Source organism: Ylistrum balloti, unplaced genomic scaffold (genome assembly GCF_031769215.1).
Source record: "Ylistrum balloti isolate Yb309-2 unplaced genomic scaffold, AGI_CSIRO_Ybal_v1 Utg369584, whole genome shotgun sequence".
Classification (NCBI taxonomy): Eukaryota; Metazoa; Mollusca; class Bivalvia; order Pectinida; family Pectinidae; genus Ylistrum; species Ylistrum balloti.
In genome coordinates this window covers 362133-506311 of record NW_026781873.1, presented here as the reverse complement: position 1 = coordinate 506311, position 144179 = coordinate 362133, and the positions used below count along the sequence as shown (strand labels likewise).

The 144179-nt window shown below is 36.0% G+C and overlaps 6 protein-coding genes across 8 annotated transcripts; 3 read left to right on the top strand and 3 right to left on the bottom strand.

Annotated features, from left to right (window-relative positions):
• Nucleotides 1–12036: 12036 nt before the first annotated feature.
• On the top strand, nucleotides 12037–16526 carry LOC132543779 (chitin synthase chs-2-like; the record flags this gene model as incomplete). The annotated part of the gene is made up of 4 exons (XM_060207306.1): nucleotides 12037–12165; nucleotides 13317–13452; nucleotides 13717–13917; nucleotides 14779–16526. Coding segments are annotated over 4 exons (2214 nt in total), but the record flags the coding sequence as incomplete, so codon positions are not given.
• Nucleotides 16527–33635: 17109 nt separating this feature from the next.
• Nucleotides 33636–45751, top strand: LOC132543811 (myosin regulatory light chain, striated adductor muscle). The gene is made up of 8 exons (XM_060207333.1): nucleotides 33636–33729; nucleotides 37334–37349; nucleotides 38577–38636; nucleotides 41913–41988; nucleotides 43016–43117; nucleotides 43527–43605; nucleotides 44286–44334; nucleotides 44770–45751. Exons 2-8 carry the CDS (start codon nucleotides 37341–37343, stop codon nucleotides 44866–44868), a joined length of 474 nt encoding a protein of 157 aa, XP_060063316.1. The 5' UTR covers nucleotides 33636–33729; nucleotides 37334–37340; the 3' UTR covers nucleotides 44869–45751.
• A 12318-nt stretch (nucleotides 45752–58069) lies between these two features.
• LOC132543759 (phospholipase DDHD2-like) lies at nucleotides 58070–81327 on the bottom strand. The gene is made up of 21 exons (XM_060207283.1): nucleotides 81186–81327; nucleotides 79288–79575; nucleotides 78514–79026; nucleotides 77821–77999; nucleotides 77306–77449; nucleotides 73198–73218; nucleotides 70709–70772; nucleotides 70326–70415; nucleotides 69754–69895; nucleotides 68847–68949; nucleotides 66668–66773; nucleotides 65660–65787; nucleotides 65151–65282; nucleotides 64926–65021; nucleotides 64683–64792; nucleotides 63642–63858; nucleotides 63335–63346; nucleotides 62640–62733; nucleotides 61536–61742; nucleotides 60328–60466; nucleotides 58070–60129 (listed from the first exon to the last, which is right to left on the bottom strand). Exons 1-21 carry the CDS (start codon nucleotides 81325–81327, stop codon nucleotides 59805–59807), a joined length of 3252 nt encoding a protein of 1083 aa, XP_060063266.1. The 3' UTR covers nucleotides 58070–59804.
• A 188-nt stretch (nucleotides 81328–81515) lies between these two features.
• Nucleotides 81516–98661, top strand: LOC132543790 (transmembrane anterior posterior transformation protein 1 homolog). Its single transcript, XM_060207318.1, has 11 exons — nucleotides 81516–81615; nucleotides 82811–82941; nucleotides 91024–91148; nucleotides 91521–91683; nucleotides 92415–92550; nucleotides 92969–93066; nucleotides 94120–94270; nucleotides 95111–95220; nucleotides 95655–95714; nucleotides 97341–97486; nucleotides 97908–98661. Exons 1-11 carry the CDS (start codon nucleotides 81516–81518, stop codon nucleotides 98419–98421), a joined length of 1734 nt encoding a protein of 577 aa, XP_060063301.1. The 3' UTR covers nucleotides 98422–98661.
• Nucleotides 98662–106934: 8273 nt separating this feature from the next.
• LOC132543748 (glutaredoxin-3-like) lies at nucleotides 106935–114615 on the bottom strand. Its single transcript, XM_060207273.1, has 10 exons — nucleotides 114551–114615; nucleotides 112761–112875; nucleotides 112035–112109; nucleotides 111655–111774; nucleotides 110607–110691; nucleotides 110105–110194; nucleotides 109087–109231; nucleotides 108793–108903; nucleotides 108287–108419; nucleotides 106935–108010 (listed from the first exon to the last, which is right to left on the bottom strand). The coding sequence occupies exons 1-10, from the start codon at nucleotides 114613–114615 to the stop codon at nucleotides 107960–107962; spliced, it is 990 nt and encodes a 329-aa protein (XP_060063256.1). The 3' UTR covers nucleotides 106935–107959.
• A 4435-nt stretch (nucleotides 114616–119050) lies between these two features.
• Nucleotides 119051–133550, bottom strand: LOC132543727 (uncharacterized). Of its 3 annotated transcripts, XM_060207258.1 has the most exons (8): nucleotides 133465–133550; nucleotides 132910–133064; nucleotides 132026–132351; nucleotides 130068–130272; nucleotides 129229–129482; nucleotides 126203–126440; nucleotides 124703–124936; nucleotides 119051–124131 (listed from the first exon to the last, which is right to left on the bottom strand). In XM_060207258.1, the coding sequence occupies exons 2-8, from the start codon at nucleotides 132974–132976 to the stop codon at nucleotides 123956–123958; spliced, it is 1500 nt and encodes a 499-aa protein (XP_060063241.1). In that variant the 5' UTR covers nucleotides 132977–133064; nucleotides 133465–133550; the 3' UTR covers nucleotides 119051–123955. The 3 variants fall into 3 exon arrangements, with proteins under 3 accessions (XP_060063241.1, XP_060063234.1, XP_060063249.1); XM_060207251.1 differs by lacking the exon at nucleotides 133465–133550 and having other exon boundaries at nucleotides 132910–133416; XM_060207266.1 differs by lacking the exon at nucleotides 133465–133550 and having other exon boundaries at nucleotides 132089–132351; nucleotides 132910–133416.
• Nucleotides 133551–144179: the final 10629 nt, after the last annotated feature.

Sequence of the window (144179 nt, the reverse complement as noted above, 5' to 3'; positions counted from 1 at the left end):
AGGTAATGATGTTCTAAGGACACATTTTGTAGATAATGATGCTCTAGGGACACATTTTGTAGATTATGATGTTCTAGGGACACATTTCGTAGATAATAATGCTCTAGGGGCATGTTTTGCTGGTAATGATGCTCTAGGGATACATTTTGTATAGATAATAATGCTCTAGGGACACATTTCGTAGATAATGATGCTCTAGGGACACATTTTGTAGATAATGATGCTCAAGGGGTACCTTTTGTAGAAAATGATGCTCTTTGTACACATTTTGTATATAATGATGATCTATGGACACATTTTGTAGCTAATGATGCTCTAGGGACACATTTTGTAGATAATGATGCTCTAGGGACACATTTTGCTGGTAATGATGCTCTAGGGACACATTTTGTAGATAATGATGCTCTAGGGACACATTTTGTAGATAATATTGCTCTAGGGACACATTTTGCTGGTAATGATGCTCTAGGGACACATTTTGTAGATAATGATGTTCTAGGGATACATTTTGTAGATTTGCTCTTGGTATACATTTTGTAAATAATGATGTTCTAGGGACACATTTTGTATTTGTAGATAATGATGCTCTAGGGACACATTTTGTAGATAATGATGCTCTAGGGACACATTTTGTAGATAATGATGCTCTAGGGACACATTTTGGAGAGTAATGATGCTCCATTGGACACATTTCGTAGAGTAATGATGCTCTAGGGACACATTTTGTAGATAATGATGCTCTAGGGACACATTTTGTAGATAATGATGCTCTAGGGACATATTTTGTAGATAATGATGCTCTAGGGACACATTTTGTAGATAATAATGTTGCTCTGGGACACATTTTGTAGATAATGATGCTCTAGGGACACATTTTGTAAATAATGATGCACATTTTGTAGATAATGATGCTCTAGGGACACATTTTGTAGATAATGATGCTCTTGGGACACATTTTGTAGATAATGATGCTCTAGATTGTATGTAATGATGCTCTAGGGACACATTTTGTAGATAATGATGCTCTAGGGACACATTTTGGAGGTAATGATGCTCTAGGGACACATTTTGTAGATAATGATGCTCTAGGGACACATTTTGTAGATAATGATGCTCTAGGGACACATTTTGATGATAATGATGCTCTAGGGACACATTTTGTAGATAATGATGGTCTAGGGACATATTTTGTACATAATGATGTTCTAGGGACACATTTTGTAGATAATGATGCTCTAGGGACACATTTTGTAAATGATAACATGATGATGTTCTAAGGACACATTTTGTAGATAATGATGTTCTTGGGACACATTTTGTAGATAATGATGCTGTAGGGACACATTTTGGAGGTAATGATGCTCTAGGGACACATTTTGTAGATAATAATGCTCTAGGGACATGTTTTGTAGATTATGATGTTCTAGGGACACATTTTGTAGATAATGATGCTCTATGGACACATTTCGTAGATAATGATGCTCTAGGGACACATTTTGTAGATAATGATGGTCAAGGGGTAAGAAAATGATGCTCTTTGGACACATTTTGTAGATAATAATGGTCTAGGAATACATTTTGTAGATAAAGTTACTCATGGTATACATTTTGTAGATAATGATGGTCTAGGGACATATTTTGAAGATAATGATGCTCTAGAGACACATTTTGTAGATAATGATGCTCTAGGGACACATTTTGTAGATTATGATGTTCTAGGGACACATTTTGCAGGTAATGATGCTCTATGGACACATTTCGACACATTTTGTTGATAATGATGCTCTTTGGACACATTTTGTAGATAATGATGCTCTAGGGGCACCTTTTGTAGAAAATGATGCTCTTTGGACACATTTTGTAGATAATGATGCTCTAGGGATACATTTTGTAGATAAAGTTGCTCATGGTATACATTTTGTAAATTGTGATGTTCTAGGGACACAATTCGTAGATAATAATGCTCTAGGGGCATGTTTTGCAGATAATGATGCTCTAGGGACACATTTTGTAGATAATATTGCTCTAGGGACATATGCTCTAGGGACACATTTTGTAGATAATGATGTTCCTGGGACACATTTTGTAGATAATGATGCTCTAGGGACACATTTTGTAGATAATGTAGATAATGATGCTCTAGGGACACATTTTGTAGATAATGATGCTCTAGGGACACATTTTGTAGATAATGATGCTCTAGGGACACATTTTGGAGGTAATGATGCTCTAGGGACACATTTTGTAGATAATGATGCTCTAGGGACACATTTTGTAGATAATGATGCTCTAGGGATACCTTTTGTAGATAAAGTTGCTCGTGGTATACATTTCGTAAATTATGATGTTCTAGGGACACATTTCGTAGATAATGATGCTCTAGGGACACATTTCGTAGATAATGATGCTCTAGGGACATATTTTGTAGATAATGATGCTCTAGGGACACATTTTGTAGATAATAATGCTCTAGGGACACATTTCGCAGATTATGATGTTCTAGGGACACATTTTGTTGATAATGATGCTCAAGGGGTACCTTTTGTAGAAAATGATGCTCTTTGGACACATTTTGTAGATAATAATGGTCTAGGAATACATTTTGTAGATAAAGTTACTCATGGTATACATTTTGTAGATAATGATGGTCTAGGGACATATTTTGAAGATAATGATGCTCTAGAGACACATTTTGTAGATAATGATGCTCTAGGGACACATTTTGTAGATTATGATGTTCTAGGGACACATTTTGCAGGTAATGATGCTCTATGGACACATTTCGTAGATAATCATGCTCTAGGGACATATTTTGTTGATAATGATGCTCTATGGGCACAGTTTGTAGATAATGATACTCTAGGGGCACCTTTTGTAGAAAATGATGCTCTTTGGACACATTTTGTAGATAATGATGCTCTAGGGAACATTTTGTAGATAATGTTGCTCATGGTATACATTTTGTAAATTGTGATGTTCTAGGGACACATTTCGTAGATAATAATGCTCTATGTTTTGTAGATAATGATGCTCTAGGGACACATTTTGTTTTGTCTAGGGACACATTTTGTATAATAATGATGCTCTAGGGACACATTTTGTAGATAATGATGCTCTAGGGACACATTTTGTAGGAATGATGCACACATTTTGTAGATAATGATGCTCTAGGGACACATTTTGTAGGGAATGATGCTCTTGTAGATAATGATGCTCTAGGGACACATTTTGTAAATTATGATGTTCTAGGGACACATTTCGTAGATAATGATGCTCTAGGGACACATTTTGTAGATAATGATGCTCTATTGGCACATTTCGTAGATAATGATGCTCTAGGGACACATTTTGCTGGTAATGATGCTCTAGGGACACATTTTGTAGATAATGATGCTCTAGGGATACATTTTGTAGATAAAGTTGCTCGGATCCTTTTAGTATAGTTTGATGCTCTAGTGTCACTTTTCGTAGATAATGATGCTCTAGGGACACATTTTGTAGATAATGATGCTCTAGGGACACATTTTGGAAGTAATGATGTTCCAGGGACACATTTTTTAAGTAATGATGCTCTAGGGACACATTTTGCAGGTAATGATGCTCTAGGGACACATTTTGTAGATAATGATGCTCAAGGGGTACCTTTTGTAGAAAATGATGCTCTTTGGACACATTTTGTAGATAATAATGGTCTAGGAATACATTTTGTAGATAAAGTTACTCATGGTATACATTTTGTAGATAATGATGGTCTAGGGACATATTTTGAAGATAATGATGCTCTAGAGACACATTTTGTAGATAATGATGCTCTAGGGACACATTTTGTAGATTATGATGTTCTAGGGACACATTTTGCAGGTAATGATGCTCTATGGACACATTTTGTAGATAATGATGTTCTAGGGAATGATGCTCTAGTAGATAATGATACATATTTTTGTAGATAATGATTCTCTTTGGTCACATTTTGTAGAAAATGATGCTCTAGGGATACATTTTGTAGATAAAGTTGCTCATGGTATACATTTTGTAAATTGTGATGTTCTAGGGACACATTTGGTAGATAATGATGCTCTAGGGACACATTTCGTAGATAATGATGCTCTAGGGACATATTTTGTAGATAATGATGCTCTAGGGACACATTTTGTAGATAATGATGCTCTAGGGACACATTTAGTAGATAATGATGCTCTAGGGCTCTAGGGACACATTTTGTAGATAATGATGCTCTAGGGACACATTTTGTAGATAATTATGCTCTAGGGACATATTTTGTAAATAGTGATGTTCTTGGGACACATTTTGTAGATAATCATGCTCTAGGGACATATTTTGTAGATAATGATGCTCAAGGGGTACCTTTTGTAGAAAATGATGCTCTTTGGACACATTTTGTAGATAATGATGCTCTAGGGGCACCTTTTGAAGAAAATGATGCTCTTTGGACACATTTTGTAGATAATTACTCATGGGGGTACATTTTGTATGATGTCTAGGGACACATTTTGTAGATAATAATGCTCTAGGGGCATGTTTTGTAGATAATGATGCTCTAGGGACACATTTTGCAGATAATGATGTTCTAAGGACACATTTTGTAGATAATGATGTTCTGGGGACACATTTTGTAGATAATGATGTTCTAGGGACACATTTTGTAGATAATGATGCTCTAGGGACACATTTTGTAGATAATGATGCTCTAGGGACATATTTTTGTAATAATTATGATGCTCTAGGGACACATTTTGTAGATAATGATGCTCTAGGGATACATTTTGTAGATAATGATGACACATTTTGTAGATAATGATGCTCTAGGACACATTTTGGATACATTTTGTAGATAATGATGCTCTAGTAGGACACATTTTGTAGATTATGATGCTCTTTGGACACATTTTGTAGATAATGATGCTCTAGGGACACATTTTGTATATAATGATGCTCTAGGGACACATTTTGTAGATAATGATGCTCTAGGGACACATTTTGGAGATAATGATGCTCTAGGGACACATTTTGTAGATAATGATGCTCTAGGGACACATTTTGTAGATAATGATGCTCTAGGGGTACACATTTTGTAGATAATGATGCTCTAGGGACACATTTTGTAGACACATTTTGTAGATAATAATGATGTCTAGGAATACATTTTGTAGATAAAGTTACTCATGGTATACATTTTGTAGATAATGATGTTCTAGGGACATATTTTGTAAGATAATGATGCTCTAGGGACACATTTTGTAGATAATGATGCTCTAGGGACACATTTTGTAGATATGATGTTCTAGGGACACATTTTGTAGATAATGATGCTCTAGGACACATTTTGTAGATAATGATGCTCTAGGGAGACATTTTGTAGGTAATGATGCTCAAGGGACACATTTTGTAAATAATGATGCTGTAGGGACACATTATGTAGATAATGATACTCTAGGGGCACCTTTTGTAGAAAATGATGCTCTTTGGACACATTTTGTAGATAATGATGCTCTAGGGATACATTTTGTAGAAAATGATGCTCTTTGGACACATTTTGTAGATAATGATGCTCTAGGGACATGTTTTATAGATAATGATGCTCTAGGGACACATTTTGTAGATAATAATGCTCTAGGGACACATTTTGCTGGTAATGATGCTCTAGGGACACATTTTGCAGATAATGATGATCTAGGGACACATTTTGTAGATAATGATGTTCTAGGGACACATTTTGTAGATAATGATGGGACACATTTTGTAGATAATGGGACACATTTTGTAGATAATGATGCTCTAGGGATACATTTTGTAGATAAAGTTGCTCGTGGTATACATTTCGTAAATTATGATGTTCTAGGGACACATTTCGTAGATAATGATGCTCTAGGGACACATTTCGTAGATAATGATGCTCTAGGGACACATTTTGATGATAATGATGCTCTAGGGACACATTTTGTAGATAATAATGCTCTAGGGACACATTTTGTAGATAATGATGATGTTCTAGGGACACATTTTGTTGATAATGATGCTCAAGGGGTACCTTTTGTAGAAAATGATGCTCTTTGGACACATTTTGTAGATAATAATGGTCTAGGAATACATTTTGTAGATAAAGTTACTCATGGTATACATTTTGTAGATAATGATGGTCTAGGGACATATTTTGAAGATAATGATGCTCTAGAGACACATTTTGTAGATAATGATGCTCTAGGGACACATTTTGTAGATTATGATGTTCTAGGGACACATTTTGCAGGTAATGATGCTCTATGGACACATTTCGTAGATAATCATGCTCTAGGGACATATTTTTTAAATAATGATGCTCTAGGGACACATTTTGTAGATAATGAAGCTCTAGGGATACATTTTGTAGATAAAGTTGCTCGTGGTATACATTTCGTAAATTATGATGTTCTAGGGACACATTTCGTAGATAATGATGCTCTAGGGACACATTTCGTAGATAATGATGCTCTAGGGACACATTTTGTAGATAATGATGCTCTAGATGTAGATAATGATGCTCTAGGGACACATTTTGTAGATAATGATGTTCTAGGGACACATTTTGTAGATAATGATGCTCTAGGGACACATTTTGTAGATAATGATGCTCTAGGGACACATTTTGTAGATAATGATGCTCTAGGGACACATTTTGTAGATAAGAATGCTATAGGGACACATTTAGCAGATAATTATGTACAAGGGAAACATTAAGTAGATAATGATGCTCTAGGGACATATTTTGTAGATAATGATGCTCTAGGGACACATTTTGTAGATAATGATGCTCTATGGACACATTTTGTAGATAATGATGCTCTTGGTACACATTTCGTAGATAATGATGCTCTAGGGACACATTTTGTAGATAATGATGCTCTAGGGACACATTTTGGAAGTAATGATGTTCCAGGGACACATTTTTTAAGTAATGATGCTCTAGGGACACATTTTGTAGATAATGATGCTCTAGGGACACATTTTGTAGATAATTATGCTGTAGGGACACATTTTGGAGTTAGTGATGTTCTTGGGACACATTTTGTAGATAATTATGTTCTAGGGACATATTTTGTAAATAGTGATGTTCTTAGGAGACATTTTGTAGATAATCATGCTCTAGGGACATATTTTGTAGATAATGATGCTCAAGGGGTACCTTTTGTAGAAAATGATGCTCTTTGGACACATTTTGTAGATAATGATGCTCTAGGGACACATTTTGTAGATAATTATGCTCTGGGGACATATTTTGTAAATAGTGATGAGGACACATTTTGCTAATCTGCTCTAGGGACACATTTTGTAGATAATGATGCTGTACCTTTTGTAGAAAATGATGCTCTTTGGACACATTTTGTAGATAATGATGCTCTAGGGGCACCTTTTGAAGAAAATGATGCTCTTTGGACACATTTTGTAGATAATTATGCTCTAGGGACACATTTTGTAAATAATGATGCTCTTTGGACACATTTTGTAGATAATGATGCTCTAGGGACACATTTTGGAGGTAATGATGTTCCAGGGACACATTTTTTAAATAATGATGCTCTAGGGACACATTTTGTAGATAATGATGCTCTATTGGCACATTTCGTAGATAATGATGCTCTAGGGACACATTTTGTAGATAATGATGCTCTAGGGACACATTTTGTAGATAATGATGCTCTAGGGATACATTTTGTAGATAAAGTTGCTCGTGGTATACATTTCGTAAATTATGATGTTCTAGGGACACATTTCGTAGATAATGATGCTCTAGGGACACATTTCGTAGATAATGATGCTCTAGGGACATATTTTGTAGATAATGATGCTCTAGGGACACATTTTGTAGATAATAATGCTCTAGGGACACATTTCGCAGATTATGATGTTCTAGGGACACATTTTGTTGATAATGATGCTCAAGGGGTACCTTTTGTAGAAAATGATGCTCTTTGGACACATTTTGTAGATAATGATGGTCTAGGAATACATTTTGTAGATAAAGTTACTCATGGTATACATTTTGTAGATAATGATGGTCTAGGGACATATTTTGAAGATAATGATGCTCTAGAGACACATTTTGTAGATAATGATGCTCTAGGGACACATTTTGTAGATTATGATGTTCTAGGGACACATTTTGCAGGTAATGATGCTCTATGGACACATTTCGTAGATAATCATGCTCTAGGGACATATTTTGTTGATAATGATGCTCTATGGGCACAGTTTGTAGATAATGATACTCTAGGGGCACCTTTTGTAGAAAATGATGCTCTTTGGACACATTTTGTAGATAATGATGCTCTAGGGATACATTTTGTAGATAAAGTTGCTCATGGTATACATTTTGTAAATTGTGATGTTCTAGGGACACATTTCGTAGATAATAATGCTCTAGGGACATGTTTTGTAGATAATGATGCTCTAGGGACACATTTTGTAGATGATAATGCTCTAGGGACACATTTTGCTGGTAATGATGCTCTAGGGACACATTTTGCAGGTAATGATGTTCTCTAGGGACACATTTTGTAGATAATGATGCTCTAGGGACACATTTTGTAGATAATGATGCTCTAGGGACACATTTTGTAGATAATGATGCTCTAGGGACACATTTTGTAGATAATGATGCTCTAGGGACACATTTCGTAGATAATGATGCTCTAGGGACACATTTCGTAGATAATGATGCTCTAGGGACACATTTTGCAGGTAATGATGTTCTAGGGGTACACATTTTGTAAATAATGATGCTCTTTGGACACATTTTGTAGATAATGATGCTCTAGGGACACATTTTGGAGGTAATGATGTTCCAGGGACACATTTTTTAAGTAATGATGCTCTAGGGACACATTTTGTAGATAATGATGCTCTATTGGCACATTTCGTAGATAATGATGCTCTAGGGACACATTTTGCTGGTAATGATGCTCTAGGGACACATTTTGTAGATGTTAATGATGCTCTAGGGACACATTTCGTAGATAATGATGCTCTAGGGACACATTTTGCTGGTAATGATGCTCTAGGGACACATTTTGTAGGGACACATTTTGTAGATAATGATGCTCTAGGGACACATTTTGCTGGTAATGATGCTCTAGGGACACATTTTGTAGATAATGATGCTCAAGGGGTACCTGATGTAGAAAATGATGCTCTTTGGACACATTTTGTAGATAATAATGGTCTAGGAATACATTTTGTAGATAAAGTTACTCATGGTATACATTTTGTAGATAATGATCGTCTAGGGACACATTTTGCTGGTAATGATGCTCTAGGGACACATTTTGAAGGTAATGATGTTCTAAGGACACATTTTGTAGATAATGATGTTCTTGGGACACATTTTGTAGATAATGGTGCTCTAGGAACACATTTTTGGAGGTAATGATGCTCTAGTGACACATTTTGTAGATAATGATGCTCTAGGGAGACATTTTGTAGGTAATGATGCTCCAGGGACACATTTTTTAAATAATGATGCTTTAGGGACACATTATGTAGATAATGATACTCTATTGGCACATTTCGTAGATAATGATGCTCTAGGGACACATTTTGCTGGTAATGATGCTCTAGGGATACATTTTGTAGATAAAGTTGCTCGTGGTATACATTTCGTAAATTATGATGTTCTAGGGACACATTTTGTAGATAATGATGCTCTAGGGACATATTTTGTAGATAATGATGCTCTAGGGACACATTTTATAGATAATAATGCTCTAGGGACACATTTCGTAGATAATGATGCTCTAGGGACACATTTTGTAGATAATGATGCTCTAGGGACATATTTTGTAGATAATGATGCTCAAGGGGTACCTTTTGTAGAAAATGATGCTCTTTGGACACATTTTGTAGATAATAATGGTCTAGGGACACATTTTGTAGATAATGATGCTCTATGGACACATTTCGTAGATAATGATGGTCTAGGGACACATTTTGTAGATAATGATGCTCTAGGGACACATTTTGCTGGTAATGATGCTCTAGGGACACATTTTGTAGATAATGATGCTCTAGGGACATATTTTGTAGATAATGATGCTCTAGGGACACATTTTGTAGATAATAATGCTCTAGGGACACATTTCGCAGATTATGCTGTTCTAGGGACACATTTTGTAGATTATGATGCTCTATGGACACATTTCGTAGATAATGATGCTCTAGGGACACATTTTGTAGATAATGATGTCTAGGGATACATTTTGTAGATACACATTTTGTAGATAATGATGCTCTAGGGACACATTTTGTAGATAATGATGCTCTAGGGACACATTTTGTAGATAATATTGCTCTAGGGACACATTTTGCTGGTAATGATGCTCTAGGGACACATTTTGCAGATAATGATGTTCTAAGGACACAATTTGTAGATAATGATGTTCTTGGGACACATTTTGTAGATAATGATGTTCTAGAGACACATTTTGAAGGTAATGATGTTCTAGGGACACATTTCGTAGATAATGATGCTCTAGGGACACATTTCGTAGATAATGATGCTTTAAGGACACATTTTGTAGATAATGATGCTCTAGGGACACATTTTGTAGATAATAATGCTCTAGGGACACATTTCGCAGATAATAATGGTCTAGGACACATTTTGTAGATAAAGTTACTCATGGTATACATTTTGTAGATAATGATGTTCTAGGGACACATTTTGTAGATAATATTGCTCTAGGGACACATTTTGCTGGTAATGATGCTCTAGGGACACATTTTGCAGGTAATGATGCTCTAGGGACACATTTTGTAGATAATAATGCTCTAGTTTTGTAGATAATGATGCTCTAGGGACACATTTTGTAGATAATGATGCTCTAGGGACACATTTTGTAGATAATGATGCTCTAGGGACACATTTTGTAGATTATGATGTTCTAGGGACACATTTTGTAGATAATGATGCTCTAGGGATACATTTTGTAGATAAAGTTGCTCGTGGTATACATTTGGACACATTTTGTAGATAATGATGCTCTAGGGACACATTTTGTAGATAATGATGCTCTAGGGACACATTTTGTAGATAATGATGCTCTAGGGACACATTTTGTAGATAATAATGCTCTAGGGACACATTTCGCAGATTATGATGTTCTAGGGACACATTTTGTAGATAATGATGCTCTATGGACACATTTCGTAGATAATGATGCTCTAGGGACACATTTTGTAGATAATGATGGTCTAGGGACATATTTTGTAGATAATGATGCTCAAGGGGTACCTTTTGTAGAAAATGATCCTCTTTGGACACATTTTGTAGATAATAATGGTCTAGGAATACATTTTGTAGATAAAGTTACTCATGGTATACATTTTGTAGATAATGGTGTTCTAGGGACATATTTTGAAGATAATGATGCTCTAGAGACACATTTTGTAGATAATGATGCTCTAGGGACACATTTTGTAGATTATGATGTTTTAGGGACACATTTTGCAGATTATGATGTTCTAGGGACACATTTTGTAGATAATGATGCTCTTTGGACACATTTTGTAGATAATGATGCTCTAGGGATACATTTTGTAGATAAAGTTGCTCATGGTATACATTTTGTAAATTGTGATGTTCTAGGGACACAATTCGTAGATAATAATGCTCTAGGGACATGTTTTGTAGATAATGATGCTCTAGGGACACATTTTGTAGATAATATTGCTCTAGGGACACATTTTGCTGGTAATGATGCTCTAGGGACACATTTTGCAGGTAATGATGTTCTAAGGACACATTTTGTAGATAATGATGTTCTTGGGACACATTTTGTAGATAATGATGCTGTAGGGACACATTTTGGAGGTAATGATGCTCTAGGGACACATTTTGTAGATGTTCTAGGGACACATTTTGTAGATAATGATGCTTTAGGGACACAGTTTGTAGATAATGATGTTCTATAGAGAGCTTTATATGCATTGTGTTCTATCGTTACATTTTTGAAGATAATGATGTAAAAATTCTTATCGTTATAGATAATGTACATGTATTACCTCATTGGATACGAAATGATGGAACAGAATCGTTCCCTATTCAGTGAAGAATCCAATTTTGAGGAGTGCCCGTCCATCTTTGATTTGCTCCCGGAAACTGTCAGAATATCGGTAAGAACTGAAACTTCTTGGATGTTGTTAAGATTAAGAAAGTTGTAATATTACGCTTGAAAATATATATTCATTCCTATGACTATCAGGACGTCGATAAAAATAGGAACTATCAGGGTGTCGGTAAAAACAGGAACTATCAGGGTGTCGATAAAAACAGGAACTATCAGGACGTCGATGAAAACAGGAACTATCAGGGTGTTGGTAAAAACAGGGGATATCACGATGTCGATAAAAACAGGAACTATCACGATGTCGATAAAAACAGGAACTATCACGATGTCGATGAAAACAGGAACTATCAGGATGTCGATAAAAACAGGAACTATCACGATGTCAATAGAAACAGGAACTATCACGATGTCGATAGAAACAGGAACTATCACGATGTCGATAAAAAACCAGGAACTATCAGGATGTCGATAAAAACAGGAACTATCACGATGTCGATAAAACAGGAACTATCACGATGTCAATAGAAACAGGAACTATCACGATGTCGATAAAAACAGGAACTATCACGATGTCGATAGAAACAGGAACTATCACGATGTCGATAAAAAACCAGGAACTATCAGGATGTCGATAGAAACAGGAACTATCAGGGTGTTGGTAAAAACAGGAACTGTCAGATGTAGATACGATTTATGAGTTGATAGAATGAATAGTAATATTATGACTGAACAGCTTGTGTCATTTAGTACATTGGCTTTTGAGATAATTGAATATAAAAGACTTTATTTTGCCGATTTAGATAAATTGTCTAACATCTCCTAACATAAAGTGTTTAACGAATTGTTTATTTAATTGGAAGTCTCCATCTAACTTCAAAATCGATAAAACAAGGACTAAATATAGCCTATATTACTATGTTAATATTTTACGATACTGCGGTTCTTTTCGGTAGCGTTTCCTCTCTTGGTCAATTTGCGTTCAATAAACAATTATATTTATTTTGTATGCTTTAAATACTGTTTTTCATTTTTTTCATCATTAAAAGCAAATGTTTAATGACGTTTAAATTTAATTTTTGATTCGTCAACACTCTAAAGGGAACTTAGTATTACGTTGCTTGTACATCAGGAACTAGATTATCTCGCATACAGACAATACAGGTGCGACGATATAAAGTAATTCATTATTTACTTCAGGCCGACAACACTTACTTCCTGGCACTTGACGGTGATGTTGACTTTGAACCGGAAGCTATCCGACTATTGGTCGACCGGATGAAGAAAGATCCGAAAGTAGGGGCCACATGTGGACGAATTAAACCGGGTGGATCAGGTACAGCAAACGTGTAATTTCATATAGCATAAATTATCAACAAAACGAAAATCTAGTATTGCATACACCTTTTGCATACTCAACGCACAGTCGACACAAGTTATATTTATACACTTGCAAAAATGATTTCGACGCTTTCAAAAAATCATCATTTATGGTGTTTAAACCCTTTTTGGATAAGCTCAGTTTTGGGGCAAATGGTATTCATTAAAACATATCTCTTTGTCAATAGCAGTTTATCAGACAGATCAACATGTTTTGCAGGTCCCGTGGTCTGGTACCAGAGATTTGAGTACGCGATCGGTCACTGGCTGCAGAAATCCGCTGAGCATGTGTTCGGATGTGTCTTGTGCAGCCCCGGATGTTTCAGTATGTTCCGTGCCAAGGCATTGATGGACGATAACGTGATGAGGACATACGCTACACTGCCTACAGAGCCGAAGCACTACCTACAGTACGATCAAGGTATGTCATCGTCAGAGGGGAGATAATCCTTCTGAAATCAGGCCGTCCGCATCAGCTAATAAGGGGCGATAATTACATTACACCAAACATTGCCGAGGGGATACGATCAAACGCGCCATACATAATATTTGTCAAAACAAATCCCGATATAACAGCAGGTTGTGTTTACAATATTTATGTATATGATATGACAAGGGGAGATGATCAAACTCAAATGATCTTATGCATTCCAAATCGAAAAAGGGGGATAATTACCCTTAATTATGTCATCCAAACACGTAGGCAAGGGGAGATGACACAAGCAATTTATCTATACAAACGAATAATAGGAGATCGTTTATGAAATTGTACAAGACACACATTGAAATACAAACTAAGAATAAGATACACTAGAGCCAATAAGGATTGCATTTGAAACATTCGAGGCAACTGAGAAAATTATAATTGATCGGAAAAAGTACAAAATCTACATTTGGAAGTGCACTAACCCCATAATTCAACAGAAGTCGTCGTAATTCTCGTATACCTTATAAATTGAAAAGAACGTCAAGTGCATGTATATGAATTAAAACATGGCATGCATATTACAGCAAACCTTGGGGATTAAAAGTCCAACAAAATGTCTAACAACGGCAGCCTCAAAGATTGTTCAATTCAATACTGATATATCTTATGTGGAAGCCTTACTTTAAACGACTATTTCATTCTGTGTAGAGTTACGATGAGAAAAGGTATAAAGCTCAGTTTTTAAAAATTACATTGTTAATCAATATTTCTATCGAACTCTACAATTTCGTAGTAAATGAATTTGTATTTTAAACCATTTTGTAGTTGATATTGGCTTATTATTCACTTTTACAGGAGAAGACCGTTGGTTATGTACATTGATGCTACAACAGGGATACAGAATAGAGTATTGCGCGGCCGCGGAGGCGTTGACCTTTGCACCGGAAGATTTTAAGGAATTTTTCAACCAGCGGAGAAGATGGCTGCCCTCTACGATGGCCAACATAATTGACCTGTTAGGAAGCAGCAGCAGGACAACTCGTAACAACAGCAACATCTCCTATCTTTATATCATATACCAGACTGTCCTTCTTGTGTCGTCAATCCTCGGACCTTCCACGGTCCTCCTCGCCATGGAGTCAAGTCTTCGGACAGTGTTTCCCATAACTACCTGGGTGTCATACCTCATTATTTACGGCCCAACCCTTGTCTTTATCTTCATCTGTCTTAGGTTTAGTAAAAACACACAGTTAAACACCGCCATGGTGCTAAGCGCCCTCTATGCCTTTGCAATGATGGCAGTCATTGTCGGTATCATTGTCAGTATCGCCGGCGATGGCTGGTATTCACCTACGGCAATTTTCCTCTATATTCTGATAGCTTCCTTTATTTTGGCTGGACTGTTCCATCCTCACGAGTTCACTGACCTGTTATTCGGTGTGATATACTTCATATGTATACCTGCTGGCTATCTCTTCTTAATCATATTTGCCATCTGTAATCTGAACGATGTGTCTTGGGGAACAAGGGAAACGCAAAAGGCTGTTCTAGAACATACTGATACATCTAAAAAACCGAAAATAAAAGAAGCAGAAGATGAATTTAGTGAGGCCGCACAAGACGTTTTGGCTGACATTGTAAAACAGGTGAAGGGCGAGAAGATTGGAATCAACTCCTGTAAAGACGCATTCTTATCGATATTTAGATGGGCTAACAACCTTGTCATCCTTAAATCCTTATCAACAATGCAAACGATATTCAAAAATGACCCTGATGTAAGCGACCCAACAACTCCGAAAGGACATTCAATAGGTAAGGGGTTTAGTATTTACCGGAAGACAGTCCGGCCCCAACAACCTATCCAAGCACTTGATGACCTCTCTTGGGCCAAGAAATTGCCACAAAAGATTTCTGACCAGGAATCCTCGTTTTGGTATTCCCTGATTGAGACGTATCTTTATCCCCTGGAACACGACGAGAAAAAGAAACAGGAAGTGTCAACGATGTTACAAGATTTTCGAAATCGTGTTTCGTTTAGCTTTTTCTTCCTGAACGGTTTGTGGGTAATTATCATGACGGCTATGAACCAAGTTAAGGACACAGTAAGTGTTACTGTATACTTGCGCAACATGTACACTTTTCAGTTTGAACCTCTTGGATTTGCCTTTCTGTTAATATTCGCCATTTTGTTGCTAATGCAATTGATTGGAATGGTTGCCCATAGATACGAGACATTACTTCATGTACTTGCAGCGACTGATCTGCGATCCTCGTCCGACGACATGCTGAAAGTACGAAAGATGATACAAGACATGGCGTCACATGGGAAACTCTTAGAAGAAGATGAGGACGATGCGCGCTCTTCTGTTGGGGGCATGGAAGTAGATGCTACAGAAAATACAGAGGATCTTGAAGAGATTTATGATGACTTTCAATCGCTACACGACAAAAGAATTCAGTCAAAACCAAAGGCTAAACAACGTCTTGACTTGGAAAGAAACTATAGAAAAACCGTAAGGAATATGAAGAGGAGACAGACACAAAGAAAACAAACAAAGTCAAACTGGAAAGGTCTTAGATCCGATGAAGACATAGAACCTTAATAAACAAGAGACAAGAAGTAAAGGAGACAAAAGAACTTCAGTCTTTAGCATCAATTCCAAACTAGCTTCACTAGTGAAGGACACCTGACACTAACGTGAGAGACTGAATCCTCTAGTGAGACACACGTGACACGGATGGAGATCTAGACTCCTAGTTGGTCATGTGACTCTGAAGGAGGGATTGGGTCTTACTGACTCACTTGACGTTTTCTTCAAAATTTACGAATAACTTTTTATTATATTTTATTTTTGTTTTTATTATAATTATTACTAGCTAACCGTTAATGACTGTTGATATTAAGTGTATTAATGTAACAGAAATGTCTATTATTATTATTATTATTATTATTATTATTATTATTAGCTAACCGTTAATGACTGTTGATATTAAGTGTATTAATGTAACAGAAATGTCTATTATTATTATTATTATTATTATTATTATTATTATTATTAGCTGACCGTTAATGACTGTTGATATTAAGTGTATTAATGTACCAGAAATGTCTATTATTATTATTATTATTATTATTATTATTATTATTATTATTAGCTGACCGTTAATGACTGTTGATATTAAGTGTATTAATGTACCAGAAATGTCTATTATTATCATAATTATTTAAGATTTACAAAAAAAAAGTTTGGTAAAGAGAGATAACAGCTTGGATTGAAATTTAAATGGTCTGTATTTCGGCAAATAAACCTTGTACAATGTCCAAGTGTGATCAGATCGTCTAATTTAGTAACTCGGTATAGTGGCTGCGATCGTAAACATTAAAATTAGTATTACTATATAAGTACTTATTTAATTATTTTTCATTGTTGTTCATATCAATTTTGTTAAATGTAATTTCTTTTTAAGTTCCTGCTAGGTCTGAGCACAGATTGACTATTTGATTACTCTGTTGTATCGATACAATGTTGGATGGAGAAGACTTCTCAGAAGACTGAGAGGAGATGGGAACTAATCCTTCTCGACTTATCGCTTCTATAGACAATCCTGAATTATCTCCCTTGAAAGTGCTAACGCATGTATTTATATAATACGCTTTGTATGTGACTATCTTTAACGAGAGAGTTGTCATAAATAAGCATTATAGATATGATGTAACATTATTTAATGTGTTATCAATAAAATATTTGTCTAATTTACACTGAAAGAGACTAATATATCTTCGTTATTTAGATTACTACGAAAACTAAACAGGGCTACATCTAGACATCACTACAATGATGTATTGTGACAAAGACTGAAATATACATATACGGCAGTCATGACATCTCCAAAGAGAGGATAATTCCAAATTTTAATGTGTCCCTGGGGAATAAGTCTTACAAAAAAATAACACAGTACACATAGTCATCTCAGATTTACATTGATAATCAAAAGAAAGACGTACAGAAAGGTTATGTATAACAGAAGGCAAATGTCACATTGATAGCTCAAAGGACAAATGTACAGTAAAATTATGTAAAACACGCGGAAAATGTCATATTGGTAGCTCAAAAACACAGACGTATAGTAAAATTATGTAAAACAGGTGACAAACGTCACATTGATAGCTCAAAAATCAGACGTATAGTAAAATTATGTAAAACACGCGGAAAATGTTACATTGATAGCTCATACTTACAAAAAAATAGTACAATAATTATATATTGCAAATATAAAACGACTGCGAAAACCCTTTCCCGTCATGGACAGCCTCATCCCCATCTCCTGTGATTGATACCCTCCTCCCCTCTCCTGTGCTTGATACCCTATTCACTCTCCTGTGATTGATTCCTCATCCCCTCTCTTGTGATTGATACTCCCATCCCCTTCTCCTGTGATTGATACCCTCATCCCCTCTCCTGTGCTTAATACCCTAATCCCATCTCATGTGATTGATACCCCCATGTGATTGATACCCTCATCCCCTCTCCTGTGATTGATACCCTATTCACTCTCCTGTGATTGATACCCCCATCCCCTCTCCTGTGATTGATACCCTCATCCCCTCTCCTGTGATTGATACCCTCATCCCCTCTCCTGTGATTGATACCCTCATCCCATCTCCTGTGATTGATACCCCCATCCCATCTCCTGTGATTGATACTCTCATCCCCTTTCCTGTGATTGATACCCTCATCCCCTCTCCTGTGATTGATACCATCATCCCCATCTCCTGTAATTGATACCCTCATCCCATCTCCTGTGATTGATACCCTCGTCCCCTCTCCTGTGATTGATACCCTCATCCCCATCTCCTGTGATTGATACCCCATCCCCTCTCCTGTGATTGTTACCCTCATCCCTATATCCTGTGATTGATACCCTCATCCCCTCTCCTGTGATTGATACCCTAATCCCATTTCCTCTGATTGATACCCTCATCCCATCTCCTGTAATTGATACCCTAATTCCATCTCCTGTCCATTGATACCCTCATCCCTATATCCTGTGATTGATACCCTCATCCCCTCTCCTGTGATTGATACCCTCATACCCTCTCCTGTGATTGATACCCTAATCCCCTTCTCCTGTGATTGATATCCTCATCCCATCTCCTGTGATTGATACCCTCATCCCCTCTCCTGTGATTGATACCCTCATCCCATCTCCTGTGATTGATACCCTAATCCCATCTCCTGTGATTGATACCCCATCATTGATACCCCCATCTCCCTGTGATTGACACCCTCATCCCATCTCTGTGATTGATACCCCATCCCCTCTGCTATGATTGATATCCCCATTCCCTGTCCGGTGATTGATACCCCCATCCCATCTCCTGTGATTGATTGATACCCTCATCACCTCTCCCGTGATTGATAACCTCATTCCATCTACTGTGATTGATACCCTCATCCCCTTCTCCTGTGATTTCTCCTGTGATTGATACCCTCATCCCATCTCCTGTGATTGATACCCTCCATCCCCTCTCCTGTCCTGTGATTGATACCCTCATCCCCTCTCCTGTGATTGTGATTGATACCCTCATCCCCTCTCCTGTGACTGATACCCTCATACCCTCTCCTGTAATTGATACACTCATCCCCTCTCTTGTGATTGATGCTCCCATCCCCTTCTCCTGTGATTGATACCCTCATCCCTCTCCTGTGATTGATACCCTCATCCCCTCTCCTGTGATTGATACCCTCATACCCTCTCCTGTGATTGATACCCTATTCACTCTCCTGTGATTGATACCCTCATCCCATCTCTGTGATTGATACCCCATCCCCTCTCTTGTGATTGATACTCCCATCCCCTTTTCCTGTGATTGATACCCCCATCCCTATCTCCTGTGATTGATACCCTCATTCCCATCTCCTATGATTGATACCCCCATCCCTATCTCCTGTGATTGATACCCTCATCCCCTCTCCTGTGATTGATACCCTCATCCCCTCTCCTGTGATTGATACCCTCATCCCCTCTCCTGTGATTGATACTCCCATCCCCTTCTCCTGTGATTGATACACCCATCCCTATCTCCTCTGATTGATACCCTAATCCCATCTCATGTGATTGATACTCTAATCCCATTTCCTTTGATTGATACCCCCATCCCCATCTCCTGTGATTGATACCCTCATCCCCTTTCCTGTGATTGATACCCTCATCCCCTCTCCTGTGATTGATACCCAATCCCATCTCATGTGATTGATACCCTAATCCCATTTCCTATGATTGATACCCTCATCCCCTCTCCTGTAATTGATACCCTCATCCCATCTCCTGTGATTGATACCCTCATCCCCTTCTCCTGTGATTGATACCCTCATCCCCTCTCCTGTGATTGATACCCTCATCCCCATCTCCTGTGATTTCAACCTCATCCCCTTCTCCTGTGATTGATACCCCCATCCCCTCTCCTGTGATTGATACCCTCATCCCCTCTTCTGTGATTGATACCCTCATCCCCTCTCCTGTGATTGATACCCTCATCCCCTCTCCTGTGATTGATACCCTCATCCCATCTCCTGTGATTGATACCCTCATCCCATCTCCTGTGATTGATACCCCCATCCCATATCCTGTGATTGATACTCTCTTCCCTTTTCCTGTGATTGATACCCTCATCCCCTCTCCTGTGATTGATACCCTAATCCCATCTCCTGTGATTGATACTCTCATCCCCTTTCCTGTGATTGATACCCTCATCCCCTCTCCTGTGATTGATACCCTAATCCCATCTCATGTGATTGATACCCTCATCCCATCTCCTGTGATTGATACCCTCATCCCTCTCCTGTGATTGATACCCTCATCCCCTCTCCTGTGATTGATACCCTCATCCCCTCTCCTGTGATTGATACCCTCATCCCCTCTCCTGTGATTGATATCCCCATCCCCTTCTCCTGTGATTGATACCCTCATCCCCTCTCCTGTGATTGATACCCTCATACCCTCTCCTGTGATTGATACCCTATTCACTCTCCTGTGATTGATACCCTCATCCCATCTCCTGTGATTGATACCCTCATCCCCTCTCCTGTGATTGATACCCTCATCCCCTCTCCTGTGATTGATACCCTCATCCCCTCTCCTGTGATTGATACCCTCATCCCCTCTCTTGTGATTGATACTCCCATCCCCTTCTCCTGTGATTGATACCCTCATCCCCTCTCCTGTGATTGATACCCCCATCCCCTTCTCCTGTGATTGATACCCTCATCCCCATCTCCTGTGATTGATACCCTCATCCCCTCTCCTGTGATTGATACCCTCATCCCATCTCCTGTGATTGATACCCTCATCCCATCTCCTGTGATTGATACCCTCATCCCATCTCCTGTGATTGATACCCTCATCCCTATATCCTGTGATTGATACCCTCATCCCCATCTCCTGTGATTGATACCCTCATCCCCTCTCCTGTAATTGATACCCTCATCCCATCTCCTGTGATTGATACCCTCATCCCCATCTCCTGTGATTGATACCCCATCCCCTCTCCTGTGATTGTTACCCTCATCCCTATATCCTGTGATTGATATCCTAATCCCCACCTCCTGTGTTATGTATTTTCCCAGCCTTTGCCGTTATTCTGACCCATGGAGGGTTACCTAGTCGAGATCTCTCCACCTGGCTGCTTTTATATTCAATCAAATTGAAATTAGATTTTAAAATATTCTGTATAGTAGAGCGTACGTGGCAGGGGGTGGACTTTAATATAATTAGATAGTTTTGTCTGTTTGTATTATAAGTACATGTGAAGGTTTCAGAATGAAAATTGTAACACTATCCCTTATCGAAATTTTCTACTACAGATAATTATCTTGTTAATGACGTACAGTAATATGATAATGATATGGAGATTAGAGCCCAACTTTAAATGCACTTTTTCCTAGTGATACTAATTAATTACATATTGGACTAGATGTACCACCATGGCTGGCACGTGTACTAACTGTAAACACGTGTATATACTTCTAGCAGTGGTGTGCATTCCTATGTGTCGGAGAGAGGCGGGGCACGGTGTAAGCTTCCCCATCAGCATATTTCATAAATAGGTTAACATAGATGAGCGCTAGTTTCATATTGCTTCATCAAAACCCGCCATTATCCAAATTAAACATGATATACACTATACAGAAAAAGGAACCAATAACCAATCGGATTTAATCAACTTCTCTCACATTCGTTAATCATCTAACATCCGAATGATATCATAACATGTTATCATTTATACACAAATGTTGATTATTTTTTACAAAAGAGTTACTTAGTGACCTTTCGTACCATCATGGCAGTACGTGACACGGGGCTTTGTTTCTGCAATAACTGATTAGTTAGACATTGCCATATCAGGAAAGCTGTGATTGTCCAACAGGCAGGAAGAATAGTTTGGGTAATGTGTCGAGGTCAAGGACACAGCGGTCACACACCGTACGTCAATGGCTGCCGAATCCGAACCACCAATCTGACCGAAGGAAGGATAGACAGTAGTTAGATGAAATGGCTTGACTTGGTAACCGATAGTGTTTAATAAAGGTATGAAAAAGCTTTGGACGATTGCCTTTGTTGGCCTTGGAACACTCTCAGTAATGTAGTCAACCAAGCTGTATAATACGGAGCATCTGGGAAGTCAGTAACCTACAACGACCCACCCTCCCATTACGTCAGTAAGATAGACAGGAACGACATAGTATAGAAATACACGAGGGGGACAAAAAGAGGCGCTAGCAATATGAATGTCATACACGTCTGCAATATGTAAGGCACATATAAATGCTGATACCACTGAAGCATCACGGGATAGCATGTCGTTTCTATAAAGCGCGTGCTTTGTTTCTGTGTCAGTTGGCCCGGTGGCCCCCCTCCCTAACCGATGCAGTGAAGTATATCTGATGGTTTTAGTGGATACCAAAACGAAACTCAAAGTTAAGCTCGATGATTAACTGTGCAATAAATATATAATAAAAACCAAACCAGATATACGTAATAAATCACGTATTTAAGGGTGTATATTATTTCCTCCCATGAATGTAACCTCACAGCGCAGGACGTGGTGTCTTCATGTTGTTTTATTTGAGTCCCTCTGTATAGACACGTGTCTATATGCTGTTTTATTTGAGTCCCTCTGTATAGCCACGTGTCTACATGCTGTTTTATTTGAGTCCCTCTGTATAGTCATGTGTCTACATGCTGTTTTATTTGAAGCCATCTGTACAGGCATGTGTCTACATGCTGTTTTATTTGAGCCCCTCTGTAAAAGCACGTGTCTTCATGTTGTTTTATTTGAAGCCATCTGTATAGGCATGTGTCTACATGCTGTTTTATTTGAAGCCATCTGTATAGGCATGTGTCTACATGCTGTTTTATTTGAAGCCATCTGTATAGGCATGTGTCTACATGCTGTTTTATTTGAGCCCCTCTGTAAAGACACGTGTCTTCATGTTGTTTTATTTGAGTCCCTCTGTATAGGAACGTGTCTTCATGTTGTTTTATTTGAGTCCCTCTGTATAAACACGTGTCTTCATGTTGTCTTTTTTTAGTCCCTCTGTATAGACACGTGTCTTCATGCTGTTTTATTTGAGTCCCTCTGTCTAGGCATGTGTCTACATGCTGTTCTATTTGAGTCCCTCTGTATAGGCATGTGTCTACATGCTGTTTTATTTGAGAGTTCTGTATAGGCACGTGTCTACACGCTGTTTTATTGGAGTCCCTCTGTATAGACACGTGTCTACACGCTGTTTTATTGGAGTCCCTCTGTATAGACACGTGTCTACACGATGTTTTATTGGAGTCCCTCTGTATAGACACGTGTCTACACGCTGTTTTATTGGAGTCCCTCTGTATAGACACGTGTCTACACGCTGTTTTATTGGAGTCCCTCTGTATAGACACGTGTCTACACGCTGTTTTATTGGAGTCCCTCTGTATAGACACGTGTCTACACGCTGTTTTATTGGAGTCCCACTGTATAGACACGTGTCTACACGCTGTTTTATCGGAGTCCCTCTGTATAGACACGTGTCTACACGCTGTTTTATTGGAGTACCTCTGTATAGACACGTGTCTACACGCTGTTTTATTGGAGTACCTCTGTATAGACACGTGTCTACACGCTGTTTTATTGGAGTCCCTCTGTATAGACACGTGTCTACACGCTGTTTTATTGGAGTCCCTCTGTATAGCCAATCGACCGACATTATTCTGCTTGTTTATGGAATGATTTACACTTTTCGATATTTTACAGACGCCGCCCAGATAACAAGGGTGATAACTCTAGGTCAATTGCGGAAGAGTCACAGGTTGATGTATAACACAATATTACTTTCTTTGTTTTGTATCGCACTGAACAACTAACAAAAAAACAACCTCAGATTGATTTAAAAATATATTCCATACATATCTGCAAAAAATACTCGTTAGTAAAGGGATATGAAGATAGGCTTCGTATCCATTCTTTGTCGTTTTATTTTTTTAGATTTGAATCAACTGCCCCTTTCGACTAGATTAACGCCGTATATAATAAATTTAATAAAGTTAATAAATTTACAATTTGTTTTTCAATGAACTTCAAATTCATTATAATACTCAATGATCGTACGGACACAATCTGGCGTTAAGTTTGACTAGGTACGTCGTTGTACAAGGATGAATGGCCTATATATAGTAACAATACTTGCTAGCTTGATCTATGGTTAAGTTACAACAGTGATATTATAAGTTGGTGTCGGGAGGAGAGTTATGACTGAACTGTTTGGAGTATTTTCCTCTCTGCATTATAACCCTAGCACCTAAAATACGAATTCTGAAATTCAAAACACCATTGAAAACCATTTTATGAGTGATGTTTGATTGATATTGAGTCTTATTTTTCAAACATTTTAATGCATTTTTCCAGAACGTAAATTAATTTTCAAGCTTATTCAAGGAATTTGCTCATATTGAAAAAAGAACGGCTGCCACACTTGATTTCTTCTTCACAAATGGTAAAATGCTGGTTCGTATTGAAGATTACATGTTAGTTGGTATTTGTATTCATATGAGTCGGATGCCTCTTCAGTCTGCGAAAATGTGATACTACAAACTGGCAGAGTTTCAAACAATTCCGGTAATTGACCACGCTCTGTGTTGTTGCAGCGGTGTTCAGAGCAGCGTTAGGTTTATACAAATAATGGTAATTCGCCGAATACTTATTATCATGCTATATTTCTGTGTAAGAATTGGTTACAGATATATTCCGATTTGAAAGTGCTGAACGGGATAATTCTATATACATGTATAATCTTTAACATTTTTTCTCCTCAAAATAAAACTCTGAGTCTCGATATATACTGTTTAGCCGTAAATTTTTTGCGGGGATGAAATTTTCGCTATTTCGCGGTACATTAATGTAAAATCCGTGAAATAAGGAGACACGTATGTATCAGATGTTCCTTTACATCCATAAAATACAACAACTGTTCTATTTGAAAATCCCGAAAATTTTGACCCGTGAAAATGACGACTACACAATACTTTGTCACGTGATCCTCTGTTGGACAGCTGGACGTTTCAGACGATCTATATACCTGATTATGGACTTAGTATCGCTCCAGGAATGACCGAACGAATAATATCCAATGATAGCAAGGCGAAGTCAAGTCTCTGTATATTTATGAACGAATTCGTCCAAAAGCCTTCTTCTCAGAGCTATTGGACGGATTCTCATACTGTGTGTAGCACTTATATGAAAGACAACGTTCATTGGCTCAAATGCTATTAATATGGGTCAGAGAATCTGTGCAATGGAATATTCAAACAAGCTAATATTTTCTTGGTATAAACGTACATAGTTTTAATCCTACTCTGCCAGCAATAAAGTGTAAGAATAGAGCAAAAGACACACGATAAGCCCTGTGCCTTTCTTGAACTCGTCAGAGCTTGGTAGTGGTATATTCTATCAAATCTTAAATAAATGTTTTTAAAAGCTTAAATGTAAACGTATACAGTAATGATGTTACTTATAAGAATTAGTATCTTTCTGGTGGTTTTATCCGAGTAGAGAGACCAATATGGTGTCGATACCTTATCAATCAAGTGACGTTGTTCATGTTTACTTATTGGTAATTTCTTTATAAAAAATCTTATAATTCTCATGTAATTAAACTGCAGCTTCATTCATAGCTTTCATGTGTTTATATTGTAGTTTTCATGTGTAAATATTATAGCTTTCATGTGTATGTTGTAGTTTTCATGTGTTTATTGTGTAAATATTATAGTTTTAATGTCCATTTATTGTTTTCTCATGTTTGTATTGTAGATTACTGTTCTATGGTTTACGAATCAGCTTTTTATTGTGTTCATTGTTTCTTCCTTTCTCCCATTATCCATGAATTAGGAATGTAAATTATTATATTGCTATAGAATAATGTGCCCTCAGAACTACATATCATGTTAGATTTATATAGCACGTATAGCTCGTGCATCATCTGTCTACACACGCGCATATGCACGAGATAAAACATTCCGATATATCCTACACTGATCTCCTCCTACAAGTGTTAAATTGGTGTCAGATGGTGAATCCTGCATGGTTACTATAGCGACCGTTTTGGTTGTGTGTATTCTGGATTCCCTGTTGGTGGTAGCGGTAGTGTTATGTAGACTAGGATGAGCTACAAGAACACAAAAAGTAGACTTCTGACAATCAGTTATACTCACTCAATAACAGACAGTCGTTAAACACGTGAAATCACTTATATGTAGTCTATCCAGAGTTTGTCGGAGAATTATTCGTATAGATCATACGTCATTCCAATGTAACAGAACTCTGTACATATACTGTATATCAATATGGTAACTTTTAAACAATGTCTTTGTGAATTTACTTTCATACCCCCCCTAAAATAATATCTGTAATAAGGTTTGATGATTGATGAATGTTTAATTACTGATTTGAATACTGGATTGATTAATTGAATTGTTGTTAACTTCGCTTATCGTTAAATTATTACTGACGTGGTTTATCAATTAAAAATTTGTTTAATTATTGCAGAACTGGCCAATAAACTAATAGCTTATTACGTTATTTTTGACTTGGCTCATTAATTGACAACTTGTTGAATTAGTGCTGACTTGGCTCATTAATTGACAACTTGTTAAATTAGTGCTGACTTGGCTCATTCATTGACAACTTGTTAAATTAGTGCTGACTTGGCTCATTAATTGACAACTTGTTAAATTAGTGCTGACTTGGCTCATTCATTGACAACTTGTTAAATTAGTGCTGACTTGGCTCATTAATTGACAACTTGTTAAATTAGTGCTGACTTGGCTCATTCATTGACAACTTGTTAAATTAGTGCTGACTTGGCTCATTCATTGACAACTTGTTGAATTAGTGCTGACTTGGCTCATTAATTGACAACTTGTTAAATTAGTGCTGACTTGGCTCATTCATTGACAACTTGTTAAATTAGTGCTGACTTGGCTCATTCATTGACAACTTGTTGAATTAGTGCTGACTTGGCTCATTAATTGACAACTTGTTAAATTAGTGCTGACTTGGCTCATTCATTGACAACTTGTTAAATTAGTGCTGACTTGGCTCATTAATTGACAACTTGTTAAATTAGTGCTGACTTGGCTCATTCATTGACAACTTGTTAAATTAGTGCTGACTTGGCTCATTCATTGACAACTTGTTAAATTAGTGCTGACTTGGCTCATTAATTGACAACTTGTTACGTTATTGCCGAATAAGTTTGATAATTGACGACTTGTGATACTTATGGCTAACATGGATACCTCATCAATGATATGATTGATTGGTAAATAACCATTCAGTTAATATGACTATCGGAAATGCAAAGTATTATAAACCGAGTTTTAGAAATACGAGTAAAGAGGAAAAACCATATAAATTACAGAAATATGTATAGAAGAAAAAATGACATACAGAAAAAATGTTTTATGATTATGAATTACAGAAAAATGGAAAATAGGAAAGAAAATACATGTTTTTTTCATAATCGACGCTGTTTTAACATTATCTGACATATGAAAATTAAATTTATTGAATTATGTTTATCTAGATTTTGACTTTTCTTTCGATCACTGTGAATTTTCCTCAGTCACCTCCAAGGATTCAAAATTTAAGCTCTTAGCATCAATGATGAGTTCCCGAAGGACGAAACAGCTGTATGATTTTAATTCATTATTTGTCCCTACTTTATCGAAATCAAAGTTTGTATTTTAGTGTACTATTCACGTAAGTGTGTTTTGTACCACCTAAGTGTGTTTTGTACTGTTTTTTACTACCTAAGTGTGTTTTGTACTACCTAAGTGTGTTTTGTACTGTTCTGTACTACCTAAGTGTGTTTTGTACTGTTTTGTACTACCTAAGTGTGTTTTGTACTGTTTTGTACTACCTAAGTATGTTTTGTACTACCTAAATGTGTTTTGTACCACCTAAGTGTGTTTTGTACTGTTTTGTACTATCTTAGTGTGTTTTGTACTACCTAAGTGTGTTTTGTACTGTTTTGTACTACCTAAGTGTGTTTTGTACTACCTAAGTGTGTTTTGTACTGTTTTGTTACTACCTAAGTGTGTTTTGTACTACCTAAGTGTGTTTTGTACTGTTTTGTACTACCTAAGTGTATTTTGTACTGTTTTTTACTACCTAAGTGTGTTTTGTACTACCTAAGTGTGTTTTGTACTGTTCTGTACTACCTAAGTGTGATTGTACTGTTTTGTACTACCTAAGTGTGTTTTGTACTGTTTTGTACTACCTAAGTATGTTTTGTACTACCTAAATGTGTTTTGTACCACCTAAGTGTGTTTTGTACTGTTTTGTACTACCTAAGTATGTTTTGTACTACCTAAGTGTGTTTTGTACTGTTTTGTACTACATAAGTATGTTTTGTTCTACTAATTGTGTTTTGTTACTACCCAAGTGTGTTTTGTACTACCTAAGTGTATTTTGTTCTACTAATTGTGTTTTGTTACTACCTAAATGTGTTTTGTACTACCTAAATGTATTTTGTACCACCTAAGTGTGTTTTGTTCTAATTATTGTGTTTTGTTACTACCTAAGTGTGTTTTGTACTACCTAAGTGTGTTTTGTACTGTTTTGTACTACCTAAGTGTGTTTTGTACTGTTTTGTACTACATAAGTATGTTTTGTACTACCTAAATGTGTTTTGTACCACCTAAGTGTGTTTTGTACTGTTTTGTACTGTTTTGTACTACCTTAGTGTGTTTTGTACTGTTTTGTACTACCTAAGTGTGTTTTGTACTGTTTTGTACTACCTAAGTATGTTTTGTTCTACTAATTGTGTTTTGTTACTACCTAAGTGTGTTTTGTACTGTTTTGTACTACCTAAGTGTGTTTTGTACTGTTTTGTACTACCTTAGTGTGTTTTGTACTGTTTTGTACCACCTAAGTGTGTTTTGTACTGTTTTGTACCACCTAAGTGTGTTTTGTACTGTTTTGTACCACCTAAGTGTGTTTTGTACTGTTTTGTACTACCTTAGTGTGTTTTGTACTGTTTTGTACTACCTAAGTGTGTTTTGTACTGTTTTGTACTACCTAAGTATGTTTTGTTCTACTAATTGTGTTTTGTTACTACCTAAGTGTGTTTTGTACTACCTAAGTGTATTTTGTTCTACTAATTGTGTTTTGTTACTACCTAAATGTGTTTTGTACTACCTAAATGTGTTTTGTACTACCTAAGTGTATTTTGTTCTACTAATTGTGTTTTGTTACTACCTAAATGTGTTTTGTACTACCTAAATGTGTTTTGTACCACCTAAGTGTGTTTTGTTCTACTAATTGTGTTTTGTTACTACCTAAGTGTGTTTTGTACTACCTTAGTGTGTTTTGTACTACCTTCAAAGATATGATACTCAGAAAAATTAAATGAAAAAAAACATGAAGTAGACAAATTAATTACAAAATAGATAATCGAATTACAGTGTATATAAAAGAATGAGATAAAGATATGAAGAGTGTTAAGAAAGCTTAATAGTTTTTAATGTTTGACTTTGGAGCTAACACATAAAAACGTGTCTAAGGTAAAGTAAATCTCAGTAATAAGTAAAAAGTAAAAGCAGTTAAACACGCGGTATCATAAGTTACAGTAATACAAAGCAGAGAAATTGGAGGAGTATGTAGTTAGGGGTATGTAGATAATGGTAAGGGGTATACAATTAGGTAATAAGGGTATGTCGTAAGGCGTATGTAGATAGGGTATGTAGTGAGTGGTATGTGGTTAGGGGTATTTAGTGAATGGTATGTGGTTAGGGCTATTTAGTGAATGGTATGTGGTTAGAGGTATTAAGTGAGTGGTATGTGGTTAGGGGTATTTAGTGAGTGGTATGTGGTTAGGGGTATTTAGTGAGTGGTATGTAGTTATGGGTATTTAGTGAGTGGTATGTGGTTAGGGGTATTTAGTGAGTGGTATGTAGTTAGGGGTATTTAGTGAGTGGTATATGGTTAGGGGTATTTAGTGAGTGGTATATGGTTAGGGGTATTTAGTGAGTGGTATGTAGTTAGGGGTATTTAGTGAGTGGTATGTGGTTAGGGGTATTAAGTGAGTGGTATGTGGTTAGGGGTATTTAGTGAGTGGTATGTGGAAAGGGGTATTAGTGAGTGGTATGTGGTAAGGGGTATTTAGTGAGTGGTATGTGGTTAGGGGTATTTAGTGAATGGTATGTAGTTAGGGGTATTTAGTGAGTGGTAGGTAGTTAGGGGTATTTAGTGAATGATATGTAGTTAGGGGTATTTAGTGAATGGTATGTAGTTAGGGGTATTTAGTGAATGGTATGTAGTTAGGGGTATTTAGTGAATGGTATGTAGTTAGGGATACTTAGTGAGTGGTATGTGGTTAGGGGTATTTAGTGAGTGGTATGTGGTTAGGGGTATTTAGTGAGTGGTATGTGGTTAGGGGTATTTAGTGAGTGGTATGTAGTTAGGGGTATTTAGTGAGTGGTATGTAGTTAGGGGTATTTAGTGAGTGGTATGTAGTTAGGGGTATTTAGTGAGTGGTATATGGTTAGGGGTATTTAGTGAGTGGTATGTGGTTAGGGGTATTTAGTGAGTGGTATGTGGTTAGGGGTATTTAGTGAGTGGTATGTGGTTAGGGGTATTTAGTGAGTGGTATGTGGTTAGGGGTATTTAGTGAGTGGTATGTGGTTAGGGGTATTTAGTGAATGGTATGTAGTTAGGGGTATTTAGTGAGTGGTATGTGGTTAGGGGTATTTAGTGAGTGGTATATGGTTAGGGGTATTTAGTGAGTGGTAGGTAGTTAGGGGTATTTAGTGAATGATATGTAGTTAGGGGTATTTAGTGAATGGTATGTAGTTAGGGGTATTTAGTGAATGGTATGTAGTTAGGGGTATTTAGTGAATGGTATGTAGTTAGGGATACTTAGTGAGTGGTATGTGGTTAGGGGTATTTAGTGAATGGTATGTAGTTAGGGGTATTTAGTGAGTGGTAGGTAGTTAGAGGTATTTAGTGAGTGGTATGTAGGTAGGGGTATTTAGTGAGTGGTATGTGGTTAGGATTATTTAGTGAGTGGTATGTGGTTAGGGGTATTTAGTGAGTGGTATGTGGTTAGGGGTATTTAGTGAGTGGTATGTGGTTAGGGGTATTTAGTGAGTGGTATTTGGTTAGGGGTATTTAGTGAATGGTAGGTAGTTAGAGGTATTTAGTGAGTGGTATGTGGTTAGGGCTATTTAGTGAGTGGTAGGTAGTTAGAGGTATTTAGTGAGTGGTATGTGGTTAGGATTATTTAGCGAGTGGTATGTGGTTAGGGGTATTTAGTGAATGGTATGTAGTTAGGGGTATTTAGTGAGTGGTATGTAGTTAGGGGTATTTAGTGAGTGGTATGTGGTTAGGATTATTTAGTGAGTGGTATGTGGTTAGGGGTATTTAGTGAGTGGTATGTGGTTAGGGGTATTTAGTGAGTGGTATGTGGTTAGGGCTATTTAGTGAGTGGTATGTGGTTAGGGCTATTTAGTGAGTGGTATGTGGTTAGGGATATTTAGTGAGTGGTATGTGGTTAGGGGTATTTAGTGAGTGGTATGTGGTTAGGGGTATTTAGTGAGTGGTATGTGGTTAGGGGTATTTAGTGAGTGGTATGTGGTTAGAGGTATTTAGTGAGTGGTATGTAGTTAGGGGTATTTAGTGAGTGGTATATGGTTAGGGGTATTTAGTGAGTGGTATGTAGTTAGGGGTATTTAGTGAGTGGTATATGGTTAGGAGTATTTAGTGAGTGGTATATGGTTAGGGGTATTTAGTGAGTGGTATGTGGTTAGGGGTATTTAGTGAGTGGTATATGGTTAGAGGTATTAGTGAGTGGTATGTGGTTAGGGGTATTTAGTGAGTGGTATATGGTTAGGGGTATTTAGTGAGTGGTATGTGGTTAGGGGTATTTAGTGAGTGGTATATGGTTAGAGGTATTAGTGAGTGGTATGTGGTTAGGGATATTTAGTGAGAAGTATGTACTTAGATATATGTATTTTATATAGATTGTTAGGTATTTTGTTGGAGTTATTATGAGCTATTGTTATTTATGAATGATACGACGACATGTAGGATTCCCGTGTATATGGACCTGGTTTTGCAAGTGTTTGTGGTGGCACTATGGTGTAGGTAATGTTAAATAAGTGATATCCTCCAACAGATTTTACTCCAAACCTTCTCTAGACCAAGAATGTATTGTTATGTTGTTGAAGATGTTTTGTCATTATTGAAGTGACGTCGATGTACCCTCTTTTTCTAGATCAATATATGTAATACTTCAAGGGTCAAAGGTCATTAATTGATGTCGTAAGTATCAAGATGTCGATTATCATCTACATGGCAAATGTTACACCACAAAGGAGCTGTGCATAAACAATGCAATCTCGGCAGACGAGCGTACAAACACGCGCTTTTCTAATTATACCATAGTGTGCTGTTATCCCCGGCGTTGTCCGTGCTTTAACACACTGTGTAGCGCCCCACTGTCGGCAGCCTTTACTGTATATGGACAACTGCTCACATCAGCTTCCCAGTAATATGTATAGGAAACATACGCGAAACGCACGTGGTACATACACGATGAACGAACAACCCATTGGTTCTCAATTCAGGCCAAACCAATAAACTATTTGTTTAAAAAAAAGACACACACTTCCACGTAAATTTTTGGCTTATTTTTTTAAGAATGCACTCGAGAATGACAAAACAATGCTTGTAAACACTTTCCGACATATCCGGCGAATTTACATATGGTGTTTACGTATGGAGAGAAATAAAGTCCCAGAAAACGCACAATATAGTACAAAAAAAAAAAATTTGAAAAGTTACATATGAAAAATTAAAATTCCTATCAGCTTTTTACTGAATGTTGCAACACTTATGTGCATAATGTCTCAGCAGGCGCTATGGGGCCCAACAGCAGGTGCCATGAAGCGCACAGCAGGCTCAACCAGCGCCTGACATCGGTCAAATTTCACCATGCGCTGAAACCGAATACCTGACACAGCTTGGCCTGTGGAGTTCGCTCAGTAGTTTGTTCTGCGATACCGTACTCCTCGCCGATAGGGGGAGCAGGCCCATCTATGGTACAAGAGTTGTGACGTCACAGCCTGGGAGGCATGCATGATAAATTGGGGACCAATGTGATTTTCACTTTCGTATCGCTCGTGTTCAAGCCCGGTCGTGAGTCAACAGCTGTGCAGGTCGTTCGGCCTTATATTCTTTAAGTAGTTGGATATCAACTGAACAGGGTAAGTAATATCTACATTTATCGATCCCTCTTCACTCATAAATGTCATTTCTTTCCCTATTTTCCCCATTCTTTCCCAACTACTGAATAACTTTTCCAATGCCTTTCCGTAACCTTGAAAAAAATGTTTTAGGATATATCTATATTGCCCTTTGACCTTTGAACTTATCGATAACTTTGAACAAATATTTCAATCTTAGGATTTAGTAATAAATTTTGCCTGTCTTTGTACCTCGATATTTTTCACAGATATTATCTAGACTCCTAATTTACCCAAAGTTTTTCGGCTTTCTGTTTTTGATAATAAAAGTTTGATAAATTACATGCCTACATCGAGTGTACGTTTTTAGCAAACGATTTATTTATTATTTACACCAAAAAGATGTTGTTTGGACCTTGTAGTATTGATTACAGTATCGCTCGGTTTATTAGAAATAAAACTTCTTCCCCTTTCGTGGGCCTCTTTCCCCACCTGATACGGCTGTTTGGAATTTCATCATTTTGCGGTTACTCGAAGGCATAAACTCCTGTTTCTTACAAAATTCCTTAGATAAGAGTCAAACACTGGCTCGGTTCCCAATATCCGTGATCCCGACCCAGCGTGATCCGCCTAGCTAGAATCTATACTGATCAGGCTCTCCTTCCATCCTCTTGCTCCCAAAACGGGTGAGAATTCAACCAAAAACAACCACGAAACCCCACTCACTTATCTTACGTTTTTGTTGTCTCATATTCTCAGTTTAATTGTAATGTTTTAACAATAGTATGTTACATTCATACAAATAGCGAATGTCAAAGTGTCAGTGTGGAGAAATATATAGAGATATGAGGAAGGTAGATAGTTTTTTTTTTTTAATCATAACCCCTTACCCCCATCCCCGGGATATATATCCTCACCCCCAGGTGCACCCCTCCTTCGCGGAAAACATGTGCAGTTGTACCTGTATAACAGAATAGCCAGCCTCAGCATCTGTAACGTCACTATAATCTACTGCATCAGCAGCTAGATGGTGCCAGAACTTGGTACTTCTATTACCGGGAGTACCGCCAAGCTACCATGGTAACTGTTATTTGATAGTGAGCCAAACTTCTTACCTACCTTACCTATAATTTTCACGTGCGTAGGATTCTGGCCTAGGTTGTGGTGTCTACTAGTGAATTCCTGACAGAAAACACATTCTTCAGCATAATTAGTAATCGTTGTTCTAATGTAAAATTTCATAGTTGAAAAACCGAAATCTTTAGAAAAGTTGGATTATATCAAGGTGTTTTTCTCGACAATTAGTTTTGTAAATAGTAAAGTTGTACATCATATAATAAACATTGATTGCACCAATACAAATTAAGTCACATTACTCTCTTAATAGTCAATATTCAAGTAATAAGGAAAATTCGCTGTTTTTTTTTTTTTTTATTATCTTTGCGATTTTTATTAACTGTATAATTTAAACTCGTGATTTTGTGACACAAGCAGGAACTAAATTTTCGAAGAAGAATCTTGAGTGCCTGATACAGGCGTGTAATCCTAATCTCCTTACGATGGAACACATAATTATATTTACATAATCATAATGAAGCAATTAGTTCGACGATCATGAGTGTCATCAATACGTGCTGATATTGAGGCACACAGCGGTGGGTGAAGGGCCATCGGAGCAACGCTACACCCACTAGCATATATGGGAAAGCATTGTAGTTGCTTAGCACCGAGCAAATTGATAGCACGTGCGTGGGTGACTTAGGCGCCTCCTAGTGTCAATTCCAACCCAATCATAGTCAGTGAAAGTCTTTGTAGTAATACCAAACAATCAATTAATTAAGCAAGGAAGCAATCATCAGTCACCCAATTAATCTAAGCTTGTCCAATAGGAATATTACGGCATAGTTCAAAGTTCACAAACTTACTTTGATAGTATTGGTCGAATGTAGACTTTCAAGTTGTCAAAGTTCGAAAAAGAGAAAGAAAGAAAAAAACAGGACAGATAATGACAGTTTAGACGCAGTTAATTTTGAACCTTTGTACGAAATATACGTAAAATACAAAAACAACAAACATCATGAAGAGTGTTATAAACAAATAAAAAATGATGAAATATTTACAACACCTTACATAATTTTGATATCAGTTTTATGCAATACATGAAATTTGACAAGATCGATATTAAGTTTCGGAAATCAGTGTCAGATGTCTCTTGCAGAAATCCTCTCCTATCAAAACTAAGTTAAAGGTAAAATTGACCAAAAAATGCATGTTTTTCCAATATCAATTTTCTAAAAGCTTGTTTTAAATGCATATTTTGTAGTGGTATATCATAAAGAATGGAGCGTCAAATCCTACTGACGATCAGTGTCATTTGTGTAACGGCACTTCTTTAATTAAAGTGCATTTAAGGGGAGTACATGATAAATATGAAAATTCGGGAAAATTGGTTTATGAGGTGAAATATGATATATACTAAACCCCTTCCGCCACATCTTTAACATGACACACTATCATCCCTGTTATCGTTACTTATGCAATTCCAACTTATGGGAATTGATATGGCTGTCCAGTCCCCTGACCAGTACCAGCTGGGAGGGAATAGGTCCAGTTTCCTGAACAGCACCCGCTGGGATAAATATGAAACACAATCTATGCTGTGTATATAGCGTACGCATCCCTCCCCCATGTCCCCCTCCCTGTACAGGGGGCTGTGTATTGGGGAGCTTGCCATGGTTATATATAGCTATAGGTAACCCGATCCCTCCCCACAGAATCCCAGCATCAGCAGCCCTCCACACCTACACATAGCGTGCCGTTCTGTCAGTGTTAGCTCAGGATCTAGGGAGTGAGGTTCAGGTCTAGTCACCATCACTTAACAGTAAGTAACAATCTTTGATCACTTGTAAAATATATCTCAACATTAACTTGTTATTTCACAGCTCGAAACTTAGTGGATCTTTTACATGAGTTATAGTTTAGGTGACACTTCACATCTCTAATCTGATTCACAAATAGGAATTCAACCACTAGTTATTGAATCGCTTTATTATTGAAACTGTAATGCCACTTTAATCTTATCCACTACGAGAATTTACGAAGAGTATATTTCTCCCATGCTTACAATAATACAAATCCTGTCTTAAAAGGGATACATAGATTATGTTAACCTACTGAACAATACCTTGTTAATATTATACCATCACAAGAGTAGACATGAAATTCTCATTGACGTAGCCTTGCTAAACGTTAGTGTTTAAATTTGTCACGCCCACCACCACACCCTTCCAATATATTACCACATCTTACTTCTTGTCTTTAGTTATTTCCTCCATCAGCCTCTCCCTCAACATCTCTTACTCATTCGTGTTTGATATATATGCTGTTACACTTCGGTGCTCGTACCAGATTAGAATCTTCAAGTGTTACGAGTTGAAAGCAACCGATTGATGGTACCAATACTGATTTGTTCTTTCACATGCTGTAGTATATTTTATGATAAAAGTCTTTTCTAATCCGTTCATAATTCTGTTTACATATTTTCTTATGTTTAATCTTGTTTAGTTAAATGTATCAACACCAGTTACTGAACTATTTTATCATTTTTTATTTTTATCTTTTCCAGAGACAAAATGGCAGATGTAAGTAGTTCCCAGCGTTTCCCGCATGTCTTGTGTGTGTATACCTACAGCAGTGCACTATTTTCTATCGGGGATTTATACATCATATCGCCGTGAAAATCTAATCTATCTACTTGGATTTTATACTAATATTCATGTTCTGTGGAATTAAAACTGTCTTTGACATAAATTGAGATAGAGGATTCTTATATGCCGATACCAGACAGATGGCCGCCATTTTCTATAGGAAACTGGATATACCTGGTGCTAATTGGTCATGTGACACGATGTGCAGTGCCCGGATTTAGACATGTCTGCGATACATCCATTTGTTCTTTTGATATTTACTTTCTTGATTTCTACTGATATTTTTTCTGTGATTCAAATCGATCAATTTTATCAAGATCAACGAGTGTAATGGAATAATTTTGTACATCAAACACTTAAAATCTGAGCATAATTTTTTATTTATTTATTTATTTATTTAAATTCTTGATTCTGAGTCGTGATTTTAAGCTTGATAAATCTTTAGTTCTGTTTGGAAACTAGGAATGGATTCTGCTACAACATTTGGAAAGCAAATAGTGAATATATTATTTACTGTGTGTTAATGTATACTGTGACATAGAAACGGTAAGTCAGAATGGCTTGTCCCTATCATAGGAACCTAAAATGAAATGAATAATCATCCCGTACCTTTTTATGCAGTATTCTTATTCTACTTTCGTAATAAGTCAAATTATTCTACAAAAAAAAAAAAAAAAACATCTTGCAATTATTTATAAATTATATGGTAATTTGGAATTCATTAAAATATAAAAAAAATAAAGATAAAAGAAACGAAACGAAACAATAACGAAATACATAGATAATAAATGAAATCTCGGGAAATAGATTATTTCCTATTTTAATAAAAGAAATCACAACTAGCCATAGTACAATACATTTCTATGATATAAAGTTATAGAGATATTTCTACATACATTTCCCTACGTGGAATTTCGTTACCTACTATGGTATATTTCCCCAAAACAAACCTCCTTACCAACCTGAATAATCCCACCCTAATCTTGTTCCTTGTTTTGTTCATTTATTTATTACGACAGAAAGAAAGGGCACAAAGGGCTACGTCGAATGTGTTCGCAAGGCTTCCACAAAAGCTAATGCAGGAAATGAAAGAGGTATGCAACTTCCATAGTCTTCGTTTCGTATCTAGATGTAGCTAATGTTTGTACTTTTGTATTTCAGAAAGCAGCAAGCGGAGTTTTAACCAAGTTGCCCCAGAAACAAATTCAGGAGATGAAAGAGGTGTGGAGTACGCATGCGTATGAGCAACCGCACTCGCAATGATATCTTAAAAAAATATATCTCCCTTTTTCCCCTTCAGTGACGTCAGTCTCATTAACACGTCATCAACCTGATTTTGGCATGTGTGCGTGCGCCGCGTTCCAAACCTTCCAACTGAAACAAACTAATGATTTTATTTCAATGGAGATTCGTCCGCCGACCGAGCATGTTTTTTTTATTAATTTATTTTTCCTTGGAGTTTTTTATTTACAGATTGCCCCGCCTCACTTCCCTAAAATGGGCGCCTCACGTATCACCGTTTACTCAGTAAGAGTAATCTCCCCTGTGCGTTCTGTCTGCATGCGTTCGAGGTACATTTATACAAGGAGTCTGTTATCTGTGGCTGATGTAGTGAATTGATACACACTGAATTTGTTCAGTGTATTTCTCCATTTGGTCGGAGCACACTTTGCATCTTTGTAAATTTAAAAAGAGCCAAATTATTTAGCCACAACTATCAGATTTCTTTCCAACTGGTTTCCCTGGCCCTAATGACCTTGTATGTGTTGACGGGCCGGTAAGACTGTAATAATAAGTGATTTCCTACTGCCTTTGGAGTGACGTGAGAAGTTTTTCAAAGAAACTGTCCCTTTTTCAGGAGTAATACAATGAAACTGCCTTTTAGCTTAAAACATCTTTTTTTCATTTAATTATTTATAATGAATTACCAACACTTTTTTCCAATTTTTCTGATTGTAATTAATATTGGAAACCTAAACACCACTTTTAGGCGACATTTGGATTGTGCGAGCTTAAGGTCATTGGTCAATCACGATTCCATTTTGAAATTTATCTTCAATTACAAGATTAATTATTTTCTTTCCTGCGTTTTTTGCGTCTAAATTTTTTCAACATGTCACGTGATGCGCCAATTCACGTATATCCTTACCCGGCTGCGCAGCTATAGACTTCATGGACTGTCCTATAAAAGTGCATTTATTCGCACGATTTAGATATACGTTTATATTATATTACTTACTTTGTCGACTGTGTATGTATACAAGTTTTCATCGTTTATATATAACATGAATTGTATGAATAAGCTTTTGAATAGCGTTATCAATTATTACTTAATTTGCTATAGAAAGAACGTTAATGCTTGTTATTGATTTACTGGTGAAAAGTGACTATTATTTTTTTTTAATTTTGAATTAATCGCAGTGCTTCCTACAGTTCAAACCATATGATTTCTGACTGAACCACTTCTCTTATTATTTCCATCTTTATTTCTTACTTGCTTCGTTCATGCTTTTTAAAAATAATTTCTTTTTATAATTTTTTTTTTTATTTTTCCATGAAAATTTTTAGATTTTACGTTGCCGGATTTCATTTCGTTTTTGATATGTTGAGAATTGTGGCGAGACTGTCCCGTCGTAACACTTAATTAATAGTACTATATACAAATGATAAAAAAACTCCTGTAGTCTACAAACTTCCCAAAATGTGTGTTTGGATTAAACGTGAACCGGATTACCCCGTGCAAACATCATGTAAAGTTACCTGATTGGTGCAATGGTTCGTCGTAACGACGAGATAAACGATTACTTGGTGTAAAACGGATAGTTTAGCTGTAACAGATCTGAAAGTCACTCAGACGATACGTTCTTTGTTTGCACGAGATAATCCGGTAACTTAACTCGTTGTCATATTGACACTATTTAATCTTCCTTACAGAACCCGACCTTCATACAGTATCATAACTGCATTATGGTCTTTATGACTTGAAAACCACAGCTTTTCTTTATTTCTGACATTTACAAATTTGCCGATGCATGTCGTTTTGATTCGCATGTTATCTGGGGCATTTGGCTCCACCCTATCTACCATGAAAGTGATTTAGTCACGATGTCATATTTTCACATTTCAATCATTATTTAACATCAGTGATTAAGGCAAGCAGTTTAAATTAGTTTCAAGAATTTATTTAAAATGGAGTACACACAAAGTGTAACCGCCATTTATTTTACTGTAATCTATCTGCCTTTATAAAAGGTCCAAGTTATTCAGGTCGTTCTGTGTGATTCAATTTGTCACCAATACAACAAAAAATTATTTACCTTTAAGGACCTTGTCTTATGATAGTCGATGAAAAACGACGCCATTTTGGATGTTCTGTGTGTCAGCAGAAACGCTTGTTTTAAGCAGGATTGAAGTGAAGATATGAAGTTGTGACAGCTTTTCATTGACACTGAGTGTTTACATTTTAATCAAATATTTTATCGTTCAGTAATGATAATAACGATAATATAATACGTTATATATATATTTATGTTATTACAACATAATATGATGTATTTCTATAAAGATGTTACTATATTGTAATTGTGATTTATATTGCCGTAACAGGCGTTTACCATGATAGACCAAAACAGGGATGGCTTTATTGATATCAACGATCTAAAAGAAATGTTTTCCTCCCTGGGTAAGTTAAAAGTCGATATGTCGGCTTATGTAGGAGACGACTAACAAGGCAGGAAAGTGTTCAATAGTACATTATTTTAGAATTATTTAAATTGTAATGTTTTGATCTCAACTTTCCTAAATATCCTCGATCTTAATACTAAAACCGATCCTATCACAAACCAGTCTTCTATATCCTCATCAAAAACAGACTTGTGTATATTACCTGTTCTACCCAGATACACACCAGAACCCTGCCAGTCCCCCTCCTTTGTCTACTTTACCAAAAACCGCCTCGATCCATGTCATCACTACTGATCTTATACACCAAATCTCTTCCAATCGACTTTATAACTGTGTCACAGACCAACTCTTGTCCAATCAACCTTACAACACAGACCATCCCTCATCCGGTCTTGAGTGTCTGTTTCTGTCACATGTCTTTGTGTTGTAATGCGTGTAATATCCAGTCAAAACGTCATTCTTGTGGTGTAAACTAATCAGTCCTGTCCTTTGTTGTCCAATCTCATTCTTGTCATGTGTTAATACTCGAAATCTTCTCCTGGTTTTAACCAATCAGCTTGTTTTGTTTAAACCAATCACAGTAATCTTATCTAAAGTTAATCAAGTGTTGTTTTAACCCTGTCCGATCACCTTTCTGAGCTCGTGTGTTGTCTCCGGTATTTCTTTTCCTTGAATCCAACTTCCACTTCCATGTCGTCTCCTCCTTTCTCCTAACATCTTCTTTGATGGATCACGTCATCAGCTGGCGAATGCCCTTTCAATGGACGTGTCTTTGTGTGTCTATAAATGTTCGTGGTTGTATCTGTCGAACAGGCCTTCTCCATGATTGACGTAGACAGGGATGGTTTCGTCAGCAAAGAGGATCTCAAAGCTATCTCCGAACAGCTCGGTAAGTTGACCCCACCCCCAAAACAAGTCAGACCACACCCCAACAAAAGGCCACTTCAGCACCATGACGTCACTTCCGCTTCATGACACTTACGAACACATACCCGTGTTCAAGACGCAAACTAGCCGAAACTATTTCATCTCTATGAATAGGGTTACACATAACAAATTCAACACGAATCTGATCGGTGAGAATTGTTTTTTTTATCTATCGCCAGCGTGTGGAAGGGAAATCGGATGGTCTCCATAGGTATACACTTTCCTGCAGCTCGTAGATGTAGTGTGTAGAATTTACTAATGCTTTGTAGATTAGAAAGAGTAGAAACGTTATAATATGTACATCGGTCTTCATATCTCAGAAATCTGTGTCCGAACTTTAAACTCCCGAATTGTTAATGGGTCGGTGCCTTGGTTGTAGAAGACAGAAACATGGTCAATTTATTTGTAAATAGTTCAATGAAAATTTAAGGAATATGCCAAAATATATAAATAACCTGTTTAATTTACAAAATCTGACAAGAATAATTTTCCGATGTACATGTTATTGCCTAGATAGTTCAAATTTGGATCACGATGTAATAAACCTGAACATTTGTTCCGCGAAACAATGGTCAGTAACATGCTAGTTTTACTCTTGAAGTGAATTATGGGCATAGTGCACCTACCCATCTAGATTTTGACATTTTTTCTTTCACGTTTGATTTTCCTAAATTGGCTCCACGTCTTCAAAATTAAAGCTTCTTTTGACTGACAAATTCAACAATTGTATTACTTGAGAAAGGCGCTATTCACCTGTAAAATCTTGTAGCTCTTTAATGCTAGTTTGTTTGCCAGGTGAAATTGTTTAATTACAATTTTGTATGTTTAAACATTAAACAGCTCAGGAAATTACATGTGTCTGAAAACATTTTTAGTATAATTTTGTAAAACAAGTAAATTGTACATGTTCATACATAGTAAAGGTTTCACTGACTTTGAATATTATAATTACTAACTTTGATATATCTGACCACTTCTGGATTATATAGGCAGGACACCCGACGACAAGGAATTGACAGCTATGTTGAAGGAAGCTCCCGGTCCATTGAACTTCACCATGTTCTTGTCCATCTTCTCAGACAAGCTCAGCGGTACGTGATCGCATATTTACGTTACGTCACCAATATGTGTCCACATCGTAATCACAAAGTGTATAGATACTTAGATAGATGCTTCCAATATATCGATGTTTTTCACTCAAACATGAAACATTTCGCTACAATTACTTGTTCTAGAAACGTGTCATTCCAGTTATGACGGATTCATTCTGAGGTTATTCAAACGTGCATTCTGAAGTTATTCAAACGTGCATTCTGAAGTTATTCAAGCGTGCGTTCCAACCTTTAATTTGTATACATATCAACTTATATCATCAGATTTTCAGTAACATAACTAACAATGCAAAAGAAGGACGTAAATGAGACTTTTTGTTGTTTTGAATTAAATGACAAAATGATAGACAGTATACATGAAAGTGACATGTTTTATTTTCCTGTATAGGTACCGACAGTGAAGAAACCATCAGGAACGCATTCGCCATGTTTGACGAAGCAGAAACCAAGAAACTCAACATCGAGTAGTACGTATCGATATACTCTGTTTAAATGTATACTCTTAGCTTCAATTGGATTAAGATTAGGATAAAGTGTTAAGGTTCGATTCATCGCTGCCCCAGTGATTGTATGGACACGGCCCTGCTTTCTGTTTTCCCCATTGAAGTTTTCTCAAGTTGTACCAGGGCCTTTTATTGAAATGCGTCTGACATATCAATGGTTATCATTTACCTAGTTTGATCTTATACCAGTCGAAAGACAGACTTTATGTTGTATATGTGTATCTTGTTTTGCCCGTTTCCTCGTAGACATTGAGTTTAAACAGTCAGCGAGTGCCCCTCTACTTCTGTTTAAACTGATGTTACTGAAAATTAATATCATAGCTATGTTATAAAGACAACCTTATTCTGCCAGATAGTGATATTTCATTATAAAGACAACCTTATTCAGCCAGATAGTGATATTTCAATATAAAAACAACCTTATTCAGCCAGATAGTGATATTTCATTATAAAAATAACCTTATTCAGCCAGATAGTGATATTTCATTATAAAAACAACCTTATTCAGCCAGACAGTGATATTTTATTATAAAAACAACCTTATTCAGCCAGACAGTGATATTTTATTATTCATTTTGTTCGGACCACTTTCAGTTATGTTTCAATGATATATGATTTCAAATGCCTATCGTTTTGTATTTCAGCATTAAGGATTTATTAGAAAACATGGGAGACAACTTCAACAAAGACGAGGTAAGTTATTTATAAAGTGATATAATTATATTTTGATACTTTTATCGGAGATTGAAGTAATATTCCGTTAGAGAGATAAAGACGGAGTAACACGTAGACAAAATTCGACCGAGTTACGAAGAAATGAGAATAAATATTTGAATGGGAATGTACACAAACGTAAACAAACAAAATACTTACCAGAAATGAATTCTTGGTGAAATAAAACATTGCGACAACCTGGAAATAACACTGATGAAAAAATCACATGGATTTGGTTGTTAATTAGAGAAACAATCTTCTCGTATGTCAATGAGTACAATCCCTGGTCAAATCAGTTGTCATTTTGTATTTGTATCGATGATGCGTGTCATCTGAAGACCGTGCCATGTTTAAGTACACGTCTGAATAATGATTTTATAATGGAGTTATCGTAAATTTTTATCAACGTTCCAGATGAGGATGACATTCAAGGAAGCCCCTGTAGAAGGAGGAAAATTCGACTATGTAAAATTCACAGCGATGATCAAGGGTAGTGGAGAAGACGACGCATAAAACTGTACCATCACTATTCCTACATACTAGCACTACACGAGGCGGGCTTTTCATCCCAACAGATCTGGCTCTTCCGGTCTTGGTGATGACGTCATCATGATGTCAGAAGAACGACTCCTTCTTCGCAAAATGAACAGTGTACATACCTGCTCATTTACGGAAGATTTACATCTGGAGGGATGGAAAAGACAACATAAAAATAGACATATCTATCCTATTTCAAATTCGCAAGGAAAAGGCATCCGATATTATATGAAGTTTCTCAAGCCAAAGAGTGCTATCATTCCATTTCTAACACTGGTAACGAGGGGCACAGCTGTTATACGTACTCGCTCCCGGGCCTCATTTACAAGGAAGCGCCAGCTAGTGTCGGGTTATCTCCCAGAACAGGTGGAGATAACTACCAAAGATGACTTTAATGTTTTGTAACACCAACTATTGCTGCGATACCAACTTGAATGAAGAATAACATCAAGGACAAAGTCGTCTTGGAAACCTCCCGATTTCTGTTGGCTTGAGATGCTTTAAAATGCGATCCGATTCTTGGTGACATTTCCAAATATAGATTACCCAATTTGTTTCTCTCTCTTGTATATACCTTTATTACAAAAATACGTAACTTTCATCAACTTTATTATAAATCGTCATGCCACGCCTCTGGGAAGGGTGGACAAAATCATTTAGAGGAACCGCTTGCGTTCCTCGATTCTTTTTGTGTTATATAATGACTCTGTAAATTAATTGTATACAAATTTTGACCTGTCGTCTTTTCATTCATAATAGAACAGAGTACAATTTTCAATCATTTGTACTTGGGTATATAAATATTTATTATAAATTTATGTATTTATCCCAGGGGATTAAATATTGTCGAAATAGCTAATGTATGAATGTCTGTCCTATGTCCGACTGGTAGACAAGTACTTGATCTACAAGGGGATTCATAACCACTTCCGCTCCCATGATCCTCTGTTTTATTCCTGAGGGAATATATCATGGCTTCCTCTGGAAAATAACAATTTGATTGGTAGCACCATGTGATATAGTGGATATGGTTGCCCCTAACAACATCTGAGTGGATTGTTCCCGTGTAACCTATTTATTTTACAATAAACCTCTGTCATGATATACCTTACTGATGGGAGATTTCGTCACTAAAAATACATGATATACCTTACTGATGGGAGATTTCGTCACTAAAAATACATGATATACCCTACTGATGGGAGATTTCGTCACAAAAATACTTGATATACCCTACTGATGGGAGATTTCGTCACAAAAATACATGATATACCCTACTGATGGGAGATTTCGTCACAAAAATACATGATATACCTTACTGATGGGAGATTTCGTCACAAAAATACATGATATACCTTACTGATGGGAGATTTCGTCACAAAAATACATGATATACCTTACTGATGGGAGATTTCGTCACAAAAATACATGATATACCCTACTGATGGGAGATTTCGTCACAAAAATACATGATATACCTTACTGATGGGAGATTTCGTCACAAAAAATACATGATATACCTTACTGATGGGAGATTTCGTCACAAAAAATACTTGATATTAAACCCTACTGATGGGAGATTTCGTCACAAAAATACATGATATACCTTACTGATGGGAGATTTCGTCACAAAAATACATGATATACCCTACTGATGGGAGATTTCGTCACAAAAAATACATGATATACCCTACTGATGGGAGATTTCGTCACAAAAAATACATGATATACCTTACTGATGGGAGATTTCGTCACAAAAATACATGATATACCCTACTGATGGGAGATTTCGTCACAAAAATACATGATATACCCTACTGATGGGAGATTTCGTCACAAAAAATACATGATATACCCTACTGATGGGAGATTTCGTCACAAAAATACATGATATACCCTACTGATGGGAGATTTCGTCACAAAAATACATGATATACCCTACTGATGGGAGATTTCGTCACAAAAATACATGATATACCCTACTGATATTTCGTCACCATGATATACCCTACTGATGGGAGATTTCGTCACAAAAATACATGATATACCTTACTGATGGGAGATTTCGTCACAAAAATACAATATACCTTACTGATGGGAGATTTCGACACTACAAAAATACATGATATACCCTACTGATGGGAGATTTCGTCACAAAAATACATGATATACCTTACTGATGGGAGATTTCGTCACAAAAATACATGATATACCTTACTGATGGGAGATTTCGTCACAAAAATACATGATATACCTTACTGATGGGAGATTTCCACCTTACTGATGGGAGATTTCGTCACAAAAATACATGATATACCTTACTGATGGGAGATTTCGTCACAAAAATAAATGATATACCCTACTGATGGGAGATTTCGTCACAAAAATACATGATATACCCTACTGATGGGAGATTTCGTCACAAAAATACATGATATACCCTACTGATGGGAGATTTCGTCACAAAAATACATGATATACCCTACTGATGGGAGATTTCGTCACAAAAATACATGATATACCCTACTGATGGGAGATTTCATCACAAAAATACTTGATATACCCTACTGATGGGAGATTTCGTTACAAAAATAATTGATATACCTTACTGATGGGAGATTTCGTCACAAAAATACATGATATACCTTACTGATGGGAGATTTCGTCACAAAAATACATGATATACCCTACTGATGGGAGATTTCGTCACAAAAATACATGATATACCCTACTGATGGGAGATTTCGTCACAAAAATACATGATATACCCTACTGATGGGAGATTTCGTCACAAAAATACATGATATACCCTACTGATGGGAGATTTCGTCACTGATGGGAGATTTCGTCACAAAAATACATGATATACCTTACTGATGGGAGATTTCGTCACAAAAATACATGATATACCTTACTGATGGGAGATTTCGTCACAAAAATACATGATATACCTTACTGATGGGAGATTTCGTCACAAAAATACATGATATACCTTACTGATGGGAGATTTCGTCACAAAAATACATACCTTACTGATGGGAGATTTCGTCACAAAAATACATGATATACCCTACTGATGGGAGATTTCGTCACAAAAATACATGATATACCCTACTGATGGGAGATTTCGTCACAAAAATACATGATATACCCTACTGATGGGAGATTTCGTCACAAAAATACATGATATACCCTACTGATGGGAGATTTCACAAAAATACATGATATACCCTACTGATGGGAGATTTCGTCACAAAAAATACATGATATACCCTACTGATGGGAGATTTCGTCACAAAAATACATGATATTATACCCTACTGATGGGAGATTTCGTCACAAAAATACATGATATACCCTACTGATGGGAGATTTCGTCACTAAAAATACATGATATACCCTACTGATGGGAGATTTCGTCACAAAAAATACATGATATACCCTACTGATGGGAGATTTCGTCACAAAAATACATGATATATCTTACTGATGGGAGATTTCGTCACTAAAAATACATGATATAACCTACTGATGGGAGATTTCGTCACTAAAAATACATGATATACCTTACTGATGGGAGATTTCGTCACAAAAATACATGATATACCTTACTGATGGGAGATTTCGTCACAAAAATACATGATATACCCTACTGATGGGAGATTTCGTCACAAAAATACATGATATACCCTACTGATGGGAGATTTCGTCACAAAAATACTTGATATACCTTACTGATGGGAGATTTCGTCACAAAAATACATGATATACCTTACTGATGGGAGATTTCGTCACTAAATGGGAATTTCGTCACAAAAATAAATGATATACCCTACTGATGGGAGATTTCGTCACAAAAATACATGATATACCCTACTGATGGGAGATTTCGTCACAAAAATACATGATATACCCTACTGATGGGAGATTTCGTCACAAAAATACATCATATACCCTACTGATGGGAGATTTCGTCACAAAAATACATGATATACCCTACTGATGGGAGATTTCGTCACAAAAATACATGATATTATACCCTACTGATGGGAGATTTCGTCACAAAAATACATGATATACCCTACTGATGGGAGATTTCGTCACAAAAATACATGATATACCTTACTGATGGGAGATTTCGTCATAAAAATACATGATATACCCTACTGATGGGAGATTTCGTCACAAAAATACATGATATACACAAAAATACATGATATACCCTACTGATGGGAGATTTCGTCACAAAAATACATGATATACCCTACTGATGGGAGATTTCGTCACAAAAATACATGATATACCCTACTGATGGGAGATTTCGTCACAAAAATACATGATATACCTTATTGATGGGAGATTTCGTCACAAAAATAAATTATATACCCTACTGATGGGAGATTTCGTCACAAAAAATACATGATATACCTTACTGATGGGAGATTTCGTCACAAAAATATACCCTACTGATGGGAGATTTCGTCACAAAAATACATGATATACCTTACTGATGGGAGATTTCGTCACAAAAATAAATCATATACCCTACTGATGGGAGATTTCGTCACAAAAATACATGATATACCCTACTGATGGGAGATGTCGTCACAAAAATACATGATATACCTTACTGATGGGAGATTTCGTCACAAAAATACATGATATACCTTACTGATGGGAGATTTCGTCACAAAAATACATGATATACCCTACTGATGGGAGATTTCGTCACAAAAATACATGATATACCTTACTGATGGGAGATTTCGTCACAAAAATACATGATATACCCTACTGATGGGAGATTTCATCACAAAAATACTTGATATACCCTACTGATGGGAGATTTCGTCACAAAAATACATGATATACCCTACTGATGGGAGATTTCGTCACAAAAATACATGACATACCCTACTAATGGGAGATTTCGTCACAAAAATACATTTCGTCACAAAAATACATGATATACCCTACTGATGGGAGATTTCGTCACAAAAATACATGATATACCCTACTGATGGGAGATTTCGTCACAAAAATACATGATATACCCTACTGATGGGAGATTTCGTCACTAAAAATACATGATATACCTACTGATGGGAGATTTCGTCACAAAAATACATGATATACCTTACTGATGGGAGATTTCATCACAAAAATACTTGATATACCTTACTGATGGGAGATACCTTACTGATGGGAGATTTCGTCACAAAAATACATGATATACCCTACTGATGGGAGATTTCGTCACAAAAATACATGATATACCCTACTGATGGGAGATTTCGTCACAAAAATACATGATATACCCTACTGATGGGAGATTTCGTCACAAAAATACATGATATACCCTATGATATACCCTACTGATGGGAGATTTCGTCACAAAAATACATGATATACCTTACTGATGGGAGATTTCGTCACAAAAATACATGATATACCTTACTGATGGGAGATTTCGTCACAAAAATACATGATATACCTTACTGATGGGAGATTTCGTCACAAAAAATACTTGATATACCCTACTGATGGGAGATTTCGTCACAAAAATACATGACATACCCTACTAATGGGAGATTTCGTCACAAAAATACATGATATACCCTACTGATGGGAGATTTCGTCACAAAAAATACTTGATATACCTTACTGATATACCTTACTGATGGGAGATTTCGTCACAAAAATACTGATGGGAGATGATATACCCTACTGATGGGATTTCAGATTTCACCAAAAATACATGATATACCCTACTGATGGGAGATTTCGTCACAAAAATACATGATATACCTTATTGATGGGAGATTTCGTCACAAAAATACATGATATACCCTACTGATGGGAGATTTCGTCACAAAAATACATGATATACCCTACTGATCACAAAAAAATACATGATATACCCTACTGATGGGAGATTTCGTCACAAAAATAAATGATATACCCTACTGATGGGAGATTTCGTCACAAAAATACATGATATACCCTACTGATGGGAGATTTCGTCACTAAAAATACATGATATACCCTGCTAATGGGAGATTTCGTCACAAAAATAAATGATATACCCTACTGATGGGAGATTTCGTCACAAAAATACATGATATACCTTACTGATGGGAGATTTCGTCACAAAAATACATGATATACCCTACTGATGGGAGATTTCGTCACAAAAATACTTGATATACCCTACTGATGGGAGATTTCGTCACTAAAATACTTGATATACCTTACTGATGGGAGATTTCGTCACAAAAATACATGATATTATACCCTACTGATGGGAGATTTCGTCACAAAAATACATGATATACCTTACTGATGGGAGATTTCGTCACAAAAATACATGATATACCCTACTGATGGGAGATTTCGTCACAAAAATACATGATATACCCTACTGATGGGAGATTTCGTCACTAAAAATACATGATATACCTTACTGATGGGAGATTTCGTCACAAAAGATGCATGATATTATACCCTACTGATGGGAGATTTCGTCACAAAAAATACATGATATACCCTACTGATGGGAGATTTCGTCACAAAAATACATGATATACCCTACTGATGGGAGATTTCGTCACAAAAATACATGATATACCCTACTGATGGGAGATTTCGTCACAAAAATACATGATATACCATACTGATGGGAGATTTCGTCACAAAAATACATGATATACCCTACTGATGGGAGATTTCACAAAAATACATGATATACCCTACTGATGGGAGATTTCGTCACAAAAATACATGATATACCCTACTGATGGGAGATTTCGTCACAAAAAATACATGATATACCTTACTGATGGGAGATTTCGTCACAAAAAATACATGATATACCTTACTGATGGGAGATTTCGTCACAAAAATACATGATATACCTTACTGATGGGAGATTTCGTCACAAAAATACATGATATACCCTACTGATGGGAGATTTCGTCACAAAAATACATGATATACCCTACTGATGGGAGATTTCGTCACAAAAATACATACATACCCTACTGATGGGATTTCTGTCACAAAAATACATGATATACCCTACTGATGGGAGATTTCGTCACAAAAATACATGATATACCCTACTGATGGGAGATTTCGTCACAAAAATACATGATATACCCTACTGATGGGAGATTTCGTCACAAAAATACATGACATACCCTACTAATGGGAGATTTCGTCACAAAAATACATGATATGCCCTATTGATGGGAGATTTCGTCACTAAAAATACATGATATACCTTACTGATGGGAGATTTCGTCACAAAAATAAATGATATACCCTACTGATGGGAGATTTCGTCACAAAAATACATGATATACCCTACTGATGGGAGATTTCGTCACAAAAATACATGATATACCCTACTGATGGGAGATTTCGTCACAAAAATACATGATATACCCTACTGATGGGAGATTTCGTCACAAAAATACATGATATACCCTACTGATGGGAGATTTCGTCACAAAAATACATGATATACCTTACTGATGGGAGATTTCGTCACAAAAATACATGATATACCCTACTGATGGGAGATTTCGTCACAAAAATACATGATATACCCTACTGATGGGAGATTTCGTCACAAAAAATACATGATATACCCTACTGATGGGAGATTTCGTCACAAAAATACATGATATACCCTACTGATGGGAGATGGGAGATTTCATCACAAAATTACTTGATATACCCTACTGATGGGAGATTTCATCACAAAAATACTTGATATACCCTACTGATGGGAGATATTTTGTCACAAAAATACATGATATACCCTACTGATGGGAGATTTCATCACAAAAGATGCATGATATTATACCCTACTGATGGGAGATTTCGTCACTAAAAATACATGATATACCTTACTGATGGGAGATTTCATCACAAAAATACTTGATATACCTTACTGATGGGAGATTTCGTCACAAAAATACATGATATACCCTACTGATGGGAGATTTCGTCACAAAAATACATGATATACCCTACTGATGGGAGATTTCGTCACAAAAATACATGATATACCCTACTGATGGGAGATTTCGTCACAAAAATACATGATATACCCTACTGATGGGAGATTTCGTCACAAAAATACATGATATACCCTACTGATGGGAGATTTCGTCACAAAAATACATGATATACCTTACTGATGGGAGATTTCATCACATTTTCGTCACAAAAATACATGATATACCCTACTGATGAGAAATACATGATATACACTACTGATGGGAGATTTCGTCACAAAAATACATGATATACCCTACTGATGGGAGATTTCATCACAAAATTACTTGATATACCCTACTGATGGGAGATTTCATCACAAAAATACTTGATATACCCTACTGATGGGAGATATTTTGTCACAAAAATACATGATATACCCTACTGATGGGAGATTTCAAAAAAATACATGATATACCCTACAGATGGGAGATTTCGTCACAAAAAATACTTGATATTATACCCTACTGATGGGAGATTTCGTCACAAAAATACATGATATACCTTACTGATGGGAGATTTCGCAAAGAATACAAAAATATATGATATACCCTACTGATGGGATCCTGTCTTCCAACACAAAAATACATGATATACCCTACTGATGGGAGATTTCATACTACTGTATACCCTCTCAGTTTGGCTTTACTCGGAGATTTCGTCACAAAAATACCGATATACCTTTCATATAAAAAAAATTTCATGATTTTCTCTAAAATACAATCGCTACCAATTAATAAATAGTTTTAAAAAAAGAATTCGAAACGACTCCGTGCTAATTCATAATTATGCGGGAAGTCCTGCCCTCTGACGCTAACGCAAAGAACCGTAAATAAATATCCTGTCTTCCAACCAAAGAAGGAAGATGGCTGGTGCATACTCTGTATCGCTCTCAGTTTGATTTGAGGGCCTCTTTGCAATTAATCGTAGTTTTTCTCGTAATCTGCACGTTTTTGTGTCATATCTAAGCATTGAAAGATGCCATCAATACATACGTTAGATGATTTCCATACAGGATATATAGAGTATTGATTGCATTTATCGGTAAAATCTCTTTACAAGCGATGTCACATGGACGTACTACTCACCTCTTCCTCCATTTTTCTTTTGGTTCTGACCGCGTCTGAACGTATCACGTGACTTTTCCTCATCAATATTCATACCCTGGTGTTGAGTAATGAGACTAATTCCGGCACCGATATCTCCGGTACCCTTTCAATTTCAAGTTCGAAACTTTATTTAAGTCTTTAACATTTCCAGTCAATAAAATATGAAAAAAAATATCTATAACAGAGTGGGTGTGGCTCTTTATACACGAACCACTGGATAACTGGTAATTTCACGGGTCAATGATTATTTGATTCTCTATTGATATGATCGAATTATATTTGAACAAATTAAAATTTTCCGATCTCACGGGACGTGAAAGGACATCTGATACACACGCTTCTCATTATGTTATATACATTTTTTAGTGATCAAGCTTATGTACCGCGAAATAGCGAAAGCATAATTCCCGCGAAAATAAGCGGCTGTACGTTACAAACGTTATTAAACAGAAGATATACTCTAGTGATTGGAAATTTTGTCACATCAGCTTGTTGTTGTTTACTTGACTTAATTGTAACATCCAAAACGAATGAGGTTTTTCTCATCAATTTAGGCGATTTTAATCCAGATATTTCAAGCCGGTCATTGTCAGGAATACCATTCAAAATACCGCGCGCCATTGTACACTGTACACCTATGTGTCGTCTTTTGATTGAGCAAACCATAAGAAAATCCATGTGCACTTTTGAAGAAGTCATATTTTCAAATTTCAAATGGTAACTAAAACAACAAATCCGATAAATCTGGAGCATTTTTTCTGTTGGACAAAAAGGAATTGTTGGGACAGTTCGCGAGGAGTTAAATTGTGTATTGATTGAACAGATAAATTTGTGTGACAGGTTTGACTACCAAGATATTTTTAGAGATTGATATGAAAAAATGAGTGTTCGTGAAGTTTCTTTTCAAACCGAAAAAAAATCCGTCGGAAGACATAACATACAAAAAAATACAGTCACAGCACCATTTTATTTCTCTTTTCTTTGTACACCAATTTAACATTTGACGACAATGGCAAATAAAATAAAGGACAAAATCATGCAAACATCTTAATATACTGCAAATATCTTAATATACTGCAAACATCTTAATACACTGCAAATATCTTAATATACTGCAAACATCTTAATATATGGTATTTACATTTAAAATTTAACAAAAATATAACAGGCAATGATACATCCACACATCAACCATACCTGCATGGATATTTACACTATGACCCCGATACCAGTCCCAATCTAATACACTCGTGTGAGCTACAGGGAATATATTAGGCTCCAGTTCTCAGCACGATCTCTTGTTCATACAGTATGTCTTAGAAGAAATATAACAGATGTTATTTGCCTGAGCAAGGATTGACCTGTTGGTCAGTCTCCTCTGACCCCAAGTTTTCAGACATTTTAACAAACAAATCTTACTTAAGATTCCGAGGAAACTCGGGCTAAAACGTCATTAACAATACCAGCAGTGGAAGGTTCGTTCCAGGATTTATTCTCTTGATTACATTTGTATGTATAGCCCTTTGATGTCCCGACAGCAAGTGAGCCAAACATGGAGTCCTTCTACTGTATAATATATACCTTTAATCTGTTTTATGAAATATATCTATGGCATTTTATCTTGGACTGAATGACGGACCTGAGTAAATAAACAGATTCTCTGATTCTCATATAAACTGAAAACAAAAACTTGATGTTTATTTCAGACACAAATTGAAAATCTCAAATACTTGGGTGAGCTGAAACCTTTGTATTTTTGTAATTGTCATCTGAATTGAATCGTACAGAAATTCATTGAGCATTAAGCTTGCATAATACAAAAAGGACAAAGAACTGTTGGTGAAGACCTGGACTGTTTAATGTTAGGGCTGGAAAGATTTGGGCTGTTGGTTACAGCTATTTCCTCTCCATGACACTCATAAGTCACGTGGTATAGACAGATGAGGATAACTGTATGTAGTAGAACTACACAGGGACTTTATCATCATGTTAACATTCACACACATTGATCAAAATGTACATCTGGATCATATAAAGACCAACAACTGGCATTGTCATTTAAACACAAGTTATCAAAATGATTGGAGGACCTACAATGGTAGGCACTTGTCAATAGCATATTACAGGTATCCTGTAATAAAGTTCAATGGATTAAACAGTAGCCAAGGTTGATGGAGGATATCAGGCTGATATAGAGAATACGTTTGTAGATAGACCAGGAGGTTATATGTTCACAACTGATTCACAAACTGATCCTCGGAAGAGTTGAGTAATGAGAAATGTGTGTTAGATAAAATCTCAAAAAATGATTCCATATTCATGTTAATTAACTTCTGGTTTATATATTTTACTAATGAACTCAATATACTAAAAAAATACAGTTTAAAAAGTCATATCTTTTTAACTTTCAATGGATGAAGATGTATGTCAAACATTTCCACTTATCATAAGAATGCTGTCAATTCTGTTAATGATTAATTCTGTTTAATTTTTGAAAGATACACAAAATTGGTTTTGAAATTAGACTAACTGGTATTTTGCATTCACACCATAAAAGATATGGTGATTGAACATTTTATGGGAGACAACTCTGAACAAAGGATTAATGCTAGGTAAAGGACATTGCTTTAAAATCAAATTTTTGAATAATTCATATTTTGCGAAAAAAAGACAGCTGAAGTTAATGATGAAACATGCTTGATTAGCTGTTTAATATTTCATGATAGCTACACAGTTCAATGCCATTCATAAAACGCACCAATTATACCAAATCAAAGAACTTATTCATTCTTTCAAAATACGGTCATATTGGGTTTGGTTATCATAAAAACATCTTAAATATACATTAATACATCATTTTCAAGAATGATAATGTTATATATCATATATAAATACTTTTTCATAGAGAAACCGTTGGTAACTTATATTAGGAACAATAAAAAATAAATAAGTCTGTTCATGGGAAGGACAACATCATCCAAAACAAGTGTTTAACATTTTTCTTCAACAAAAGTTCACTGGAGACAACATTTCTGTAACAAATACTGACAAATATTCCAGTAACTAAACACACAGTAAATGAGTAAGTAAAAACTTACAAGTGATCGTCTAAGTCTTACTGCTATTCTGACATATTCAACACCCAGATCAATGTAAGGTACTCGTAAAGTCACATGTTTTCTGAGTGCCTGAAATTTTGTAAAGTTAAAAAATTACTTATGGTCACTTTCTTCTGTGGATGATGAAAGTTTATGTCAAATGTTTGATAGTTTAATGATTTGAGGGCACATGAATTAATGGACACAGAGCTAGATGTAAATCAATGAAAATAAATTACCCACAAAAATAAATGAGTTTACAGTATTGTAAATGGCTAAACTAATAATGTAAACGTCACAAATGTTTTACACCATGCATCACAAACATTGAAATGATCTTGAATGTCATGAAAAAAGCTTCAGTACCAAGTGGAACAAACATTACAAAGACATTGAATATCATATCAAAGCATCACAATGACTTAATTCAGTCCCAATGATTTTTAGAGGCTAAATTTTATATGTTTATTTAGAACAGGTCTTGTGTTTAGTTATTGATTTAAGTATCCTGGCATATTTCACTGATGGGATATAAATAAGATCACAGTCCTGAAATATTTAACGGCACACCAAGGAAAAAGATGGTAATCCAATGTGTACGTACTCACAAATCAACATCAACAGGTGATGAAAATTCACTGCCAACATTTCACATCCCTCTGCTGCTTTTTATTGCAAACAGATACTACACACAAAGGTACAGTTGTCATAATAAAATATTGCACAAAACATCAGTTGTGAAGTTTACAGGTGATAAAAGTTTAAAGTTTCTATGATTTGTGAAGTTTACAGGTGATAAAGGTTTAAAGTTTCTATGACTTGTGAAGTTTACAGGTGATAAAAGTTTAAAGTTTAAAAGTTTACAGGTGATAAAAGAAAGTTTCTATGATGTGAAGTTTACAGGTGATAAAGGTTTAAAGTTTCTATGACTTGTGAAGTTTACAGGTGATAAAGGTTTAAAGTTTCTATGATTTGTGGAGTTAACAGGTGATAAAGGTTTAAAGTTTCTATGAATTGTGAAGTTTACAGGTGATAAAGGTTTAAAGTTTCTATGATTTGTGAAGTTTACAGGTGATAAAGGTTTAAAGTTTCTATGACTTGTGAAGTTTACAGGTGATAAAGGTTTAAAGTTTCTATGATTTGTGGAGGTAACAGGTGATAAAGGTTTAAAGTTTCTATGACTTGTGAAGTTTACAGGTGATAAAGGTTTAAAGTTTCTATGATTTGTGAAGTTTACAGGTGATAAAGGTTTAAAGTTTCTATGATTTGTGAAGTTTACAGGTGATAAAGGTTTAAAGTTTCTATGATTTGTGAAGTTTACAGGTGATAAAGGTTTAAAGTTTCTATGATTTGTGAAGTTTACAGGTGATAAAGGTTTAAAGTTTCTATGACTTGTGAAGGTAACAGGTGATAAAGGTTTAAAGTTTCTATGATTTGTGAAGTTTACAGGTGATAAAGGTTTAAAGTTTCTATGATTTCACCTGGCTGTCCTGGGTTTCATTCCCGGAATAGACATGAAAATGTATGGGTCATCTGCCCGGCCTAGTGGGTTTTCCCAGGGTACTGCAGTTTCCTCCAACAGTGAGATCCCTCACGTTTTCCCATTCAGGCCAACAAGAGAGATTAATATAAGCTGACAGCTTATTTCCAAATTGTTGTAAAACAAATGAAGTTTAAATTTTAAAAAAAGATACAAGTTCCTAATACAATAGGACAGAAAAATATGAATATTAAATTTACCAAGCAAAGAGTTATTGATTATCTAAATATGCACCGGAAAGGGGCAGATCATCTGTTGACAATGAGACTCATGTGTATACAGAAAACTTCATGATAAAGTCAACATGTCAAATGCTGTGTTGTATAAGGCATGAAAACATCAATAAACACAGCCAGGCAAATAATGTTTGTGTAGGGCCTGAAAACGTCATCTAAACACAAAATAGCTAATAACGTTTGTGTAGGGCCTGAAAGCGTTAACTAAACACAAAAATGGCAAATATGAAGTTGTTTTTTACATCATATGAATGTATGTAATATTTTTAAGGTATCCCTAAATCAGAATCTAATATAAAAAGAGTCTCTGACCCTCATCATAATTAGAACAGTCTTTTAATTCCAGATTCTGACAGATTCATAAAATTTGTGAATTGCATAGTGAAATCTTGACTAGTTTTTTTAAGTTTCAAATGCTGTATTTCATAGAAATAGCCTGTATTGAATTTAATATCTACAATCTTGTTTCGTGATACATGTACTGAACTAATTCCTTATGATCACTTGTTTGGTTTATACCATTTTACAGCTAGAAATGGCATTTCCCGAATGTTGGACAAAAAATTTCTTCATTAAAACAAGGACAATCGATTAACAGGTCATGACATACAATATTTAAATAAGTTAGGAAACAAAGAGAAACATCTGTTAAATAACACTGTGTAATGTACAAAATGTACCAGAAAACAATCTGAATCACCTGGTTAATGTATGGTACTAATTTTGGGAACATTTTTAATGATGCACTGTTCAGTCATTTATGTTACCAATTTTTGCATCACAAGAATGAAATACATGTACCATGGTAATATAATTCTTATTTTCACAAAATGTTGTTTATATTTAACTTCAATGGATAATGAATCTATTTCTGTCCTGTGCGAATGAAACCTTGGAGAGGTGGAGCTGTCCCCATAGGAGGACCCTGACTGACAGTAGGTCCTGATGGAGGTGACATTAATGGTACACTGGTCTGCTGGTTCATGAGAGGCACCTGAGAGGGAAACTGTGATGGAGGTACTCCCATTGAGGGTTGTGGCATCATTGGTACTTGTGATGTTCCCCTTGGTGGCCCCGTTGGCGGGGGAACAGTGTAGAGGCGTTTTCCACTTGAATCAGGCATCTCAGGCAGAATTCCCATTGGACCATATAACTCACGTATTACGAGCAACACTGTGTCCTCTGACTCCCTATTTATGAACAAGGTCAAAGGTCAGTTTTGATAAAATTCATTCATTCAGAAAATGGTGTATATCTTGGTATCAATTTATCTAAAGAAATGGAAACATGTCTATACAAAAATACAGATGTGTAAACAGACTAAAATAACACAAAGAAGTCTCAATTTTCTTGAGAGAACAGGGTGGAGACTTTGCAGTAATACTCACCAGTAACATCCGTGACTTGCGAGAGCAAAGAGATAGTCATTAAAGCTCTCTATTGGTCGCTCCTGTAGGACATAGTCAATGCGTCGTCCCTCATTCATCTGTCCCATGTAGATCTCCTCTTCATGGCCTGAGGCTATAGCTACAAAGGGAGTTACCACACTTTAAATCATAGTTATAGAATACAAGAGATCTCAGAAGGATCTTTGCACCCTCCATTGTTTGATCTTTGTTCTTTGAATGTTGGATCTTTTCCCTCTTTTTGCTTTTTACTTTTTGATTCAGTTTGAATAAAAAGTGAAAGGGCACAACTATATATCATAGGAATGTAGTATGCAAAGTTTGAGAAATATTGCTTCAGGACTTCAGATACACTTGACACAATATTTCAAACATAAAAGCAGCAAAAAGGGGTATAACTCTACCAAATATTGTTTAAATTTCATGAAAAGCAAAACAGCACAACCATATGTCATAGGGATATAGTGTGCCAAGTTTGAGAAATACTGCTTCAGTCCTTTATAAGATCTACTTGTCACAATATTCCATACAGAATATCTACAAAAAGGAGCATAACTCTACCAAACGTTGAGAATTCTTAATTGCCATGTTTAAGATGATCAGTTGGAAGCCATTTTGTTTTTTCTGATCAGTCCCAAAATCAAACGGGCACTAGGGACAAAGAGGAAATTTGTGATATATCCATTCAGTTCCTTTTTAAGAAAAAGTGATAACAAACTTTCATTCTAAAAATCCATGATGGCTGCCTGTTGGCCAGTTCTTTTTTTCTTATCCATCCCAAAATCAAATGAGCTCAACTAGGGAGCAAGGGAACCTACACATGAAATTTGAGAGAGATCCATCCAGTACTTTCTAAGAAATAGCGATAACATATATTGTTTACGGACAGATCACATATACAACCAGAAATCATCAGATAAAATGCCAAGGGAAGTAACTGGCTTTACATCTCAACAGGAAGTCATAGCATATGATACAAAGGGAGATAACAGGCTTTACATCACTTATACAACAGGAAGTTTTAAAATATAGACGCTAAGTGAGAAAATCGGAAATTGAAATTAAGATTTCGACTTATTTACATCTGAAGAACAAGTAGCTTAAACACTTTCGGGTAATTGTAATACTAAGCAATGTAACTGACATTTGTACACCTGCCTTTCAGCACAACAACTTATCTAGCTACTTACATAATTTATCATCCTCCTCCTGGGACAAATCATGCATGACAGAAGATATCTGACTGTCAACTTGCTGTTCCAGTGAATCTCCAAGTGTGGTCTCATTTGTTCGATGAGCCTTGGCAAAATCATTAATAGAGTTCCATGTACTTTTAAGAGAGTCCACAATCTTCTGTTTTATGTCAGCACCCACTCTTGTCAAGCTTTCCTTCAGTTCTGAAACATGTCAGGGTCACAAAGTGTGAAGGGTTCATGTTCTTAAGAGCAAGATCAGTTTCAGTGAAATAATTTCGATTCAGCAATATTGTACTTATATAACTAGACAGAAGTATTCTACTAAAACTGTTATCAAAATCTGACAGCATTAGTAATGTATGTTAATTTTTAGCCTCTCATACTTTATTTACATTGTATATTATTCAAGGTTTCACTTTATGAATACAGAAGCTTTCACTACACGTTTATATTTTTGTTAGTTAATTAATCAATCATATACAGATAAGATCATTCAGCATACCATCTCACAAAGGTAAACCCATATCCTAAGTATAAAGTTCCCATGATTACATATGTACCTGGTAGTAGTGTGGAAGATAAAAAGTTGCCAGAACACTAACATTCGTCACAGAGATAACATTTAGAAATAGGATAAATGAAGGAGACCAATAACATGTAACCAACCAACCAGCAGAAGATAGGACCTGCACAAGCTTCTTCTCTAATGAAGGTCAAAACTCAAAATATAGGTAAAAGTGACCTTCTTACAAAGGTGAACCCATATCCTAAGAATTAAGATCTTGTGATTTGTAGTGTAGAAGATAGGGCCTGGCTAAACATTTTCTGCAATGTAAATTAAAGGTCAAAATGTAGGCCTAAGTGACCTACTTTTGATAAGTGACATACTGTCTCACCAAGGTCAATCCATATCCCAAGAATAAAGTTCCTGTGAAAAGTAGTGTCACCTTGTCAACTACCATCCCAACAATATCGTACTGAGATAGTAAAGAGAAGTATTCTATTTTCTACTTGTAGCTGTTTCTTCAATAGGATGCTTCATTAACTGACTGAAGTCAATACCTAAATGACACAAGGTACCATAACATCCTTACTTACCAAGATGAAGGCGTTTACGGCCCTTGTGATGTGGGATGAGCACTGGTTTGATATTGATCGCTGATTGGGTCACTAAAGGCTCAAGTCTGTAGGCCTGAAATTAGGATAACAGTTCTCTTAGATAAGGCTCATACACAAAGCCTCTAAAACAAGGATTATATACAAAGTCTCTAAAACAAGGATTATATACAAAGTCTCTAAAACAAGGATTATATACAAAGTCTCTAAAACAAGGATTATATACAAAGTCTCTAAAACAAGGTTCATACATAAAGTATTTTAAATGAGACTTGTACACAAAATCTCTAAAATGAAGCTCATATACAAAGTCTCTCCATCAAGGCTCACACACGAAGTAATCACATGAAGCTCATATACAGGAACTTTTAAGTCGGCTTGTAAACAAAATTCTTCAAATAATGTAGGGTACTTTTATTCCTAGTTTCACACAGTGTTATCTTTCATTTCTTTCACCAAACATTTCATATATTGATAATTTCATAATTCTCATTTCCTTCTTTTAAATATCAGACTTTTTTAGACAGAAATTTTAAAATTACATAGTAGCTTCATCCAGTTAAGTATAATAATGATTGTTTTTTACATCAGTGAAATAATTTTAAACATTTAAACATTTAAACGTTACAAATAGTTGATCAAGATCAGGACACCAATCAAATGTAGATACCACTCACCACAGGATCAAACTGAAAAGAGACAAAAAGCTAATAAGAAATAGTTTAGAGCTTGAAATTTGTGTACAAACAATCTTTAACCAACAATGACATACTGTAGTGATGCATTCTTGTAAAAATCTCTGACAAAAACATCAATTTTTTCAATTTGCACTTACGCAAATAATAAATGAAATTCAACTTACAGGATGGAAAACATTGAATAATCTTGGACATGTTGGAAGTGTAAAATCTTCACCAACTTACAGGATGGAAAACATTGAATAATCTTGGACATGTTGGAAGTGTAAAATCTTCACCAACTTACAGGATGGAAAACATTGAATAATCTTGGACATGTTGGAAGTCTAAAATCTTCACCAACTTTGTCAAGACCTCGTGCTGAGAGAAAAATACCAATTGGAGACCCCATGGCGATGAAGGCGCTGGGTTTGAACTGGAGCTGTGGGTAGATCACACTTGGTCTCCCAGTACCTGACATACCCTGAATATACTCGACATTTATACTGGCAGATCGGGATACACTGCAAATTAGACAGGAGGTATTAATAATTAAGAAGGAAATTTTCTGTATGTGTCACCAAGTTGGAATTTTTAATATGCTAAACAGGCATATCTCCAATGGCAGCTACATTGTAAAAACTTGTACATAAATACAATTCTACGTAATTCTATACCCTTTGTGAACACTGCACAGATGATTGAAAAAACAATCTGATAACAATTAAAGAGTAATTGAAATTCCAAGGTTGGTTTTCAACATCTACTCAAAACAACTGAATCTAAGTATTCCAAATCTTGATATTTATCATGATTGAGTCTTTGCTTGTTGCAATAATTTAAATGCCCACAAAACTGACCTCTAGACTTCTTGTGAATGTTAGGTGGTCAGATGGCATGATGGCAACACTCTCGCCTTTCCCCAAGACAATACCATGATGAAACAAGAATAAGTTTGGCAGATTTCATGGGTTTTTTCCTTGGATACACTGGTTTCTCCCCACTGTAATAGCCTTTGCACAGATCCATCCAGTCGAAAAGAGTAATTTATTTTGAGCTATTTGAAAATGGTTACATTGGTTTATTTTGAGATACCTAACAAAGCTACCCTGTTTCATTTTGGGTTACCTGACCACTGTTACCTTAGTTTTATTTTGGGCTACCTGGCAATTGTTATCTAGGTTTATTTTGGGCTACCTGACCACTGTTACCTTAGTTTTATTTTGGGCTACCTGGCAACTGTTATCTAGGTTTATTTTGGGCTTCCTGGCAACTGTCACCTAGGTTCATTTTGGGCTACCTGGCAACTGTTACCTAAGTTTATTTTGAGTTACCAAACAACTCTTACCTTGGTTTATTTTGGGCTGCCTGCGACTTCATTTCTTCCTCCAGTTGTTCCCGAATTTTTCTTTCTATATCTTCCCTGGCTTTCCTCTCTGCCCGTTCTGAATTTCTTTTCTAAAACACAGGTAAAGTGTTCATATATCTAAATCTGTATAGGTCATCTTGATAAAGTAAATGCTGATTTGTTCTGGAAATTCAATACCAATCAATCAAACATAGTCTTCACAATCTAGGACTGAACCAATACCTTTCTATGTTGTTCATCCTTAATGAGTCCTTGGAGTTTTTTTCTCGGTCCCATGGGAAGTCCTAGATCCTTAAGGTCTCCTTCACTACACATGCTCTGTAAAACAACAAAATACATAGTCACCAATGTTATCACAGCCAATTAGAACCTAAGAAATGCTGTAGTTTATACCAAGAGAGGTAGTGTTTAAAAATGTATATATCTTCTATAAACTCTCTCTCTCACCAGTGATTCCATATCAATCTGTTCTTGATTGAACACCTCCAGCTTGTCCTGCAATCCGACCTTGGCTAGGAGTTCCTCCAATGTCATTTCTGATTCATCTTCCTCTGTACCATTCTGACTAGAAGTTGAGTGCTTCAAAGGCAAAGAAAAAGAAAATAAAAGATAAAATAAATGTTCATTTAGAGATAATAAGCACAGCATATTAAAAGAAAAACTAGTAAATATTTATAATGAAAATCAAATTTGGTCATTTGGTTATTTATTGAAGTCAGATAAATATGCAGACAGGCTGAAAGTAATATCTCATTTTCTCGTGTGAACACCTAATATGGTATATAAATCATACTTGAGAAATCTAATACCACAAATTTATGTATTTTCAGTAGTTTGACACATACACCTATAAATTGTTGGATTTACCCAGCCACAACAATCAAACAGGTATAAATCACCCATGAAAATAAGCAGTTCAACAGTATATTGATTTATCAGTAGTAGAATGGTCATACACTATCCTCTGTAAAGCTTGTTGACAGACTGGTGTCTGCCTGGGGAGGGGCACTGTCTGTTGGAGGTTGGAGATCCGGGGATGTTGGATCCTTCTGGTGCAATAGCAGGTCAAACAAAATCGTAGAACCTGTTTACAACAACAATAAATATTTCTTGTACCTTATAAATACTTAAAACTTTTATAACAATTTCTATGATTTCATATCTTGTGCTTATCCAGTCTGGTTAATCAAAGCTTAGTAAAAATCTTTAGGATTTCAAGGCTGTAGATTTCTTTAAACAAGTCAGATTGATATATGTTGTTATATTTTCCATTCTTTATACAATGGGAACAACCTGAATTTTTTCCTAGCCACTGCTTACACTAACTTTAAAGCCATCAGCACCAGTAGATCCTTATTTCTGATTCAATTACTCAGTGGCATGGCTGGGAATATGCACATTTTCTTGATGTTCTTTGTAATGAAGTATTGGAAATTATGAAATTTACCTGTATTTACATATCCAGTCACTGGTATTCACATAACAAGTAACCTGTAATTACATATCGAGTCACCTGTATTTACATACTCAGTAACTTGTATTTACTTACCCAGTAACCGGTACTTACATATAGTCACCTGTATTTACGTATCCAGTCACCTGTATTTACATACCCAGTCACCTGTATTTACATACCCAGTCACCTGTTTTTACATGCCCAGTAACCGGTACTTATATATCCTGTCACCAGTATTTGCATACCCAGTCACCTGTTTTTACATACCCAGTAACCTGTACTTATATATCCAGTCACCTGTATTTGCATACCCTGTCACCTGTATTTACATACCCAGTCACCTGTATTTACATACCCAGTCACCTGTTTTTACATACCCAGTAACCTGTACTTATATATCCAGTCACCTGTATTTGCATACCCAGTCACCTGTATTCGAGTTGTCAGTATTTTCGTGCACTGTAGTTATTTACATTTCCCAGTCAACTGTAGTAGGTTATTTACATACCTAAGCTGTGACCAGCTACTGCAACTGTTCCCTGGAAACGTGGATTCCTGCTGAGGAATAGATTATATAATCTGTTCATCTCCTCTCCAACAGTGTCTGCTATCATCTGTAAGAAAATATAAACACAAACTCTTCATCTCTACAGGAAATCAAACATTAACAAAATCATTTACCATTATGGATGATTTATCAGAATATTTCTTCCGTACCACAACATATTTGGATCTGAAAGGGATATGATGATATTGTGTCAGAGTACTACGGATGTGACATTTCTTTGGGTTACACATGAATACCTCACCAGGGGAAGAGGAGACAACAATCAACATACTAAAAACTATTACTTAACTAGAACACTGACAGATCAGCAAGGGTCCTACTATGTGGCTTGAAATCCCTCTCCCTCCTCTCCTCCTCCCACCCACCAACCATCCCTTAGACACACACTCCAAACCAACAGATTACTGGCAAGACCTGAAGTACACTCTGCCACAAAAGTGACTTTGACCTTAGGACTTGGTATATAAAAGACAATATCCAAAGCAAGCAATTTTGGTAAGGAAGCATTGTATAAAGTTTTACATTGGGCAAAGCAAACTCAATTTATCACACAGGAACTAATTTTAGCTTATAACTACAGTGAACTTTGACATTTGGACCTGAATGCCAATCTATCTCAAACAAGCAATTTTGGTTAAGAAGCATTGCATCAAGTTTGAATTAGATTGCCTACAGCAAACTCAAGTTATTCTACAAAATGGATATTCCATTACAGCAACAATAACCTCAACCTTTGATTTCTGGGTCTGAAAAGTAATCCTTTGCAAGCACTTTCAGTCAGAAAGCATTGTACGAATTTTGATTTTAATTGGCCCAAGGGAACCCAACTTATATCATGGAAACCAATTTTTTTACTTAGAGTAACTGTAATCTGGACCATTGATCCCAGCACCTGAGAAGCAAATCCAAGCAACCACTTTCAGTAAGGAAGTAATGTATGAAGTTTGGGTTATATTGGCCAAAGTAAAATCTAGTTTTCACATGGAAACTGATTTTCTATTTAGAGCAATAGTGACCTTGACCTTTAACCTTAGGACATGAAAAGATATATACCCCAAGCAAGGACTTCCTTCCAGGAGACTTAGTATACAGAATGTGTGCCATTGGCCCAACAGATTTGAAATATTGTACAGAAACTAAAGAGCGGACAAATGGCAGACAAACACAAACAAGCTGATTACTATAGGATCTCGATGCTGGGCCCTAATAAACTTTCACCACTGGTAACCATTGGTTTACATGAAGTACTAAAAGCATGACCTCAATTGTCATTCCTAATTACATATGTAGTCTGCCCTGATTAGGGCCTGCCTAAGGCAGAAGTATGTCTGCAACCAGTTCTAGAAGAATGTAGAAAAACTGTTTGGAAATCTGACTTTAGGAGTTGTTCTTCATCTTGTTTATTTGTTTATTATTTTTAAGAGGGCCCTGTATCCAAGTAGGAATCTTTCTGAAACCTGGTGGATGAACCACAACACATATATATGAGGATGTTGGTTCTAGGAAAATTTCTCTACCTGGAGATTTTCTTTTAACAAAATCCCTTAGTTCTTACTAAACATGTTCTTTTTTTACCATTAAAAAACAACCATGACCATTGTTACCTGCATTGTGAGTGATGGTAAAGTATTACCACATAAATGAGTTACCTGATAAGAGTAGGGGAAAACATTGAGAATACAAAAACTTTTACCTGACAGTAGGTCAGACTTTACCTGACAATAAGTCTTTGTCTGACAGTAGGATGGTTTTTATCTGACAGGATGTAGGTCAAATTTTACTGGTAGTATGTCAGACTTTACCTAACAATTGGTCAGACTTTATCTGACTCTAGGCCAGACTTTATCTGACAGTAGGTCAGTTTTTACCTGACAGGAAGTTGGTCATATTTTACTGGCAGTAGGTTGGACTTCACCTGACAATATGTCAGACTTTATCTGACAGTAGGTCAGTTTTCACCTGACAGGAGGTACTTCAGACTTTACTGGCAGTAGGGTGGACTTTTTCTGACAATAGGTCAGACTTTTTTTGACAGTAGGTCAATTTTTACCTGACAGGATGTATGTCAGATTTTACTGACAGTAGGCTGGACTTTACCTGACAGTAGGTTGAACTTTACCTGACAATAGGTTGGACTTGTGTAGAACAATATATCCATAAGTGTATCGTTGACAAAGTTCCTTAGTTTTCCTGTACTGGGTAATGTTATCTTCTTTAGCATCCTGTTGGACAGAAAATGTTAAAATGAAGTGAATTCCTATTACACACAACCGAGTTAAATGACAGAAAATTACAGATCTATCTGTACTGAAACCTTTACACAATAAACAGCTAATGAGATACCAAAACAACTTCAATCTTTCTACAGTTACAGAAAATTACAGATCTATCTGTACTGAAACCTTTACACAATAAACAGCTAATGAGATACCAAAACAACTTCAACCTGTCTACAATTACAGAAAATTACAGATCTATCTGTACTGAAACCTTTACACAATAAACAGCTAATGAGATACCAAAACAACTTCAATCTTTCTACAATTACAGAAAATTACAGATCTATCTGTACTGAAACCTTACCACAATAAACAGCTGAGGTACAAATACTTCTTTATTCCATCTAACATTTATGTAGTTTGATTAAGAAATGTTTAAATATGAAGAATTTATTTAGTATTACAGGTTCAACAGACAACCAATAATAAGCTTCAGTATAAATGTAATGCTTCCTTTCATTGTGTATCATTTTTGAGGTTAAGCCTGACTCTTGACAACAAGTTTTGGGATAAAAATGGACTGATTCTTGTCTTCCTATGACATATCCTAAAAGTGTATGTTGTCAACATGAGAATTTATGTTAAAAAAATTCAGGTGTGTCCAGAAAACTACATTTTTTAAAACTTTTGATGATTTCCATCACTTAGAGACAAAATGTGTCCCAAAGACAAATCATGAGTCCAGGAACAATGTATCCTGTAAATAATTCGGAAACGTGGTGTCTCCATGGTAAATGATTTACTTACTTGTCGAGACCTGTGGCATCTCCATGTAAGGCTGAATGCCAATGGACAGGTAAAAACTCTACTCGACCAATACGATTAGAGTCTACATAACTCTTAAAATGAGATTGCTGCAGACCGAGGGATATTGACCGGAAGTCATCCACTGCAAAACAATACACAATGTAGACATGTCAATACCTCATATACATGTCAGACTTTTTGGGATTTCAAACAAGAATCGACGGAAACATAAAATACAGATGGATCATTAAGTCACAAGTGGCACTGACCGTGACTTAAGTATAAAACAACCGCTACACATTGTGTAGAAAAACATAGCGTATCATCATGCACGTTGAAAATGTTTCAGGAACGAGCAATCAAGATGACGATTTTAATACAGTTAATATTTACCATGACTGTTTAACAACAAGAAATTTTAAAGTCAAAGCTCATTTACCTTTTTGACAAATGATTTGTTTCAATGAAAATAAGGATGCAATATCGATCAAACACATCCCTGAAATTTGATTTATTTCTTCATTAAAGAGTTGTGCCCTTTGTGTTTATATCACTAGAGAATCTGTACTCACCACACTCAACTATGTTCCTAAATTTGACATCACAGAAAGATCCGATGCCATGAACCATGAATACTAGATGATCAACTTGAGCAGACTCTCCTGTGACAAAAATGAGTGTATACATATATACTCAAATTCTAAAAATGACAACATGATATTAACAGGATTGTTATATTAAGCATCATGAAATTAAAAGGAATGTGACATTAAGTAACATGAAATAAACAAAAATGTGGCGTTTTGCAATATCATGTTATCAGAAATGTGATGTTAAGCAATGTGATATTAACAGAATTGTAAAGTATGTAATGATATATTAAGTGGGATCCTGTCCATACAACAAAATTCTATCACTAACACATGGAGCTGATGGCCACAGAGTTACCCCTTACCTTCTTGTATACTCTCAAAGTCTTCTACTCCTCTTTTGACTACTCTTGGCCTCATCCCCTCTTCCTTCAAAAACATAAGATAAGACACTGTTTTACAATGGTGAAGACTGTCCAGTTACATGTACACGATATTTGACAGGTCAATCAATTACACACGCTCTCAAAATGTCTTTAAATGCAACGGACATGAATCAGGGATAATGAAAAATATCTAACCCACAATATAGGCTATGATGATAAGAAGTCCTGGGTATGATTTCTGGTTGATACATTGAAATATAATGACATCTGTTACACAAATCAACAAAGTATGGAAACTGAAAAAACTGCTCAAGTTACACGCCTATTACAAAACCAAGGTAAGTGCATTCAGTTGAAATATGTACAAGCTGAATATCTCTGCTACAAAGCAATGGTAGACAACACAGACAAGATAGCAGCTAAAAAGCAAATTGTAAAAAACAAATATGCTTCAAGACATTAACAACTTTAAAATACAATACACTGCTGTATTTAGCAAAACAATAAAAATGTTGAAGGGTCATGCAGTAACAAGGCAGTGTAGAATCATGTTTGCAAAGAGTAAAAGGGATTTATTAGAACCTATATCTGAAGTAGTGATTTTAATCTTCCTGCTGTACCACAGGATTAATGTCCTCAACTTGTGTATGTCTGCAGATTTTCACACATGCAGTATTGAGACATGTTTTTACTACAGTTTCTGATTACATGTTCACAGAGAAATGTGTAAGAAACATGCATAATAATATGTGTGAGAAACAGAATCAATCACTTCTGAGTGCATGATGGATATAAAAAAATCTCAGTTAATGCTCTGGGCATGATATCACAATAACATGGCGAATGACCTTTTCCAACTCAGCATCAATACCATTTCCCTCAGACAGATTTTCAAATGTATTTCATTACATTAATATTCATGACAACCAAACAGTTTTGAAATTTCTTCAGATCACTTCCACATTCAGGTATTTTATTTTGAAACATAAGTCTGAAGAATCTTTTTGTTTTCATTGTTTTAAAAATGGTGCTGTAAAAACTCTTACTACCGATGAAGGGAAGGTGTGAACGACACACTTACTATAGTATTGAACAAAGTATTGATACTATTGTATTGAAGTATTCAAATAATCGAGTCAAGTATACAACGACCTCTGTGATTGGTCGGGGGCGGAGTTTAGACAACCTGAATAGTTGATCTGACACCCAATTTGTTCCGGTAGGCGGAGTTAATGTACACTATCAGTTACATAACAAGTACTAAGTAATCGCTGGAAAAATGTCCGACGACGGCAACAGTACGCGAAATTTTCTTCGACGAAATTATGTCCGATACGAACGATATGGGGAATCCTGTTTTTGTACAAGGCGATGTGGTTGTGATGGATAATTGTGGATTCCATCACCATAGACAGGGAGAGCGCATTTTAAGAAATATGCTGAAAGAATATGGCGTGTCCCTGGTTTTTCAGCCGCCTTATTCCCCGGAATACAACGTAACTGAATATGTATTCAATGTCATGAGACAGAGGCTTCGGGCAAATATACCCGACTTGTGTCAGAATTTCTGGAACTTGCAGTAGTAAATGCTCTAGATATTCCGCCCAACCAACTTCAAAGTTTTTTCACATGTTGCGGATATGTATAATTTTCGATGGAAAGATAAAAAATAAAATAAAAAATATATGGGACCACAGAATTCCTTTATTTTTTAATGCAGTATGAATTATCGGCATATATCAGGAGGTCCCAGGTAATTCGTAATTCTTTGTTACATATAATAGAGCTTGGGCTTAAACCGAAATATTTTGAGCCAACCCTCCCCCCCCCTTTCAAAAAAATAAATAAATAAATAAAACTAGTACAGAATGACTATGTGACTACATTCACTGTTAAGATGTTATGAATTCTCCGGTCCCAGTGATCTAACCTGTTGATATATATTTTGTACGTAAATTAGTTTAGTACTGAGTAACTTTCGTTTTCTCGTTGTACCATCGATGAACGAAACAAATGGGACAACCCAATTAGGTCTGATCTGAAGCCACCTGTGACTTGGACTCTTCCAATTAACCTCTCGCGACAGTCGAGTGTTTGTAAAATGCCGATGTCTGCACAGTATTTTTTCACCTGGCTCCACCCACAATCGATCTAGACTTGGCTCTGCCAATCAGAGAGCTTGTTGCATAAATTTAAGGAATTCGATTGGTGAAGTACTTCAATACAATACTATCAATACTTTGTTCAGTACTACAGTACTTGAAACGTTCACACCTTCCCTTCATCGGTAGTAAATCAATCAAGCCGAATATATGAATTACGAAAATGACAGATCTATAGGTGTAAGAAACAGAAAGTAAAACCACACAGCACAGATTTCTGTCTTTATATCAGATGTAGTCTCCAGAGACAAAGTCAGTGAAGTGTAACCATGCCTAGCAGCACTAAAGCAAGACACCAGAACTCACCATGAGAGGAGGAGGAGGACCCTTCAACAAAGAAAATGGGAAATCATTAGCAATTCTTGTCAAATCTTAAAAATTGGAAATTATCTGAAATGCTTGTCAAATAAGGCATTGTTATAAAAATGACCATTCAGAAACGTTTGATTTATTTAATGTCTTTCCACTTCTAAACCCTCCATTTGTGAAGATCTTCAATTGATTTCATTGCCAGGGATCTTCCTGTGATTGATTTCTATTCCAGTGAGATGTGAAACTTTGTCAGAGATCTTTCACTTTTTCAGATTTGAAATGCCAGCAAGTATATTAAGTGCTAAATTGGTGAACTTCATGGGGTGGATTTTACTTCAAGATGAACTTAATTCATCAACACAAGAACATGACTATAAAATATATCATATCAACACTTCCTTAAAATTTTACATACTGTATAATCTGACAGTGGAACAAATGACATATCACACTACACTTTGATACTGTGTTTGATGAACTCGAACTGACTAAGATTACCCCTCCTTCTCTCTGTTCCTTTGGTTTACCCCTCCACACCTCCCTCTCCCCCTGTTCCTTTTTTTTCCCCCTCCATACCTCCTTCTCCCCCTGTTCCTTCTGTTTCCCCCTCCACACGTCCTTCTCCCCCTGTTCCTTCTGTTTCCCCCTCCACACCTCCCTCTCCCCCTGTTCCTTCTGTTTCCCCCTCCACACGTCCTTCTCCCCCTGTTCCTTCTGTTTCCCTCTCCATACATCCCTCTCCCCCTGTTCCTTCTGTTTCCCCCTCCACACGTCCTTCTCCCCCTGTTCCTTCTGTTTCCTCCTCCACACCTCCCCTTCTGTCATGTTAGCTGTGCTCTTCATGCATGCTGTAACTACAGTAGCTCATCTAGGTGCAGTTCTTAACATACAATGAAACATTCTAAATGTTTAACAGTACAAAGGGTTTGTGTATGGCAGGGTCTAGCCATGCAGATTATACTGTGATGTATTTTGTACAAGCTCAAGCATCTACTAAAGGAATTTGTCTTACTATAACTAATGAAACTGAGCTTGGACATATCTATGACCTTGACTTTGAGGAATATTTATTTTCTAAACTTTATCTATTCTACAAAAGCTTATATTAATCACTCTTGCTGGCCTGGATGAATGGGGGTAAGGGGTCTTATTGTGGGAGGAAACCAGAGTTCTCAGGAAAACCCACATCAGGCAGGTCACCCGATACTTATTTCACACCTATACCAGGAGATAAACCCTGGACGGCTATGTAAAAGGCGAGTGTGTTACTGTCACGCCACCTGGCCACCTTTCTGCCTTGAGGGAAATCTTAGACCTTGACTTTTGAGGACTATTTTTGACCATGACCTTTGAGAATACCTTTGACCTACCTGGATACAGATCTAAGTGTTACAAAATTTACATCATATAGTCAATAAAATAATGAAATACACAACCATGAAGTTCCATAACAAAACCCATTAATAACTTACATCAGTGTTAGTACTATTGTGCATGAAAAATCTACAGATGATGGTCAACTGAATGTGACAGTTTGGGAATGTCCACTCTAAATCATCCACTGACCACAAGGTGACTGTTACTACATAGAACATTGACATGCAGGAGGCCCTAACTTACTTCATGATTTTGTAATACATACAACAAGCACTACAAATAATTTGGCAAAAACACAAGTTTATTGGTAACATAACAAAAACCACAAAACTGCAGTTGATTCCTGTCTTTAACAAATCATGAGGAACACAGAATCTTATTTCCTATTTACTGGTATTTATTTTATTTATGAATTCATTTTTTTTTTTGGGAAAATAGCAAATTTTCTGTGCACTGCTGTATACACCTTAATACCATGAAACAAATGTCTTTTATACTGACATACTTGATAAGATCAGTTATGTGCTTTTCTTAAGGTGTCCTACATTTGGTTTTTTGGTGTGACTTTAAATAATAATATTGAAGCTTAATCCTGATATCAGATGGTCATCAGAAGAGGTAAAATATCAAGAAATAATGTTTCCTGTATCAACATAAGTGGTTTATATCTAGGGAGAATTAAACCCATACCTGGCCTCCCATACCATATGTGAGCATCTGAATAGAAATAGTCAGGAATTCAAACATTTTTCATTGTTTTCTTTTTTTGATCAATTATTGATTGACACTTTTATTCTAATTGTTAAAATTAGTTGGTAATGTCATTAAAAGCTATCCTACATCGAAAAATTTCTATATTTTACTCAAAAAATGAAAAATGAAAAAAATTCTGAAAAGCAAAAGTAGCAAACATGGATCACGTAATGCCTGCTAAATTGGTAGTGGAATTCAGAATGAAAGCATGTTGTATGTATCTACTGAAGCGTGTTTCCACAATAGAACATAAGCCAGCATGTATCTGTAAACCCAAGCAGAGCTGATTATGGTGTAAGGACCATTGTAGCCGTGATCTTAACCTTCAGTGTATGTTCTTGTCTGAAACTTGCTTTCTTATCCAGATCGAGACGAACAAGGTGAGCTATTAACACAGCTATATAATGAAACTTAAGAATATCTATATGTGTACAATGTATATCCAGATGTCATTATCTCGTTTGCTGGGTGTTTTCATCCAATAGGTCAGTACTTTTCTTAAGTAACTACCTAAAAGCTGTTCACAATGAGGAATAGATTTGTGTGAATTTCCTTGCTCAAGGGTGAATTATTAACACTTCTGCAGTAGAATTCACCTTTTTTTCCCCGAAATTCACACTGTCCTTTAAATGAATTCTCAGACCAAAATAACCAGCTGCATTGAACTTTAGAGTCAAGTAATTATGTTTATTTTGAGGTATATGCCTATTTGGGATATTATCACTGTTTTACCAGTAAAATCAGTACATTTGAGGTAAAAATGATCAATCATTCTAGTTTTATTACATATATCTTCATTCTACTGCCCTCATAACCAAATCTAACAGTGGCTTTTTACAATAACAGATTTTTAAATCTTTCTCAAATAATCAAATAATTGTCAAATAATAGTTGTATTCTGAATAGATTTGTATTTGAATCAGATAAATGATTTTGACAGCAACACTTATACCATATACTGTAGACCTAGCTTGGGGCCTAATGTAAACAGGTTTTAAAATCACAATGATGAAGATATATGGACAATTTTAATAGTTATAACCCAATGTTATTCTCAATCAAACCATGCACATGCATTGCTCATCCCAAAGCCTACCACATATTGTTATGCTGTTACAATTAGCTTAAATGAGCTGTAAGGCTTAACAGACCAGTGAAAACAAAGGTTGTTGTATGAGAGTGTGTGCATTTACATAATTTAACATTGTTTTGTGGGAGTGTGCAGTTTTAAATATCTAACCTGTTTTCCTGAAAAAGTGTGTTCTCACTTACATCTTTATTAAACTAGTCCAAATGAACAGGGATATGTCTGTACAGTATATATATGTGGTATGTATGATAGAATACATTAGATTTGAAAATGTTGATAAAATAAGAGAGTCGTGATCAGGTTTTAGCATTCAGTATTGTTTTCTTACAATGGTAAATCCTTGTTATACTATTCCATGAAAATAAACACTTAAGTTCTGGTCATATGTTATCTATCATGTATGTAGTGTTACCAGGAATATTCTATCACATGAAGTTTTGATCATGTTTTATCTATCATGTATGTAGTGTTACCAGGAATATATTATCACATGAAGTTTTGATCATGTTTTATCTATCATGTATGTAGTCTTACCAGGATTATATTATCACATGTAGTGTTGATCATGTGTTTACCTTGTTATATACTATTACAAATTGATCTTCACTTGCATCCAATGAGAGAAAAAAAATGACACAACCAGTCAAAGTCTATCATCCAACACTTAATTCTTAATTGGTTACAACATGTAGAAAGATCTGACTGGCTTTGGCTCATCAACAGGATCTAAATTGAGAATTAGCACAGCAAACCTTAACCCAAAATAACTGGAGTCCATTGTATTTTCTGTATTTTAATAGGATCAGTTTACTGTGAAGATCCATCAAGAGAACAAAATAGATTTCGAGGAGACATGGATTGGGAATGCTACAGTCTACCTACCTGTACAGTACCCCACTCATCTGGCTGAGAGGAAGGTTGGAAATAGACCATCGCATTCTCGTTGTGCATCACAACAGTCTCCCCTCCAGGAAACTCTAGGCGTTTGTGCCAGGCATTGTTGGTTACAGCATTCTGGTACTCACTCTACAACAACAAAAAAGCCACATCAAATCAAAATATGATATTTGCATCATCTGCACAATTGTTATACAATCAACATATGGAAACTGCAATTCGTGCCATATTCTCAGCACGAAGAGTGACCCAAATATAACCTTTCAAATCTGCAGTCTGTTTTCACTGTCACAGAAATATATCTCAGGAATTCAAGTAACAAATGAATATTTTTTTCCCTGAATTAGCTTTAGTTAATTACTGTAAATTGTGAAATGAAATTGTACACTTTAGAATTGAAATGAAAATTTGGAACAAGACTATGAACTAGAAAATTATCAATAAAGTTGGTTGCTAAGATTTTGATAAAAATCATTTTTCACACTATAAATTTAAATTACTTCAAGTCTCTGAGCAATCTGCTCCTCATATGGGACATATCGATTGTCACCCTCTCGTTTGTAAAACCAGGTACTTCTGACAACAGGAGATGGGTCTTCCTGCCAGTACACAGACTTTCGTGTGCGACTGGACATGAATACGTCATAACGTCCACCGTCAGTGGGTACCACTTCAGCACCTACAAAATAAAAGTATACCAAACTAAACAGTTGTTGCTGATAATAAATACACATAAAATTCTAATCCAGAAACAATAAATGAGAGCAAACCCTAATTACTATCATGCTTTTAGAACAAAATATGAGGTTTCTAAATCTCATTTCCTTTGCCTTGATTAGTTGGTCCCTTCTCAATCCAGTTTGTGATCAAATGAATAGATTTCCGATGATTAGAATTCATCTATAGAAGTTATTTATGTCTGATTCTGTATAAAATCTTCATGATTATTGTAAAATGCTTAATCTTTTTGGAGGATTTATTTTCATTTCATGGGTATTCTAAATCCATGAATTTATATGTTTAGGAATTAATAAATGATAAAAGTTGACTTGGATTATAGGACTAGCAGATTTCAAGAGCTAGAGATAACCATAAAATCAAGTGCCAACAAAAATGTATATTTTTGGAAAACAATGAAATTTTAATGTCACAAAAATTCCTGGTACATAATTTTACAGTAACCAAACACTAACCACTTCTGAAAGCCTCTTCTATAGCCAAACTGTCCTTCAGTGAGAATGGGTACCAGATCAATTTACTTTCCACTCTTTTAGAAAAACACCAGTGAGCCCGAACAGGTTGGTAAAAACCTCCTTGGTTGGTTCCTGATAAATTAGATTTGTCCATATCAAAGCTGGCTTGTGACCTCTGTGTAAATGATGTCTGTGAGACTGTGGGGTTCACTTGTGCCACAGGGGGGCCTCCATAGGGGGATGAAGATGGTGTCATGGATACAGATGACTGGACAGAAGGAGGAACTGGGGGCAAACCTCCCATTGAAGTCATATATTGAGGTTGTCCTGGTGACATCATACTACTTGGAGGCCCGGGAGGCATCATACTTGGTGACATTCCCATGGCATATGGATTTGGTGCCCCTTGGTCTCCAGCGTATGTCCCAGCAGGCATTTGAGCATATGTTGCTAATTTCTTACCTTGCTGTTTACGGAATTGGTTACCAGCAGGAGGGGGTGCTGGCGAACTTCCTGTCAAAATAAATTATTACTCGGTAAATACTCAATACCTGGTTCAAGATATCATAAATGCAAGTGCAATTTTAAAAATCTCCAAGAAACAAGCACAAAATAAAATTTGAATGAGTATGTGTTTAATGGTTCTTAAATGATTCTCTCAAGAAACAAAAAAGAAAATACTGACAGGTTCTTAATTCAAGCTCGAATCTATGAAACAAGGGCACCGCATGAATAGAAAGACAACAGAATATTACAATAAACTATACTTAATACCAAACATTGGTTGAGTGACTGGAGCTCCATTGAACTGCTGTCCTGGTTTTGATGTTGGAGTCTGTAGATTGGGCTGTACTACAGCCTGTGTAGCTGTTGTTGTTGCAGGAGACCCAAACAAACTGGCTGGTATGGGACTAGGGTGAGGATTGTGTCCCACTTGTGAAAATGGATCAGCTGCACCTCCACCTGACTTTTGGAAGAGGTTAAATGTTGAAGGCTGTGAGGGAGCATTTGGCCCTGGTGGTGGGGACTGCCCAACAAAACTGTCTGCTTCTCCTTCCTCATCTGCAAGCAGATATAAACAAAGGTTTAATAAGCATGTTTTGATGGCTTTTAACTTCTAAACAGAAATATTTCAGTGAAAGTCAATATTTCTTCCAGTTCTTATTCTTCTGATTATGGTTCAATTGATTCAGGAGTACATCCACATTAGGCAACCATGGGTACAGTTGTACAAGGATAAGGTGTTTTTATTTAACTCCTTAACTGTGTCAAAAATATTTCCACAAATTCTGAAGAATTCACAAAATACCATACAAAAGTATACAGAAAATAATAATAAAAAAAAACAAGTCAAAATTCAGCAATACACGAAGGAAAATATACACAGGCTCATATTTTACAAACAGTAAATTCACTATAAACAGGAAAAAAAACAAATGTGAAAATTTAAAACAAATCCATCACAGTAATGACATCATTAAATTTTGAAACATTCATTTTATGACCTGTGAATTCAAAGCAAATATTCAGGTATGATGAATGTCTGTCTAAATACCCAAGTATGTGTTACTGAATGATGTGAGCTATCAAGCCACAGGAATAACAAGTTTTATCTGTGATGTTAAAATCATTATGCTTCAAAATTAGCAGAAACTTTTAAATTAGTGTTTTTCATACATAATTCATTTACATTTTTGAAACTAAATGATTATTATTTCTGATGAAAATTCCCATTGTTTTTATGACCAACTAAGCAAAGATAGAAGTTGGAACCTATGCTCGACCACCCCATTAGCGAATCAAATATTTACAATGTTGTTGTGTTGTCATCCTACTTAATAATATTCAAACGTCTCCAACACAAAAACCATAAAAGACTATTTTCTATATGGAAATCATGAATCAGCATTCGATGGGGGAAAAATGGACCAATATTTTGGTTTGTAATATATTTTGTAAAATACATCAAATACAAATATAATGCAATACTTTTCCTTTGAATAAGATATTTTACTATGATTATTTTAGAGTGGGCAAAAAATTGAAGTATGTCAACTTTTTAGGAATCAATGTTTATTTTGACAGTTATCGTGCACAGTAGTGTCAATACATCCAACAATGAGCATGCATTATGAGAGGAAAAATTGGTCGTTTTACGGAATAACAACAGAAAATATCGTAAGTGGTCGGGCACTGTTCCCTCTCAAGCACTTGTCAGAGTATGCTAGCTACAGTTTTGTTTTTTGGTTGTAATCATTTTTATCACACATCTAAAAAATTATTGGAAATAATTTTGATTATATATACAGCCATAAAATTTGGTTGATGTTATCTTTATATTTTACCTCGTAAATAAAGTGTAATTCAACATGTAAATTCAGGTGAACTAACGCGAACCCAAGTTCGTGTGTTTTAGCAAATGTAAATACAAAATGTATCATCCTTGCAAAAATGTAGTTTTCCTACCACAAAATTAAATTCGTCAAGATGCAGTATACGATACATTAAAACGAGTGTGAAAGGATTCTTTATTATAATGGGTGATTAACTTAATATGATAAAAACACATAAACTTCACAATAAATGTTCACGTGTTTACAAACACTCTGAACAGCTGCGGAAATGACATTTAGCCGGCATCGTTATCGACTCTAGTTAGAATGTAAATTTACCGGATCCTAAAAGTGATGGTTCACTCTGAATAACAGGCATAAGCACATTCGGATGGTCAGGTGGATTGAGAGTTAGGCCTCCGCCGGCAGGCATTAACAAAAGCGGCGGAGGGGTTGAGTCTTTGGCGTTCCTGTCTGCCATTTCCAATGCAACACGTCATGTAGAACTCTTTTGTCAAAAAAGAACGAAAACGCATAAAGTGTATGCTAGACATAAGAACGTTTGGATTTTATATTGTCTATCCTTAAGCGCATTCAACACTGAGACTATTGTGATGATTAGTTTTATTGCCTTTCCTGTACGCGACTCCGGAGCTGTCTACTACTGCAATGAGTACAAGTGCCTCAAAAATCGAGAATTTGGCGAGCAAGGAAGGTGTAACAGACAGATTGAAACAAGAGGAAGCACATGCTCCAAAGAAATCCGAAAGTAAGCTAATCGAACGATGACATGTAATGTCAGCTGTGCAATATCGCGTCTTGCGAGTTGATAAAACTATAATGTTACCGGTGTTTGAAGGTTACGGCTTCATAAAGATAGACTTGCAATTTAATTGTGAAATTATCAACTTGTTCGCTCATCCACCAATTTTTCCAGTGGATGCCACCACATCATGATCAGCTTCCTTTATCTTTTTAAAAACATGATATAGGACAGTCGATTACATCAGGTCTTATGGGATGTTGAAGGAATATGATGTATTCCCATGTTTACTTATTAAGCTTATGTCTTTCTCCAAAGAAAATAAATAAATATAAGCTGACACGTGCAAAAACGTGTCATCACTTTAAGTGGCATAAACATATGACATTTCGATAATGCCATCTGTTATACCACATAATGTGAGCGTATCATAGTCATTTATGCTGGGGCGTTGTATGTAGTACCAAAATTTCGTTTATATTGCGATTTGAAATGTAGGAGAAAAACAATCTGTGTAATGTGGGCATCTCAATCTCAATCCTCTGATTTATATTTTTGAGGTTTAGCGAATTACAAAGCCTCATTCTTAACTAAATTAAAACTCACAGGTTGAAATACCTAACACTGTCCATATCACACAGAAGTGAAAATATTACACACCAGATGAGATACTGTACACTCTGTCCACATCACGCAAAAGCGAAAATATTACCCAAGGGTTGAGACACAGTACACTCTGTCTACATCACACAGAAGTGAAAATGTAATGCATTGCACTCACCTGATGAGATACTGTACTCTGTCCACATCACACTGAAGTGAAAATATTACCGGTAAATGAGATACAATACACACAGTCCTCAGAAGTGAAAATGAGATCCATTACACTGGCAGGATGAGATACAGTACACTCTGTCCACATAACACAGAAGTGAAAATAGTACCCATGAATTGAAATACAATACACTCTGTCCACATAACACAGAAGTGAAAATGAGATACATTACACTGGCAGGATGAGATACAGTACACTCTGTCCACATAACACGGAAGTGAAAATATTACCAGTAGGATGAGAAACAGCAAACTCAGCCCGCATCACACAGAGTTGGATACACCAATGTAAATGATGTATGTACTTCAAATCTTAAAACAACATATCTAGATTCAGGAACGTGTGTTGAAATCCTCTTATTTCCAGAACTGTCTGTATTTGGGTATGTGATCTCAGAACTGACAAGAGGATACATGTTGGAACGAGACAAGGAAAAGTTTACTGAGCGGCGCCAGAGAGTCTACACATTCATGAAAACTCCAAGAGAACTAGAAAAGGTAGAACCAGATGAACTGGTTTAAAATAATTCACTGGTAATGATATTAAGGATGTAATAAATATTGCATCTAAATGAATTTTCACTTCATTTGAAATTTTATGAAACATGTATACAAAGTTTTAATAAAACTTTAGGGGAACGTAAATTAAATTACGAGGTGAGTTTCATAAATCTCATGTGAAATGGAAAAAATAGTTTGAATTTTGCACATAACTCAAAAAAGTTATATTTTGGAAAGATTCAAATTCTAAATGTTGACAACAAAACCAAATATGGAAGAAGCCATTGCACCATAGTGACAGTCCACCTGTTCTTTATACCAATGTATAGGTGTAGCCTTCGACAGTCCGACTGTTCTATATACCAATGTATAGGTGTAGCCTTCGACAGTCCACCTGTTCTTTATACCAATGTATAGGTGTAGCCTTCGACAGTCCGACTGTTCTTTATACCAATGTATAGGTGTAGCCTTCGACAGTCCGACTGTTCTATATACCAATGTATAGGTGTAGCCTTCGACAGTCCACCTGTTCTTTATACCAATGTATAGGTGTAGCCTTCGACAGTCCGACTGTTCTATATACCAATGTATAGGTGTAGCCTTCAACAGTCCACCTGTTCTTTATACCAATGTATAAGTGTAGCCTTCGACAGTCCCCCTGTTCTTTATACCAATGTATAGGTGTAGCCTTCGACAGTCCGACTGTTCTATATACCAATGTATAGGTGTAGCCTTCGGCAGTCCACATGTTCTTTATACCAATGTATAGGTGTAGCCTTCGACAGTCCACCTGTTCTTTATACCAATGTATAGGTGTAGCCTTCAACTGTCCACCTGTTCTTTATACCAATGTATAGGTGTAGCCTTCTACTGTCCACCTGTTCTTTATACCAATGTATAGGTGTAGCCTTCGACAGTCCGACCTGTTCTATATACCAATGTATAGGTGTAGCCTTCGACAGTCCACCTGTTCTTTATACCAATGTATAGGTGTAGCCTTCGACAGTCCGACTGTTCTTTATACCAATGTATAGGTGTAGCCTTCGACAGTCCGACTGTTCTATATACCAATGTATAGGTGTAGCCTTCGACAGTCCACCTGTTCTTTATACCAATGTATAGGTGTAGCCTTCGACAGTCCGACTGTTCTATATACCAATGTATAGGTGTAGCCTTCAACAGTCCACCTGTTCTTTATACCAATGTATAAGTGTAGCCTTCGACAGTCCCCCTGTTCTTTATACCAATGTATAGGTGTAGCCTTCGACAGTCCGACTGTTCTATATACCAATGTATAGGTGTAGCCTTCGGCAGTCCACATGTTCTTTATACCAATGTATAGGTGTAGCCTTCGACAGTCCACCTGTTCTTTATACCAATGTATAGGTGTAGCCTTCAACTGTCCACCTGTTCTTTATACCAATGTATAGGTGTAGCCTTCTACTGTCCACCTGTTCTTTATACCAATGTATAGGTGTAGCCTTCGACAGTCCACCTGTTCTTTATACCAATATATAGGTGTAGCCTTCGACAGTCCGACTGTTCTATATACCAATGTATAGGTGTAGCCTTCAACAGTCCACATGTTCTTTATACCAATGTATAGGTGTAGCCTTCAACTGTCCACCTGTTCTTTATACCAATGTATAGGTGTAGCCTTCAACAGTCCACCTGTTATTTATACCAATGTATAGGTGTAGCCTTCAACTGTCCACCTGTTCTTTATACCAATGTATAGGTGTAGCTTTCAACTGTCAACCTGTTCTTTATACCAATGTATAGATGTAGCCTTTGACAGTCCACCTGTTCTTTATACCAATGTATAGGTGTCTTTATACCAATGTATAGGTGTAGCCTTCAACTGTCCACCTGTTCTTTATACCAATGTATAGGTGTAGCCTTCAACAGTCCACCTGTTATTTATACCAATGTACAGGTGTAGCCTTCAACTGTCCACCTGTTCTTTATACCAATGTATAGGTGTAGCCTTCAACTGTCAACCTGTTCTTAATACCAATGTATAGGTGTAGCCTTCAACTGTCCACCTGTTCTTTATACCAATGTATAGGTGTAGCCTTCGACAGTCCACCTGTTCTTTATACCAATGTATAGGTGTAGCCTTTGACAGTCAACCTGTTCTTTATACCAATGTATAGGTGTAGCCTTCGACAGTCCCCCTGTTCTTTATACCAATGTATAGGTGTAGCCTTCGACAGTCCACCTGTTCTTTATACCAATTTATAGATGTAGCCTTCGACAGTCCCCCTGTTCTTTATACCAATGTATAGGTGTAGCCTTCAACTGTCCACCTGTTCTTTATACCAATGTATAGGTGTAGCCTTCAACAGTCCACTTGTTCTTTATACCAATGTATAGGTGTAGCCTTCAACTGTCCACCTGTTCTTTATACCAATGTATAGGTGTAGCCTTTGATAGTCCAACTGTTCTTTATACCAATTTATAGGTGTAGCCTTCAACTGTCCACCTGTTCTTTATACCAATGTATAGGTGTAGCCTTCAACAGTCCACCTGTTCTTTATACCAATGTATAGGTGTAGCCTTCGACAGTCCACCTGTTCTTTATACCAATGTATAGATGTAGCCTTCGACAGTCCACCTGTTCTTTATACCAATGTATAGGTGTAGCCTTCGACAGTCCACCTGTTCTTTATACCAATGTATAGGTGTAGCCTTCAACAGTCCACCTGTTATTTATACCAATGTATAGGTGTAGCCTTCAACTGTCCACCTGTTCTTTATACCAATGTATAGGTGTAGCCTTCAACTGTCAACCTGTTCTTTATACCAATGTATAGATGTAGCCTTCGACAGTCCACCTGTTCTTTATAACCAATGTATAGGTGTAGCCTTCGACAGTCCACCTGTTCTTTATACCAATGTATAGATGTAGCCTTCAACTGTCCACCTGTTCTTTATACCAATGTATAGGTGTAGCCTTCGACAGTCCACCTGTTCTTTATACCAATGTATAGGTGTAGCCTTCGACAGTCCGACTGTTCTATATACCAATGTATAGGTGTAGCCTTCAACAGTCCACCTGTTCTTTATACCAATGTATAGGTGTAGCCTTCGACAGTCCCCCTGTTCTTTATACCAATGTATAGGTGTAGCCTTCGACAGTCCACCTGTTCTTTATACCAATGTATAGGTGTAGCCTTCGACAGTCCACCTGTTATTTATACCAATGTATAAGTGTAGCCTTCAGCTGTCAACCTGTTCTTAATACCAATGTATAGGTGTAGCCTTCAACTGTCAACCTGTTCTTAATACCAATGTATAGGTGTAGCCTTCAACTGTCAACATGTTCTTAATACCAATGTATAGATGTAGCCTTCGACAGTCCACCTGTTCTTTATACCAATGTATAGGTGTAGCCTTCAACAGTCCACCTGTTCTTTATACCAATGTATAGGTGTAGCCTTCGACAGTCCCCCTGTTCTTTATACCAATGTATAGGTGTAGCCTTCGACAGTCCCCCTGTTCTATATACCAATGTATAGGTGTAGCCTTCGGCAGTCCACATGTTCTTTATACCAATGTATAGGTGTAGCCTTCGACAGTCCACCTGTTCTTTATACCAATGTATAGGTGTAGCCTTCAACTGTCCACCTGTTCTTTATACCAATGTATAGGTGTAGCCTTCTACTGTCCACCTGTTCTTTATACCAATGTATAGGTGTAGCCTTCGACAGTCCACCTGTTCTTTATACCAATATATAGGTGTAGCCTTCGACAGTCCGACTGTTCTATATACCAATGTATAGGTGTAGCCTTCAACAGTCCACATGTTCTTTATACCAATGTATAGGTGTAGCCTTCAACTGTCCACCTGTTCTTTATACCAATGTATAGGTGTAGCCTTCAACAGTCCACCTGTTATTTATACCAATGTATAGGTGTAGCCTTCAACTGTCCACCTGTTCTTTATACCAATGTATAGGTGTAGCTTTCAACTGTCAACCTGTTCTTTATACCAATGTATAGATGTAGCCTTTGACAGTCCACCTGTTCTTTATACCAATGTATAGGTGTAGCCTTCAACAGTCCACCTGTTCTTTATACCAATGTATAGGTGTAGCCTTCAACTGTCCACCTGTTCTTTATACCAATGTATAGGTGTAGCCTTCAACAGTCCACCTGTTATTTATACCAATGTATAGGTGTAGCCTTCAACTGTCCACCTGTTCTTTATACCAATGTATAGGTGTAGCCTTCAACTGTCAACCTGTTCTTTATACCAATGTATAGATGTAGCCTTCGACAGTCCACCTGTTCTTTATACCAATGTATAGGTGTAGCCTTCGACAGTCCACCTGTTCTTTATACCAATGTATAGGTGTAGCCTTCAACAGTCCACCTGTTCTTTATACCAATGTATAGGTGTAGCCTTCAACTGTCCACCTGTTCTTTATACCAATGTATAGGTGTAGCCTTCAACAGTCCACCTGTTCTTTATACCAATGTATAGGTGTAGCCTTCGACAGTCCACCTGTTCTTTATAACCAATGTATAGGTGTAGCCTTCCACTGTCCACCTGTTCTTTATACCAATGTATAGGTGTAGCCTTCGACAGTCCACCTGTTCTTTATACCAATGTATAGGTGTAGCCTTCGACAGTCCGACTGTTCTATATACCAATGTATAGGTGTAGCCTTCCTTCGACAGTCCACCTGTTCTTTATACCGATGTATAGGTGTAGCCTTTGACAATCCACCTGTTCTTTATACCAATGTATAGGTGTAGCCTTTGACAGTCAACCTGTTCTTAATACCAATGTATAGGTGTAGCCTTCAACTGTCCACCTGTTCTTTATACCAATGTATAGGTGTAGCCTTCAACTGTCAACCACTGTTCTTTATACCAATGTATAGGTGTAGCCTTCGACAGTCCACCTGTTCTTTATACCAATGCGTAGGTGTAGCCTTCGACAGTCCACCTGTTCTTTATACCAATGTATAGGTGTAGCCTTCAACTGTCAACCTGTTCTTAATAGCAATGTATAGGTGTAGCCTTCGACAGTCCACCTGTTCTTTATACCAATGTATAGGTGTAGCCTTCGACAGTCCACCTGTTCTTTATACCAATGTATAGGTGTAGCCTTCGACAGTCCACCTGTTCTTTATACCAATGTATAGGTGTAGCCTTCCCACCTGTTCTTTATACCAATGTATAGGTGTAGCTTTATACCATACCAATGTATAGGTGTAGCCTTCAACAGTCCACCTGTTATTTATACCAATGTATAGGTGTAGCCTTCAACAGTCCACCTGTTCTTTATACCAATGTATAGGTGTAGCCTTCGACAGTCCACCTGTCTTTATACCAATGTTCTTTATACCAATGTATAGGTGTAGCCCAATGTATAGGTGTAGCCTTCGACAGTCCACCTGTTCTTTATACCAATGTATAGGTGTAGCCTTCGACAGTCCACCTGTTCTTTATACCAATGTATAGGTGTAGCCTTCGACAGTCCACCTGTTCTTTATACCAATGTATAGGTGTAGCCTTCGACAGTCCACCTGTTCTTTATACCAATGTATAGGTGTAGCCTTCGACAGTCCACCTGTTCTTTATACCAATGTATAGGTGTAGCCTTTGACAGTCCACCTGTTCTTTATACCAATTTATAGATGTAGCCTTCAACTTCAACCAATGTATACCTTCCTTTGACCTGTTCTTTATACCAATGTATAGGTGTAGCCTTCGACAGTCCACCTGTTCTTTATACCAATGTATAGGTGTAGCCTTCGACAGTCCACCTGTTCTTTATACCAATGTATAGGTGTAGCCTTCAGCTGTCCACCTGTTCTTTATACCAATGTATAGATGTAGCCTTCAACAGTCCACCTGTTCTTTATACCAATGTATAGGTGTAGCCTTTGACAATCCACCTGTTCTTTATACCAATGTATAGGTGTAGCCTTTGACAGTCAACCTGTTCTTTATACCAATGTATAGGTGTAGCCTTCGACAGTCCACCTGTTCTTTATACCAATGTATAGGTGTAGCCTTCGACAGTCCACCTGTTCTTTATACCAATGTATAGGTGTAGCCTTCGACAGTCCACCTGTTCTTTATACCAATGTATAGGTGTAGCCTTCGACAGTCCACCTGTTCTTTATACCAATGTATAGGTGTAGCCTTCAACTGTCCACCTGTTCTTTATACCAATGTATAGGTGTAGCCTTCAACTGTCCACCTGTTCTTTATACCAATGTATAGGTGTAGCCTTCAACAGTCCACCTGTTCTTTATACCAATGTATAGGTGTAGCCTTCGACAGTCCACCTGTTCTTTATACCAATGTATAGGTGTAGCCTTCAACTGTCCACCTGTTCTTTATACCAATGTATAGGTGTAGCCTTCAGTCCACCTGTTCTTCTTTATACCAATATACCAATGTATAGGTGTAGCCTTCGACAGTCCACCTGTTCTTTATACCAATGTATAGGTGTAGCCTTCGACAGTCCACCTGTTCTTTATACCAATGTATAGGTGTAGCCTTCGACAGTCCACCTGTTCTTTATACCAATGTATAGGTGTAGCCTTCACAGTCCCACCTGTTCTTTCTTAATACCAATGTATAGGTGTAGCCTTCAACTGTCCACCTGTTCTTTATACCAATGTATAGGTGTAGCCTTCGACAGTCCACCTGTTCTTTATACCAATGTATAGGTGTAGCCTTCAACTGTCCACCTGTTCTTTATACCAATGTATAGGTGTAGCCTTCGACAGTCCACCTGTTCTTTATACCAATGTATAGGTGTAGCCTTCGACAGTCCACCTGTTCTTTATACCAATGTATAGGTGTAGCCTTCGACAGTCCACCTGTTCTTTATACCAATGTATAGGTGTAGCCTTCAACTGTCCACCTGTTCTTTATACCAATGTATAGGTGTAGCCTTCAACAGTCCACCTGTTCTTTATACCAATGTATAGGTGTAGCCTTCAACAGTCCACCTGTTCTTTATACCAATGTATAGGTGTAGCCTTCGACAGTCCACCTGTTCTTTATACCAATGTATAGGTGTAGCCTTCGACAGTCCACCTGTTCTTTATACCAATGTATAGGTGTAGCCTTCGACAGTCAACCTGTTCTTTATACCAATGTATAGGTGTAGCCTTCGACAGTCCCCCTGTTCTTTATACCAATGTATAGGTGTAGCCTTCAACTGTCCACCTGTTCTTTATACCAATGTATAGGTGTAGCCTTCGACAGTCCACCTGTTCTTTATACCAATGTATAGGTGTAGCCTTCAACTGTCCACCTGTTCTTTATACCAATGTATAGGTGTAGCCTTCAACTGTCAACCTGTTCTTAATACCAATACCAATGTATACCAATGTATAGTGTAGCCTTCAACTGTCCACCTGTTCTTTATACCAATGTATAGGTTTCTTTATACCAATGTATAGGTGTAGCCTTCGACAGTCCACCTGTTCTTTATACCAATTTATAGATGTAGCCTTCAACTGTCCACCTGTTCTTAATACCGGTCTCATGGGAATTGGAATACTGTGTGCTGTAACCTGCAATTACAATGTATATATTATTTACTCTTAATAATAAAATATGAAATAATTGGTGTAATCCTTTGGACTTAAGACTCGAATGATCTCTGCTATCATTTCACTATTCCATTACAACTCGATCTCGACTCTCACTTCAGTTTACCTGTGACATATCTTATATATCGGACACATGTAGCACCGTAGCCAAACATTGATATCACATAACTTTGGTGAATTTCTTTTATCTGGTGATGGTTGTGAAAAAAGGTGTTGGACAGAAATAGGGCCATTCTTGATCTACGTCAGTGTAGGATATCACTATAAAGGAAAATAAATATGCAGAGTAAACTTTGCATTCATTAATCAATTGTAGACTATATTGCGTAAAATTTAATTATATCTTTTGTTTGTTTACACACCTTTCTTACATACAGTACTTGTAGATCCTATCAGATTTTTATTTGAGATTTTGTGTAATTTTAAATAAATCAAAAGGTGTTATAACCAAAATGTATGAAAACATCATTTTCTTGTTTTTCTTTTGCAGTTTATCGTGTTTGGATTTTTCCAGCTGGTGGATGCTTTCTTGTTTCTATTTACATTCTTGCCACTGAGAATTGTCCTTGCCTTGTTGAAGATCATTACACATCCCTGTGGTTTCTTCATGCCAAAGTAAGGCTAACACAGAGTTCAAGCTGCTTTACTCAGACACAGAAAAATCAAGTAAATTAGTCAGTAAGATGGGGGAAAACTCCCTGTCCTTGAATAATAAAATTATCACCTATACTTTTTATCATTTTCCCTGTCTGTGTATTGGTTGGTTGATTGAAGTCATCTTATCAACATACTTGATATTCCCAACAATTCAGCCTGTAGCTGTCTTCAAATTGTTTACGTCCAATGTTTTTCCTGTTCATGGTAACAGTAATACAATAATCACATGATGAATGGAAAAATGACATACAACTTAACTTTTTATTTAGATGATGTCTTCCGTATAAATCTACATTTGTACAATTTATAAATTTTTGCTCACATTTTCAGGTCTCCCAGGTTTTTAGAACCAGCTCAAATTTGTGATATATTGAAGGGCATCATATTACTAGCCTCATTTTTCATCATCAATTACATCGACACGTCTATGATGTATCATCTTGTACGAGGACAGGCCATTGTGAAACTCTACGTCTTCTTCAATATGCTTGATGTAAGATTATTTATGGTCATGTATATAATCATTTCACATTATCCACATGATACATATTATAATTATTTTACTTAAGATTTTACCCTTTAATAAGTTATGATAGAGTTATCTCCCTTTGTGTATATGCAAGAGTTGTCTGTTTGCAGATGGTAGACCTCCCTTTTAATAATTAGTAAGGTTCTTAAAGTGAATTGTAAATGTAAGTTATTGTTTATAAATTATCTTCCATAACTGTTAACTTTTAATCAACATTTCTTAGAAATGTAAAATTTCAGTATTGATTTAGGTCATTTTTAGTTCACCTGGCTCAAAGGGCCAAGTAAGCTAATGCCATGGCATGGCATCCATTGTCCGTCCATTGTCCTGATCAAATGTTTTGATATTTGGCTGGTATGTTCTGAGGATAAATCCTGACAAAGACTAAGAAAAGAAATGACTTATATTCAAAACATTTTAACAACTTCTTCTCATAAAGTAATAGGCCCAGTGGCATGATATTTGACTGGTATGTTACTAGGATGAAGCCCAACGCAGAGTGCGAAAAGAAATGACCTTGACTTATATTCAAGGTCACAGGGGTCAAATTTGTTAAAACCTTTAAATGTCTTCTTCTCATGATCTAAAAAGCCTAGAGGCATGATATTTGGCTTTTATATATTTAAATATATATACAATAATGTATACCAGGTAAGCACTGCAGGCTCATTGGACCTCTTGTTATCCTTTTATAGATGGCTGACCGTATGTTCTCCAGCTTTGGCCAGGACATCTTGGACGCACTGTACTGGACAGCTATGGAGCCTCGGGACAAGAAACGCCAACATTTTGGTGTTCTACCCCACCTTCTGTTGGCCATCTTGTATGTCAGTATCCTTATGGCTAGGTGTCCTAGTCACATGACCGTAACTCTGTGATGTTCTTATTTCAACCTGTGTCACACCCTGACAACTTAAGTCAGCTTCAGTTCGAACTGATATCATTTAAGTAAAGAGATTAACAGAAGTGAGAGTGAATCATCATATCATTGATTATATATACCTAATAAAGTTAAGATGATTCTATAGCATATGTTGATATAGTAACAAGTCCTACATGGTTATTTTGACTTGGTATTCTTTGTATCACCAATATGGCACCTGTGTCAGTTTAAGTTCTTGAAATATGTTTTAAAATCAAATTCATCAATTAATTGTGTCATGGCACCCTAAGTGCTACATCCTCAGTAAATAGTTTACTATTATAGAATTCTACACTTGTATATATTATAAAACCCTAACTGTTTAAGTCATCCATTGTCTGTTAATCCTGTTCCAAGCTACGGTGCTCAATGTTGCCTTCAACTCTCACAATAAAGCTCTTCTCACTATTATGATGTCAAACAATGTAAGTATAACAGAGTGTGTTGATTCTGTATTTTACCACTTAAGTGTCACACATCTATCTGTATTACTGTAAATATATATATTGTAGCAGTAATTTTAGCACTTTTCCCACTGAAAGTATGTCAGTAACTGTGTTTCCTTTACATGGTCTGTGTAGCAATATTTGTGGATGCACATTATTGTGTTAATTTGCCAAAAAATGATAACATGCTAAAATATGATTGCACCAAGTAATATATGTTTACAGTATGTGGATCTACACCAGAAAAAAGAAAAATAGAAGATTTGATGTTGGTTTACATGATGATAAATGGTTCACTGTAATGTCTTGTATAGTACAACCGGTTATTTTCACGGGGATAATATTTTCATTATTTCATGGTACATTAATGTGACCACAGAAATTTAATCCTTGACATAATGTGACACAGTTGTATTACATGTCCTTTCACATCCAGATTGCAAAATTTTAATTCATAAAGATATAATTTGTTCATTTTAACAGAAAATCACAATAATTTTTGGCACATGAAAATTACTGGCTATACAATGATATACTGTAGAATCTTTACTTTTTGTGGTGGATTTCTTTCCATTTAATTTGTAGGTACTCTTAATCCATAAATTTATATATCAAATAATAAGCTGATAAAGGTGACATGGACTATAGTTTAATGTATTTTGTGAGTGACATTCATTCACAATATAAAGTGCCAACAAAAATGTATTTTTGGAAAACAACAAAATTTGAGTTCCAAGAAAACATGATTTTACAGTGGTTTGTGAAATGTATTTCTCTGGTAACACAAGGGCCATGCAATTTTCATTTTTTTTTTAACTTTTTTTTTTGGAAAAGTACAAAAGGGTGGAGGAGTCCAATGTCCTGTTGGTGGTACTGGTTGGTAGGTGTATCGGAAGTGGAATACTGCTTTTTTGTTGTAAATTTGAATATACCTTGGTATTTGAAGTAATTTTCATCCTTGAATTAGAAACAATCTGTATTCATCACAATAGATTTTTACCAAGGTAAAATGGTTTGTTTTTGATATTACAGTTTGTAGAAATCAAAGGTAGTTTGTTTAGGAAGATAGACAAAGAACTTCTGTACCACATCTCATGTAGTGATGTAAAGGAACGTTTCCACTACACCATACTGCTGGCTGTCGTCTTCATACGTAACATGACAGAGTTCTCCTGGAATGTAGGTGAGGATATCTTTTTTACCACAAATACATACATGTAATGACAGCTGAACTGATAAAGACTCCAGTTTGTACTCTTGACTGGAGATATGCAGGCATTTTCATTCCATGTGATGTGCACAACTGCAGTTACATATTTTGCCTTTAAAGTGCATACAGGAGTCAATCATACATACAATAAATGCTTTCCATTATTGTCAAATTCTGGATTAACTTTGTCATAATGTAGTCCTGGTAAAATAGTAATTCTGATATAATGCTCGACCAGAGAGAACTTTTATTTAGCGCTTTATCAGTGTCAGACTAGTAAGCCAAGGATCCTGGTTCAAATCCTAGCAGCTAGAGGCATTGAAATAAGTAATGATTCCTGTTACAATAATTTAACTGGAAGGTATAATAAAAAGTGTTGTGACCCTGATGGGGTTAAAACAAACAACTTAATTGTTGCTCTCAAGGCAATAACAATCTTACAAGGAAATTACCTTTATCTGACACTAATAATGTGACTTGTATAGCTTCCACAATGGAGACAATGTAAATCATGCAAACCATTTGGGTATTAATTCCCTAACAAGAGGGATTCAAACTAGCATTAAATAGTTTGGAGACCTGCTGAAGGTCAGAGATATATATTCCAGGTCAAGGTCACAGCTTCAGAATCTTTATATGATGATGGGAAAGTTAAAGATTTAGTGGGAGCTTGAATGTGGTTCTCAATCGAAATTCATAGTAGTTGACACAAAGATTCAATATATATTGTAACAAAGCAATGTTCGAAATAGGCTGAAATACAGCTGTGATTTCTGAGGTGTTTTGTGAAACAGATATTTTCTCTGTTGACAGAACATATATGGGTGATCATTCCTGATGTTGTCATAGTACTGTGTGCAGAATTAATGGTGGACTGGGTCAAACATGCCTTCATTCTCAAGTTCAATGAAATGTCCGCTGATGTGAGTAGTACCTATGTTAGGGGCGTGGGCGAGAGTTTCCTGTGTATTAATCATGAAGGTCTCTTTGAATAATTGATATTTTCCTATTCGGATGTTATGAAATCATAATGGATATGTGTATTTATGAGGAACACAAGCACTGTCTCTGTTTACTTAAATGCCAAAGCTTGTTTCTAACACCAGATTTTAGTGAATGAAAATATAAGAAATTAGCGATAATGTAATATTTAAAGAAAAATTCCATGTATAAGTAGGAAATGAGAGTCTGTGTGAAGTAAAATATCAGATCATATCAAACAATTGTACATATTACACACACTCTTCTTCATCAATCTGATTACTCTTACTTTACAATCTCAAATGTGAGTCCCAGAAAATATCCTGTGACGGATAATGAACTAAATGTATGCTGTCAATTTTTTTCTTTCTGACAGATATACTATGCATACAAGCTTCGACTGTCTGAGGATATGATAGCCAATAGACAAAGTAGGGTAAGTATACTTAAGGTTTTAATCTCTAGGTCTATTATTGACATGGTAATTGTAAGTTACAGTAGGTTCATCTTCTTTATCTAGACCTACAGAAATTCAGTATATATATTTTGTAGGCCTATATATAAATTTTATTTGCAACTTCAATATTATTATTGTCAACAATTTCACTTAAGGACGTATCATCTGCAAATAATTTAATGTCACTGGTCACTATATCTGAAATATCATTTATATATATAAGAAATAGAAACGGGCCTAAAACTGACCCTTGTGGAACGCCGGCATTTACAGATTTATAGGTTGAAAATATGCCCTCAGTTAAAACCTGTTGTTTTCTTTGTGATAAGTAGTTAGTAAACCAATTTAAGAATCATTGTATATTCTCTATTATTCTCTAGGCCTATATAGAATCACCGTATATTCTCTGTAATTATTCTCTAGGCCTATATAGAATCATTGTATATTCTCTATTATTCTCTAGGCCTATATAGAATCATTGTATATTCTGTATATTCTCTAGGCCTATATAGAATCACTGTGTATCCTCTGTAATTATTCTCTAGGCCTATATAGAATCACTGTATATTCTATGTAATTATTCTCTAGGCCTATATAGAATCATTGTATATTCTCTGTAATTATTCTCTAGACCTATATAGAATCATTGTATATTCTCTGTAATTATTCTCTAGGCCTATATAGAATCACTGTATATTCTCTGTAATTATTCTCTAGACCTATATAGAATCATTGTATATTCTCTGTAATTATTCTCTAGGCCTATATAGAATCATATTCTCTATTATTCTCTAGGCCTATATAGATCATTGTATATTCTCTGTAATTATTCTCTAGACCTATATAGAATCACTGTGTATTCTCTATTATTCTCTAGGCCTATATAGAATCATTGTATATTCTCTATTATTCTCTAGACCTACATAGAATCATTGTATATTCTCTATTATTCTCTAGACCTACATAGAATCATTGTATATTCTCTATTATTCTCTAGACCTATATAGAATCATTGTATATTCTCTATTATTCTCTAGGCCTATATAGAATCACTGTATATTCTCTGTAATTATTCTCTAGGCCTATATAGAATCATTGTATATTCTCTGTAATTATTCTCTAGGCCTATATAGAATCATTGTATATTCTCTATTATTCTTTAGGCCTATATAGAATCATTGTATATTCTCTGTAATTATTCTCTAGGCCTATATAGAATCATTGTATATTCTCTATTATTCTTTAGACCTATATAGAATCACTGTATATTCTCTATTATTCTCTAGGCCTAATCATTGTATATTCTCTATTATTCTTATATAGAATCATGTATTTATATATAGAAATTCTCTATATGAATCATTGTATTCTCTGTTATTCTCTAGGCCTATGTAGACAAACTGTATATTCTCTATCTGACCATATACTCTCTTTTGTTCTCTAGGCTTGTAGATACTGACTGTATACTCTAATTTTGTTCTGTTAGCATATATGGAATTATTGTGCATTCTCTTTTATTCTCCAAGCATATATAGAGGCATTGTATATTCTGTCTTATTCTTAATGCTTAAATAGACTAAGTGTATATTCTCTATTATTCTCTAGGCCTATATAGACTACTCTGACATGGTGGCTAGAAGAATGGGATTTACACCCCTCCCACTTGCCTGTCTCCTGGTGAGGATCTGTACAAAATCATTCAAGGTTACTGGTACAATTGGCATTCTTGTGGTATTCCTCCTGTTTTTGTGGTAAGTCAGTGTCATGTCCTCTAGATCAACATTTCTTTGCTGGATGTGTGTCATTTAACAGCTGTAGTTTTAGATCTATTTAGCAGGTATCAGAGTTTCATTTAATGCTGTTGGAAAGGACATCATTAAATGGCAGGCTTTATAAACACAAATCCTATTTATTATCATTCTTACAATTTTGAAAACAAATTCAATTAGTTTCTTTTTTCAACAAATGTTTTTGACAGAATGTTTTATTCCCTGCAAATATGAACCAAATTACAAAGTATCATATTGGCACAACATAGAAGGAATATTATTCTACATCTCTAGCCCTAGTGAGTCAGCTTTGGTTCCATTCTATACTATTTGGTCATTTTTCATATTCAAGTGAGTTTTTTTTTTAAATATCTGACAAATGCAACTTTTGTTTTGTTCACAGTCTGCTAACATTTAAGATACTGAACAGTATCATCCTGCTGGGCCAGGCTACTGAGATGACAACCAGTGTAAAACCAGTTGCTTCAGATGATAAATACAAGGATGTTCCCTCCTTGTCTCCTATACACAGGTCAAAATCGGACCAGCACTTACAGATCTCACACACAGGAGAGTTCTCCTCTATGGAGACAACTGCTGTTGGCACTGGTTATCAGAAGGAGGTAGAAAATGGCAAAAGTCCACGCAGTAAAAGTGAAACAGATATTAATGTTTGTTCATTAGATACAAAGAATTCACCATACCAGATCTTAACCAAACCTGAGTCTGTAAATAAAAATGTGACTTTCTCTGAAGGCTTTGTAACTTCTGATGAAAATACTACAAATAAACCTGACACTGACAGGGAAACTGTTCTCAGTGAAAAACGAATCGGTTCAAAACACGATGAAAAAATCTTTCCATCCTTTAATTCGGATTTTGGTGATATTAGACAAAGAAGTGTTACGAAGGACTGATAATGTTATTAGATAATTAATTATTGATTGTTAACATGGACCATTGTAAGTGTGCTGCCGATTTGACTTGTCAACATTTCTTGTTCATGATTCTACAGTAGATAATCCTTAAAGGGCTTGTCAGGAATAGAAAGTTATAAGGAAGGGTTACTTAATCTCCCTTACCAGAACATACTATTGATGTGAAAGTAGTAATAAAAGTTCTCATTGGGATGAAAAAGTACAATATCATATGATCAATGGCTGCTATATTTAAAATCTATGATATATTTTTGGTGACAAGGTATTTTTTGTTTTTTTTTTATGAAGCAGGTGTTGACTAAATTTTTCAGAGAATAATTTCACTTCACTTCAGATTGTAAAAAAGATAAAGTAATGTTAATCTACATATTCTACCAACAGAACAAAGTGATACATGTGATAAGTAATATCGTTTGTCATGTGTAATTGTACTTTTGTAATTCTGATCTAGTCTTAACTGCGCTTTTATTCATGGTTGCTTAATTGATTTACAACTCCCCATTTTCTCCACAGATGTAGATAAATCCACAGGAGGTGAAAACTTCTCCCCTTTTCATATTATGAAAAGATGTTATCAGTTTTTAGGTCACCTGAGACAAAGTCTCGTGGTGACCTACTCTAATACCCTTCATCAGGTATCATGCGTCGTACGTCCGTAAACAATTTAACACTTTTGATTTCTTCTCAAAAACCCCGTACTGATTTCAATGAAATTTTGCAGAAACGTTCCGTGGCCAAAATTGTGAATTATACAGTCCCCACCCCTAGGGGCCTTGGAGCGGGGCGAAAAGGGGTCAAGTTGTCTTGAATTTCAAAAATGTTCTTCTCGAGCCCCAGATATGGTAGAATCAAATACTCTTCATAGATGGAAGCATCTTAAGGTGCTTTACCAAAATTGTGAATTTCATGGCCCCAGGATCTCACATTTCCCCGTGGGGAGGGGGTAAATTTTACTATATATTTAGGAAAATTTGTTTTTTTAGCATAATTTGTTTAATTTCCATTGGAAATATTTCAAACTTTATTAGAATTATAAGTGAAGGGTGACAGACTGATGATATGCCCATTTTGATCCTGACTGACCCCTCGGGGGCTTACTATATTCATTGTCACAATTTCTGTTTCATGACACTTGATAACTATCCTTTACCTTTATATTCAATATTGCCTATCTCAGGTGACCATCAAGGCTGGTAGCCCTCTTGTTGTTTTTGGTCTTCCTAGATGTCATCAAAAGTTTTAATTGACAATTTGATAAAGCACATGTTTTTAATGCTGAAGGCTCTATCCACCTCTCAATATTGAATGAAGATCTACCTGTTGGACAGATACACTTATTATATGATAGATACTATGTAACAGGTATTTATATGATAGATACTATGTAACAGGTATTTATATGATAGATACTATGTAACAGGTATTTATATGATAGATACTATGTAACAGGTATTTATATGATAGATACTATGTAACATGTATTTATATGATAGATACTATGTAACAGGTATTTATATGATAGATACTATGTAACAGGTATTTATATGATAGATACTATGTAACAGGTATTTATATGATAGATACTATGTAACATGTATTTATATGATAGATACTATGTAACAGGTATTTATATGATAGATACTATGTAACATGTATTTATATGATAGATACTATGTAACAGGTATTTATATGATAGATACTATGTAACAGGTATTTATATGATAGATACTATGTAACATGTATTTATATGATAGATACTATGTAACATGTATTTATATGATAGATACTATGTAACAGGTATTTATATGATAGATACTATGTAACAGGTATTTATATGATAGATACTATGTAACAGGTATTTTTTCACCAATGTCTATGTTTTGCTGATGTCAACTTTTCACTAGTGTCTACTTTCAGCAAGTGTCTACTTTTCACCGATGTCTTCTTTTCACCAGTGTCTGTAAAGTGGCAAAAATTGAAAATTGAGAAAGTAACACATTATACCAAAATTGACATATACAATTTTATATCCTGCAATGTGACTTGGTTAAAATTAAATACCACTGTGTTTCCGTTTTTGACACCAAATTGTAAAATTTGCACATGATCAAGTAAATAAATTGGTAATACATTGGAAAAAATATTGACTTGATACATAATCAACCTTGTAGTTAATTAATTGAAAAATCAGTTTCTTGTTCACAGGTGGTGTCAAGGAGTTGTACAATAATAGCTCTTGCAATTTTTGAGTATGGAATAAAATGATGACTGTATCTTTAAAAGAAAATTATGGAGAAACCTAACATGTTTGCTGATTTTTAAGATAAGAAGCTGCTGGTAAAATGACAAAAAAATTTTGTAGCAATTATTGTAGTATATATTTATTTGTTGTCATTATGCTTAAAACGTCATTTTACACTCAGGTAATGAAAGGGTGATAAAAAAGGTGGAATTGTATGTCTGTGATACATGGTAAATAGGGTTTCATGTATGTGATGTCACACAATGGAGGGTAAATATAAAAACATGTCATAGTTTGTTTTTTGAAAGGTTAGTTCTGACACTAACCCTCCAATGTTATAAATCTTTGTTTGCTTGAGGGTAATAATGTTTGTGAAATCCATTTAAAATATTTTCATGATAGACATATTACAAGATTATAATAACTGATTCATGACATTGTCATTATCGTAGTGTTGCCTAGCAACAGAATTCATTTTTAGGATTACCCATACTTCAGTTGCTAGTTGCCATTCACAAATGGTGCTTGTTTGCAGACTTTGTCAACAAATTGTAAAATACTGTTGTGTTAAAGTGGTACAGAGAACATAAATTCCATATCAAAAAATTTTGAACATTTGCAAGTAATTTTTTAAATGTTTCAAGATAATCAAGCATTAATATTGATTTTACTGAGTGAATAATGTAGGTAGCTATTTTATATATTAAATGTCAATCAACATTACATATGTTTCAGTTTGGATGGTAAATGTTGAAATTGTTGTATATTGTGTCCTAAATTTCAACGGGAAAACAAATGTTAGGTAATTCTGTCTTTACTTAATGCAGAGTTATCTGCTCTTGTTAGCAGGTATTGATTGTTTCATTATTTCTTTAAGAGAGTAACATCATAAAAATTTGTGAAAAAAAATGATAATTTTCTCACACAGACAAATGTTATACCTGCTAATAAGAGCAGATAACTCTGGATTACAAACAGATGTAACATTTTACATTTGTTAATTTGTTCATGGTGTCTATTTCAATAAGAAATATAGTCTTCATAGCTTTAAAATGTTTTCCACTTATGTCAGTTTTGTATATTGCTTGTAGCAATGATTTGCATGCATGTTGCTAACTAGTCAACATTCCATTTGTTTTACTCTCTCAGGTGTTATAGTAATCAGCTTGACAATCAAGAGAGGTAGAAAGTGGTTTGTCAAGGTCCTTATACAAGTCATGTAAACCCATTTCTTATATATATATTTTCACTCTAAAGTCTGCTGTCTTCTGTGTTGAAATTTCACCATCCAATGTTAACTTTCCAGTTTACAATAGCATAACTGCAACAAATGTGTGACTGAGATTTACTTATTCCGTGGTTTCCTTCTCATCTAAACATCTGCCCAAAGTTACATGTAGGTATAATGTTTAATTTCTCTACATATAAATATGTAACATAAATGCTGTTGTGATTAATTGTGTTTGTTTCAATGAAATATATCAGGTGTTATTCATAAGTAATCTTGCAAAAGCAGTTTTCTTAACTTAATTAAAGTGTTGTGGTCATAATCAGACTTAATGTGACTTCATGTACTTCTTGGTTGAAAAATAACTTGAAATAGATCAACGTAGATCTCTAACAAGAATCGTTGAATATAGTTATGAAACACAGAGTGTATCAACAGAGGTTGAAGCATGGAAGTGACATTTAGAAATATAGACATGTTTAATTACTTTTGGTATAGTATTTTTCATTGTACATAATATTACAACTGCTTTAAATCCTTGTTCTTTATAGAATTTCCTTTTAGCCTTGTGGTAGGATGTTCTCAAGACAATAAGTTTGAGGCCTAGCAAGGGCAGAATGATTTTCTTTACTCCTTCCATCATACCGTATATAGTTCTGAAACATTAATATTTATGTATTGAAATTATTTGTTGAAAACTCGACAAGTTGAAATAATCCAAACTCCTAGATAAATTCAATATGTGCTCAAAGTAATTCATGAATTTTATGGATTAGTGATCGTTGTTATCATTTCTTAAAGGCACGCAGATAACCGTATTTATCCTGTAATAAGCCCAGGTGGCATCACATTACTTCTTACTCAAAGTCTGGTGGGTGGGGGAGGGGGTTTGTGACAGGATTTCAGGGTGGTAACACATGGGCTGATTGCTGGATAAATAGTGTTATACAATGTTGTTTTATCGTCCATTACATTATTGTTATATTGTCCATTAATTATTTGCTAATATATATCATGTTATTTTAAGATTTTTTTGTGATTATCATCTTGTTATATATTTATTATCAATTCCAAAATGTGCTTTTGTTGTCAAAATCTGATTTAGAAATTTGATGTTTAGCCTTCAGAATGTAATTATATCATTCATAGATGTTTTAAGATGTGATTATGTGACATGTACTGCATTAAGACAGTAGCTATTTTGTGCTTTTTTTCACATGTTAAGGCAAAACATAGATAGGTATGTCTATGTCAGGTTGTCTCTGCCATCAGTTTCATTATCCAAAGATTTTTTGTCTTTGCCATTAAATGCAGTTTTATTTCAATTTTGTTTTGATCTTGATAAAACTTTCGAAAAAGGTTAACATAGTGAAAATATCAAAGTGTCATTTTGATTTAAAGTTTATCTGAAATATTTCTTCTAATGAAGATGCATCTGTCTCTGTGTTATTTCTCTACTCTAGGTCACGCAGGTAACACCCACAAAGGAATTCTTGACACTGCTATATATAATCTACAGTTCAACTCTACTGTACAAATCTAAGTGTTTACTGAAATATATCCACTGGAAATCTACCACTTCGACCAACTGTTTCTATAGCCAAGAAGTATAAAATGCTTTATGGAATAAACTTATTTTAAGCTTTGTGGAATTACATATGCTGTATCTGTAACACACTGCTATATATAATCTACAGTTCAACTCTATTGTACAAATCTAAGTGTTTACTGAAATATATGCAGTGAAAATCTACCACATCTACCAACTGTTTCTATAGCCAAGAAGTATAAAATGCTTTATGGAATAAACTTATTTAAGCTTTGTGGAATTGCATATGCTGTATCTGTAACACACTGCTATATATAATCTACAGTTCAACTCTATTGTACAAATCTAAGTGTTTACTGAAATATATGCAGTGGAAATCTACCACATCTACCAACTGTTTCTATAGCCAAGAAGTATAAAATGCTTTATGGAATAAATTGATTTAAGCTTTGTGGAATTACATATGCTGTATCTGTAACACACTGCTATATATAATCTACAGTTCAACTCTACTGTACAAATCTAAGTGTTTACTGAAATATATGCAGTGGAAATCTACCACATCTACCAACTGTTTCTATAGCCAAGAAGTATAAAATGCTTTATGGAATAAACTGATTTCAGCTTTGTGGAATTACATATGCTTTATCTCTAACACACAATGATCATAACTTTGTTTTATACAATATACATGCATTTTATGTACACTGTAATGAAGCAAATAAAAAAAGAAAATCCAGATTTATCTTATTTTTATATTTATCAATAAATAACAATAATCCTGTAGGGCTTGTATTTGATTTGCATATAAACTAAATGAAAACTATTTAAAAGATTTATGTCTGATTCCACTATAGGGCCATCAAAAGAGTCCCCAAACAACAAAACATAGGATTTCCCAAATAGCTTAACAACTTCAAGGTGGTCTCCAAACACCCAAAGGAAAAGAGGTTTCCTAAAACCCAAAAGAACAAAAGGGTTTTCAACATAAGAAAGACAAGGGAGTTCCCAAGCACTAAAACCATGGAGGAGTTCCTAACATCAAACAACAAGGGTGTTCCCAAAAAACAATATAACAGAGGTTCCCTAACACTGAATGATAATTGTGTTACATTCACTGAAATATTAAAGGAGATCCTAAACACTGAAACAAAAAAACAGATATCCAAACACTTCAGTAACAAAGGCTTTCCCTTACACCAAAACAACACAGAGGTACTGCAAGTTGTTTCAAGTGCCAAATATGGTATCCTTTTGGATGTGAAATTTCACAACTATGTAGGTACCAACAAGCCATGACAAACCTTATACTGTTCCATTATACCCCTAGGCATAAACACACGCAAATCATTTATACTTTGATAATGAGAATTTATTTTGTGAAAATTATCCAACAATTTACATTGTGTTAGAGGTGTATCAGAGAGCAATTCTTAGAGTTCCATTTATGTCATTGAATTACAAATTCTGGGAACAAGACTGACAACATTTAAACAATTTTATTCAGTAGAGTATCAAACAGTCAGAATTCCAGTCTACAAAGATCTAACATCACAATGACTTGACATTGCGGGCCATTTTGTACTAATCCTGAATTGTTGAGATGTATATAATGCACTAAGTGGATTATCAAACTTGAACAGCTTACAGGGCCAACCTTAAAACTGCTGCCAATATCTTTAGTTTACCTGAGAAAAAGAAACAACCAGCTCAGACTTCCACTAAAACCTGCTTTGAGCACTTACTCTTTCAAGAATTCTGGATCAGTCCCCAGCTGTGATAGAGAAATGTGTGCATGGTTTATTGCTATATCTTGAGGACAAAGGCTACTTTGTGTACCCATGTTGGAACAGTTAAGGCGACTGGAAACTGTTTCATGATAATTGTTTCATTGTAAAGCTCAAAATGCAGTTTCAAAATTTCGTGTCAAACAAAACTATTGACTAACAATAGGATATGTTCCATACTGAATATCACATATCTAGACCCTACAGAAATTCAGAAAACGTGTGATATTCAGTCAGTTCCAGACAAACAACTTGCCCGTTAATACTGCATGTGCCAATTATTCCGCAGTCCAGCCCCAGTGTTCAGGCAGTCCAACCATTTTAACCACTTCCTCAAAAACAACCAAGATGATTTTCCATAACATCATTCCACTCCTCTATTGTTCTTCTGTTCATATTTTGTCAGATATAATATAATTCACATGTAATCATTCAGGATAATTGAGTAGATATCCTAGGTAGGTAGTAACACACCATTCTTGTTTGGGACTGACTAGATGTCCTCGCCATAGATTTTATGATTGCGTATTCTTAAGTTATTTATTGTAATTCCTGTGGACAAAAATGAAGGTCAAAGCCATCTATTTAAACAAAATCCTTACTACCTATAGATGTAACAGTTCAAAATTTCAAAAGCCATTTACAGATAGGGACATGTTTGAAACCTATGACCTTGAATAGATTTACTGGTAATTGGACAGCAAATATGATGGATAGCAACAGGTCACCATGTGTAAGCCAACAATTATATACACAAACCTACCAAAATACTGATAAAAAGAATTAACAATAGCAAACATATGGTACAATGTACAATAGGTTAGTTAGAAAACAGCAGATTCAAAACATCAAAAAACTTCTACATTAAGGGTATATATTACATGTGACATCCCCTCCATGTCCTGGAGAGTAACAAAGAAATCCCCACCTGTGAGGTGAGATTCTTAAATGTCAAAAACTTGGCAAAGTCTCAAAATTGGACATTAATAATTATTATATCCTTAATGTAGTTAATGAGCAGGTGGTGTATAAATATTATCAGTCTGTAGAATTCACCACAAAGCTAAAAATAAATTGCATGTCATAGCATTACACAACGTCTGTCTCTTAATTCCAAGCCATCTGTTTATTCTGATACTTTCAGTTCCGAACTTATGATGCATGCTACAAGTGAATATCTAAATAAATTAAACACGAAAGGTTTAAACATTTCAAGGATAATGGCAAGTAAAAACTACTTTGTAGGCTTGATTCTCTTTGATGAAAGCACACTTCTAACATGTGAAAAGTTGTGTTAGTCTAATGTTTCCATCCTAATTCATACAAGACTACATCACAAAGGTGATAGTAACACAGGGCCCTGGTACAATTACAGTGTTAGTATAGACAGAATAATGATCATTCTTATAGGATAGTCTGATAATAACACAGGGCCCTGGTACAAGTACACAGTGTTAATGTAGACAGATGTAACTGTCATTCTTATAGTACAGTCTGATAGTAACACAGGGCCCTGGTACAATTACAGTGTTAGTATAGACAGATGTAACTGTCATTCTTATAGTACAGTCTGATAGTAACACAGGGCCCTGGTACAATTACAGTGTTAGTATAGACAGAGGTAACTGTCATTCTTATAGTACAGTCTGATAGTAACACAGGGACCTGGTATTCATAGTACACAGTGTTAGTGTAGACAGATGTAACTGTCATTCTTATAGTACAGTCTGATAGTAACACAGGGCCCTGGTACAATTACAGTGCTAGTATAGACAGAGGTAACTGTCATTCTTATAGTACAGTCTGATAGTAACACAGGGCCCTGGTACAATTACAGTGTTAGTATAGACAGATGTAACTGTCATTCTTATAGTACAGTCTGATAATAACACAGGGTCCTGATACAATTACACAGTGTTAATGTAGACAGATGTAACTGTCATTCTTATAGTACAGTCTGATAGTAACACAGGGCCCTGGTACAATTACAGTGTTAGTATAGACAGAGGTAACTGTCATTCTTATAGGACAGTCTGATAATAACACAGGGTCCTGATACAAGTACACAGTGTTAATGTAGACAGATGTAACTGTCATTCTTATAGTACAGTCTGATAGTAACACAGGGCCCTGGTACAATTACAGTGTTAGTATAGACAGAGGTAACTGTCATTCTTATAGGACAGTCTGATAATAACACAGGGCCCTGGTACAATTACAGTGTTAGTATAGACAGAGGTAACTGTCATTCTTATAGGACAGTCTGATAATAACACAGGGTCCTGATACAAGTACACAGTGTTAATGTAGACAGAGGTAACTGTCATTCTTATAGGACAGCCTGATAGTAACACAGGGCCCTGATACAAGTACACAGTGTTAATGTAGACAGAGGTAACTGTCATTCTGATAGGACAGCCTGATAGTAACACAGGGCCCTGGTACAAGTACACAGTGTTAATGTAGACACAGATAATGATCTTGCTTCAATCATTATCCAACATTAACAAAGTTTTTAAAAAATGCAATAGTAGTATTGTGTAGATGTAAATATTGATATTAAACTTGAGACACATGAAGCAACCCCATCCCCATCCCAAACACACCCTGTTGTTTAAGGTATCCCACCACTTTCCCCCGCCTCTTCCCTCCCACAATGATTATTTCATCTCTGCCATTCACAGCTATCTACACTGTTGTCACTATCAAGTCTATTGTCCTTCCTTTAATATAGTCTCTAGTTCTCCAGATTCTTTTAATTGCTACAAACACAAAAAGAACAATTATCAGCATACTTAATGAAATAAGGAAAAATATTTTGGACTTCAAACAATTATTTTGTAATTAATCTAATCCATAAGTAGTAAGTAAGGCTAAAAAATTTGATATTTTGATAAAATTTGAAAATGAAATATTATCCAAATGAGATGTTAATTATCATTTTACCATTCAGGAAAGAAGATAATATAAAATAACTGTTACATTTATGATACATATGTACATGTATTCTTAACAGTACTACCTCTACAAAGCCTTACCTGGAGAATGTCAAGACCACCAACCAGTTCTCCATTTACATAAAGCTGTGGATATGTTGGCCAGTTTGAAAACTTTTTTAATCCTTGCCGTACTTCATCATCTGCCAGTATGTCGAATGTCTCATACTGAACTCTGTAAATGTGGGTAACAACATAGGAAATCATTGTCATTCATTAAACATCAAAGTTAGGATTATTTGAGTTTCTACCTGAATGTTGTTAGTCTGTGCATGTTTGAATTAAGAAAATATAGAAATATTCCCTTAGAAACAGGTAAGATTTTTCCAATGATAATCTTAATAACATGTGTTGATCACCTATATTTGTATTCGCAGGTTCAGTAGTTTCAATAATTAGGCAAGGAACACTTAATCTGCCTCTAGGACATAGTGATATCTCAAAGCTGATAATAAAAATCTAATGTTGTAACATACTACATATACTATATAGAATTTTTATATTACACCACAATAACATTCAAATCAAGTCAACTGATAAGTACCTACCCTGTTTCTCCTAGCAACGTGATCACCTGGCGACTAAATCCACACTTGGGAACATGCCGATCTCCTTTCATAAACAACATCACAGGTGCTTTTTTGATCAAGGACTTTAATCTGAGAATTACAAAGGATAAGACATGTTTGGTGTGATCCTGATTTGATGATAAATTAAAACTCATCATGCATGCAAAAAGGTTCAAATCAATCTTTACCTCTAACTATACAGCACACATTATCAGTGGTTACATGGTTGTATCAATAAGGATAACTGTAACATTTTGCACTATCCAGATATACCTGTCTTCTAGTTGAACTTGTTCAGGAAGTTGAGACTCAAACTCGCCAGACTCTATGAGTTCCTTGATGATGTCAAGTCCTCCAAGAAGATCACCACTGACATACAGTTGAGGATATGTTGGCCAGTTTGAATATTTCTTTAAACCTATAAACAAAGCAAAGCAGCTTATATGTTATATTTCATATCATGTTAATATTCTATGAACAGAGATTTTTTCAACATCATGTCTGGTAATACAGTATTGGCCTAGTGAACAAACACTTCAAATTTATAGTTCGTTCATTTCACAAGACAAGTATTTTGTGGTTGTTCTGGTTTGGCTTGTTTATGGCAAAGACATTTTGTACATGTTAATATACTGGTATCCATGTATAAATCAACATCACATACATAGACGTTGGTTGAATAGTGTTCCTATAACACAGCCAGTAGAAGATTAGATTGTGATGTTTTGATGACTACATGGTCATCATCATCTTATAACAAAACCAGCAGAAGATTTGAGAGTGATGTTTTGATGACTACATGGTCATCGTCATCTTATAACACAACCAGCAGAAGATTTGAGAGTGATGTTTTGATGACTACATGGTCATTGTCATCTTATATCACAACCAGTAGAAGATTTGAGAGTGATGTTTTGATGACTACATGGTCACCTTCATCAAACAAATGATAAATGTGGAGCGTACTAGCAATGACATATGTAGTGTACAAGAATCAACCAACTTTTTCGGCTGTACTCTAATCCTCTTACACTAAGGTGAAAAAAAAGGTTGATGACGAGATGGTAAACAGATTACAGACACAAAAATACACAGAATGGTCATAATGTACGGTAATCAATTCAGCTACACTTTGTTTGAAGGTGACCATGTAGTTATTGAAATGTAACATTCAAATCTTCTACTGGTTATGTTATAAGAACTTCTGCTGACATTAAAAACCTGAAAAAAAGTTCCAATGTACATGTATAACAGTGGCTTTATTACAGGACAACAAAATTAATTTCCTTACCTTGCCGTACTTCATCATCCCCCAAGATGTCAAATGAGCTGAACTTAACATTCCTCTCATTAAGGATTTGTACCAACTGTCGGCTAAATCCTGAAATAGTAAATTATCTTCAGGTCACATACAATAACTACCGATGTCACATGATAATCTCTTATTACCAGATTTTGGTCTATTTCAATGATAAAGTGTTTTCTTATACATGTATGGTCTATGTCAGCAAAGCCCTTGTTGTGAATACCAACCAAAAAGATCAAAGGTTAACCAAAGAAATATCAAACTTCACCAAAGACACATTTATCTTTTGAGACATAACACATTTAACCAAAGACACATTTATCTTTTAAGACATAACACATTTCACCAAAGACACATTTATTTTTTAAGCCATATCACATTTTACCAAAGACACATTTAATTTTTTATTACATCTCACCAAAGACAAATTTATCTTTTAAGACATATTACATTTCACCAAAGACACATTTAATTTTTTAAGACCTACCGCATTTTGGTTCATCTGGAAATCCCTTCATGAAGACCATCACAGGAGCAGAGTTGACGAGCATCTTCAGTCTCTCATTAATGTCCTACAGCAGAATAAATAACCTTACATTAACAATGTTTGTTCTCTAACATATCAAATTTAACACATCTGATTAAAAGTTTTATTTAAGTATGTTTGAATGGCACTGAGATTTAATTATGCAGACATAATGGATAATGACGAATGGCTTTCACATTGTTACCTGTTTTGGAATAGGACGTTGATTGGGTAAAGGCACATTTGTTAATAATGATTTTATTTTCAGCTGACATGCTCCAAAAGAACCATGAGCTTATGTTATACTAGAAAGTAATAAATAATTGAGAAGATATTTAAGAAGCATCTTTGGGGAAGAGGAACAATATCTTTAATAAACTATGGGTGTCTGCCCCTAGCAGCCTGATGGGCAAGGTCAAAGGTCATTATTTTAAAATCCTTGGATTTTGTCATCATTGTTACCTGTTTTTGAGTAGGCTGTTGATCAGGTACAGGGACATTTGGTAATGATCATTAGTTTTTTTATCATCATTACCTGTTTTGGGGTAGGCCGTTGATCAGGTACAGGGACATTTGTTAATGATAATAAGTTTGTTATCATCATTACCTGTTTTGGGGTAGGCTGTTGATCAGGTACAGGGACATTTGGTAATGATCATTAGTTTTTTTATCATCATTACCTGTTTTGGGGTAGGCTGTTGATCAGGTACAGGGACATTTGGTAATGATCATTAGTTTTTTTATCATCATTACCTGTTTTGGGGTAGGCCGTTGATCAGGTACAGGGACATTTGTTAATGATAATAAGTTTGTTATCATCATTACCTGTTTTGGGGTAGGCCGTTGATCAGGTACAGGGACATTTGTTAATGATAATAAGTTTGTTATCATTGTTACCTGTTTTGGGGTAGGCTGTTGATCAGGTACAGGGACATTTGTTAATGATAATAAGTTTGTTATCATCATTAGGGACATTTGTTAATGATAATAAGTTTGTTATCATCATTACCTGTTTTTGGGTAGGCTGTTGATCAGGTACAGGGACATTTGTTAATGATGATAAAGTTTTCACTTTCTTAGTTAACTCTGCTGCATTTGCTCCATCAATCCGGTCCAACTTAGACTTGTTCTGAAACAGAAATGCGCTACATTTCAAGCTTACCAGATACAAACATCCTCCTCAAATATTTGTGTTATTTTTTTTGGACAGTTTATAAAATCCTTAACACCAAGAAAGTTTCATAGATCTGCATCATGATAGAGGAGACTACTTTCATATGTAAGAAAGGTTTTCAGAGAAAGATTCATAAGTCGGGGTCATGATGAAGAAGACTAATTTTTTTGCAATGTAAAATGAAAAGCCATTGTCAATCAATCATGACTATTTACCTTGAAAAATATAAAGGTTGGTACAGCTGCTATTTCATATTTTTCAGACAATTCTGGAAGGTCTTCTGCTTCTACCTGAAAATACAAAAAATACATAAATATAATTAACCCTGAGTAAACATACAATCAAATCAACATGCAATCAAATCACACCAATTTCATTGGTCACTATCTGAAATTTGAGATTAACTGTCCTTAATGTAGATTTATGTGTTCTTAAGGGTTACTCCAACAGTTTTAGAGATCTATGATCATTATGTTAGATAATGAATTGTACCACCACCAGTCTCTTATGTTATAGGGGTACCTCTATGGCTGTATTCAAAATTTCTCTTACAAATACAGTATTTTCAAGGATATTTATTATAGTGTTCCTCGGGAAGTGAAGTTAAATTCATATAAATAAGAAAGATACGAGAACTGAATCAGACCAGGACTTGGATCTCTGACCCTCAGTCTCTACATCAACTTTTTTAGCAGCGTGTACCCGACACCCAGCAATTCACCAGGGAACTACTGTTGCTAGATAAACTTTCTGAACAGTGTGTACCTGACACCTGCACTTAACACCTTCTCATTCCTCTACACAAGGATACAATATGAAAGTACAAGGTTAAACTATATAAAAAATGTGCCTAATATAATGACTGTAAGTAATCAAAAACATTAACTGAGATAGAAAACACAAAATTACAATTATTTAAATGATAATTATGAAGTCACTACCTTAAGAAATAGAGACTTGGCTAGTTGTGTATCTTTACTAAGCTCCTCTAGGACCCCATTCATCTGCTTACATTGAGGAGCCCATGCTGCTGAGAAATGTGCAACCACCAGCTGGCTGTAATAAGAAAAAATAAAAGTTACAGAAATGAACTTCCAACAAAGACTGCCACAAAATTATTCTCAATAAAAAGAGATTCATGGTGACTACAATGACTTATGGTAATAACAGCTGTGGTGTTAGTAGTAGTGGGAACAATTATTAGTTGATTAAAACAGTATAAAAAATTTTACAGTAAAGGTGACAAAAAAAAATACAAACAAAAAAAACCCTTTCTTTGATTCAGTTCCTTAATTTTCCCACAAAACTTGAACTCAGTTGCACTAGTGGAACTGCAGAGGAAGTTTGTTTCAAAATGTGATTTTAAAGATTGCAGTACTGGACATACTGGATTGAACTGACTCTAAAAATAACAACTTTTTGTCAGGATTTCTCCTGATCATAACAGGAAAGTTTCAGTTGAATTCCATGGATTGAACTTAAGATGTTTAAAATAGATGGATCATGTTAACCAGAATTGTACAATTGTACAGAAAGCAGAAAATTACACAATACTTTAAGACTTCTTGTCCTTTTAACAATTCCACTAATTTTCAGCTTAATGGCACCAGTGGAACTTGAGATAATGTTTAAAATGTGTTCTTTAAGATGGCAGCAATTCAGACAAAGTCACAAAAAGGACAAAACTTGATCATGGTCATCTCGGATCATTTCAGGATTAGAGACATTTTATTACTGTAGGCAATTCAGATTACACAAGAATATAAGAACACTCTATAACATTTAAGGACAGGGCGACTGGGTTGTGTAAAGCTACAACCCTCAATTCATATCCAAAACCTATCTAATTTCAATTTTCAATAAACAACCTTTTTGCTGCAAAATTTATGGGTTTCTTTTTCGAAATGGCCTTGTCTTTGAGCAACTTAATGATAACAGGCGAAATTTGCTGTCTTGCAATTACTTCAGTTGAAATTCCAATTCAGTAAAATTTTTAATTGTCATAGACGAGGTTTGAATCTCAGAAGTTACTGAATTTTATTCTTGTATTTTTCATATATAGTTAGTTTCTATTGAAAAAGATTGTTTGTCCATCTCAGCGAGATTAATTGTGAAGCGAAGAAAGATTATGCTATGTAATTAAAATTAAAGAAGAATCAAACTATAGAATGAAGCAGAGACTCTGTTGTTTTTTTTCTGCTGGTTACATTAATCAAATGCCATAGGAGACCAAATAAACATTTAATATGTAGTGTATAAATGAAATGACACAAGGTTAATTCTAAATGCACAGATTAAATAAAAAATGGTAATTACAAATATGATATGACTAAAATGTAACTTTCATATTTCAGATTCAATATGTTTTTCGCTAACTAAGTTTTTGTTCATGTCTAAAACTGCAGAGGTGATCATGAAATGGGGTGCGTTTTATTTTTAGTAACAAAATATATATATATCATTAGATTATAACATAACATTACTAATTAATTGTAATATGCTCTCAAGTGTATTGCTATTTTTAGAATGTTGATTTCGTGGCTCTGGTACGTCCACACTAGTACTTCAAACAACATGTAAACAATTATCAGGCGGAATATTAAAACGGAGAAAATGTCCTCGTTGATGTAATGTGATCAAGACTCCATTTGACAGTGAACACACATACTTTGACATCCATGTTTGCCAACGTCAATTAAATAAAGTAGTCTTAATTCTTTGCTCAACAAACCTTCCTGAACTATTTAAAACTTCTTCGAAGGATTTTACATCGGCGATTTCCCGCATGGCGGCCATTGCAATTTTGTCATATGAAGAAAAGATTTCCTCGAAGGGAGGCCACTTTTGAAAAATCAAAACTGGTGCCTTTGGATATGTTAATATTTTGGTATTCAGTCGGAATATATTTTTGATATCACAAAAATTCATCAACCTACCTTTTAAATACCTGTACTGTAAAGTACGGTATATATGTAAATAAACTTGTATTACAACTTTAAACTATCTGTTCTAAGTCCGTCACTGGTCCATGGTAAAAATTAGCACTCAGCTTGTATAAAAAAGATACGTTTTAACACTTAACCTTAATATCACGGGACGTAGTTTAATTGAATTAACTCTAGATTCAATTTAATTATGCTTGTAGAGGTTCAATTCAACTAGGAATGTCACACCGAAGATTACTTATATCCAACCCCCGCCCGCAGATGCCGCAAAGATTTTATGATAAATTGATTTAGAATAAAGTCCCAGCGATATTTTGAATTTCTATATGAACCATTCCGTTATCAACTTGCTTTCGTGGGCCATTAAACAAATAATGTGTGACCTGATTTTGTTTAGTTACCATGGCAACCAAATTTCACTAAGGAGACTTTGGGGAACAGTAACGGACAATATCTCAACTTTCGACCAATCAGAAGCATCAATTGTGTTTCCATGGTAACATTTCTGGAAATACATGATGTGTTTAAAAATATGTTTTGATAAATCACACCATGTAACTAAATTTCATTTAAAATGATCAAAGGACTGATGAGCTTTAATTGATAACAACTTCGTGAGTAGTGTCCGGATATGTCTTCTCGTCCTGACAGACAGATGGACAGAACCGGTCCCTGGCTTGATAAAGAAGCACGCTCTGTCAATTTCAGGTCTCTCTCTCTCTCTCTCTCTCTCTCTCTCTCTCTCACACACACACACATGTAAAAACTTTCTAAAATTCCCTCAGCTGGAAGATATATTGAAAAGGGTATTGTCATTGTATTATCTATTTTTGTTGGCTCGGAAAAGTAGGTGAAGGGTAGGGGTTTCTGAACATCCCAAACAATTCCCCATCCTTTATTAGGCTATATGGTGACGTTAGTCGACATTGGAAAAGCAAAGGACCTGGCCCTATTGTAGCCTTTCCGTAAGGCTGCAGATCGTCAATAAAAAGTGTTAAGTTTCATTATTGTGATAGAAAACTAAGTTTTGTAATGATTATTTATGCGAGTAGAAACTAACAACAATACGTTACCATAATAACGATCGATTTTTCTGATTACATAGATAATTTGTCTTTATCAGTATTCTGTGTCTATCTAAAAACGTAACTTGCACTTGCTACTCAAGTGTATTAATGTAATACAATAGAAGTATGTATGTGCCTTTGTAATAGAATGTAATATTATCTCCAAGTTTGTTCTTTTTGAAAGTAAATCTCAGGATTCGAATAAATTTCGTTAATGTCGTTTGGTCGCCATGTGCCTTTTCACCAATGACACCATTTGCAGTCCATGTTACGCTTCTGTGTTAACGCTCTCTACCATCAACACGTACAGTGTTCCTTTTTAGTTGCGAACCCGGTCATTAATGGAAGGCGCCAACTAGTAAATTCTAGTGCAATTTTTGTTCTCACTTGTCTGTCTTACCTACCATTCCTTGCCTCTTTCTGCACTATGTTAGTATAAAAAATTCTGTCTGTCTCTCCGTGATGTTATTTTGTTTTAGTTGCAAACCCTATCGACCGCGACCAAACAAATCGTTGGTAGATAGTTGGAACGTTTCGTATTATACACGATTGGTAACTTGTAACAATGTACCATATAGTGGGCGATAACAATCACCTTTTGGAACTGCTCTCATACATTCTCTTACAGACTTTGCTCTTTTGGAATTTTGGCGCTATCTCATCATGGCATTTGTCATTACAAGACACTTTTGCTCTGCAGCGAATAAGGAACTATTTTGCGTTACCCCTTCAAGAGATTTTAAAGTGAATTTGGCGCCACTTCAACAAGATAAGATTTGTCTACGATGAATTGGCACCGTCTCTACAATATCGGGTTCATCTCCAGAGAATTTGGCGCTGCCTCTTCGAGACATTTGACTATATCGACAGGAAGTATGTCGCTGGCTTTACAAGAGGTTTGTCTCTTGTTACAGCGAATTTGGGGCTGCATGTAAAAGGAATGTTGCTCTATTGACAATGGAATTGGCGCTTCCTGTTTAAGAGATTTGTTTACAGAGAATTCGCTCCAGCAACTGGCAGAGATTTGTCTCTACCAAGAATCAGGCACTATTCACAAGGAACTTGGTCTTTACAGAGAAATTACCGTCACCTTATAGATTTGACTCAACAGAGAAATGCTATGTATTTCAAGCTGCACGTGGTGAAGTATTTCTGAAGTAGCCGCTGACAAATTAGACAAGGAAGCAACTACAGTTTATTTTGATTCAAACATATTTCATTGTCTTATTACAATCAAATTAGTACAAGTTATTAAAACTTAGTAATGGCTTCCCCTTAGGAGCACATTATACTTTTTATATGACAGCATTTACAACCATTCAAATAGAGAACTAGAATAAGGGAAACAGAAAGAAAGGAGAAAATGAGAAAAAAAGAAAGACTGTGTACTATAGACAATATCTTGTACACATGTATATCGTAATGTGCTAGTGTAGGAACTTTCAAGTTTTGGAGGACAGCTGAATTAACTACCATATTCATCATGCCATTGACCCCTGTGGACAAAACATTATCTCTGGCCCAGAGTAGGGAGAGGAGCTTTTTACAAGACAATGGTCTGGCATTTTCTGGTAGTTCTTTTGAAAATGTGTAACAGGTCATTATTTCTATGTGTTAGCTAGGAATGGAATCATGGACTTGTTGCAAACAACAGATAAAGAGATCTAAAAATAATAAGCTTAATTGCAGATATCAGTCATACTTTTAGGGACACGTGTCTTCACCTCTGTGTCACAGTATGTACCAGTACATATAACAGGACATTGTGTCTTCACCTCTGTGTCACAGTATGTACCAGTACATATAACAGGACATTGTGTCTTCACCTCTGTGTCACAGTATGTACCAGTACATATAACAGGACATTGTGTCTTCACCTCTGTGTCACAGTATGTACCAGTACATATAACAGGACATTGTGTCTTCACCTCTGTGTCACAGTATGTACCAGTACATATAACAGGACATTGTGTCTTCACCCCTGTGTCACAGTATGTACCAGTATATACCAGGACATTGTGTCTTCACCCCTGTGTCACAGTATGTACCAGTATATATAACAGGACAATGTGTCTTCACCCCTGTGTCACAGTCCAATGGTATGTACCAGTATATACCAGGACATTGTGTCTTCACCTCTGTGTCACAGTATGTACCAGTACATATAACAGGACATTGTGTCTTCAACTCTGTGTCACAGTATGTACCAGTATATACCAGGACATTGTGTCTTCACCCCTGTGTCACAGTATGTACCAGTATATACCAGGACATTGTGTCTTCACCCCTGTGTCACAGTATGTACCAGTATATACCAGGACATTGTGTCTCCTCCCCTGTGATACAGTATGTACCAGTATATACCAGGATATTGTGTCTTCACCTCTGTGTCACAGTATGTACCAGTATATACCAGGACATTGTGTCGTCACCCTGGGGTCGCAGTATGTACCAGTATGTACCAGGACATTGTGTCTTCACCTCTGTGTCACAGTATGTACCAGTACATATAACAGGACATTGTGTCTTCAACTCTGTGTCACAGTATGTACCAGTATATACCAGGACATTGTGTCTTCACCTCTGTGTCACAGTATGTATGAGTATATACCAGAACATTGTGTCTTCACCCCTGTGTCACAGTATGTACCAGTATATACCAGGACATTGTGTCTTCACCCCTGTGTCACAGTATGTACCAGTATATACCAGGACATTGTGTCTCCTCCCCTGTGATACAGTATGTACCAGTATATACCAGGACATTGTGTCTTCACCTCTGTGTCACAGTATGTACCAGTATATACCAGGACATTGTGTCGTCACCCTGGGGTCACAGTATGTACCAGTATGTACCAGGACATTGTGTCTTCACCCCTGTGTCACAGTATATACCAGGACATTGAGTCGTCACCCCGGTGTCAGTCCAGTGGTATGTACCAGTTTACATGTGTACCAAATTTTCAACAATTGTTTGGAAGATTTATATGCTTGTAGAGTAGCCGAATGTTGTAGTTGGTAAGACATTCTCACCTGCTGAGTATATGGGTTTTCCCTGGTTACTCTGGTTTCCCAGTAAGAACCTTCTCAAGTTTTATTCTAAGCCAACCAGAGGGATGAAAATGAGCTGGTATAAAAGTTCATTTGTCTATAAAATATTTGTAGTTTTCCAACGGGATATTTGGTATTGTTTATTAATCTTGAAAACAAAAGCCAAACTTGAAAACAGAATTGCATTTTACTGAAACTTCTATATTTGTAAATCTATATGTTATTATTTACGAACGCATAAATCCGAACTGTTGAAAGCACTCTACAGACAATATTAATTCTGAAAACAACATGCATGTCATTTTAACAACAAAAGGCACTTTAATAATACAACAAAGCGATGATAAAAATTCAAGGGCCAAAGAGTGACCTTGACCCAAAAAATGTAGGTTAAAGCAGGTTATGGTGCCTACAACATTTCTTTTTACAAATAATTCTGAATTAACCAAGTAAATTCTGTGATGAGAAGATTTGTATCAACAAAGTAAATCACTGCATGGGTTCTGTGTCAGCAAATGATTTCATGAGTTTTATATCAACAAAGTCAATCATTGTATATTTAGAGGCTGATCAACAAAGTCAACCATTCCATAATTATCTTTGTTTCAACTTAATATATTTCAAGCTTCTCTTTACCAAGAAAGGAAACAGAACTTAATGTCTATGTGTTTGTAGTTACTGGTGGTAAGATCATAAATTATTGATGGATTGATCTCCGAGACACTTCAAAGAAAGATATCAGATATATAACATGACTGAAAAAAAATCACTGAGTAACATTACCAATAGATATTAATTTTTCTACTCCCACACCATGACACTAACAATTACTGTGACTAATGACAAGTACACAACATAATGTGCAGAACATGCAGTTTTACTGGTAAGGGAGAACATAACATTGAAAACATAATGTGTCTCCTAGTTTTACTGGTAAGGGAGAACATTATATGTCTCCCAGTTTTACTTGTAAGAGAGAACATAACGTACAGAACATAATATGTCTCCCAGTTTTACTGGTAAGGGAGAACATAACGTACAGAACATAATATGTCTCCCAGTTTTACTTGTAAGGTAGACCATAACGTACAGAACATAATACATGTCCCAGTTTTACTTGTAAGGTAGACCATAACGTACAGAACATAATACATGTCCCAGTTTTACTTGTAAGGTAGACCATAACGTACAGAACATAATACATGTCCCAGTTTTACTTGTAAGGTAGACCATAACGTACAGAACATAATACGTGTCCCAGTTTTACTGGTAAGGGAGAACATAACGTACAGAACATAATGTGTCTCCCAGTTTTACTTGTAAGGTAGACCATAACGTACAGAACATAATACATGTCCCAGTTTTACTTGTAAGGTAGACCATAACGTACAGAACATAATACGTGTCCCAGTTTTACTGGTAAGGGAGAACATAACGTACAGAACATAATATGTCTCCCAGTTTTACTTGTAAGGGAGAACATAACATACAGAACATAATATGTCTCCCAGTTTTACTTGTAAGGGAGAACATAACATACAGAACATAATATGTCTCCCAGTTTTACTGGTAAGAGAGAACATAACGTACAGAACATAATTTGTCTCCTAGTTTCACCGGCAAGAGACAAACTAGTCAAGTAAAAGACAGACATTTTACATCATTTCAACACATAAACAATAAGTAACTGAAACAAGTAAATGAATAACTTATAATATATTTTCAAGATTTCATCAGATTCAGACACAAAAACATTATTCGAACATGCCTGCCATACAACAGAGTCATCAATTAAAAAAGTAAAATTCTTAATAAAAAAGAAACCTTTAAGAAGTGCTTTGAATTCCAGAAGTTTTTCTTTTAAAATCAAAATATTACATAGATAATTTATTTTCATACACAAAAATGTGTCTCTTCATATTTCATTAAAATAAAACAGGAAAAATCAAAGATTGATTTCCAGCATCATATCTTGAAAGCATATAACCTAAGAACACAGATCTTTGGATTTATGACAGATAACAAAATATCTATCAATACATGATTCAGATATGAAAAAAAAATTCACCTATGGAAGTAGTATTTGTAATATCACTTAAAATGTATAGTTAAACATCCTGAGGGTATGCTTCAGTTAAATAGTAAAATCATACATTTAACATGCAAAAATAAAGGTGTATAGATGGGTCTGTACAAAAAAAGGTAAGAGAAATGGGACAGAAAATATTTGGCAGAGAGGGGCAGGGTTGAGCGAGGTGGGGAAGAGAGGGCTGGCACAGATAGGGCTGGGTTGTAGAGCTTGAGCAGAGAAAGGCAGGGGGAGGATCGGGATGGAGAGAGATGGGGTGCAATAGGGTGGAGAAGATGGGGCTGGTACAGAGAGGGTTAGAAAGGTCCAGGTGGAGAGGACTCGAGCAGAGAAGGGCAGGGTGGAGAAGGCTGGGCAAAGAGGGATGGGGCAGAGAGGGGCAAGCCGGTGAGGACTTGGGTGGAGGTTCAGGGAGGAGAGGACTGGGGCATAGAGGAGCAAGGTGGAATGGGGCAGAATGCCAAGGGCTGGGGTAGAGAGGGGTTGGTGCATAGAGGGCTGGAAAGTGGAGAGGGGCGGGGTCGAGAGAATTGGAGCAGAAGGCAAGGTGGAGAGGGCTGGGGCAGAGAAAGGCAGAGTGGAGAGGGCTGGTGCAGAGAGGGCTAGAAAGGGGAGGGCCGGGTGGAAAGGAATGTGGCAGAGAAGGGCAGGGTGGAGAGGGCTGGGAGCAGAGAAGGGCCAGGTTGAGAGGGCTGGTGCAGTAAGGGCTGGAAAGGGGAGGGCCGGGAACGGGGCAGAGATGGCCAGAGTGAAGAGGACTTGAGTGGAGGCCAGGGAGGAAATGGCATTAGAGAGTGCAGGGTTAGAGATGGCTGAGGCAGAGAGTGGCAAGGAGGAGTGAGGCAGGATAGTGAGGACTTGGGTAGAGAGGGGGTAGTGGAGAGGGCTGGGGTTGAAAGGGACAGGGGAGAGAGGAATGGGGCACCAAAGGAGATGGCAATGAGTTGCAGGGCAGATAAAGCTGAAGCAGAGAAGAGCAGGAGAAGAGGGCTGGGGTAGAGAGGATTTTGGCGGAAAGAGATGGGGCAGACATAGGTTGGGCAGAGAGGGGCAGGGCACAGAGTGGGGTCAGGGATAAGGACAACAGATATATAATCAGATTGAGTAGTATTTAAAACAGCATTGGAAATAGTCCTTCATAGAATTCCCTAAAACAGGTTCATGTCTATACTATTAAATGAACTCCATTAAACAAAAACCCTCATTTTACTGATTCTAGACCCATATAACTTCTATCAGAGTACTTACCCTAATAGAGCCATTAATTAACTCCTACTGACAGAGGATGTGTCACCTGATCTTAGCATCTTAGTGAACTCCTACTGGCAGAGGGAGTGTCACCTGGTCTCCACTTTCAACTTCCAACAGACAACTTAATATCTTAGCTCCTACTGGCAGAGGGAGTGTCACCTGGTCTCCACTTTCAACTTCCAACAGACAACTTAATATCTTAGCATCTTAGCGAACTTCTACTGACAGAGGAATTGTCACCTGGTCTCCACTTTCAACTTCCAACAGACAACTTAATATCTTAGCTCCTACTGACAGAGGACGTGTCACCAGGTCTCCACTTTCAACTACCAACAGACAACTTAATATCTTAGCATCTTAGCGAACTTCTACTGACAGAGGAATTGTCACCTGGTCTCCACTTTCAACTTCCAACAGACAACTTAATATCTTAGCATCTTAGCGAACTTCTACTGACAGAGGACGTGTCACCAGGTCTCCACTTTCAACTACCAACAGACAACTTAATATCTTAGCATCTTAGCGAACTTCTACTGACAGAGGACGTGTCACCTGGTCTCTACTTTCAACTACCAACAGACAACTTAATATCTTAGCATCTTAGCGAACTTCTACTGACAGAGGACGTGACACTTGGTCTCTACTTTCAACTACCAACAGACAACCCAATATCTTAGCATCTTAGCGAACTTCTACTGACAGAGGACGTGTCACCTAGTCTCCACTTTCGACTTCCAACAAACAACTTAATATCCTTTTAACTATCTCCTACTGACAGAGGATGTGTCTCCTGATCTAGTTTTAATATCCTTAACATTTTAACAGGATCCCTACTACTATAATAATAGTTCTTATACCGGTATGAGAGGTACTTAGATCTTAGTCTTCTTACTGTTTGCTAAATATTACTTCACTTCGTATTTCTGATGCATTACTTCATTTTTTCATTGTGTTTAACAATTGAATCTTTACGAATGTTTTCAACTGTTAAATGTATCTAAAGCATCATGATTAAATGGTTAAAGATATGTTGTTGCCGGTGAGGGCTTCATTGACTTTAAAACTATAATTCTGAGTAGTATTGCCTCAATTCAAAGACCGTGAATGCCTGATACACTTACAAAAAGTAAGATATGAGACTTTTACTTAACTAAACGAGATGCATGGGAGTGATACAAATGCCTTCGCTGGCAACCAAAGAGAAGTTTGGAGCTCTAATTGTTATTGGCTGTGTTCAGAGATGTACACATGAAATATGAAATAAAGCAGAGGTCCAGCCTCTGCAATCAATATTAAAAAATCAAATAAAATTGCCTCTTTTTTTAACTCATTCTCATTGGAATGAGTCAAGACTCTCAAATTTTGGTCACACCATGATGATATACAACTATATATCAAATTACAGTTCTATATCTGTTGAAGAGTTATTGAAGAAATGAAATTATAAGAAAATGCTGCCAAGGTTATCATTATACATTGTATGTCTCAGACCATGAAATGGCATAAAAAGTCATTCTATTCTTAGAATAAGGTAAGGTTTTCACAAATATCAACATTACAACATTAACAGTATGTAACACTGAAACTGATGTCTAATCATTATGTTGAGTTGAAGTACACTGCTGGAGTTGAGTTTAGAGGAGCATCATGACGGTTTTGAATCCCCTTTCAGTGCAGTGTTACAGGTGTGTATACGTAATACAAGTACATATTATCTGTGAACATCCATAGTGTCATTTCTGCACACCTGATGATTGTGTTGGAAGAAACCGACACACCTCGTAATAGCTAGGGGGAGCCATGTCATCATCCGGATAGGGAGGAGGAGGGTCGAGGTCAGTTGTTACTGTGTCAGTGTTGTTTGATGAAGTAGGAATTACTGGGGTTAGTTCCTCCATTTGTGTTAAACCTACGAAACAGAGGAAAACATATTACTCCATCTACAAAGGATTCCACAGGGATCTTAGTGCCCACCATTGTATGATTTTATTTGAAAGTTGGATCTTTTCCCTCATTTCTCTTCCCTATTCTTCCAAGATGGCCACCTGTCAACCATTCTATTTTTCTGATCAGACCCAAAATCAACCTACATATGAAATTTAAGACATCCATCCAGTGTTTCTCAAGAATGCAATTTTCACAGTCAAAATCCAAGATGGCCACCTGTTGACCATTTTGTTTTTCTGATCAGTCCCAAAATCAAACAGACACAACTAGGGACCAAGGGGAACCCATATATGAAATTTGAGAAAGACCCATCCAGCACTTTTCAAAAAATAGCGATAACAAAAATTGTTTACAAACAGACCATGGACAAAGCGCGATTTCAAAAGCCCACCATCTGATGCTTTTGTGCTAGAAATAGAAATTATCATGGCCAATCTCTGACAGCTCGGGACTTATCAGGAAAACTGTAACCAATTGGTATACTAATTAATTATTGTCAAACAGACAGAACAAAGAAATGTCCTTATTCTTACAATACGTGGTGTTGTTTACAGGTCTACTGCGACATCTACTATGAGGTCTTTGATGTATGTTCCGATTGGTTGATGATGTTGCCCTTAACCTTCTTCTTCGTATCACACACACCACCACAATTATGCTAATAATTGTTACAAAGGCAGTACAGAGACTTGCTGGAAGTATAGTCCACTCCAAAACCCCTGAATAGTGATCATGATGATCCATAGCACCAGTCACTTCAAACTCATCTGAATAGAAAGTGAAGGATTCAATTATCTCTGTTATAAGTTACATTGTGCCTGAATCATCTCCCTCAGTAGTCACACTGTGTATAAATTATCTACCTTAGTAGTTATACAGTGTATAAATTACCTCCCTTAGTAGTCACAGTGTATAAATTACCTCCCTTAGTAGTCACACCGAATATAAATCATCTCCCTTAGTAGTTACTGCATATAAACTATCTCCTTTAGTAGTCACACAGTATATAAATTATCTCCCTTAGTAATCACACTACATATAAACTATCTCCCTTAGTAGTCACATAGTGTATAAAATTATCTCCCTTAATAGTCACTGCATAAAAACTATCTCCCTAAGTAGTCACACAGTATATAAATAACCTCCCTTAGTAGTCACACTGCATATCAACTATCTCCTTTAGTAGTCACACGGTATATAAATTATCTCCCATTGTAGTCACACTGCATATAAACTACCTCCCTTAGTAGTCACACAGTATATAAATAACCTCCTTTAGTAGTCACACTGCATATCAACTAGCTCCTTTAGTAGTCACACAGTATATAACTAACCTCCCTTAGTAGTCACACTGCATATCAACTATCTCCTTTAGTAGTTACACGGTATATAAATTATCTCCCTTAGTAGTCACACTGCATATAAACTATCTCCCTTAGTAGTCACATAGTGTATAAACTATCTCCCTTAGTAGTCACATAGTGTATAAACTATCTCCCTTAGTAGTCACACTGCATATAAACTATCTCCCTTAGTAGTCACATAGTGTATAAATTATCTCCCTTAGTAATCACACAGTGTATAAATGATCTCCTTTAAGGATCTAAGGGGACACTTGAGAATCTCAGTAGACCCTTAATTGAGAGCCTCAGTGGACCCTTAATTGAGAGGACCCTTAATTGAGAGTCTCAGTGGACCCTTAATTGAGAGCCTCAGTGGACCCTTAATTGAGAGCCTCAGTGGACCCTTAATTGAGAGCCTCAGTGGACCCTTAATTGAGAGCCTCACTGGACCCTTAATTGAGAGCCTCAGTGGACCCTTAAGTGAAAGTCTCAGCCTTAAATCTCAGTGGACCCTTAATTGAAAATCTCAACCTTAAATCTCCGTGAGCCTTTTGACAATGTCTAATCATTGCAAATCAGTTTCAACTCCAGGGTTCAAATCAACAGGTCTGCATAACATCAGCTTAAATACCTGGAGGAGTGGAAAATAATATGACTTGTATTAGTGTACACCTGTTTGGTGTGACTTACCTGGAATAATACTTGTTGTTGTGAACAAATATGTGGCATTCTTCTCCTTATAAGGACTTCTGTTACACATGTGATAATAGTGAAAAGCTGTGATATTGGATTTGATATAAAGTCTCCATGGGTTTTTTTCACAACAATCATATTTACATCCCTGCCACAGTAGAGTCACCGTTGACTTCTGTCTCAGCCAGTTTTCGGGCAGACACCAGAAATTGTTAAGAATACCAGTATGAAATTCCTAAAACGAAAATCACCCAATATGTCATTAATAACATCATGTTTACAATCTTACATTTAACATCTATATCTTCTGAGTGTTTGATATCTCACTGTTAAACGCATTTATCAATTATCAGCCTTAGAATGAAACTTTCAGATAGAAAGTAAGCTGAATGTATCCAAAGTGATCTTAATTCAGTTAAACCTGACACAGCTTATTCATTAGGATGCATGAAGGAAAAAACTGATCATTACTTCAAGCACACATTTAAGGTAGTTGTTTTTGAAACATGGTACTGCGAATCACTTATTTTTCACAAGGGATTATATTTCGTCTTTCTTCGCGAGCATCTAAATCATGTATTCATGAATAAGACAGTCACTTCCCTTTTGTGAAATTAAATTCCTGCTAAATGAAGTGATTTACAATTGTCATGGTTGTACAATGTACAACACTTACAGTACCTTAAATGAACAAATTAAATTTTCAGGAGATCTACATTGATTTTTTCATTGCAAATCAGAGGAAAACATAGACATTTTTCCAATTCCCACATAGGTACAGGAAGAACCTACCATGAACGTACCATGAAAGTCCATAACTTAACAGGAAAAACTTACCATGAAAGTCCATTACTTTACAGGAAAAACCTACCATGAAAGTCCATAACTTTACAGGAAATACCTACCATGAAAGTCCATAACTTTACAGGAAAACTTACCATGAAAGTCCATAACTTTACAGGAAAAACCTACCATGAAAGTCCATTACTTTACAGGAAAAACTTACCATGAAAGTCCATAACTTGACAGGAAAAACTTGAAAGTCCATTACTTTACATGAAAGTCCATAACTTTTACAGGAAAAACGTACCATGAAAGTCCATTACTTTACAGAAAACTTACCATGAAAGTCCATAACTTAACAGTACCATACAGGAAAACCTACCATGAAAGTCCATTACTTTACAGGAAAAACTTACCATGAAAGTCCATAACTTAACAGGAAAAACTTACCATGAAAGTCCATAACTTTACAGGAAAAACCTACCATGAAAGTCCATAACTTTACAGGAAAAACCTACCATGAAAGTCCATAACTTTACAGGAAAAACCTACCATGAAAGTCCATTACTTTACAGGAAGTACTTACCATGAAAGTCCATAACTTTACAGGAAATACCTACCATGAAAGTCCATAACTTTACAGGAAAACTTACCATGAAAGTCCATAACTTTACAGGAAAAACTTACCATGAAAGTCCATTACTTTACAGGAAAAACTTACCATGAAAGTCCATAACTTTACAGGAAATACCTACCATGAAAGTCCATAACTTTACAGGAAAACTTACCATGAAAGTCCATAACTTAAAAGGAAAAACCTACCATGAAAGTCCATAACTTTACAGGAAATACCTACCATGAAAGTCCATAATATTACAGGAAAAACTTACCATGAAAGTCCATTACTTTACAGGAAAAACGTACCATGAAAGTCCATTACTTTACAGGAAAACTTACCATGAAAGTCCATAACTTAACAGGAAAAACTTACCATGAAAGTCCATTACTTTACAGGAAAAACTTACTATGAAAGTCCATAACTTAACAGGAAAAACTTACCATGAAAGTCCATTACTTTACAGGAAAACTTACCATGAAAGTCCATAACTTAAAAGGAAAAACGTACCATGAAAGTCCATTACTTTACAGGAAAACTTACCATGAAAGTCCATAACTTAACAGGAAAAACTTACCATGAAAGTCCATAACTTAACAGGAAAAACTTACCATGAAAGTCCATAACTTTACAGGAAAAACCTACCATGAAAGTCCATAACTTTACAGGAAAAACTTACCATGAAAGTCCATAACTTTACAGGAAAAACTTACCATGAAAGTCCATTACTTTACAGGAAAACTTACCATGAAAGTCCATAACTTAAAAGGAAAAACTTACCATGAAAGTCCATTACTTTACAGGAAAAACGTACCATGTAAGTCCATTACTTTACAGGAAAACTTACCATGAAAGTCCATAACTTAACAGGAAAAACTTACCATGAAAGTCCATTACTTTACAGGAAAAACTTACCATGAAAGTCCATAACTTAACAGGAAAAACTTACCATGAAAGTCCATTACTTTACAGGAAAAACTTACCATGAAAGTCCATAACTTAAAGGAAAAACTTACCATGAAAGTCCATTACTTTACAGGAAAAACGTACCATGAAAGTCCATAACTTTACAGGAAAAACTTACCATGAAAGTCCATAACTTTACAGGAAAAACTTACCATGAAAGTCCATTACTTTACAGGAAAACTTACCATGAAAGTCCATAATATTACAGGAAAAACTTACCATGAAAGTCCATTACTTTACAGGAAAAACGTACCATGAAAGTCCATTACTTTACAGGAAAACTTACCATGAAAGTCCATAACTTAACAGGAAAAACCTACCATGAAAGTCCATTACTTTACAGGAAAAACTTACCATGAAAGTCCATAACTTAACAGGAAAAACTTACCATGAAAGTCCATTACTTTACAGGAAAACTTACCATGAAAGTCCATAACTTAAAAGGAAAAACGTACCATGAAAGTCCATAATATTACAGGAAAAACCTACCTTGAAAGTCCATTACTTTACAGGAAAACTTACCATGAAAGTCCATAACTTAACAGGAAAAACTTACCATGAAAGTCCATTACTTTAAAGGAAAAACTTACCATGAAAGTTCAAAGCTTTACAGGAAAAACTTACCATGAAAGTTCAAAGCTTTACAGGAAAAACTTACCATGAAAGTCACACCATCAATCTTTAGTACCAGCAGTAATTTATTTTCATAAGGAAGAGCTCCGTGTTTTTCCCAGGACAGTTTTAGACATGTCCGTACTCTTGACGTTTGTTTATGGTCCATGATCTCAAAAGTCACATAACAAGGAATCTTGGACACTTCATTCCTATACGAGCCACCATACGTTGACACGGTGTAAGTGAATGGTCTGTACTCAAGGCACATTCTCATGCTGCAGTCTCTAGGTAATTGTACTGAAATATTTCATGAGGAATCATTAGTTCAAGTTGTGTGTGTAAATGTTACAGTATAAAAGATGACTGTCTTGTTACATGTAAATGAAAAAGGTTAGTTTATACTGTTTTATTCACATAACTGCTTGTATGTACTACAAACTCTCTTAATTGTCAGATACAATCAAGACATACCAGGATAAAAAGGTGTCATTTCCTATAAGTCTCCAACTTGAGTACAAATATGTAGAGAATATAGGTTAAATAAAGGAAAATAAATATCTATTTTAAATAGTGATGACACCAGGAAAAGTCAGACCAAAATCAATAAGACAGATAAATTATCAACATTTCTAGTACACGATAAAAGTAAATCTCACACACTACTCAGTGCTAGAGTTTTATTTCTCGTCAGATAATAAACAATAGTGTACAAGAAAATTAATATATTTCCTGTATATGTAAAAGACATATTTATCTCAATCTCAGGCTGGCATCCTGTAATGTCAGATTTTATTACAGAATGTCAGGTCTCAACTGAGACACAAATCTCTAACACATACAGGTAAAAGATTCTATTAGCCATGTGCATATAACCCTTATTACCATGCCATGTGGTATCCTTAACAAATCTTTCTATCTGAGTTTCCATCTTGAAGCAATTCCGACAGGTGCCTACTTGAACAGATATTTTTGTTATGTTTAAGTATCTGGAGCTGCCCATCTTAAGGGTGTTGAACTTCACTGCAAATGTGAAATTTGTATCTGGCCAATGGATAGACGAACTGAATATCTGCCAACATGGTATTTCCTGTAACACGTAACAGAGTAATTATCAGAGAAATCTGTGAACAAATCATTCATCAGACATCTATTGACCAATCGTTCATCAAAGACATTTGTTGACAAGTAATTTATCAGACACATCTGTTGACAAATCGTTCATCAGACACATCTGTTGACAAATCATTTATCAGACACATTTGTTGACAAATCGTTCATCAGAGACATCTGTTGACAAATCATTGATCAGAGACATCTGTTGACAAATCATTGATCAGAGACATCTGTTGACAAATCATTGATCAGAGACATCTGTTGACAAATCATTGATCAGAGACATCTGTTGACAAACCGTTCATCTGACACATCTGTTGACAAATCATTGATCAGAGACATCTGTTGACAAATCATTGATCAGAGACATCTGTTGACAAATCGTTCATCAGAGACATCTGTTGACAAATCATTGATCAGAGACATCTGTTGACAAATCGTTCATCAGAGACATCTGTTGACAAATCGTTCATCAGAGACATCTGTTGACAAATCATTGATCAGAGACATCTGTTGACAAATCATTGATCAGAGACATCTGTTGACAAATCATTGACACATCTGTTGACAAATCATTTATCAAAGATATCTATTAACAAATTGTTTATCAGACACATCTGTTGACAAAGCATTCATCAGAGATATATGTTGACCAATCGTTCATCTGAGACATCTGTTGACAATTCATCTATCAGGGAAATAATTCATATTATCATACTATGTGTATTTCATTAGATGCCATTAAACAAACACATAAAAAGTAACCAATAAACAAGACTAAAATTTCATATCCTCATTTAAACATTTTATATTGATTAGTTCAGAAATTATTTCTCGAGTGGTGATGCATGAACTGGTATATTCTGTATGATAATACAGGAATATTTGGTGTGGTGATACAGGTATATTTGGTGTGGAGATACAGGTATATTTGGTGTGGTGATACAGGTATATTCGGTGTGGTGATACAGATATATTTGGTGTGGAGATACAGGTATATTTGGTGCGGTGATACAGGTATATTCGGTGTGGTGATACAGATATATTCGGTGTGGTGATACAGATATATTTGGTGTGGTGATACAGGTATATTCTGTAAGATAATACAAGTATATTTGGTGTGGTGATACTGGTATATTTGGTGTGGTGATACAGGTATATTCGGTGTGGTGATACAGATATATTCGGTGTGGTGATACAGATATATTTGGTGTGGTGATACAGGTATATTCTGTAAGATAATACAAGTATATTTGGTGTGGTGATACTGGTATATTTGGTGTGGTGATACAGGTATATTCGGTGTGGTGATACAGATATATTCGGTGTGGTGATACAGATATATTTGGTGTGGTGATACAGGTATATTCTGTAAGATAATACAAGTATATTTGGTGTGGTGATACTGGTATATTTGGTGTGGTGATACTGGTATATTTTGTGTAGAGATACAGGTATATTTGGTGCAGAGATACAGGTATATTTGGTGTGGTGATACTGGTATATTTGGTGTAGAGATACAGGTTTATTTGGTGCAGAGATACAGGTATATTTGGTGCAGAGATACAGGTATATTTGGTGTGGTGATACAGATATATTTGTTGTGGTAATACTTGTTTATTTGGGGTGGAATTATATTGAATATGATGGCACTGTTATATTGTCGAGAAAGTATTTAAATTTTGTGTGTAGTTTATACTGAGTAAAGTGAGTTTGGCTCTATGTACCTTAATCGGTTGATAACTATTTCCGGAATATAACAAGTATGTAAAAGGGCATGAATAATACACCTCTGGCATCACTTTCACTTTGACATAGAGCTTCAAATTTTTCTTCAACATTTGAGACAAATCAAATGTTTTTTGGCAGGTAATGCTGTGCTTTTCTAGGCAAGGTTTGCTATCACATGACTGTCCATATTTGTTACTTTTCCTCAAATTCATCCAGGCTGGAGTATATTTGGAAATGGCAATATCCACAACCTCATTCTTGTGTAAGGGTGTCACATCAGCAACATCATCATAGCAGGCTTGAGGAAATAACCAATGATCACCTACAAAATCAAACAGTTATCCTCATTTGATGATATTTCATATCTATTTTTTATCAATTAATATATTAAAAACAGGGCACATTGTAGGTGAATTATAAGATTTTCATTTTATTTTCATCAAATCGATCTGATCTTCATAAAATAAAATGATTTTCAAATGAATGACATCTTTAGGTTAATACACATCACCATTATTATCAAACAAATGATGAGTACCATTATATTTCTTTGAGATGCACATTGTATATTGGTTCTCGTTACTTTTGGTCAACAGTGCTATATGTAGGTACAGGAAAAGTGAGAGTCCATGATTCAAAAATATTTAGAAACACAAAACCAAAGTTACAGTATTTTGAAATGAAAAGGAGTAGATAAAAAATGATTGATGATATGTTTGTTTTATTGACATTATCAATTGAAGGTAATGATGGAATGAAATACAGCTACATGTTATGTAGATCATGGGCATATGTGTTTATAATATAATGACAAATCAATGAGGTATACAGTAAGATATTTTAATTTCCTTGTAAGTAACACATACACTCTGATACCTACCGGACAGTGACGTTTTCAAAAGAGCAAAGAAAATGCCAATCACCAAGTTCCTACACCAAAACAACATGACTATTTCTTTCTAAACATCATTTCATTTCATATACAATCACTGATTGTCACAAAAAAAATGTGTTGGCCATGGTTTGAACTTTCACCTGGAATGAAAATAATAATATGGTACACATTTCAGCTTTCAGTCACCTCTGCTGTGCGTAATCCTGAATAATAAATTAAAACAGTGATATACTGACATCGTGTATTTACTGCATTAAAGCAGGGACGTAAAGATATTAGATAACTGTATAGTAAAACTTATAATTCTGTAATATTTTAAAACATGTTTACATTAATTGACACTATAGCTTGTATCGTTTTTGTCTAGCATCTTTGCTAAGTAAAGTTGAAGATATACTGGGTTTTTTTTCTTCTTTCTTTTCTCCCTTTTTTCATACATTCAGTGGCCCTGCAGTGTTTTTTTAAGGATCGTGAAAACTGGACATCCCTCAGATTTAACTCGTGTAAACTAGCGAATCATTTTCATAAACATATATATACTTGCAAGCATCACTTGTTTCTGTTATTCTCAGTGTATCATGAAGAAAAATTCGCATATCGCATTACTGGTGCAGAATCTCAGAAAAATTATCCGGAAAACACATTTTCATTCTAAATTAGAAACCGGATCCGGAATTTCATCACATTTCTTTATGTATACGTATATCTTCGTTCAATGCCCTGGACAGTAGTTGATGCAGACAGAAAATGGTCACATAAAATAAATAGCAATATTTTTCATTATATGATCAAATATCATATCCATTTTGACATTGATAAGATATTCTTCGATTTGGATTAATCGGCGTACATTTTTTAATTAATCTCAAAATCATCAGGAAAGTGTATAAAGAGTAACATACACTATGCCCCTTGCCTACACATAGTGCTCACAATTACATAGGCACCTTCGGTGAGTATGATAAGGAGTTCGAGAAACAGAGTGAATAAAAAAAAACAATGTGAGAATAGTTGCGTATCTTTAGTGCAAACCCCCAAACACGTCACCTTTTACAGGTGTTTAAACGTCGGCACGTAGTCGACATATTATTCCAAATAAGTCACATTATACTGGAAGTTCCTATGTTGATAAAAACTCTTTGTATTAAAATAACTGCTCTTTTTGTGTTTCTTGTTTCATATACATATATTCATTTAACATACTATCATTCCTGTCATTCTTTAAGGCAAAATAGATCATATATTTTATATTCAAATAATGTAAAATTTACATAAGTAAAAAATGCTGAATTTTTTCTCTAAAAAGACAAAAAAAAAAAAATAAGAAATTAGTAATATAAATCAGGGGAAGTAATTTAGACGAAGGATAATGACATAAATGTGTGTTTGTATGAAGATCTAGCCTTTCACATATAAATATTACACAAAATCAAGTTACTAGATTTATATAAAGATATCATTATGAAAATATCTTCAAAGTAAAACGATGACAACAATCATCATGACGTCACCGTGATCCGACAACCGCGGGTACAGTGTATGTACATTGGGTTATAAAGGGCCTGAGTCACCGACAAACGGAAATGATCAGATTTCAAGCAAACGAATTTTATACTAATTTATTATCTATTATAATGCTAATGAAATGAGACTTTAGCACATCGTTTTCTATCAGAATAATTTTTAAACGGTAGAACGATAAGAAAAGGTAGCTTGATTAATTTGCTCAAGAGTCAAGAGGTGAAAATCGATTCAGGGTACTATATAGACCTGCAAAATATCGTTACCGGTGACAATGAACGTCGCATAATGGAAGCGTTGTCACGTTTTCCATGCTAGAATTAATTTTACTCTCGCAAGTTTGTTGAGGTAAGTGACGGAACAAAATGACTAATTTCCGAGAATTGATAATATCTTGAATACTGGAATGAAATTGCAGGAGAATAAACAGCTTGTCATTTTTTTTTTTTTTTCGCCATGCAAACATTTTCATTTCAGCAACATGATAGTACATGTAACTACGGAAAACTAATTCGGCCAGTCCGTCCGTTGGCCAGAACGCACGGTATTATGTACCTCAGGTAAATAACTGGAAGATATCGGAAGTTTGGAAGCATTCATTTGTAAGAAAAAGAAAAAAAGTAAGAAAAAATGAGAGAGAAAAAAAAAGTAAGAAAAATATCACAGAATGACATTGGGTGATCCAAGTCAGATATATATTTACGCATGGGTTTTTTTCGGTCTAGGAGTTGTCTTTCTTCGCTCGGCATGGACTGCTTGATGGCTTGGAAGGTACCGATAAAAAATTTACGTCAATAAAAGCAGGGACGTATGATACTGTATTATACGTCCCTGATAAAAGTAAGCCAAGGCTTAATCATTTGTTCATTTTACAACATCGATACCGAAGATACCGAAGACAGTGTTGATCAAATTACTTTTTTTATCTCAGATTATTTTGTACATCCTTTTTTCAATAAAACAACTCCTTCCACAGTTCTGTCGCATACCTAATGCTTTTACATACATTGTGCACGCAATCGCCATAGGGTGTATCGAATGATAAAAGCGGATCATTGAATCGTCACGGTAAGTAGGTTGGGCAAATTTCACGAAGACTTAAATGTTCTGTACATGCTCTGTCCGTTTCCTGTACTATGTCCATTTGCAAGTAAGCAAGTCTTTCCAATTTAGGAGTTGTCTCTCTTTACTCAGCTTATGTTTCGTTATAAGCGCAAGCATGATTGTGAATCAACGGAAACGATTTCTTAAGAGTTATATGTTATAATGGTTTAGTGTCTGTATAAGGAATCGATCAAATTATTTATTTCCATAAACGTAGACATAATGTGTTGATGGGTGACGTATCTAGCACATCTAGTAAGTCCCACTGGCGATAGCCCACTTTATAATCAAATACTCATGTACCTTCTTTTCCCGAACGACCAATAGGAACGTACAACAAAAGATAAAAACAAACAACGACATATGACGATTTCGCGTGTTTCCATTACGCAGTGAAATACTCTAATAATCTCGTTTTTTATGAAACCCGAGTGTGTTTTACTATTTTGAGAAGCCATGTAACACCTACTTGACTTTCAATATACATGTAATAATAACAAGCTTATGATGACCTTTATCAAACGTGAAGTACCCTTTAAACAGATCCTTCTTACTTTAAGGTTGTATGTCCTAGTGTTCTGTGTATATCTCTCGGAGAAGAAAGGCTATTATATCTGCGACATATTTATAACATGGAGTTGTGATAAGAAAAATAAAATGTATATTTATCATAATTTCCTTTTTAGGAACTGCCGATCATGATATAGTAATAAACAACTTGTTTTATACAGTATTTCTCTGAATTCAAATATGACTGTATGATCAAGACAAAATTCTGTACTATATATCAGAAAGTTCTCTCGAATATAGTATATTGATTTATTTTCCTAAAAACACAATTAAAACATTTTTTTATATAAATGGTTATCTTTGAGGTGCAAGTTGAAAGATTAATTACTATGATAAACTGAACACGTGTATTTCACGTACATATATGCATAAGTGATCCTCAGATAACTTAAGATATTTCAACATTCCTGAAGCGCCAGTGCAAGAACTTAATTGATGGCATCCAGTGGATACTTACAAATGAACCGTACCCAGCCACCCCACAAAATTGGAACCATCTGTTTTTATTGTGTCGCCCTCCTTCGTTGACCCGGATTTTTACTGTAAGCCGCTTCCATCCATCTCCCGAAAAATCGACCTGTTTTTAGTGCACTCAAAACCGGCAGACAATGGCAGATGCATTGTTCTTGCCACTGGTATAAAATTTAATTTATCAATTACATTTTAAGACGTTTTTTGCGACCGGCGTTTGACATGTATTAAGACTATCAAGGGAATGTCAGGCGGAGTTATCGCCCCTAGTGTCATCCCACACGTCAGGGTTAAATTTATTTCATAAAATTAAAAACTGTGAACGGGTACTTCATCCACTTGCAACGAACTGGAGACAGGCGTTGTTCGTCATAATATGTATCTGTTTCCCAGGAAATTGTTACTGAGAAAATATTCAGACCTAACTCAAAACTGGTATAAACTGAACAGCATTGAAATAGCTTATTATTAGAAGTGACTATAGTAAAGATAACGAGTAAACAACAGAACCATTATTTCTTTGACAAATGGGTTCCGTCTTCATGAAGTATGGTGTTTTCATCACTTGTAACACATCTGGTTCGGGGTCCTGATCGCGCGTGCTTTGTCCGTGAAGAGGTTCTTCTAGCCTACCACTACAGCTCTCTCACCCGGCCAGAAACAGATGATGGATAGTCCCTAAAGCATATTTAGTGTGTGTAAAATACGGTTCTGGTGTCGTGTATTACAGCGTAACAAACTATAAATCACGACAATGCTTGTTAAAATATAGAGTCTATTTATCACGGACAATACCACAAGTAAGTGGGAATTTCACCCCATCAAGACAAAAATGCATCGTCGTAGAGTAATTTGAGAAAGTATGCACTCTGCCAGATGTTTGATTTCTAGATACAATCCAAAAGTATATTAGAAAACACCGATAACGGATTTAGTAATCTAACCACGTGTCAAATGGTCGTAGTCATGTACACGCGGAAAGGTAATAATTGTGTGATGTTATTACTTGAAATAAAGCTCAAACAAAACGTTCCAGAACGACATTGTGATGTGACTGTGACGGGAGAGTGGGTGGGGGGAACTGTTTTGTGAGGGACGTTCACAAGTTGGACCCGTATCGACACCATTACATTATAAGCACGTCGGCCAAGCACGTGACCCTGAACATGACCTCGTACGCGCCCCTCATTTTTCATTTTTTTTCCATTCTCAAGTACTATTGATAACTCTCCGTGTCATGGGAGACTAGAGAGGCAAGATGTGTGAGGAGTAAGAGGGTGGGGGAGGTAGGACAGACATGAAATCATTAAAAATAGAGATGAGTAGGATGAGGACGAGGTGAAAAAACGATGTATGGAAGGTCGGGGAAGGGTTGGGAAAGGGAGGAAAAGGGCCGAATTAACGAGGTGAGACAGAAAAGGGCCGAATTAACGAGGTGAGACAGTGTATAGAAGGGTGAAGAGGGTGGAGGAGGGGAGGAGGGCTACAGAAAAAGGCCGAATTGACGAAGTGAGGGAGTGTAAAAAGGGTGAGGAGGGTGGAGGAGGGGAGGAGGGCTACAAAAAAGGCCGAATTGACGAGATGAGGGAATGTAAAAGGATGAGGAGGGTGGAGGAGGGTAGAGGGCTGCAAAAAAGGCCGAATTGACGAGGATGACAAAGTGAGATAGCGTAAAAATGGCGGATAAAAGCATGGGAAAGCAGATAGACAACGATTGACAGTATAGAGAGAGGAACGATAAACGGAAAGTAGTGCAAAGGAGTGACGGTGTGGAGAGGAGGAGGAGGAGATGAGGGGGAGAAGGAGAGGAGGAGAAGGAGAGGAGGAGGAGAGAAGGAGGCGGAGGAGGATGAGAGGAGGGGAGAATGAGAGGAGGAGAAGGAGAGGAGGAGGAGATGGAGGAGGAGGAGGAGGAGGAGGAGAAGGAGGAGGAGGAGAGGAGGAGATGGAGGAGGAGGAGGATTACATCGACCATTTCTGTTATATATTTAGACACTAATATCCATGACGTAGCGATTGCGTAGCGATGACGTAGCCAAGTGGTCAAAGCAGGTTTCGGCATTTGAAGACTGTAAAATCAGGTCAAACGTGCGGTAATTATATGCAGTCTTTTCTTGACTGTGCCAGTAGCCGCACATGTCCGTATGTCCTTATACATTTAGGATGAAAACTAGGCGAAACGTTTCTTCAGTAGTTCGGAAGGTTACAGCCCAACTTAAGTACCTCCATAATGAAGATGGTACTACACGTGATTCTGGAAAGTCCGAATTATTTTGACACGTGATTCCGGAAAGTCCGAATTATTCTGACTATTGAGAGCGCTAATTTCAGCATTAACAACAACAGATACTTCACACTGTTAAGTAATGTTCTTGTCGAAGTTCCTGGACGAGAGCCGTGTTAAAATGTTGAAATCCCTGATCATATGGCATATTAAAGTGTATGCCTTGACTCAGCTAGCGTGCTGAGTTCCTGACCCCGGGATGTGATTAAAACCCTGGCCCCGGGGTGTCTTGAAGTTTCTGACCCGGGAAAGTGTTCAAGTTCATATGCTTGGCCCCGAGGTGTGTTGAAATATCTTGCCTCGAGATGCGTTGAATTCTGTGTAGGATTGTCTATACACGGTTCATCGAATATATTGCCTCTGAAAATAAATAAGTTTGAATTTTCTTGCTCTGTTTTCAGCTGTAGTTGCAGACCCAATTTTGCACAAATCATGTTTTATGTAAGTTAGAAAAAGACACGTGACCGACTTCCCGGTGCTTGTTTGTAATAAATTTAAAATGGTAAAAGGCTATTTTGCAGCATAACTGCACACACATACAAAACCATAATCCACGGATCGTTTACACAGGCGGCGATTTATTACCAAGTGTTTACAAACCCATGAAATTGGAGTAGTAATAGATGACGCTCCAGTGTTGAGTGCATGTAAATGTTGGGACAGCAGACCTTAGACGAGACTCATACGACAGTGGTCACCATGTTGGAAAGCAGACCCTAGACGAGAACCATACGACAGTGGTCACCATGTTGGACAGCAGACCTTAGACGAGACTCATACGACAGTGTTCACCATGTTGGACAGCAGACCTGGTCACAGTGGTCACCATGTTGGACAGCAGACCTTAGACGAGACTCATACGACAGTGGTCACCATGTTGGACAGCAGACCTTAGACGAGAACCATACGACAGTGGTCACCATGTTGGACAGCAGACCTTAGACGAGACTCATACGACAGTGGTCACCATGTTGGAAAGCAGACCCTAGACGAGAACCATACGACAGTGGTCACCATGTTGGACAGCAGACCTTAGACGAGACTCATACGACAGTGGTCACCATGTTGGACAGCAGACCTTAGACGAGACTCATACGACAGTGGTCACCATGTTGGACAGCAGACCTTAGACGAGACTCATACGACAGTGGTCACCATGTTGGACAGCAGACCTTAGACGAGACTCATACGACAGTGGTCACCATGTCGGACAGCAGACTTTAGACGAGAACCATAAGTGATCAGCACCTTATCCATGTTGACTTCGCGTACTTTGTTTACTGTAATCATATTTGTTTCTTTCTCGTTTTAAATATTCCTCAGTATTCTATATGATTAACTTTGACTGCCTACCAGACCTTCATGAATAGCTTAACTAAATTCTTACTGCCTTATATCTCCTCTTAGTATCAGATAAATCTAAGACTCCAAAATTTTGAAGCTCAATTTTATTTGTATTTTTGACAAGGGGAAGCGATGATATAACTGTACAACAGATCGGTGCCGTATATATATATGTATTGTAATCATCTATATCTTTTATTAAGTCAATACAGGGTTCGATTCTTAGTAAAATTAATTTATACATTTTAACAAGATTAACTCGTTTTACTTTTGTGAAAATTTTATTTTTGTAGCCATCCAGGTTACATGTGTACGTCTCTGAGTCATCAAATTCAGCAATTTATAACTTTCGGTGCTAACTAAACGTGAACGAATGTAGTAACAAGAATATTGAAAGTCGCTGGTACTTTAAACTATTTATAGGTTAGGTACATGTATTTACTTATATGGTGTTTTTTTTTAAGTTTAAACAAGTTTATTACGTCTATGAAATTAATTTAAAACTAAAACAAATATAAGTTAAACAAATATTTTTAAGTATTGTTAACAAATCGATTTTAAGTACTAGTGTCTGTCTGTAAAGAGCTACAACTCTTTCATCTACTGCACTTGGTCCGGAGTGGACATTACAAGATGGCGGCATGTAAATAACCGAGCAGCAATGCACGGTATTTCTATGCAATTATCTAGAACTTTTGAGATATCTTTTTTTACCAAAATGCTACATACCTTTTAGTGCACGCTTTGATCAGCATCAGCACATGAGCATAACCAAACATTCATACTGGAAAGCAAATTGGTATCTATTTGAATTCGACTACCAAGTGGCGACACAAAAATCCAAACATGCGTTGTATAGATTGCGCATTTAGCCCTGTGCATGTGAAATGCTTTAGTGTTCATTAATTCATTTTTGTCAATATTTACATGATTTTTTGCATTAGGATGAAATCATATGTTAACGGAGGGACATAAACATTCCGGAAATATTTTGAATATCTATTGAAATGTCCCCTCCATTGTAAAAACACTTTCAGATTTGAAACCAATATGCCAATATGAAATACTGTATTAATACGATGCAAAACGCATACAAATGTTAATATTCTTAAGATTCAAATATAATTATGATTATGTGTAACATAAGAGCAAGAAAACTAATACAAAAATAGCCATTTTATTTTTGCATCCAACCCGCTTCAAAGGTTCTGTTGCGACAAACGTCATATTCTGATCAATATTTTATAAATTTCGAATTTATTTTGCACCTTTCACAAAGATGACGATAGTCAATACTTCTGTCGTGAAATATCCGCTTTTGAAAATTGCAAAATAACTTATTATAAGGCATATTAAGAACTTGGATCAGAACGTCGGTACTGCTGACCATTGTACTTCGTTGCTGCCATTTCGAAATGTCTCCTCCGGATCATGTCCCCTCCGAACCACTTACATGGCAGTGAATACATCTCTTATACAGGAGTTATTTAGACAGGACAACCTGCCATAATTATAACTTTCTCCACTAGACTGCGTTTGTTGAATTTTAGAAGTGATGTCTAGCGGAGAGTAGAAACATCTACAGCAAGCAATCCAGTCCAAGGGGTTATCGCGTTTGCGGAGAAGTAATTTCTCCTTTTTGAATTTCGTGTCTCGTTCACTCAGTTGCTTGATCACTTTGTAATTTATTAGAGTAACGTGTGCAGACAACAAGGGTCTGGTTGAACAAGTCTATTGAATATTGTGCGTCGGAGTTAAAAAGGGATATTTCTCACACCATTACTTGGCAAATGACAAAGCGTAGCAGTCGAAAAGCACATCTCTGACAACGGAAATAGTACAGTTGATCGAACATTCATCTCTACTTCATTGTTACGATTAACTTTTCCTAACAAAAATCGGACATATTCGAAGTAGACATGATGATGTTGTGATACGCAACAATAGGTAGTTTGATATTTGTTACCGCACTTGCTTGTTAACAGAGTTGCCCCATGATATGGCTAAAATAACCTTCATTTCTGAAGAGTTCCATCCATCAGCCGACCAACAGATCCATTCCGTCTTCATATTAATATCTGGCCATCATCACACCCTCGAAAACGTAATTAGCCATTTTTTCCCAGAATGATAACGAAATCTTTGTCTTCAAGTATGTGTTTATATTTGATGAATATTTGAATAAATTAACGTTATTGTGGGACGAAGCATTAAATCAGATATCGATTGATAAAATCATTAAAGGTGAAATTAATTTAATCTGTTTAGAATGAAAATGAAAAAAGTATTACAAAAACTTAATTTACTTCGTAAAAAAAAAATCCCCATTTCATTTTAAACTAGCGTTATTACATGAGTTAAAAGAATGAAATGGTAGTCTCCATGCAAACGTAAAGTGTGAGAATGAAATCAGAATGAGAACCATATGGCTATTTCTCCATGTCGAGTTGAGGTATACACTATCATACCAAAGAAATGATAATTCCCGTTTTATTTTCCTCTCAGACATGTAATTTATATCTCTGATTCAACAATGATTCACACGTTTGTAACCAATGTGAACGGTAGCCCAAAATTATCGCCGGACAGGGCGAGATTTAAAAGAAATCAAAGTATTTTAATTGCCACGGATTTCTTTACTGCTCGCTGATACTGAGGTATCTTTAGATAATTTGTGCACCATTTCATCACCACTCTACAAAAACGCTAATACAAATTCAGACGAATGGCATTTCTTGCTTTTACAAATCTCAGCATTATTAGAGATAATTTGTAACATCATACTCCAAAAGCAGATAGAGGGTTACCTTTTTTAAGTCGAAGGCTACACCGCTTTCTAGCGCTGGGCCATACAGACAGGATACACAGTGATTATAGTGGGAGGCTGGGTCAGCGGTTACGACGCGAAGTAAAGAACAATTCATTGCCGATCTTGGGATCGGATCAAGTTCAAAAGGAAAAGGGATATAAAATTCAAATTGCTCTCATTAAACATAACCCTCTAATAAATTTGTTTTATTTTTTACCCGTTTAAGGCTTTTAAAGTCAGAAAAGAATTCAACCTCATCTATAATGTGAGATGTAGACCCCACACTGCTGTGCGTAATGTGTGCCCTTCCGCGAAACCTTATCAGCACAATTACACACAGCGCCACCTGTGCCTTACGTAATAATATAGACAAGGGGGGCACCTTACACGTATTATCTGAAGAAAAGAAACGTATACACCAAATGAAATTTAAAATGCTTAAGTTTTATTAAAGCGGTTTCCTATTTTTTATTGTTATTTGAGGGTAACTATTTGTAATCCCTTGGTCCACTCAACGCGCTTGATGTGAAGTTGTAAAACCGTCACCAAAAACGTCAGCTCCGGAACATTTGACCGTGATAGCACGGCTGATGGAGGTGAGTTAGGAATATTTATCTCTGGTAAAATGTCACTTGTGATACCTTGCGCTACATACCATGAAACAGAACACCCGTTATCGTCATTTCGAGCATCGCCAAATAAATGCTGCAACTTTAAAACTGCTCGGCAGTGTAAGATGTCGGTATCTATCTATGGTGATAAAATGTCACCGACTTTAGATTGTCGTCTGTCCGACTGTAAACTTCACTCAAATCCGACATTCCACACCGTCCCACTGTTACTATACTGTAACGACTTTTCTCAAGTCTAGTTTTACGACCAAAATGACTTTCAAGTTTCATTGCTCTAATGACGCAAATATCAGCACGTGCAGTGTCATGAACAAGGTCATGACTATTTTGGCTGAAGGTCAGGTATCATTGATAAACACTATAGTTAACTCTCCAACAGTATGTTTCTTACCTTAATGTCAGTTACCGTAGCAGGGTCGCCCTTGACAGGGGTTGGCAGAAATATGCGAACGAAATTCCCAGTCCTCAACTTAAAAATTAAGCTTTAAAAGTTTTCAATGTGTGATAGCAAGGTTGTCAA

Bases quoted from the DNA above. Each gene is read 5' to 3' on its own strand.
- LOC132543811 (XM_060207333.1), top strand. The intron at 43,118-43,526 runs GTACGTGATCGC...TTTCCTGTATAG, and splicing joins CTTCTCAGACAAGCTCAGCG to GTACCGACAGTGAAGAAACC. The intron at 44,335-44,769 runs GTAAGTTATTTA...TCAACGTTCCAG, and splicing joins ACAACTTCAACAAAGACGAG to ATGAGGATGACATTCAAGGA.
- LOC132543759 (XM_060207283.1), bottom strand. From the start codon at position 81,327: ATGGCAGACAGGAACGCCAAAGACTCAACCCCTCCGCCGCTTTTGTTA. The intron at 77,450-77,820 runs GTAATTTAAATT...TTGTTGTTGTAG, and splicing joins AGATTGCTCAGAGACTTGAA to AGTGAGTACCAGAATGCTGT. The intron at 66,774-68,846 runs GTAAAGTTCAAC...ATTTTCTTACAG, and splicing joins CAAGTCCAACCTATTGTCAG to ATGATAGCAGACACTGTTGG.
- LOC132543790 (XM_060207318.1), top strand. From the start codon at position 81,516: ATGAGTACAAGTGCCTCAAAAATCGAGAATTTGGCGAGCAAGGAAGGT. The intron at 93,067-94,119 runs GTAAGTATAACA...TTGATATTACAG, and splicing joins CTATTATGATGTCAAACAAT to TTTGTAGAAATCAAAGGTAG. The intron at 97,487-97,907 runs GTAAGTCAGTGT...TTTTGTTCACAG, and splicing joins GTATTCCTCCTGTTTTTGTG to TCTGCTAACATTTAAGATAC.
- LOC132543748 (XM_060207273.1), bottom strand. From the start codon at position 114,615: ATGGCCGCCATGCGGGAAATCGCCGATGTAAAATCCTTCGAAGAAGTT. The intron at 112,110-112,760 runs GTAGTGACTTCA...TTGTATTTTCAG, and splicing joins CCAAGTCTCTATTTCTTAAG to GTAGAAGCAGAAGACCTTCC. The intron at 108,904-109,086 runs GTATATCTGGAT...TGTAATTCTCAG, and splicing joins CAAGTTCAACTAGAAGACAG to ATTAAAGTCCTTGATCAAAA.
- LOC132543727 (XM_060207258.1), bottom strand. From the start codon at position 132,976: ATGTTGTTTTGGTGTAGGAACTTGGTGATTGGCATTTTCTTTGCTCTT. The intron at 132,352-132,909 runs GTAGGTATCAGA...TTGATTTTGTAG, and splicing joins TTTGAAAACGTCACTGTCCG to GTGATCATTGGTTATTTCCT. The intron at 129,483-130,067 runs GTAATAAGGGTT...GAAATATTTCAG, and splicing joins TAAGGATACCACATGGCATG to TACAATTACCTAGAGACTGC.